Genomic DNA, 123,594 nt, shown 5'->3' with positions numbered 1-123,594 from the left:
AACAGTGCCATTAAGAGTTGGAGTATACTTACTTACTCCAACTTCAGCAAAGCAGAGGATAGCTGCAAATTTCCCTGTTTCTGCCTGCCACACTGATACACAATTTCCCTGATCAAGCAGTCTGACATTCAGGAAGAGACTAGAGTACACATTTGCTAATTTAACATTTTTAAATAGTAATTTCATAAGCAAATCTAACTTTGTCTTAAAATGAAGAGATACCCAGCAAAATTTTATTACAGCTGCCTTTAAGATTACTTTGCTTGATAGCGGTCAGCTGTTGAAATATGAAACATGAATAAATGAATTGATTTAACAAGAGATGTTGTTGATATTGTGAGGGTTTTAGATTCTTTACCACAATGATGGAAAATATTTATATTTCTGTAAAAAGGTATTCAATACTTTAAAAATGCAAAATCTTAATCTAAACAGATCCCCTCCAACCCAAATTTATTGCTTAGTAGCATTGCTATAATGGTAAAATGTTGTCAGAAGGGAAATCTGGGATTTATGTGCCATTACTATGACCAGTATAAAAAGGAAAGAAATCCTGCAAATCTAAGCAATCTATTGCCACATTTCATCAAGCATGTTATATATGTATGAACTTTTATGCATGGTATTGTTTGCTTTTGTATACTTTTGCCATCTTTAAGTCAAGCTACTTTTCCTGGAATTGGGTTTTGATTGAAAACTTCATTTTTATAATTCAGCAGCTTCTGTTCTGTAATACTTCACAACACCCAGTATCCAGTGCATACACACATGGATTCTGTAGCCTACTTTACCCTCTAGTTCCTTGAAAATGCCATCAATAAGAGAAGATAGAATTGGTGCCTGTGGGAATTCTGCTAAAGGGGTTAGTGAGTTGGCTGTTCCTGTTACATTTAGTATGGCTTAGGGAAGTAGCCTATCATTGTTCCCTCATAAATTACACCACACTAATGAGGACAGAAACACATGCATGAAATCCTTGTTCTAAAATTTTAATTAGGGAAGACTTTTTCTGAAGTTTTAATAGGAAGGAAAGCTCAATTAATTGACTCCAGGGATTTTCTCTCAACACACTGTAAGACCTAGTTCAGATGCTGGCCTGTCATAAGAATTAACTTTCACATAATTGCTATAAATTGCTTTTCAAATGACTAATAATCACTTTCATATTTTTTAAAATAAAGCAAATTGTAGGATCATTGCGGATTATGATTCAAAATCAAAAACGGTGCTTTTTAAAATAAATGATGGGTACGGTTTTAAAGTTGAAGTCCATTCCCTTTGTCTTTGAATGCAAAATTAGTTAAGGAATTAGGTGCTGTAAAATTGAATGATCTTTGTAAATTCCATCATCTAGATAGCTGAAATGAAAAATGAATCTTGTGCCAGATGTATGCAACTTTCAGTACCTGCCAAATGTGCCTTTTAAAAAGTTTTTTTCTTTCTAAAGTAGATTCTCTCATTGGACAGGATCTTATGTTTCAGGTTAAATTTTTAATTTGGCCAGTTCTTGTTCCCTATGTACAGGTTTGTTTTTGATTAATTCTGATAACTTAATATATTTGAAAATGTATTGCCTTTTTTAAATGCTGTGGATGCATTGCTAAATTGTTAAAAGACAATGGCAGTCCAATTCAGCTCTGTAAGGTTGAAATGGTAATAGCTAAACTGGTAAATTTTATGAGTCTGTGTGTACCTTTTCATGTCTATAGGTGTTTTGTATGCTATGTCTGCAATGGTATTCAGATTGCATTTAAACTAAAAATTAATAATGGCTGTTATTTTTTGGCACTCAAGAGATCTGCTCTTAAATAAAAAGGCCTTACATATTCCATAAGTGCTATATTTCTCTATATATGATAATTTGGATTTGTCGAGCTACCATACAGGTGGTCCTCGACTTATGACAATTGAGCCCAAGATTTCTGTTGCTAAGTGAGACATTTGTTAAGTGAATTTTGCTCCATTTTATGACCTTTCTTGCCACAGTGTTAAGTGAATTACTGCAGTTGTAAAGTTAGTAACACAGTTGTTAAATGAATTTGACTTTCCCATTGACTTGTCAGGAAGTCGCAAAAGGTGATCACATGACCCTGGAACACTGCAACCGGTGTAAATATGTGTCAATTGCCAAACATCTGAATTTTGATCACATGACCCCAGGAATGCTGCAAAGGTCACGTGAAAAATGGTCATAAGTCACTTATTTCAATGGCGTTATAACTTTGAATGGTCACTAAATGAACTGTTGTGAATCAAGGACTACCTGTATTTTTTTTATTCAACTTATAGTGTTGTTTAATAAAGAGTATAATATTAGAATGGGTATAGAATGTTACAACTTATTAGTACATTCGCACATCACAATTGGCTAAGCCAAAAGCAAATAATCACTGTGTTTTAGCATCATGTGAGAATGCATACGTTATATAGGTGAACTAAATCAGGGGTCCCCAGGCCACAGCCCAATGGGATGAGCAGCAAATTACCTCTTCCTGATTAAATGTTTCTGGTGAATATATTATTGGTTATTAGCTCCAAAAAGATATTGAACTGTTTTTTCCATATTTCCCACTTTTTTAAACAACTCCAGCTTTCACTATCCATTGTATAAGTATTCAATCATGATTAGGTGGTTTGATTTTTGTCTCATTATTAGTCTTTAAGTTATAAAAGACTAATAATGAGACAATCACACAAACATTACTCAGTTGAATTTGCTGACCAAATGAGCCATGTATTTTAGGGCCAATTTCATTTGAAGCAAAAGGCAAGCAATAATCACCTAAAACATACTTTGAAGTAAAATGTAATCTATACCAATTTAAAATGTATATATAAGTCTAGCACCATTTTCCTGTTTAGGGGAAAAAAACCTAATTATTTGGTTTAGAATCTTGTGATCTAGATACTTTTTATTTCTAGATCACTTAAATAAATTATAAACATTCCTATTATAGATATTCTGGGTAAAATGGTTAAATGTTATCTTAAGCTACTCTTTAAGAGGCGAACTGCTCTTTTAGAGATAAATCAATCAAAAATTATGCTACGCTTTTCCACACTATTAAAAATGGATACTGGAAGGAGATGTCCATTGATGAGCTGATGAATATTTGGAGACATGGAAAGTTTCCTATGGAACCAGTTCATATAGGAGCACTGAATAACCATCTTGAATGCTTGATTTAAAGATAATATAGAACCAAATCTGTAAAACATGCACTTTTACACACTGTAGCTCTTGTATAGCATGCAAGGTAAATCCTGCCTGAAGTTTAGTTGCCAAAAGTTGTGACAGCCCACAATTCTCTTAAGGTTTTGCATTTAACAATTCAGAACCAATAAACTAGCATGAATGTTAATGCAATGCTAGGTAGCCCTTCAGCATAACAGGAGTAAATAAATGTTGATAAATATATTTTTCTTTGAATAACTCATTTCTTTTTGAAAAAATTGCGAAAGGAACTGCGAAAGCCTCTCTTTTGTTCTTGCCGTGGTGGATGACTGCTGAAAGATGTTTGTTCATTGTCATCTCTGCAAGAGAATCGGATATCCTCTAAATGCATATCCTAAAAAAGGGAAAAAATATTCTCATTCAGTAGAACAAAAGCAGTTGAGAAAATAAACCTCTGTAGAAACCTTTAATGTTTGTTTTGAAGCTTATGAAGTAATAGTAGGAAACCTTTTACTCTATAAATGCTGGCAAATCACAGTTCCCAGGAGCCCACTTGGCACAATGAAGACTGCTACACATCACAAGAAACCAATATTTGAGGATTTGGATAAGATGGGCTGAAAAACAGTCTGACACTAGTGTGTCAATGTTCCTAAAAGAGGTCATAGGAACCAAATCCAGGTTAAAGACTAGGAATTGTTTCTCAAAAGTCTGTTTCATCAAGAGCAGCAAAGTTTATCCTCTCTCTACAAGACTGCTTCCTGCATTTCTAGCAGGAAAACAGGCAGGAATCAGGTGTATCTGTCTGCACACATATTCTCCTAAAGCCTGCACAACCTTGGAGTTATTATTAATAATAGTTCCATGATAGTTAATAATAGTTACTACTGTTAACTATTTGTCTTTATAATCTAATCATCTGGTTTAGAAAGGCTCACCTCAATGTCACAGTAAACATCTGGCTCAGTAGCAAGGAGCATCTAAGTCAGAGGTCTTCAACCCTGGCAGCTTTAAGACTTGCAGGCCAGAGAATTCTGGGAATTGAGAACTCTGGGAGTTGAAGTCTACAAGTCTTAAAGCTGCCAAAGTTGAAGACCTGATCTAAGCTAAGGCAAATGATTTTGTCAAGACATGGCTGACGTTTGTAACAGACTAAGGTCAATCTTAAAGCAGTGAATCCTTAAAAGAGCCTACGTAAAATAGAACAGTACAACTAATTTGCAGCTTTCTCAATTCTTATTAATGCTAATTCTGGGTTGTCATGGTGTCCTAGTCTGTATTCAAGACACACAGATAGAAATTAGCCAATCATATTTTCTCATCTTGTACTATATGCATTCAATCGTGGTTAACTTTGTCATGAAGATGCAAACTATTAGATTAAATCACTAAACCACAGTTTACCATGTATAAGGGTGTTGTGTGAAGTACTCCCGCCATTACTGTCTATAAACCACAGTTTACCATGTATAAGGGTGTTGTGTGAAGTACTCCCTCCATTACTGTCTACTCTAGACCATTCAAGGAATTAGAAACATTCTTTAATTTGGCATCATTTCGAAATAAACTGGAGCATAATCATCCAGAAAATGGGTGTCCAACCTTAAGATATGTGGACTTCAATTCCTAGAATTCCCCAACCAGCATGGGGAAGACGTGTTGTTCTGGGGGTTGAAGTCCTTAAGTTGTTATGGTTGGATGCTTCTGATCTAGACAGAGGCAGGAAGATACTCTGGAGAGTGCTTTCAACTAGTACTCCATACACAGGGTTCATGCAACTACTAGCCAAAAGGCACAAACCGAATGATATCTCTGTGGGACACAGCCCTGACCCCTCCCGTCTTTGCCTTTGAGTCAGTAGCCCGCTTACGTGTTTCTCAGACCCTGGTGGGAAGTGGGTTTGCCCTGGCCTTTTGCTCTCCTTACTTCTACAAAGCTTTGCTTTTCACCCACTCCTCGCTGTGGAGGAAAGTAGTTCCAATGGGAGCTCCTGGAGGTGGCAGAGGCCTCATGGGGCTGGAAGCCTCTCTCCTGCAAGTTGGACAGCCGACTCCCACTGCTGCTCCTTGTACTATATAGCCTTGTGCTGATGCCTTCAGACCCACTCCGGGGAAACTCCTTCAAGGACTGACTCAGTTGTTTGCCCTTGCTCCGAAAAGCCTCACGCTTGGAGGTGCTGCTACCCATGTGCTCTAGATCACTGCTCTTGGGAAGCGGTTGTAAAGTGCGTTGTGCCTTCTCTGGTTCCTTTGTGAAGTTCACAGGTCGCAAGAAGCAGATGTCAATGCTCGATTCAGAAGAGGCTGGTGAGCAAGTCTGTAGGATAGCCAGAGGTTCTTTCTCATAGAGCCCAGGGATGGAATATGTATTCCCTTGGTATTCAAAATCTTCAAAATCAGGAGTAAAGCTTCGGCTGTCTTGCAGAAGCTCCACAGTAGCTTTGTGAGACTTCTCTGGGTTTTCTTTCATATCCGATGAAGCAGCATTGAACTCTGTATCGGGAACAGGCTGCAGAGAAGCCGCCAGAGCCTTCAAGTCCTCCTCATTGAACTGAGATGGAATTAAAGCACTCTCTGGTCTGCCATGCTTTCTTCCATCAACTTCCCACTCACATGGTTTCCCTGGGATGTTTGCCATTTCTTGTTGACCTTTTTTTATGTGTGACATCAAATGCCTTAAAAGAGAGGCAAGAGAATACAGGTAACAAGATTAAGCAAACACAGCCTTTCCCCTTTCCCCTTTTATTTTTTATTTATTTTATTTTTTATTTTATTTATTTATTTATTTATTTATTTATTTTTGACACAACAATATACACAAGCATCACACAACAGAGATGAAAGCTCCACTTTGGATGATTGGGTTACCAATTTTGTGGGAGCCCCTTGCCATTCGAGTAAATTAAGTGCTTCCCCCCCCCCAAGCAACTTGCTAATATTTATTTTCTAATACAAATAATTCACAAGTATTTGGAGAATAATGTACCTTTCTTTTTACTATCTTAGATTGCATTAACTATGTGAACAAAATCTGAAAGATTTGTAAAATATATTGCACCAAAAAGTTTGCAAAACATAATAGACAAGAAAAAGAATAAAGAAGCTAAAGATTATGCTATAATGTGTATTCCTGAATTAGTATCTTCTGATGCTACCTTTGTACTCACATAGCAGTTGTTCCAGAAACGGAGGTTGATGGGAATAGATGGACTGTCTCTTCAGAATGGATTCCACTATTGTGAAAGGAAGTTGCACTTGGTGTTGGAGATGCTGCTTGTCCGCTGCTGGGACACTGAGTGGCTAGACCTTTATATAACTTTATGAAGGAAGATCTAATAAAACAGAAATGTAATAGTACTGTGAGTTCAACGTGAATGCAACCGCACCAGCTTTTCTAGTTAGCAGGGAACTAGCCTTGCATTGATTTCAGCAACAGATAATTTCATATCTATAGTGCTTGAATACCATTAACACTGATCTAAAGTCCCATGTAAGGATTAGAAGTATGATAAATATCTAGATCACAAGCAATTGTTGAGAACTTCCACTTTTATTAACAGAAATAAGTTTTTAGCCCTTAGGCCAAACAATTAAGGAAAATATACTGCATATATCATAGAGAAGAAACAGGCTTATAGGAGTGATATTTGGTACTAGAATATCAAGTTTCACCATCCAGAGCCTGGTGCAAAAGAAACACAAAGAATTAAAGAATTATGAATGTATTTAGAACTTCCTTCTCTGATCTACTGCAAATTACCATATTCTTCTAAGAAATCTACAACCTACTTTATATTCCTAAGTCCCATATCAATCTCCCACTAAAATACTTCATGTTCATTAACAAAATTATGTAAATACCAGTAGTACCTATATTATAACAGCAAAACAAACAGAAATGAAAGTCGGTCTGATATCTAACCAGCTCTTTTGGAAGTTCAAGAACTGATGCTGCTTTTTCAAGAAATGCCATTAAAGGAGCTTCCGGTGCAAGCATTTTATAAAAGTAAATTTCAAATATTAGGACAAGATATAATAATGATGAAGGAAATTCCTCCTAAAATGTTAAGAAAGAGAAAAGAATTTGCCTTTTTAGTGGATGAGCTTAAGAAACATCAGATATATTTTAGATGGGAGGTTCCAGCTGGTTTAACTGAATTATAAAGGAAGAAAGTATTTTCTCAATACAGTTTGTAAAGCACGAGATTTCTACACTAATGTATTAAAGATTGGGAATTCTTTATTAATAGATGTTAAGTTGAATGGTGAATAGATGGTGGAAAATGTGTAAGACAGAAGAAAGGGAGGGAGAATGTTTAATTCTATTATATATGATTATGGTTAATTTTTGTAAATGATTTATTTTGGATATAAATGTGTAATTTTAGGGGTACTATTTGATATATTTCAGGTATAAAGGAATAGGAAGATGGAATATTGTTTAATTTTGGAGGATAGATAGTAAAATTTAGGAATTTGGATTAAATATTATATTTAAGAGATGGATGTAATGTTGTTATATGGCTAATTAGAATTTAATTGTTATAATAGATATATTTTGGATAAGTTATAGGTGTAATTTTAATAATGTTATTTGATATAAGCAAGGTAAAATGAAGATTTTAATTATTACAATTGATATATTGGATATTTGTAATATTATTCAATGTATATAAATGTCAAAGATGTGAAAAGATGGACTATTGTTTACCCTTGAAGGTTGGACAGAAAAATTTAAGAAATTAAGTTGGAAATATGAACTATTCTTGAGAGACTGCTTAAGGAAGAAAGACATTTTAGAAGAACCCTTGGTGAATATTGGAAGATGGAACGTTGTTTTGATATTGATTGATGAAGGTTGGATATTAAAAACTATGTACTTTATTCAAGAACAAACACTAACTTAATCGGAAATTTCTGAGAACTCTAGGAGTGGAATGGTCTGATATATAATGGATTGGAAGAAATGTATTTTCTTTGTTTCTGGAAGGGGAGTTGAGGTTGTAAGGTGTGACTATGGATTATGATCTGTGTTATATTTTAATTTTTGTTGTTAGTTTTATACCCTGTATTCGGTTCTGGGAAGTCCCGGGGGGTGGGGGGAGGAAGGGGAAGGGAGGGGGAGGGGGGATGAAGGTAGAAAATGGATTGATAGTTAATGTACAAAGATGATTGATGTATAATTAATGTAAGATCGGAGCTGCCTGGCTACCACTTCAGAATGATGGGAAAGAAGGAAATAGAAGAGAGAAGGAGGTAGGAAAGAGAAGAGGAGGAAGAGGAAAGGAAGGAAGAGGGATAGAAGAGGGAGAAGAAAGGAGTAGGGAGGAAGGAGGAGAGGATGTAGATAAGAGAGGGGGAGGATGGTTGTGGAAAGTAGAAGAAGGTAGAGAAGGGAAGAGAGTTAAAGGAAGGGGGTGGTGACCGGGCAGGTCCGATTAATTGTATAAGACATTAAATATGTTATTGGATATGAATGTTAAAATAAAACTTTTTTATTTAAAAAAAAAAGAAATGCCATTAAAGTATAACTGAAACAATATGATGAATCTCTCAAGTTGAATTTAATAAACAAGAATTCAGTTCTTATAAAGTAGTGAGCAGATCCACCTGATTTTTCATTTATGTTTTTTAACAATTTTGGCTGCAGAAATAATCCCAGAAGGAGGGAATAGTAGTGGCACTTTTTAATTTTTAATTTTCATTATCCATGCAAAACATGCACCAGGCTTTTCTTAGAATAGAATAATATCAAATTTCTATTATTCCTTCATATATTTCTGTACATTTTATAAATAATTCCAAATAATTTACAATATTATTCTTTTTAGCAAAGATTCCAAACGAATAAAACAATTAAAAGGAAAAAAATAATGGCTGTGGAAAGAAACTTAAGATGGTTTCTTAAGTGGAAAGAGAGATCTTTCTTAAGTGATCTGTGGAAAGATCACAATGGCATTGAAGAAGAAGTAATTCCACAAGTCAGGTGCCATCATGGAGAAATAGCAATTAAATATTACTTCACAGTCCTTTATAGCACTCTAAATGGTTTACAAATGTCAGTATATTGCCCCCAACAATCTGGATCCTCATTTTATCGACTTCAGAAGGATGAAAGGCTAAGTCAACCTTGAGTTGGCTCAAACACCACTCTGTGACCAGAGTTAACATGCGATATAGCATTCTAACCACTGTGCCACCATGGCTCCTAAAAGATCCACTCTGTCACCAGGATGCATAAGCTGACCTTGAAAAGCAGACTGCCCCGTCCCAAAGACTGTGGATGCCTGAGACTGTAGGATGATAGAACTGAAAACACTGTTTAAGGGTTAGAGTTAAAAGGACCCAATCCACACCACACTGCATGTAACTCCAACTCAACAGTTCATGGTAGTGCTCCATTCTTAAGTAGGACAATGTTCAAAGCAGGAGCAGAAAGAAACAAGAAGAAATCCACCATGGAAAGGCACTGCCAGCCAGCACAACCTCACATAACTCATTTGGAGCTAACATCATCTCTGAGGTAAGTCTGGGAAAAGATGACTTACTATATTTGAGGAGCCTCTACCAGTTCCCTCCAGACAGGCAAATGAAGGTAGCAGCAGCAGGCACAGCAATGATGCTGAAAGTGAAACTGCTCCATATCTCTGATACTACAGAAGAGCTGTGTCTTCATTAGTCCCATTATCCTGGGCCTCCACTTCTTATGTACTGGGAGCAAGAGCATCGGGAAGGATTGAGAATAACAAAGACAGCAATAGCCAAGCTATTCACATGTCTTTACATAGTCAGGTTATGAAATATGTTTATGCCTTTTTAAAGGGAACTCTGATTACCCACAGCAGTGCTAATGCTTTCCCCAGTACTTTATCTACTCTATTGGGCACAGCCAACAAGGCAAGTACTGCTACTCTCAGATTCTGTAGCAATCAACTAGGAGCCGGGAAGATCAAGTTAAAATTCACTCTGTAAGTCTCAGGATGATCCTGGTCCAGTCATTCAGTCAACCTCTCTCTCAGATTACTAGAGAAGCTCAAAGGAGAAGAGAGCTGTTATATAAACATCTTTTGCTCTTGGAAAGAAAGCTTCATAAACATTGCAAAAAGGCTACACTTTGGCATCAAACTCACTTTCTCAGTTTCTTTCGTTTCTGTATTAGTAAATCTTCATTGCACTGGAAAAGAAGACTGTAATGAGAAATGAATACTCGCAGGCGCTGAACACAGACAAGAAGAAGATAATAATCTGGGTGCTCTTGCTCAGTATACTTCAGGATGTTCTAGTACAAAAGGAGGAAATCAGAATTAAATTTCAACATCTTCTCAGTCATTTGAGATAAATCATTGCATTCACCTTACATCAATTACCAGTTTAAAGTCCCCTTTTTCCCACTGAGTTTAGATTGTAATGCACCGATAAAGCACTTGCTTTGAACGAAAAGGTTTTCAATTTTGAGCTCTTATAGGGTCTCTTCATAACCTGGCAAAATATCTTGAATGAAACCTGGGGCATGTAATGGCAGTTGCTAAACTGTACATCAGAGCTGGCTGGAAGTCACAATTACCATTCTTTCAAGGTCTGGAAGTTATAGGAGAAATGGACACTGCTTGTCCAGTGATACTGTTTTGCACATGGTATGATTGAGGGAGCAAAATATATACAATTTGCTGTTTTGTTTTTACAAAAAGCCCACAAGAACTTTATTATCAAAAAGCAGCAATTTTGCTACTGAAGTTTGGTGCTATAATCTGAAGCCTTGTGATTCTAGGAATAACAAGAATGGGGTTGGGTGGCAGCCTTCAAACAGTCCCAAGCTAGATGAATCCATGTTCTGACTCTATATAAGGCAGCATTCTACAGTCTTCTGAAAGGGCCAAAGCTGTATAGAGAGCTGTATGGAAAGAGACCCTCTTCCTGTAGCAAGACAACACAACATACTGTAGCTTCCTGTATTCCTAAAACCCACATTATCTATGAAGAATTGAGATATTTCCTAATGTATAACCATTAACAAGGGATGAGGAACTTGTGATTCTCCAAATGATGGGACAACTACTCTCCCATTATTTCTAGCTACTGACCATGATAGGATCTATAATACAATTTCATCTGGAAGGACTAAAGCTTTCTCACATTTTAATTAAAGAAAGATCAAAGGAAGTTATTAGAACTTACTTGCAAATGAAGAAGATATTCTGGAATGCGTTGGACAATATGGAAGAAAAATAGGTAAAGATCAGACTTGGTTTCTTCCTCAATCTGTTGATGAGGGAAAATAAAACAAATTTAAATCATTTATAAATTAGAGATGAGTTCTGTTAATTGCAGAAATAGATGCATATTTTCTCTAAACAGCAGTTATTAAATTAATGCATGAAAACGCGGATTTAGTATCTGTAACAATTAGCAAATCAATCACTGTTTACTTATTTCTAAATCTCTATGCTTAAAAGAACTGTTCAAGCTGGAAGTAGGAATACCACATTGTACTCCTACATGGATCGTTCTTCAAAGACAGTTAGTAAACTGTAAATTAATCAAAAATGAAATGGTAAGGATTTTATTAGAGATTGGACATTACATATGTGATTCTGTATTTTCATTCAGATAAGGCTGACTGTTCTGAATATCTGTGAATCTGTAATCTGTAACTGTGAATGTGGAAATAGAAAAACAAAAAATACATGAATATTGTATTTTAGAACCAAACAAAAACAATGTAAAGGTTATAACCTTTGTGAAGCGATGATAGAGATCCATCCACAGCCCACTTTCTTAAGATCGCCATAGGAATGAGATTATTAACAAATTTAAACTATTTTTTCCAAACCAGCAAAACGCTGATGGACATATGTTGCTCATCTTCTTGATGGGATCTTTTTCAAAGGCAGAAACATGCTCTTTCTCTCCAATTCATGCAAAATTTCCACATTCAGGCAGAAAGGGGTCTGGATCAGAAACAATTGCAGTGTTTTCTCTTCAAATGATAGAATTGCAGGAAACAAATTATTTAACAAACCAAAACTCACCTTTTTCAAAATCACCACATGGATCAAAGAGATATATTCTGGCAAGTCCCTCAAGTAAGCAATATAATAATCCAAAAAACTGTTCTGAGAAGAGAGATTAAAAAGGTTCATCAGAATTCTTAAGCATGTGCCTGATACCAATTTCCTTATTATCCTTAAATCTACAAATATAGGTCAATGGTAGGATTCTGTTTCTTTGGATTTTAGGTACAGGAAGCAATGCCACATATGATATCCTACCACACATCAAGGTAATTAGTATTCAAAACCAGCCAAATGGGGCATCCTTGGGTGAGGTACTTTGGCAACAAAGCCAGATAATGACACATAATATATTTCAGGGGTGAAATGCTCCCGCTTCGGACCAGATCACCTGATCTGGTAGCAATGATGGCAGGTGGTTCGGAGAACCGGTAGCAAAAATCCCTGACCCCCTCCCGCCCCCCCGCAAGGCCAGCTGAGCCGCATGATCATCAGAGGTTGTTTTTTTTTTTTACTTTTAAAAACATTTTTTCTTAGGCCAAAAAAATGCTTTTAAAAGTAAAAAAAAGCCTCTGATGATTGCACGGCGAAGCTGAGATTGTCAGAACTCTTTAAAAGCATTTTTTCTACAACCTCTTCGGCTGAAGAGGCTGTTAAAAAATGCTTTTAAAAGGTTCTGGTGATCAGGCAACTCAGCTGGGATCATCAGAACCCTTTAAAAGCATTTTTTACGACCTCTTTAGGTGAAGAGGTTATAGAAAAAATGCTTTTAAAAGTAAAAGAAAAAGTTGGCCACGCCCACCCAGTCACATTACACCCCCCTCCAAGCCACACCCACAGAACCAGTAGTAACAAATTTTACATTTCACCCTTGGTATATTTCTCTCTTCCTGAAGAAAAATATATATAACAGGAATATATTAAGTGAGAGTCAACTTGGTGCTGTGGTTAAGTCATTAAGCTAAAACTGGGACACCAGGAGTTCTAGTCCTACCCTAGATACAATGCCAGCTGGGTGACCTTGGGCCAGTCATTTTCTCTTTATTTTATTTTATTTATTTATTTATTTATTTATAATTTAATTTCTATACCGCCCTTCTCCCGGAGGACTCAGGGTGGTTTACAGCCATATTAAAAAACCAACACAAAGTACAAACAACAAATTTAAAAGCAAAATTAAAAACCAAATATTTACAATAGGCCGAATCAAATGGTCATAGATCGACATAAAACCCCTTAAAATTTACATTTAAAATTTCGCTTAGGCCAGTCCCGCACAGTGAAATAATAAGGTCTTAAGTTCGCGTTTGAAGGTCCGGAGGTCGGGGAGTTGGCACAACCCCGGAGGCAGCTCATTCCAAAGGGCCGGTGCTGCCACAGAGAAGGATCTCCCCCTGGGGGCCGCCAACCAGCATTGTTTGGTCGACGGCACCCTGAGAAGCCCACTCTGTGGGAGCACACAGGTCGATGGGAAGCTATCAGTGGCAGCAGGCGGTCTCGTAAATAGCCCGGTCCTAAGCCATGGAGCGCTTTAAAGGTGATAACCAGCACCTTGAATTGCACCCGGAAAGTTACCGGCAGCCAGTGTAGGCCGCGCAGGATAGGTGTTATATGGGAGCAACGTGGTGCTCCCTCTATCACCCGCGCAGCCACATTCTGGACTAGCTGGAGCCTCCTGGTGCTCTTCAAGGGGAGCCCCATGTAGAGAGCATTGCAATAGTCCAGGCGGGAAGTGACGAGGGCGTGAGTGACCGTGCATAAGGAGTCCCGGTCTAGGAAGGGACGCAACTGGCAAATCAGGCGAACCTGATAAAATGCTCCCCTGGCCGTCAGATGTTCCTCTAAGGACAGCCGGTCATCCAGGAGAACGCCCAAGTTGCGCACCCTCCCCCTGGGGGCCAATAATTCACCCCCAACAGTTAGCGATGGCGTAAGCTGACTGTGCCGGGATGCTGGCATCCACAGCCATCTGTCTTGGAGGGGTTGAGCTGGAGCCTGTTCTTCCCCATCCAGACCCGCACGGCTTCAAGACACCGGGACATCACCTCGACGGCTTCGTTGGGGTGGCTCGGGGTGGAGATGTACACCTGAGTATCATCAGCGTACAGATGGCACTCCACCCCGAAACCACAGATAACCTCACCCAACGGCTTCATATAGATGTTGAACAGGAGAGGTGAGAGAACCGACCCCTATGGCACCCCACACATGAGGCGCCTCGAGGTCGATCTCTGCCCCCCTGCCAACACCGTCTGTGAACGGTCAGAGAGATAGGAGGAGAACCACCGAAAAAAGTTGCCCCCCACCCCCAATCTCTCTATCCGTCGCAGCAGGATACCATGGTCGATGGTATCAAAAGCCGCTGAGAGATCTAAAAGGACCAGGACAGAGGAACACCCCCTGTCCCGAGCCCTCCAGAGATCATCCACCAACGCGACCAAAGTTGTCTCCGTACTGTATCCAGGTCTGAAGCCGGACTGGAACGGGTCTAGATAGACAGTTTCCTCCAGGTATTGGGGAAGCTGATATGCCACTACACTCTCAACAACCTTCGCCAGAAAGCGAAGGTTGGAGACTGGATGATAGTTTGCCAATACAGCTGGGTCCAGGGAAGGCTTCTTGAGGAGGGGCCTTACCACCACCTCTTTTAAGGCAGTGGGGAAAATGCCCCCCAACAAAGAAGCGTTGATAACTCCCAGGAGCCAGCCTCACGTAACCTCCCATGTGGCCAGTACCACCCAGAAGGGACACGGGTCCAATAAACATGTGGTGGGATTCAGCCTACCCAACAACCTGTCCATGTCCTCGAGAGTGTCAGGATCGAACTCAGCCCAGATAGTATCCACAAGACCCATCCCCATCATCCCGCCTGAATCTATCCAATCAGCGTCCAGTCGGTCCCAGATCCGAGCGATTTTATCGGACAGATACTGTACAAAATCCTCAGCACGACCCTGCAAGGGGTCCTCCCGAGCCCCCTGCATGAGAAGGGAGCGGGTCACCCTAAACAGGGTGGCTGGGCGATTATCTGCCAATTCAATAAGAGCGGAAAAATAATTATGTTTTGCCATTCTTATCGCCACTAGATAGGTCTGAATATAAGACCTTACTAGTGTTCGGTCGGATTCGGAGCAGCTGGACCTCCAAACACTTTCTAGGCGTCTTTTCCGGCGCTTCATCTCTCTCAGCTCCTCGTTATACCAAGGAGCTGGTCGAGCTCGGCGCCGAGTCAGAGGCCGCAAAGGCACGACGCGGTCCAAAGCCCCCTTGGCTTTAGGAAGAAAAACCTTACCAAGAAAATTGCAGGAACTAGTCAAGGCAGTTGCCAAAAGACAACATTTTATTCAAAATCTCTCTCTCTCTCTCTCTCTCTGTCTGCCTGCCTCTGTCTCTGTCTGTCTCTGTCTCTCTGTCTCTCTGTCTCTGTCTCTGTCTCTCATTCTCTCTCATACACACACACACAGTCAGAGTGCTTGGGAGTTATGACACTCCAAATCAGCTGCCTGTGATGGTTGTCTCACTCTAATGGTAAATTGGCCCAAGGATGAGCTCTCTCAGACTAAAAGTTAATCAGAGAAAGTAGGGGGAACAAGTGGCATGATGTGCACATTCAAAAGATTCATATGACACTGTTCGATTATCTAAATATAGAAAACTGCAAAAGTGATTTTTCTCAAAAGCAGTTAGATAAAAAAATCTGCATTCATCTGGATTAAAAGTATCTATTTTTTAAAACGAATCTAAAAAGGATTACAGCTTGTATTTGACTTGACTTACAACCGCAGTTGGGTCCCAAATTTCCATTGCTAAGCAAGATGTGAGTTTTGCCCGATTTTTACCACCTTTCTTGCCATGGTTGTTAAATGAATCACTACAGTTGTTAAATTAATCTAGCTTCCCCATTGACTTGGCTTATAAGAAGGATATTGCAAACATGATTAATACATGCCAGTTGCCAAGCATCCAACTTTTGATCACGTGACTGTAGGGATGCTGCAACAGTTGTAAGTGAAAAATGGTCATGTCACTTTTTTCAGTGTTGTTGTAACTTCAGTCAGTAAACAAATGGTTGTAAATTAAGGACTACCTGTGTGCTTTTCTGCTACAAATAGGAACTGTATCTGCACTATAACATTATACAAGCAAGTTTCATAAAGCAAATTAAAAACCTCTTAGGAAATATAAAATATATCTCAGAGTTGGAGAAAAAGAGGTTTCAAAAAGGTATCTATACACCATTCATAGTACAATAATTCCTTGAACAGGTATTATTTATTTTCCTTCAAAAATACCTCATCATTGGTCAATCTGAGAAATATGTCTCCTAGGATTCCTTGTTGAGGCCAGCTCAATACTCTTTCCTGCAAGGCATGAAGTAACTCTACATGTTGCTGGACCAAGTATCGCAAAGAATTGGGGAAGAAACTGCAACCAGAAAACAGGAACAAGAGGTTTATTTTCACAGATATAATAGCAAAAATACAGAATAACATAGCTAAAATAATATCCAATATGAAAACTGCAAGGGGTATATGAACTGAGGCAGTACAGATAGTCTTCAACTTACAACAGTTCATTTGGTGACTGTTCAAAGCTACAACGGCTCTGAAAAAAGTGACTTAAAACCCTTTTTCACACATACAACCATTGAGCATCCCCATGGTCATGTGACCAAAATTCAGATACTTGGCAATTGACTCATATTTATGATGGTTGCAGTGTCCCGGGGTCATGTGATTGCCTTTTGCAACCTTTTGACAAGCAAAGTCAATGGGGAAGCCAGATTAATTTAACTGCAGTGATTCGTTTAACAATCTGTGGAAAGAAAGGTCATAAAATGGAGCAAAATTAATTTCACAAATGTCTAGCAATAGACATCAGCTCAATTTTGGTCGTAAGTCGAGAACTACCTGTACAAAATATTCCAGGAACAATTTGCAATTCAGATTTTAACTCCAGGATGAAACAGGCCTGACCCTGAAATTCCATGGAAATTTTTGGCTGATTTTGTTTTAATGTAAAGCAGTTGAAGGAATATTTAACCCGAGGCAATCACACAAAGTGAACATGTTTATTATTTATTTATTTTTTAATTTATATGCTGCCCTTCTTGTGGTTTGAGGCGACTCTAGGAGTCTTACAATGTAACAAACCATATATAAAAAGTATAAATATAAAAGATTAAAATGGCAAATATTAAGAACAAACTAATCTGTTTTTAATCTTTTTCCCCATTCCAAAAATCACTTTTTTTTATCTAAGGCTATTTCCTCAGTGGTGATTTACTATACAGCATTTTATATCATCAGCCAATCATAACTGCATGGATACTCTCATCTTTGTTTCCTGTTATTCTCCACCTTCTTCGAACATGTGTTTGGTACTCTTCATAGCTGATAACCATGCTCCTTTTGAGGTAATAGCTGGCCAATGACAGAAATCTCCATGCCATTTCACAGTGCATTTTTCCCACCTCTGGTCAGGTCCTTTGAAACACAGATGTAGTACTATTTTGAAAGCATTTCTCAATCCCAACTACCATCAACATCCTCAGTCAGTTGCTATTTAGGCTGATCACTGTCTCAAAGCCCAGTAAGTATATCAGCTCAGAGATTTAGTAGATATAGGAGCATAACCTGGTTTGAAGGAGCAGGTTATGCTCAGGTTCTCCAAAACAGACTAGTCCTAGAACAGTGGTCCCCAACCTGTACTACCATGGCCCGCGTTTACGCCAAATACCTGACCTTCGGACTTTCCGCCGCGAACTGAAGACACATCTTTTCATTCGCGCGGGGCTGGCTTAAATTTTATTGATTTTAAATTATCTATTATTAATTTTAATGGGGTTTTAGTTTTAAAGTTTTTTAGGCCAATTATAAAATAAGTTTTTTAATTTGTATTTTAAATTGTATATTGTATTGTTTGTTTTTATTTTTGGCTGTACACCGCCCTGAGTCCTTCGGGAGAAGGGCGGTATAAAAATCAAATAAATAAATAAATAAATAAATAAATAAATAAATAAATAAATAAAATACTGGACTGTGGCTTATTTGCAACCACGCCATGTGAGTGGTGAGCCAGTGCGCATGCACCGTCCCACTAGCGCAAGCAGCAGGCACTGGCGTTGGCAGCACCACTTGTGTGAGCAGCGAATGCTGGTGCTGGCAGCCCCACTCGTGCAAACCTACCCCTCACACAAAATCTTTCCCTCTCCCCCCCCCGGGCCTGGCTAACCCAGAAATGTTGGGGAACGCTGCCCTAGTAGGTAGAGTCTAGATTAGAAGATAGAGAAACTGGAGCTCTAGTAGGTAGAGAAACTAGAGAAGGAAGACTAATGGCCACTTTAGTCTAGAATGATCAATAGGCTATACCCTCAGGGTACCATGTGGTTTGATCCTTTAGGTGTCATCTGACTGTATTACAGTTGGAATATTTTGATGAAGTGCATCAGATTGCATTTTTGGCAAGACTATATCAGGATAAGAAGAGACAACATTCATTTCATAGTGGTACAACTAAAAATTCTATACAGCAGTGGCAGGTATGTGGTAGGATCCAGATCCCAAAAGTGTTCTGAGTTTTCATTAAAGCGGTGAAAAAGCAGCATTACATCCAGCCATGGGGTTACAGCTCTTCTTCATGGCATTTCTTTTTAAATTTAAATTTTTAAATTGTGGTATTGCTGTTGCCACGAAGGGGAATTCTGTCCACAAGAAACTGTTGGTAATTTATCCTTTCTGTGAAGAAATACTGAGAAATCATCCACCCAATTCTGCTGTTCATAAATGTAGTGTAGAACTCTGAAAAGCCATTTGGACTCAACTCTATTAGCAATTAGCAATAAGATGAGTCCCAATAGGCAGGTGATAGATGGCCAATGAAGGGAAGTCTAGAGAGAATTAAATATTATATTTGAAAAGAAAATGTGATTTAGGTACCCTAAGAAAATCATAGTATATAAGAAAGTACAAGGAATACTTTACCTTTCCTTTATATTTCTTTTCACTTCTGTTCCTTGCAATGTGGATTTAACTTTCAGAATAAGAGACAGGCTGACAACATACTTTCTTTCAGATTCTAATAAATCCAAAGCAATATTTTGCCTTTTAGCTATGACAAAACAAAGATAATTTTAGTTTGCTGGATTAAGACACATTATCATGCCACTTGTTTTTAAACAAACTCTCAATATAAGAGAATATTAGCAAACAGGAAAATCAAAGACTTAACCAGTTACCATTGCAACTTCTTTCAGGATACTGAGATCTGCATTAGAGGTTGTCCTCACAGTTCATTTAGTGACCACTCAAAGTTACATACAACGGCACTGAAAAAAGTGATTGATGACCATTTTTCACGCTTACTACACTGCAGCATCCCCATGGTCATATGATCAAAATTCGGATGCTTGGCAACTGGCATGAGTTTATGATAGTTGCAGTATCTCAGTGTCATTTGAATCACCTTTTGTGACCTTCTGACAAGAAAGGCAATGGGGAAGTCAGATTCCAACAATCTAAATAACAGTTACTAACTTAACAATTACAGTGCTTCACTTAACAACTGTGGTAAGAAAGGTCATAAAATAGGGCAGAACTCACTTCACAAATGTCTCACTTAGCAACACAAATATCAGGCTCAATTGTGGTGATGTTGAGGAATACCTGTAGTTTTAATAAGGAGGGAAGAAACTACTGCCTACACACACCTGCAATTCAAATAAATAAAATAAATAAAAAGTACATACCATGTTTCCCCGAAAATAAGACCGGGTCTTATATTAATTTTTGTTCCAAAAGACCCATTAGGGCTTATTTTCTGGTTAGGTCTTATTTTGGAGGAAAATACGGTACTAAATGCACCCATCTGGCAGACAATCTTAACTGGAGCTTATTTTAGGGATAGGACTTATATTATGAGCCTCCTGAAAAATCATGCTAGGACTTATTTTCCGGTTGGAATTTTCAGGGAAAGAGGGTATTTGTTTGCTTCTTGCTTCTATCTATTATATACTACAATCGTCTGCATGGACTTCCAGTTATTTAAACAATAAAGCCAACACATTAAAACCAAAACAAGGATATAATAATATAGTCATGCAATGGCATACATTCATCTTCCCCCAGATTCTCAGCTGTATGAGTTTCCATTAGGGTGAGTGCTGATCTTATCTAAAGGAGATTATTCCATGATGTAGGGGCTATAACAGAAGCAAAAATGTTCTGAAAGCCCTTTGCCCTCTATAACTTCTTGGCAGTGGCAATGGGGAATCCCTCATTGATTTGGTTAGCAGGAACGTGCCAAATGAGTCAATTCCATACAGAGAAGTATGCACCAGGGGTGGGTTCTAATTTTTTTTACTACCGGTTCTCTGGGCGTGGCTTATTTTGTGGGCGTGGCTTGATGGTCATGTGATGGTGGGTGTGGCTTGATGGTCATGTGACTGGGTAGGCGTGGCCAACTCAATGTCTCTCATGTCAAGGGGTACCTCGCCTGGCTCCTCCCCTCCCAGCCATTCCTTGTCACACCCAGCCTCAACGTATCTATAGTTCTGCAAAAATGTTGTTCACCTTTTTTCAACTTTATCATCTACATACTATAGATCAGGGGTCTCCAAACTTGGCCACTTTAAGACTTATGGACTTCAACTCCCAGAATTCCTTAGCCAGCTTTGCTGTCTTAAGTCTTAAAGTGGCTAAGGTTAGAGACCTCTGCTATAGATGCACTTTCATGGACCACTGAAAGGAGGAAATGGCTCACATGCTTTGCGCAAGAGTGTGATAGGCAACAGTCTTTTAAGGGGCTGCTAAAAAGAAGTGGGGGGGGGAGTATTTTCCAAAGCACCAGAAGGCAAAACAAGAAGCAATGGATGGAAACTCAACAAAGAGAGAAGCAACCTAAAACTAAGGACAAACTTCCTGACAGTGTGAACCTATATAGGTTTCAGTCATAATTTCACATATAAAATAGCCATTCATGTAATACAACCTGCATATTGTTCAAAACAATCATTAGTATTATGGCTGATGTTTGACAGCAAGCCTAAAATCCCCATTCCCTCCCCACTCCAGGGGAAGGTTACTTCAAAATCCCCATTTCCTCCCCACCCCACTAATCTGTTCTGGGAAGGAATCAAACTCCCCCCTCTTCATTTCCCAAATAAAATATCCCAGATAATTAAGGAATAATCAAGCTGCTAGCAAGGAACCTGCCTGGAATTCCACATTCCTGCCAGCTGCATAAAGGAAACTTTGTAAGCAGAAAACAGCTACCGGTGCTTACAGATAATATAAAGTGGAAGCCGGAAGTTCGGCTCCATTTACAAGCAGGCAGAAAACTCATTCAAGACAGGATACTTCACAATGGAAATCACCCAAACCTTTTTAGAAACACAAAGCCCATGTTGCACAAACCCCAAAACTTCAAAAACATTGAACCATATAAGAATTCCTCCTCTTATCCAATTTGTTGTTCAGCTGACCCAGAAAGGAGCTTCTAGCCGCTCTATCAATTTAAAACGACAGCGTTTCCCCCCCCCACTTCTTCTTTGCCAAGTGATCTCCTGGCTGAGAAGCGAGACGATCAGTTGGGAGGCTTCTTGGCTTCTCAATTTAAAGGGACGGTGTCTTGTTGTTGTTTTTTCTCTTCTTCGACAAGTGAGTCTTGATTTTTTCCTTCTAGCCGATCAGCTGGGAGTCGGGAGGCAGCAAGAGATTGGGGGCGGGGCCAGGCAGAATTTTTACTACCGGTTCTCCAAACTACTCAAAATGTTTACTACCGGTTCTTGCAAACTTGGGAAAACCAGTAGCAACCTACTACTGATATGCACCTTTGAATCTGGAACTGAAACTGAACTGTAAATCATACACACAATTGACACCAGACAAAATTCTTCGGTCTCCTGGCCATTTCTATTTTTCTCACCTGCAACAGAAGAGTCCCACATCAAATTCTCTACTGAGCTATATCTACTTGGAGCCACATCCCTCTGCCGATCACTGAGGTTCTTTGAAATATATTCATCATTTCTATCTTTACTGTCTTTGGCCTGTTTCCATATTGTTGACGATGCCTGGCCCTTTGATGGAGCATCACCTGAAGAGGAAACTGTGAAGTTCTCTTCTCTGTCCAGATTTGTACTGGTTACACCTAAAATTAGAACATGGTGTTAGTGGGAATAGTTTTAGTGGTCATTTGGCCTGTTAAACTAGTCTACAAACTATTGTGCAAACCCTTGAAGCCATGTCAACCTTTGGGATGCAAGAACTTTAAATAATTACCTATTTCACATCTCTCAATCTATCTAAATTTCTCCAGGAAAAGAGACAGTTGAACAGGTCTTTTATTATGACATTTGGAAGGTCCTGTGAAAGTTGTGCCATTTTCATACTATATCTTGTTTTTTGCAAAAGTTCTCAAAGGAGTTTCTGTAGAACGATTGTAACTTACAATCAAGCTTCAGTTTATGATTTCCACACATTCTTATTTTATCTTTAAACAACTCCTGTACTTTATCAGGATTATTTCAATGCTAGTATCTATATAAAAAGCTACATCTGCATGCAGATTAAAAGAAACCTGAATTTAGAGAAGCACAAATGCACTACAACAACCCAGAACACCAGAAAAAGGAAACAGACTGTTTATACAATATTATCTAAAAAATGGATAGCCCCACAACTTTATCAAAAAGTGCCTGACTACTCAACCCAGTACAGCACAACCAATACAAGCTATGGAAAGGATAACACTACCATACATCAAAATATTTCAGAAACAACCAACAGACTATTACAACCAGAAGGCATCACCATAGCACATAAAGCCCTCCAAAACATCTTTAGTAAACCAAAAGACCCAGTAGCCCAAGAAGAGGAAAAAAGAGTCAATGACAAAATACAATGTAAAGACTGTAATAGCCACTATGTAAGACTGACAGGAGACTAGCAAAGTACGTTCGATGAACACTAACTAGCAGTCAGAAGATACAATGAAAACTCCCTAATTTCACAACACATGGACAGACTCAACCATAGTTTCAAATTCTTTCCCATACATTTGCCCAATTCTCTTTTATAAATATCTACACCAGGGGCCATCACCATATCTGAAGGCAATTATTTCCAAATTTAACTATGTGATGTTTAAGGAAATACCATAATATACCTCCCTTAGTCCTGAATATTTCTGCATTAAATTAAATGAATGATCCCAAGTTTTAGACCATGAGATGGGAGAAAAACATATTACTGTAGATATATTTTATATACTTTTATCTTGTCTTTTCTTCACTCTAAACTGCAAAATTTCAACAATTGTAATTTTTCCTTATAAGGAAATATTCGAGGAAAGTAGGTAGATGACAGATCTGGCAGCAGAATCCATCATAAGTCCCTTGAACCCAAATGACTGAAACTCAAAGTTGGAGAATCAGCAATAGTCTAAGAAACTTTCTAAAGAAAAATAATTTCATAAGCACTGAGAAATATCTACTACCGTAATAATTAACAAGCCAAAGTACATCATAGACTGGTTGGGCTTACCTAGATTATGGTCTTTGGAAATAGTACTACAGAGGCTAAGAAAAATTGCCTCTCTACCTCAGCAGGAAAACTTCTAAACCCCAATTCCTGGGCCTGCATCTTATGACGTTCACTGCCTTTGTTTAATAGGCAGAACAAACAGAATTATACAACACTATTCATCAACATGAATTGCCAACATGATCGCCAATGTCCGATGATAGATATAGCACAACAACAAGAAGGAAATTCATCAGCAGTGTCGGTGTTTTACAGGTTTCTTGAAAATACTTATCAGAGAACATTATCTATTAAAAAATGCATATCCACTCACCTCTCATATTGCTTTCTCCTAGTGTTCTAGGCATGCAATCAGAGACTAAGCAAAAACAGGAGATTAGGTTACATGCAAGGAAAGATCAATAAAACAAACTTTTTACAAAGACTTAGATTTAAACTGAGAAAAATATTTCCAAAATTTTGGTTTCTAGAATTTGTTTCTGTAAATTTCAGTGTCGACACTTATCATTACTGATTGCTTGTGTGGAAAGACCTATTTGAAAATAATGTGGCAGATTAAGAATTAATTAATTAATTAATACTTATATGTATCTAGTAAGGTGTTTCTCAACTTCAGTGCTGACTGGGGAATTTTCACAGTTGAAGTCTACACATTGTAAGGTTGCTAAGGTTGAGAAACTCTGAATTAATGGAAAATTCTACTTCCTAGAATGGCCCCACCTTCATAAAAAGACTTGTATGGCATACAGTTGTATCCAAGCTGCTATTGATACCCTTAAACTCACTGATATGGTCCTTCATTTCAAGGAATGATACATAACTGCATTACTGTCACCCTTTTTGCTGGGCAATTCAGATATTGTCTAATAAAAAGATTAATATTGTATACATCTGCTTAGGAAGATAATTAGAAAGTTAATTAATAAAGAAAAAAGGGACAAGGTCATAACTGTCCTGTTATCCAATAATACAGGACTTTTTCAAAGCATCAATAACAAAACAACTTCTGTTCTGGGAATAGTAACACTATTATACATAGATGGTAACTAATATTCTGGCAATGTTGAGTGATTTCCTGCAAGAGAACCTTAAACTGTACTTAAATTTCTCCATTTTTACTAAAAAGGAATAAGCTTGGTTATTCCTTTTTAGTAAAAAGACTCATGGTGGCACAGTGGTTAAAATGCAGCATTGCAGGCAAATTTGCTGACTGCTGATTCTCACTGGGTCAAGGTTGACTCAGCCTTTCGTCCTCCCAGGTCGGTAAAATGAGGACCCAGATGGTTGGGGGCAATTACTGACTCTGTAAACTGCTTATAGAGAGGTGTTGGAGCCAGCTGGAGCCGGATGACTCGGAGAGTGAGGAGGAGGAGCTGGCAAGGTCTCCTTCCCTCCCTGGATCTTCCTCCTCCCTGGCACCGTCTCAGATTCCAGCTGCAGGCCAGGAGGAGGAGGAGGAGTTGACAAGGCCTCTTTCCCCCGACCCCTCCTCCTCCCTGGCAACGCCCCAAGAACCAGCTGCTGAGGATCAATGTTGGCTAGATGCGAAACAGCGACGCCGAGAGAAGCGTGCGCAGCAGAGGAAGGGGTGGGGCAGGCCCAGGGAGTGCTGAGTCATGGAGCCACACCCCACAGGGGATAAAAGCAGGGCGAGTGCTCCATAGGCCCTTGTGTCAGACAAAGTTACGGACTACTGGCTCTTGGACTGCTTTGGACTGAAGGCTGGGATTACTTGTGAGAACTTTAGATCATCCTGCAGACTCCTGGTTGCCCTGGCAACGATCTGTCCACGCTGCTAAGTGATAAGGACTTGGCTGGCACGTGAAGGAATGTTGCCAGAACTTTTGTTGCCAGAAGGAACCCAGCCAAGTGTAAATAAATTGCTGGCAGACCGCCTCAGCTGGTGTATTGTTTTGGGAAGGAAGGGAGGGGACAGAACAAGAGGGCTGAAAAGCACTATGAAGCAGTATATAAGTCTAAGTGCTATCGCTAGGAACTATTGCTATTTTCTTTTTTTAATATTTTGGCACATTTGGAAATTACCTTTTAACAGCACTACCCCCTTTTATGAATCTTGGTTCGTCACAGGTATTCACCAACATAGAACTAGAAACTACATTCTTCTTCTTTTGAGGAGTCCTTTGTTAATTTTGCTCTCTTTATTTTTGTTTCCTATCAGCTTTCCTTTATTGTTATAATTCCTCTTCCATATCCACTCTCCAAAGCCAAAGCAATAATTTCTCAGTTGTACATGTCTTAGTATTCATTCTTCCCTCCTCCCTCGGTAGTCTAACTATCTAGCCTTTTGCTTTTGTTATATTTACCCAGCAAAAAGTCTCTGTCTCTGTGGCAGCTGTATCAGTTTGACAACAGCCTGTTCTCCAGAAAATATTAGCCCAAATTACTAGGGAAAAGAGTTCCCAAAGAGAAGCAAATGTGGCTGAAAAGAATTGTACACCATGAACAAAGTCATTTGCAGATGAATATAGAAACATGCATCCTAAGCAAACATTGCAATCCTGACCTACAAATATTCTCCTTTATTGCAACATGCCATACTTCATACTATACACTGCTCATATATGGAAGAGAAGAGACAGATAGGCATCTTTTTGAAGCAGTGGGGATATAGCATATTTTCTTTATTACACAGAGCAAAGCATTAAAATGGCCCTTCGTTTTCCCAGAGGTTAAGCTCCAATAATAAACAAAAATACTGGGCAATTTGCTGTCTCAAGATTACCATGCCCAGTGTACAGTTCCTCCAGATAAGCAAAGGCTCAGGAAGAGGAAAATAGAAATAAGGGAGGAAGGCCCTTTTATACATTGTAAGTCACTCTCTGGTACACATAATAGAACAGGATATACTGTATAAGCCAATAAAACCAGTACCTTTCTCATATGTTGCATTGTGCAGAAGTTTGACAAAATCTTCATTAATTAAAACTGGCTCTGGAAGTTTCAGGGCTCGAAAGGGGCTTCCTTGCAGAGGAGTAGGCACAGTCTGGGAACCATGCTCCTCTTTTTGAATCCTTCTGAGGAAAAAAATATTAAAAAGCAAGACAGCCGAGAGATCTCTCTGGGAAGATAGAATGGTTGCTTTGGGGCTCACATCAATGGCACTGTAGTACCCTAAATGTTGCAGCAATATCAATAAACCTCTTTTGGCTCCTTGTATTCTACAGTGTATTAATAGTAATGCTCCACATGACATCAGCAAATTAAATCCCTTGATTATGGCTAATTTGGTATTGCACTACTTTCTTCATGTCAGCACAGTATCTAATAGGGGACCAGGAGCCACAATGGTCCTAACCCTAACTCTCAGCAACTCTCTTGAACATGCTGCCAGCCCTCTCACCCATAGCTGAATAAATGTGCTAAATTAAAAATATAACTTCACCAATATGGTACCCATCCTATTAAACTATACCCCTTGTTTTCAGCCAGCTAAATGGATCCTCCCTTCTTTTCTCTTATATAATATATTGGAATCAGACTTTTTAGGAGCTGGGGTTCAGTGGAATAAAAACAAGTAAATATTACATTAAATACTTACTTTTTCTTATATTCCACCCCTTCATGGAATATACACGATTCTAATACAAAAGAAGAGCTGTAAACTCAAAGCTGTTCTGAAATTATAAAGGGCTTTGAAAAATATTGGCCACTTACTTCACTTTGAGCTTGCGAGATTCCTTCCGTTTCTCTTGTTGCAGCTGCTCAATTTTTTGCTGCATCTCTTCTTGTTTAGCACTAATTTCCTCAATCATAGATTTGGCATCATTAAGCTCCTCCTATTTAAAAAATGGTAACTTTTGACGGGTGACATGAAAAAGTTTGCAGTTTTGCATTTAAACTCTTTCTTACAGGAAAAACAACCCAGATTTGTAATTATTTACACCAAGTCAGAAAGAAGTATTTATAAATGTACATCATTTCAGTAGTAGATCTATTTACTACAATAGAAACACCTATACAACTCAGTTCCCATTTTGGAATTGTGCTGAAAAGCTGTACTATTGATTTTTAATAACGGTCTGGGTTGCACAGTCCGTCTACTTGTGGTATAAATAATAACGTCCTCTATCCCAGCATATTCTAATAAGATTTTAAAAATAGGGATATCCCCAATATTTAGTTCGCTTTGCATTTGTCCCATTTGTGAAAAGAAGGCAAAGTCAGCGTTGAGATAGAAGACGGCAGAATTTCAAATGAAAACTGAAGGGTTGGCAGGGCAGAGACTACTTTCTTTTCTCTGTGACTAGTGGGTCAATTTCCTTTCCTTCTTTCACTTTTGTGCATGTTATATTATAGAAGAAAATAAAATACAGTACCACAGGAAAAATTTAGTTTCTCTCATCATCAGCAGGTATTATGCAATCTTTGGAAACTTGAATTGCCCAAATATTATTAAGTTGTATATTGAAACATTTTCCTAGTTGCAACTAATTGAGATGATAAACTCTTTTAAAAAACACAAAAACAAAGGAAGAGACTGCGTGAGTCAAGTATAACTAAGAAAACTCAGAACTGTGCATCGTAGGAGAAAGAAAGAGAAGGAAAACACAGCCCACTTTGCAATAAATCTGTTCACCCCTTTTACAAATGGCTCGTGTTATGTGCCAAATTGAAGAAGGCTGAGAGAGGCTAATTTACCTAGGGATAGCATAGAATACTACTATAATTAAACACAAAGGTAAGTTAGACTATTGTTTGCTACACTAATTAATAACCCTGTGAAAAAGAATGAGTCTGTTCAACACACACCAGGCCATCTCTTGTAAGTAAATACTGGTAGTCCTTTTGTACTTTAGCTTTTCAACTTTTGCCATGCTGTAACATGTAAGCAAGCCAACTGTTTTTTTCCTTCCAAAACTAGTGCCCCAGAATACTTGCATGCCTACCTTGAAATCATTTAGAGAATTTTTCATCTCGGCCACTTTTTCCTCCATTGCACACCGGCAGCTTTGAACTTTCTCCTCAAGAGCATACTCTCCATGTTGAATTCTTGAAAGTTCCTGCATTGCTTCAGTGAAGCTACTTTTAAGTTCAGAAGCCAGAGCCTGCAACTGATGAGTCAAAACCCACATCAATTCTCAGTTTTCTCTTGGAAAACAAGATGGATTCTATAATTTAACCCATACTGTCTTCTCTTAATTATGGTATTTCCTCCCTAATGTGCGACTAATTACTAGGGGCTTGATATAATAGGAGTGGGTGAAGGCTACCATAAAAAAAGCATTAAGGTGGCATGGCTTTTATTTTGTTCTTCTTTTAAAAATATTATCTTAAACTTATTTTGGGTCTTCCATTAGGATTATTGTTTCCTACCTCAAAATAACATTTAATGCTCAGTTTAATTAATAACAGGAGTAGCTTTGGGGGTTATAGAAATGTGGGTAGAGAGCTATCATCCAGGAGTTGCTGACTGATACCCTTGATCAAGTCTGTAATTATTTCCACCATTCTTCTTCCACAAGTATTGGCTTACAATTTCATTAACTCCAGCAAGCACACTAGCAGGCCACTTGTGGTTTATGGATGTTGCAACCAAAACAAATTTTCTGGCAGAGAGGAAAAGGCTGTTCTGTGATTTTCCAGAATCTCTATAGAGAAAGATCTTATCCATTATCTGCTATTCATCCTTTCTATTTGACATATCAGGAAGTGTATGCAATATCTACAACATGTCCTTTCCCACAGATTTAGACATTTCTTACAGATGATATTAATCTTACTGAAGTCCAAGTAATCTCTATATTTAATATCATACCTGTTTTTCTAGTCAATTACCTGCTAAGACATCTTGGCTTTTCCTTTCCTGCTGTTGGGGTAGGGGATCCTCCCTAGCCAATCTTGTCTCTATAATCCCTCCAGCAGAATGTGTTTCAGTGTTTAACTTTGGTACAATGACCAGTCATTTAAGTATATTAGAAATAGTTTTCACTCTGGAGAGGGAGGTTTGCAAAGTCCAATCAAAATGGAGAAATTTCCAGATCTGCCTCTAAACACTCTCCTTGCACTCTCGTTGCCACCACCTGCAATTCAATCATGGTGCCTCAGTTGTAACTAAAAAAGTTAAGCTCCTAGCATATCACAGGAAAAAGGTATCTTCCCATAGCCATGCTTCTACCTCAGGAAAAATGCATATATATGCCTTCCACTCTTTGTTCTCCAGATGGAAAAGATAATTTTTCACCTTGTCTCAAAAATTTCCAACCCACAAATTACAAACTGTACCAAATGTGGCAGGACTACTAGATTCAGTAACAGCTTTGTTCCTTATGCCATCCGTCTTATAAATTCTCAGGATCGTGGTTTTTTTCACCATGTATATGTATACATTCAAACTAGACTGTGATGTTTCTCAGTGTCATATATGTGTGTGCGTGTGGGTATATGCATAACGGTTATCTTTTGAGAGCTAAATGCAATGAAATTTCATTTTAATTCATGCTGATTAGTGTACATTTAAAGTGAATAACATTTTATTCTATTCTACTCTATTCCAAATGAAAGCAATGTGGAAGAAAAGAGTCATCTTATAGGGGAGATAGATGGCATAACAATTTGATAAATAGTAATAAATAATAATACAAGAGGCTGGATTTATTGCCCTCTAGGATTGCTTGTAAACACACTAGGATGTAGTATGCACAGTCACCATCTTTCAAACTATAAAGTATTCCACAGCTTTTAGGAAGCAGAAGTACTATGAACAGATGTAGGAAGCAGAATGCTGTGCAAGATAATCTGTTTGCCTGATCAGTATCTATAGTCTTCAGGTGTTTCCAGTAAAAAAACATCTTAGAGTGATCCTTGAAAAATCATCTTGTGTTTTTATATATTAATACATATATATCCCATTTTTTTCTTCATAGCTATAAGAACTAGAAAATATCCTGAAAAAACATTTCTTCTTTTAAATCTGATATTATTTTAAATCTTATTTGTTAAATTTCTATTCCATTTTTCCTTCAGGAACTTAAGGCAATATACATAGCAATCCTTCTTCCAATATTTTCCCCATAGCAACCCTGCAAAGTAGGTTAAGCTAAAAGTGCATGACTGGTAAAAAGCCATCAAGTGAACTTCTGTGGCCAAGAGCAGACTTGAACTGGGATCTTCCTATTGCTAGTCCAACATCTTAACTACTACACTACACTGGTCCGTTTCATACCAAACCAGGCAGCATAGCAGCTCATCAGCCAAGCATAGTGGATTGCTAATCATGTGACAAAAATGGTGTGAAAGCCTAAGCAGGTAGTAGATTATCATGTCCCTTTTTTATCTTTCATTCAATTATGCCCAATCCTTGGAGACTACCTGAACACTGCAGTACTCTTGGCAGGTTTTTCGCCATTGCCTCCTTCCTAGGGCTGAGAAAAAGTAACTGGCTCAAAGTCACCCAGCTGGTTTCATGCCCAAGGGAACTAGAATTTATGGTCTCCCAGTTTCTAGCCTGATGCTTTAACTACCACGCCAAACTGGCTTTCATAATTTCCTTGGGGAGTTAAAACTTGTTCAGCTGTGTTCAATTTACAGGCAATAAACTATACAGGCCAGGTCTATACTTTGTAACAAGTAATGCATAGTTCAAGCTGGTAGATTCAAAACAAGGTGATGGTCTTGAATTACAGACAAGATGACAACTATCTATTACAATATAACCTTTATTCACAGTTTTTATTAGCCTACTGGTGACTATACTGAATAGGCAACATTTGTGAATTTTCATAAGAGCCACCTGATGCTTTCCTTCTACCTGAGTGAAATGTGCACATATCTGACAGATAGACATACACATATAGAATTATATGTTCTAATATATCAAAACATAGATTAGCAGTTAGATTTTGAGAAACTAAGAATTAGTATGGCTACAATCAATGCAAAAATTGATTTTACATATTTGATTATCAATTTGTCAGATTTATACCACAAAGATTCTTCCTTATAAAATTTATTAGACTATAAACACAGTGAAATAAATTAAAAGGATGAGACATGAAAAGCTGGGATATCTACAAAAGGGTGAAAAAAATCAATGTGGCTGTTGCAATCACAAGAACTCTTTCTAGGTGTGTTGCATGCCACACATATACATACACACACAAACATAAATTAAAAAGTGGTGGACTCTTTTAACCGCGCCACAATGCTCTTAAATGGAAGGGTTAACATCAGTTTTACCTATTCAGTTAAAATTCATACTAGAGACTGCTTCTATTCTAGAAGCAGCAGCCTTTCTTGGGATTGCATTGAAGTGGTGCATTCTCTCTAAAATATTATTGTTTTTCTACTAGTTATTGCCATCTCAGCATCACATGGATTTGATGACTCCAAGTTCTAGCAAAGTTCCTCACCTTAAATAAATCACTCTTCAGAAATTAGTAAACATCCATCCTATAGTACAATCCTCTCTCTAGAATCCAGAACTCTCTGTGTTAATGTAGAAAATAATGTGTGTAAACTGGCACACACCCCAGGTGTCTTCAGTCATCCAATCAGGAAGCTAAAAGAATTGACCAAGCATGAGCAGAATGAAACAATTGAAATCTACTGTGCCCCTGTATCAAAAAGCAATCCTTCTAGTCTACCTCATACACTGAAGCTTGCCATTCATCACAAGTAACTAATACTTCACTACTACTGCATTACAGTTACCAGGTTTCCCTCATCCCCTTCTTTTGGGAGGAAAGTTGATTTGATTTTAAAGTGGTTCGACTTTGGCCCTTAGATAGCAGCTTAAAAGACAAGTAGGTGAATAAGCGAAAGGTGGTTATTGTTGGTTTTACTGTATTTTTTTGAAAAAAATTGAAAACCAGAAATTTTGAAAAAAATGACAATTTTAACTATTTCTTATTTAAAATCAATTGCTTTTTCTGCAATGTGATTCCAAATCCTCAAAAATACCCCACCCTTTTCTCTGCTACATAAACTCAGCTAAAAACACACCTTCCTAAAGAGAAATTCTCCCTTATTTCTTACTACTTTCTTGAAAAACATTTGGAACCATTCCTAGTGCAAGGAATAATCAACATATACTGTACTTCACTAATTTTTGATGAATTCCCTTCAGGACCGCATAGTTAATAGGGAAGTCCAATAATAAGTACAGGTACATGGGTATTACATGTCATCCATCATTTTCCCAGACCAAGCCTACTGTGATTTACCCCAAAAACGAGAATTACAATAAATACTCTCTCCTTGTGCATTCAGCTTGTTTATTCATCCATCCCACTGTTTCTTTTTAATTAAAAGGTAAAGGTAAAGGTTCCCCTCGCACATACGTGCTAGTTGTTGCCAACTCTAGGGGGCGGTGCTCATCTCCGTTTCAAAGCTGAAGAGCCAGCGCTGTCTGAAGACGTCTCCGTGGTCATGTGGCCGGCATGACTCAACGCCAAAGGCGCACGGAACGCTGTTACCTTGCCACCAAAGGTGGTCCCTATTTTTTCTACTTGCATTTTTACGTGCTTTCGAAACTGCTAGGTTGGCAGAAGCTGGGACAAGTAATGGGAGCTCACCCCGTTACACGGTAGCACTAGGGATTTGAACCGCCAAGCTGCCGACCTTTCGATCGACAAGCTCAATGTCCTAGCCCCTGAGCTACCGCGTCCCTTTTTCCTTTTAATTACAAGCCCCTGAAAAATGTGCCAGAGAAACCTAGTATCTTAAATCACCCTGCATAAACTACTGCAACAACAAACTTGTAATGTGAAGCTTGGCACCCAAAATTATTTTGAGGCCATATGCATTATGACCATCATATAGGTATTGGGTTCTATTTGTCAAATGTATTCAAGAAGAGAGTGGAATGACATTCTCTACAGAATGCTGTAGCTTGTGTATCTTCACAAGCATTTAGACACTCCTGATTCTACTATTTCCTTTTACTGCCTCCACTTCAGAAATCTCGTCATGTGAATAGCCTTAAATCCAATTGAAAATAGTGGATTTTAAACATTAATCTTTCTTGAAATTTCTGTACTTTGTGGACTGTCTTGGTCTGGTAGATATCCAATGGGGTAGCTTTCCGTATGTGCATCAGAATCCCTTCCTACTTCAGGGTATTATAGGAAAAGGGCAGGGAAATATATAATCTATACATGCCCTAAAAAGTTGTTATAGTCTAGGTAAGCTTCATAATTGAATTGAATTGAATTGAATTGAATTGAATTGAATCAAATTGAATTTTATTGGCCAAGTGTGATTGGACACACAAGGAATTTGTCTTGGTGCATATGCTCTCAGTGTACATAAAAGAAAAGATACGTTCATCAAGGTACAACATTTACAACACAATTGATGATCAATATATCAATATAAATCATAAGGATTGCCAGCAACAAGTTATAGTCATACAGTCATAAGTGGAAAGAGATTGGTGATGGGAACTATGAAACGATTAATAGTAGTGCAGATTCAGTAAATAGTCTGACAGTGTTGAGGGAATTATTTGTTTAGCAGAGTGATGGCCTTCGGGAAAAAACTGTTCTTGTGTCTAGTTGTTCTAGTTGTTCTAGTTGTTGTAAAACAGAATGAGAAAGAATGATGTTTTAAATATAAAAATTATTTCTTATTAGTATAATTAACATATCAAATAATTATGATTAGTTTGTTTTGTATTGATTTTTTAAAATTGAAGTTTGAATTACACTTTGAGATTTCAAAAGCCTCGCTAATTCTTTATATATCTGGGATTCTTTAAAGCATTTTGCTCATATTTTTTTTTACCTGGGCAATCTGTGTTGCAGGGTTAATCACTGGCATACATTCAGTTTCTCCTGTGGGAATAAAGAACTTCAGTCAATTAACCCGACTTATTAGACTTACTATATATATATATATCCTACGAAAACATATATATATATATACTGTATATATATATATATATATATATATATATAAATGGGAGCAGAGTGATTTGCAATTTGTTCAAGATGCGAAGTTCACCCTTTTGTAAAATACACAGTCTACAGAGGTTTTGTGAACCTCTGATACCTTTCTGTACAATCTACACAATTAAGGATTGTTCTGCAATAATATGTCTGTGTGTACAATATACATATATAGATGCTATGGCATCCACAAAGGAGGCTGAAAAAGAAACAAGATGGCAACCACATAATCAAGACCCTACACCTTTTCGATGGTGTGTTGCAGCAAAAAAGCAGCAGGGTTTCAATTGTGAGCACACCCCCTCCATTTTGACCTTTTTAATCACCTTGTGGATATCCCTGCAGCTGTGTAGAAGTAGCCAGTACTGTGATGGAAGTCTTATGCTGTGAACATGCAATGGAATACATAATTGATTCCAGTGCTCATTTACTCCAGTTAATTTTTTTGTAAATACATGGAAAAAGAATGGCAGTAGAGGTGCAAGACCGGCCCGTCCTCATGTTAAACCCAATTGTTTTTTTAAAGTTCCACAAAATAATTTGTGGGACTCCAGTTTTCCCCCCTCATTTATTCCAATTTACTTTTCTTATCTCAGTTATATTGTAGGGTTAGCATCAAGTAGTGCCTCTGTGGCAAAAAAAACAACTCCATGTTTTTGCTACCAAAGGTTAGATATTCAATTAATGAATCCAGTTTTCTGCAGATATCTATAAGTAATGATATAAATATGTCCAACTAACCAGAAAAAAGACAGTTTAAAAAGTTTAACAGGAACATCTGGAGGCAGATCAGGGTAGGACAGGATAGGATAGGAAAGGAAAGCCATGACCACCATGGCAGCCAATTTATTAATGTGCCAATCTCCCAATTTAGTCATTTTTCACAAAATGCCCAATATGGTTACATACATGGTTACAACATCCTAAATATGTACACCATCCCATCCCTGACTTCAAAAAAAAATCAAGATATACAGAGATACAAGATATACAAAAAACCCATCAAGATATACAGAGATGGTTATCACTTTAATCTAAATCCTGTGTCTTACTTCCCACAGGGACCTCAGTTAATTGAAAACATCCTAAAATTAATTTCCACTTCAGCCACTACTCGCAAATGAGATTTGCGGGCACAGTTTTTATATAATATCCACTCACCCACTAATGTAAAATATCTTCCAAAATATCCTAATTAAAATAACACAGAAAAGCTAAAACATGTATCGGTACAATATAAAGCATAGCCCTAGGACTAAAATAAAAACCTGGCAACCATTAATTTCCAAATTACAGGAAAAAGATGCTCACAACATTTCCATCTTCAAAGCCTGTAGAAAAGGCCAGGTTTTTATGGCATCTTTGAAATCAAGGACTCCGGCCAAATTAATAAATACAAGGCACTTAATCTGCTTCAGCTCTTCTGATTGTTTGGGAAGTTACCACAATGATCAGAAGCTACCTGGAGAAAGAGTTGTTTAAGTATGAACTGTGACAGCTTTCTCTCACTTAAAATGAAGACTATAAGCAGATTCAAAATTACTTGGGATAGGTTAGCAGTAAAAATATGTAATACATACTACCCTTTTTCACAGATATCACACTTTAGTCTTATTCATCATGAAATGTTTGCTTTAATTCTGAATGTTACATTTGTGGAATGACATAATTGCTTATCTTTGATTCTATCTTTGATTCTATATCTACCATGCCCTCCAACATTCATGCCTTTATCTTTTTGTATGTTTCTTTACCATAACAGCCCATAGTTATTACTATTTTGTATGTTTTTTGTTGACCCTTTTAAAGGTACTCTTTGCAACAGTTTGGTTGTTTTCTGATGTGCCATTGAAGATGTTAACATTTTATATACCAATCAATATTTTTTTAATTTTTGGGGTGAAGGATGTTCTTTTCAATTATAACATGCATAATCTTCAAAAATCAATGGCTTGTTTTTGTAATCATTTTCAGTAGACAAAGAAGTTTGGTGCTGGTGCAAATGAAGTATTAAAACATATAAAACATGAATCCTACCTGCAAAACTGGGTTCTTTCTCTTCCAAGGATCAGTGCTTCTGATTATTGTGATGATTTGTTTCTCCTGTTAATTAACTCCCTTGTCCCATTCCTACTAAAGGGGACAGGGGAACAGGAGAAAAAGCCTGTCCAATAAGGATACACAAAAGTCCTATCTCTAGAAGTACAGGTCCTCGTTTAACTCTTAGAACTGCAACAGAAATTGGATCACCAATGCATGGTTCATTGTTATTTGTCTATTCAATCTCCCAAGGTTTGGACGACAGATACAGCAATATAAATTTCTATCACTATCTTCAACTATAATTTGCAATTTAGGCTTATTGTTTCTCCTCTTAATAACAAGGGCTACAACATAGCTCTAATAATATTTATCTCAAATTGGAGTTGGCCAGAATTTATGGAATTCATGTTAGCAACCTCTTCAAGTGAATTTTTGCTCAGGAATCAATTGGCTTCTACATGCACAGCATTTTGTTTCCATATGCCAAAGCCATGATTTTTTTCTAGTATTTTCCATCACAGATTCCTTAAGCATCATTGTTTTTAACCTCTATGTCTTATATTTTGAATGTTTTTCTAAAATTTGCTAAATATAGTATTATGTAAGAATAAAGAAGAATTTAAACAGTTTAAATATATTAGTTACCTTCTCTTCTATTTGAATCCATGCTTCTTAAATATGTTGGATATTGCTTCAAGTTCAGTCAATATATTTCCCACTTGGAAATTTTACTGAGGGGAAAAATCCATCCCATTGTTTTAAAGAACTTTTACATATATATTAGATGAAAGAGTTCCTAATTTTAGCAGAAGAAAAAATATAATGAGGTTATTGATTACCAGTGGAGTATATGGTATTTGGCTCGTCTCTAAAACAAGTTTCTATGAAAACTTTTACTGAGAAGAGAAAGCCAAGACACTTTTGGTCTCAATGAAGCTCTTCAAACCAAGAACCAACCTGCTTCCATTCTTAAATCCTCATTGTTTTTAGTTATAGCTCAACAAGACTCTGTACTGGCCATAGTATAATGTTTGTGCTAACCTGTTTGATTTGATTATTTATGTACATGACTTCTATGGATACTCATCTCACAAGAGTAACCGGGTGGCATACAAAATTAAAACAACATTTTACCATTCTACCTGACACCCAAAATTAAAACAATAGACCCAAATCATAAAAGTGGCATTACCAGCAGAGGTTGCTTAGCCTCCTAGCCCAAATACCTGGAAGAATGTCTGATCTTCAGAGCCTTATGAAAGGCTAATGGGGCTGAGGCCACCTAGATGCCTGGAAGGACATGGTTTCCTGGGTCTGTTTATCTTTATATTCTTTACTGTACAACCTAAATTCTCTAGATGCAAGTGCAAGGATAAGAATCCTATGACCATTACATTACTTCAGTGGTGGGATTCAAGTAATTTAACAACTGGTTCTCTGCCCTAATGATTTCTTCCAACAACCAGTTTGCAAAACTGCTCAGAAAATTAACAACCGGTTCTTCCGAAGTGGTGCAAACTGGCTGAATCCCACCACTACATTACTTCCAAAATATCTCAGAAATGGTCCATGCTATGGAGGAAATAGGTACATATCAGTAGGTAGGTAGACATGAATATTTTGATCTGATGAATGAAGGCAATATATTGATCTGAGCCTGGAAGCAATTAAGAGCCAAGGAAGGTGATATCTGTATAATACATGCATAGTACAAAACCCCAGTTTAAATTCTTGTTTTTGTATTCAAACATCCAGATTCTAATAGCAGCTCTACATGTAACACATTGCATAAATCCAAATGGAAGGGTATCATTAGGATTGGAACTTCAATCCACATTCAGAGCAAGCATAGCTAGGATACTTTGCCATAGAACGATATTAGATCTTTAGTTATATCAATGCTAAAAGAAAGGAGATACTATTTTTTTCATGTTTTATTATTTGCCCATTTTCGTTCTCAACAGCATTTTTAGGAGACCAGAGGAGAAGCATCAGTTGGCAGGTTAACAGTACTGTAGTTCCAGGTTTCAAGTGCCTATGATTACTAGTTTCCAGCCCCTTTCCATACATTAAGAAAGATAAATGAATAAAGCTCAACAATGATCTGTTAATTGACCATAGAATTATTTCCATCAATGAAATATATACAGAATTTCAGCTTTAAAACTATGCTGAACATTTACCTAATATATCAGAGCATATCTCTTACAATCTCTTGCTATTTGTGTGTGTCACATAAGGAACAGTTTGATTTCCAATTAATATTACAACATTTAATTATTAATTATTTAAAAGTGGAAATACAATCAATTTCAAACTTACCCTTGGCTGTGCTCTTTCTCTCTCTCACGGTATCAGGTTCTTTATGACTTTGAAACAATGACTGTCTCAAATGAAGGGGAAAAGGTAGCTATAGAAGCTGATGATTTCTGAAGTAGGTCTATTACACAGTAATTATTCATTTAAAATCCAGGCATGGCTAATCTAAACTTTCTAATTATGCTATCCTCAAGTCACATTCTCCCTGCTGGTTAAAACAGCAGCTACATTTCTTAAACCAGCGTTTTCACTATTTAACCCTAGAGGAACTTTGAAATTATGTATGGGTCTCAAGGAATCTCTATAAAAATTGCAAAAAAAAAAAAGGCAAAATCTTTATAAAACAATTCACCTTTAACCAGCTTTAAATATTAGCACTGTGCAATGTGAAAATTAAGAAATGAAGTTTAATATTTTTCAGTCACAATCTCTTGTGGAAACTCCTAGCAATTTCTCATGGAACTTTAAGGTAGTGCAGAATCCCAGTTCAGAAAAGCTAGCTGAATCATAAATTCTACTTGATTTTTTTCTTTTTAGTAGCAACAAAAATGTATGCATTAATTGTACTTCAAAGCAATGCTGCTGCTGTTTCATAAATAGGAAAGTAAAGGATCTAGCTAGAAGGAAACAGAATGTGCACTTCTCCAGTATTTTCTATACAGCAAATATGACCATAAATCAGTTCAATTTACTAATCTTCTCCCATCTGGTTGGGCTCTATTTCATGGACTATATCATGTGTCCATACGGAGGAGTGATGCAGTGGCCTAGAGGTGGTGCTCTCACCTCACAATCAGGAGGCTGTGAGTTCAATCCTAGGCAGAGGCAGATATTTCTCTCTCTGGGCACACTGAGAATATATCTGCTGAACAAAACTCTGCATTGGTGATAGGAAGGGCATCCAGCAATTAAAACACTCTGCTAGCTCCATTCAGTTGCCCAGACTCCACCCCATAAGGGATCATGGTTCCGTTAAAAAAAGATGATGATTATCACCTGTCCACGTTGATGTGACATAATGAAAGCTTTCCTGTAATGTAGCCAGAAAATACTATTTTGGAAAGTCTGTATGGCTAGGCAAACATGGTAAGGCTAGGAAACATTGGACCATCAGATACATCAGATATATGATGTATGAAAGGGGCCACTTAATTTTGTTTATTTTTATTGAGTGATCCAGTAATATTAAAATAGACTTCCACTAAAAATGGCATTTATACAGTACATTTAATTTCTAAATGGAAATTACTTTGTAGAAGTTTCAGTCTTTCATAGTTCTTTTTACAACAGTGCACTGTTGATCAAGTACAAACAATGAAGTGTTGAGATCCAGCATTATATCGCAGCAAGCGTGCATCCAGCCTGGAATTTACTTGTTCATCCTGGCCGATAATTATCTATTGTTTAAGGATATTTAAAGAATAAAACTGCAATATGAATTGTAAATCTGTTCATGTCAGTGGTGACACAATTATTTTTTCCATCATTGTCATTGAAATTATTTTAGGCTGCTGGAAAGTTAAACTCATTGCATTCAGAAATTCTGTTGCTAAAATATTGGATTATTTTAACAAACTTATTTGTTAGAGATATTTGTTAATTCTATTTTCATTTATTTATTTATTTATTTTGTCACAACATCATATAAAAAAGATTATATAGTATATAAACATATATATGAGTAAATATTAGGAGGTATAAGCATCAATATATATATAGGAAGAAGAAAAGAAAAACAATAGGACAGGAACGGTAGGCACGTTTGTGCGCTTATGCACGCCCCTTATGGTCCTCTTAGGAATGGGGTGAGGTCAATAGTAGAGAGTTTTTGGTTAAAGCTTTTAGGATTATGGGAAGAGACCACAGAGTCAGGTAAAGTATTCCAAGCACTGATGATTCTGTTACAGAAGTCATATTTTCTGCAATCTAGATTAAAGCGGTTAACATTAAGTTTAAATCTGTTGGTTGCTCTTGTATTATTGCAATTAAAGCTGAAGTAGTCTTTAACAGGAAGGACATTACAATAGATGATTCTATGAGTTAAACTTAGGTCTTGTCGAAGACCTAATATACAATTTATTCTGAATATTTAATATATTTAATTAATTAAATTAATTTATTTAATTAATTTATTTAATTTAATTAATTAAATTTAATTAATTTAATTAATTGTATATTTAATATACAATTTGTTCTGAAACAAATTGTATATTAACAAACTTCCAATGTAAATCCAGTATCTCAGTGAAGGTCTGGGTTATACTTTACATCAGATTTATGCAAAATTGAAGATAAGTAATCCACTAGAAGCATTGGTGTAAATTCATGTTTAATGTATTAATTAAAAACATACTGATAAAAATGGCAGACTATAAACTACTTAGTTATATACATGTACTATATTGATTCAGTTAAATTTTACCTTGTTTTGCATACTTTCTATTCTTCCCAAATATCTCAACTGCTATATTGAACTATTAATATCTTTATAATTATTAGAAAACATTTTTAAACATTAGCATGTTATATATACTATTATATATGTACAATATGTACAATTAAATAAAGATAAAAAGATGAAGATGTTCTGAAAGCTAAAGAAATGAATAGACCTTTATTTTACTGTTTAAACTTTAAAAAAAACAACCCACAGTAATTTGTCTCCATTAAACTATATATAAAACTATTTGCTTTAAAACTCTATAACAGAGATTTGATTTCATGCTATCAATCCAAACCATTCTACATTTCTAACTTTAGCTTCAGCCCTGGTGCTGCTGTATAGTGAAAGGTGCCATCCCATTCCAGCCCTTGGGTGTCTGTAAATTCTCCTTTTCCTTCCAGCCTGAGATAAAGACAAAAATAGTAGGTTAAACAAAAGCAATAAACTATCCATAATCATCTACTACCTAGAGGTATTTTGAGACACAATTTGCTAAAACAGTAATATTGACTTATTTTAATTAGTTTCTTTTATACTGTCTTTCTGTATACAGCAGTAAGATGAAGTGCCACAAATTAAGATAGATAACACCACCACTACAATAAAATTATCCAAACAATGATAGATGAAATATAGAAATAAAACATTGAAAGGAGTTTCAACAGCAAAATTAAATTCTTGAATTTTTTTCAGATTATATGGTAATATTCCTATCCTGTCATATATTGACCCCAAGTCTTCTCTACAGTTCTTAAAAAGTAAAGAAATTCATCTTCCTGAGCTCTAAAATGAACCAAAATGGTGACTGCAGCCCGGAGAACATCAGGCATGTAGCACTTGGAAGAATTGCAATGTCTTGCATGAATAACATCTGGAAGAGTAAAGACATCAGCTTCAGAACCAAATGCAGATTAATTAACACAATAATTTTTCCAATTGCTTGGTATGCCTGTGAAACTTGGATTCCGAAAAAGGCAGGTAGGACAAGGGTGAACACCTTTGAACTGTGGTGTTGGAGGTGACTACTATGCATCCCATGGACTGCAAAAATAACAAACAAAGAAGTCCTAGTCAGAATCCCACCAAAAATATCACTTGAAGCCAAGATTGCCCAACAGAAGCTATCTTATGTTGGTCTTGCCATAAGAGCTGACTCACTTGAAAAAAACAATCATGCTGGGAGTGATCAGTGGAAAAAGGAGAAGGGGTCTGTTGGCTGGACACTAGAAAAGATTATATTGGGATGACCATGGCATGGATTTGAAGGAGGCAGCATGAAACAGATGGGCATGGAGAGTGCTGATCCATAGAGTGGCCAAGGGTCAGACATGACTAAATGGCTGATGATGCCGACAGTTCTTAAGCCCCAAATGGGTTAATCATTAGACAGTTGTTTAGACCACGGGTTTTCAAATTTCTTCAGGCATAGATAGATAGATAGATAGATAGATAGATAGATAGATAGATAGATAGATAGATAGATAGATAGATACTGTATTTATGATATTTCTAGGACCACATAACTGTCAAACAGATCAAGGCAGCACACAAAATAAAGTTTAAGATCAGAGTAGAAGAGTGACACTGATATTCTTGCTTATATAATGGAACTTTGAGTGAAGTGTGCAGTCCTGGTTAATTGCTGCATCACTTGCCTTCAGACTACAGTTGGCAGGTCTGAAGGCCTAGTGAAAAAGATGACAAAAGTCTTGAGACCAATATTCAATACTCTGAAGCCAATATTAGAAATTACCTGATAACTAGTTAACATATAATTTAGTTTACAGATATTTGGTCCAATCATCTTCAAAACCAGCATGTTGCAAATATGACTCTAGAAATATTAACTGAAGAGATCATACTCACCTACAAAGATAGGTTAACATAGAATGCTAGGCTATGGCCTGTAACTTAAGCCAGACTTTTTGAGGTTGACACAACACAGTAAGCCAGAAACAAATTAACTATATTTTGGATTACATATTTAAACCAAGTTACAGAAACCAAGACTAAATTTCTAATACAAACTAGGCATATTACTGTAGTAGATACTAAGATAATTTTGGCAGTAATTTTTTCAACTTACTTGTTTTCATTGAATTGTCCAGTATACTTGGATCCATTAGGAAATACATAAGTTCCTGTTCCATGTAACATGTTGTTCTTGAATTCACCTTCATAAACTGCTCCTGAAGGATGTTCTAGCCTTCCTAAACCATTCATCTAATTTAACAAAAAGTGATATTAGCAGATGTATTAATAAAATTACTCCAAATATTATTTTCCTAACTTTTGTACATTTAAAAGGTCCATCCTATGCATAATTAACTCAGGACAAGTTCAGCTGAATAAAGTTCAATTTATAGCTTACTTCAAGACAATTTGAGCTGGAAAATTAAACAACCCTATATTGTACCAACTTCATTTAAGCACATTAAGAAGGACGGATTCAGAATCAAGCTAAACATGTTTTAGACAGATGATAAACAATTAAATGTTTGTTGTCTTCTACAATTTAAAAACATTGTGGCAGTGCTTTAGAAAGAATAAAAACTTTCTTCCTTATGATCTATTCTAAAGTTTGTGAAGCCTAATATTATGTAGATGCAAAATGAAATGGAATTTATCCCTGTTTATTACAGTCATGTCCCTCAAGTCCATGTGGACTCTTAGTGACCATATGGATAGATTTTCTCTAGGATGATCTGTCCTCAAACTGGTCTTTCAGATTTTGTTGTACTGTATCTACACTCTTTTATAGATGTCTCAGAGCAAGAAAACTAACACATCAGATAACTAAACTACTTCTTGCCTTACTTTGCTGTTTTAGCGCTGGGAGGAGAAGAACAATTAGGAAAATTGTGATGCATCATGAACTCTCACCCCTCATTCTGCTTAAGACAGAAAAGTCAACTAAAATGTTCTAACAATATATTTGCTCTGCTTATACTAAAACAAGACAACGGCTAAGATACTATTAAGTTTATACAGGATATATAGCAAGGGTATATTTGTGTATATATACATTTTCATAAATGTAGATGTCTATTTTTCACAAATTCTCCATTCCTAACCTACCTAATTCCCCATACGAAATGGCTATGAAAGGCTAAGAGGAAATCAGTGAGATCAAATAACAGGAGGGTTCCAAGGTGTTCAAATGGAGGTACTTTTCAGTAAAATGAAGCTATAATTGGCTGTAGTCCAGTGGTGAAATTCAATTTTTTTTTACTACTGATTCTGTGGGCATGGCTTGGTGGGTGTGCTGTGGCTTGGTGGGCGTGGCAGGGGAAGGATACTGCAAAATCTCCATCTCTACCCCACTCCAGGGGAAGGATACTGCAAAATCTCCATTCCCATCCCACTCCAGGGGAAGAATACTGCAAAATCCCCATTCCCTCCCCATTCCTAGGGGAAGGATATTGCAAAATCTCCATTCCCATCCCACTCTGGGACTAGCCAGAGGTGATATTTGCCGGTTCTCAGAACTACTCAAAATTTCCGCTACTGGTTCTCCAGAGCCTGTCAGAACCTGCTGGATTTCAACCCTGCTGTAGTTCAAGTTTTATTTATTCACTGAGGTTTAAGTCAATTATTTGCCATCAACTCCAAATTCTGGTCACTCAACGTTCTCTATATTTTTCTTCAGTACCACAGCACATCCAGGGAATCCCATTGATATTTCTGATCTTTTCCTTCCACTTCCTTCAACCTTGATATTCACAATCATTTCCCCCTAATTTGCTATTTATTTGTGTCACACACCAAAGTATGTGACTTTCTGCTCACTAATTAGGGCTTCATTGGTACAGTCAGTTTTTATTTTTTTCTCAGAACTGACTTAATATTACTGTAGAATAGAATAGAATAGAATTTTTTTATTGGCCAAGTGTGATTGGACACACAAGGAATTTGTCTTGGTGCATATGCTCTCAGATCTTTTAGATCTCTCAGATCTAATAGATCTTTAATTATTTGCATGTTTTTAGATATTTTTAAAAACAAACATACCTTATCATTCTTCCATGTTCCACGATAAATAATTCCACCTGCAGTTGTATGAACTCCATATCCATTTCTCTCAAGAATTCCATCTGGTGTTCTTGTACAGTCACCATCTAATGAATCAAAAGACAATGCAGCAGGGAAAACCCCAGTAAAAAGTGACTCAATAGTATTAGTGGTGTGTTTTTACTATGCTATAAAAAAATTATCTGGCCACATACCAGTAGTATCATGCATCTTCAGAGTCTTGAGCTAAATTAGAACTGACAACCTAAAGAAGGCATGCTGAGCTAAGTCTCTGGGAAGTTCTACTGAGGTCTTGACAGAAAGTTTTAGTTTGATTGCCCTCTCCATAATTCCTCCACTATAGAAGGAGAGCCATAGCATGGAATCAGAACAATGGTCATTGAATCCTTTGGGAACTCATTGATTATAGATAGTCATCCTTGGTTATAGTATCAGAAAGTTACCCAGATGGATCAGGTAGCTCAGACTATGAACCAATTAGTCCAGCAGATGGGACAAACTTAATTTTTAGGGAATCCTTGACAAGATTTTACCGTTGAACCTGACACCAAAGCATTATGATTAATGCTGAGCTAAACTCAGCACATAGACATGGCTCATGATAATGCTATATTTTATTTTCAGTACTGCTTTCAATAACTGTAGTATTCACAGTGCAACATGATTTGATAGTATCATTCAAGAAATGTCATACTTTAGGGTATACAATTAAATGCAGCTAAATGTTCACTAGCTGGAAATTTCTTCAAAGCCACTTTCCTTTCTTTCCCAAACAGAATGACATTATAATTTAGAGAAAACTGAGATAATCCAAATCTACAACATTCCTGATATTCAAAAACAAACTCATCTCAGCTTATCCTACTAGTACAGGCATGCATAATAGATTATATTCTAAAATAATTCATTTGCATTGTAATGCTCAGGCTATTGTCTCATTTACAGCATAATCCTTTAAAAAAAACCTGTTGAATTGATGTTATTGCGAGTAAGTGCAATACTGAATTGGAAATAATTTATATACATTTTAATAATCTTTCACCAACACATTATAATATAGTATCTGTAAATATTTACCATACTTATCTTGATTTGGAAATATAAATGATATTTTATAAACTTCAGAACCTGTTGAGAAATAATATACTTTTAGTGATCTTTAAAAGTATCCTTCAGCCTAAATATAAAATATAAATGGAGAGAGCGAGTTTGATGTAGCAGTTAAAGTACTGGCATAGATATGAGGAAATTCTTGAGTTCTAGGCCTTCTTCCTTAAGCAAGAAAACGGGCTAGAGGACTTTGGGTTTTGTTGCTTTCATTCTTAGTTGCTTCTCATCAGTCCAGCCCACCTCACAGGGTTGTTGTTACACACACATATATAATTGTAAAATATATAACATATATATTGTAAGGGGTGTACATAAGCGCAACAACGTGCCTACCGTCCCTGTCCTACCGTCCCCATTTATTTGTATCTATCTCATGTATTCATAATCATGTTTATACTTGTATCTGTTATCTTATACATGCTTGACAAATAAATAAAAAAAACATATACACGCACATACTGAGAGAAAGAGAGAGAAAGAATTATCATCATCTGCTCAAGTGTAGTTCATTCTTCCATCTGTCACCCATAAAGTATTCTACACTTAACAGATCTTTTGAGTGCAAAACCATCTATACATTATAACAGACACATCAACATTTAGAATAGAATAGAATACAATAGAATTTTCTATTGGCCAAGTGTGATTGGACACACAAGGAATTTGTCTTGGTGCAACTGCTCTCAGCGTACATAAAAGAAAAGATACCTTCATCAAGGTACAACACTTACAACACTTAATGATAGTCATAGGCTACAAATAACCAATCAGGTTATCAATCAATATCAATATAACTCGTAAGGATACAAGCAACAAAGTTACAGTCATACAATCATAAGTAGAAGGAGATGGGTGATCGGAACGAAGAGAAGTTTAATAGTACTGCAGATTTAGTAAATTTCACTGGAAATCCTTCCTGTACTGAAACGTGACACAACTTTTTTGACTTCGATCAAAAACACCTTCCTTTTTTGTGTGGTTTTGTTTTTAAATAATCATTCCATCGGAATCGCTACTTACCGGACATACCTCGGAAAGTGCAGCGGCGGTTGCTATGGCGACAAGATTTACAGGAAGCGAAAGCTTTTTACTTCCAGGTCGAGTATTGGCTTTGGCTGAGATTCCGGGCGGGAGCCGGCGTTTCTGCTAAGGAGAATTAGCAGGAGAGGCAGAGGTTTGTCATTATGGGGAGGGAGGGGTAATATTAACAGTCCCTTTCGGGCGATATTTTCTGAGGCGGTAATCTTCCGTTGGCTTATTAGTCCTTTAACAAAGAGGGTAAATGTACGGAGAGTTTAGAGGGGTGGGGAGCCTCCGGATTGAGGAGGGTATTTTATAATAAATAAATAAAAAATAAAATAAAACAATAGGTATGCAGGGAGGGTGTGAGTTTTCCGAAAATGTCTTTTGAAACGCTGAACATGAGATGCCTGCAAGTATTGGGGGAGACGAGGAATTTATTTATTTATCACTATTATTTATTATAATTTATTATAATAATTTATTATTATTCGACAAGACCTAAGTTTAACTCACAGAATCATCTATTGTAATGTCCTTCCTGTCAAAGACTACTTCAGCTTTAATTGCAATAATACAAGGGCAACCAATAGATTTAAACTTAATGTTAACCACTTTAATCTAGATTGCAGAAAATATGACTTCTGCAACAGAATCATCAGTGCTTGGAATACTTTACCGGACTCTGTGGTCTCTTCCCATAATCCTAAAAGCTTTAACCAAAAACTTTCAACTATGGACCTCACCCCATTCCTAAGAGGACCATAAGGGGCGTGCATAAGCGCACAAACGTGCCTACCGTTCCTGTCCTATTGTTTTTCTTTTCTTCTTCCTATATATATATATATGCTTATACCTCCTAACATTTACTCATATATATGTTTATATACTATATAATCTTTATGTATGATGTTGTGACAAAATAAATAAATAAAATAAAATAAATAAATAAATATTTGTATACCGCCCTTCTCCTGAAGGACTCAGGGCGGTTCACAGCCAATAAAAACAAAATAGTTTTCAATCCAGCATATCGTGTTTAAGTGATGCAATATGGCTTTTTACAATAATTGTAGTGGAGTGTTCTTTGCAGAAGGATATCTCAGGCTTGGCCCCTTAAATTAGTGACACTGAGGAGTAGATCTGACTTAAATTCACAAGTTTATGCTACATTAGTTGAATAGACTGTGTGCTGGTCACCAATTACAATTCTCTATATGGTTTTTCCTATTTTCACTGTGAATACTGAGGTTCTCTCTCTTGCCCCCACCCCCATAGTGAGTATGAATATGTTTAGGTAGGACAGGGGTGTCAAATTCATTTCATTGAAGGCTGCATCTGGGTTGTGTTTGACCTTGAAGAGGTCTTTTCTAATTATCCTCTGAAGTCTGTGTCTTTCTTGTTGGGTTGCAGAACCAAACCAGACAGTTATAGAGGTGCAGATGACAGACTCAATAATTCCTCGGTAGAACTGGATCAGTAGCTCCTTGGGCAGTTTGAGCTTCCTGAGCTGGCACAAAAAGAACATTGTTTGTTGTCCTTTTTTGATGATCTTTTTGATGTTGGGTGTCCATTTTAGGTCGTGAGATATGGTAGAACCTAGAAATTTGAAGGTCCCTACTGTTGATACTATATTGTCTAGTATTGTGAGAGGTGGAAGTATGGAAGGGTTTCTCCTAAAGTCCACCACCATGGAAGGGTTTCTCCTAAAGTCCACCACCATTTCTACAGTTTTGAATGCCCCAGTTCCAGATTGTTCTGGTCGCACCACGAGGCTAGTTGTTCAACCTTCCATCTGTATCATTGTCATCTTCATCATTGTCTCGAATGAGACCGATCACTTTTGTGTCATCTACAAACTTCAGTAGTTTAACAGATGGATCGTTTGAGATGCAGTCATTGGTATACAGAGAGAAGAGAAATGGAGAGAGCACACAGCCTTGTGGGGGCCCTGTGCTAATTGTACAAGTATCAGATGTGATTCTGCTTAGCTTCACCTGCTGCTTCCTGTCTGTTAGGAAACTTATGATCCATTTACAAGTGTGTTCGGGTTCCGCTAGCTGGTTTAGCTTAGTTAGAAGAATGTCTGGAATGATGGTGTTGAATGCTGAACTAAAGTCTACAAAGACGACCCTTACGTAGGTCTTTGGAGATTCAAGATGCTGTAGGATGTAGTGCAGAGCCATATTAACAACATCATCTGTTGATTTATTTGCTTGGTATGCAAATTGCAGGGGGTCTAAGAGCGGATCCATGATGGTTTTCAAGTGGGACAGCACTAGCCTTTAAAAGGTTTTCATGACTACAGATGTTAGTACATGATAATACAACATCTAACAGTAGAGGTAAATTTCCAGGATAGTAAATAGAAATGGCTGTCAATTATAGATTGTTGATTGTAGATTAAATAGACGTAAAGTATGTAAAATCTGGCATTAAACTGTAGTATTAACATAGGATGTTGCTTGTTTTCTATCCAGATCAGGCACTTACTTGAGGCCACATAATTGTAATCCAGTCCAATCTAGTCTTCCTGCAACACTCTGCTGGCCAAAAATGGGTTGTGTGGAGGCCGCTGCGTGGCTCATTTTCAGCCTCCCTGGACCCCAACAGCACTCTGCCAACCATTCCTTTGATATTTCCAGGCCGGCCCCGCAAGCCAGCAAGCCTTCAGTTTGACACCCCTGAGATAGGGAATACATAATTGATAGTGATTTATTATATCTTATACTATGGTGATGTATTTAATGTAGTATATAATTTATATACTACTATAATTATACAAGTTATAATACACTTGTACAAAATGTATGATTTTTTAAAATCTTTTTTACCTGGCTTTTCATCCTGCCAATCCTAGAGTTCCTTGCAATGTGAATAAGAAAATAACCTTATTTGCAATCCAAGAGGCCTTCCATAACAGGAAAGGAGATAGAAAAGGAGAAATAGACAGATATAAAAGCAGCAGTCTGGAAGAACTGCTGCTGCACTTATGGTGACTTTGTTGGTTGTAATTGGAGAATAATTAAGGCATTACTGAATGTAATTCATAGCATGCAATGCAATTATACTGTATATATACCTCTACAGATATAATTTAATTAATTTTATTGATTTAAATTTGATCCAATGGAGTATGATATACTATTGTCCATGTCACAAGTGGATCCTTTTTGATAAGTATACTGTTATATAATAACATAAAAATACTATGACCAAAGCAAATTTACTAGGAAATAAATCCCACAGTGTTTGTTATGGGTTGTGGAAGAGAGCTGATCAATTAATGATGTCAACTGATACCTTTACTGTGTGTTTACATAGTAAACCTAGTGCTATACTTCACTCTTGAGCATTTTGTTTCATGTTTTTTTTTCCTTTAGCTAAACAATGAGTTCAGCAAAGAGAAGAGGGAAACCCAAAAGTAGAGGAGGAAAAGGAGGAGGTAGTGGCAGCAAACATCAAGGCAGTGGCAGCAAACATCAAGGCAGTGGCAGCAAACATCAAGGCAGTGGCAGCAAAAAAGGATTGGACGAAATGTGGGATGATGATTTCTGTGTTTTTGGTGAAACAAAAGATGCACGCAGGTTAGCAAAATGAATTATTCTTTAGAATATGAACTGAATGTATTATCATAGAGTTAGCAATGTATATTTACCTGGAGGGCAGAGTAATTAAGGAGATCCGAACTTCATTTTGGGTTTATGAAATAATGGGATCTAAACTTTATTTCTCGGGTTCAGCACATAAATTTCTCTCTGTGCATGGGGAAGAGGTGCTTTCCTTTTTCAACAGGCAGCTCTTTTGCTCTGTCTGCTTAATGACCAACACAGTCTCTTGGGGACCGTACCTGGGAGGGTGGGGATAAAGGTGTTGAGCTAGGTTATTATATGTGGACACCTTGCTTAAGCTCAACAATTTATAACCAAAAATTGGGACCTTGTAAATCAAGGACTACTTGTATTTCTTTTTCCTCTTCATTGCTTTGGCGAGAGATCTTTGCAATCTTCCTTACATTCTCCACCCTTTCTGAGCATTTGCTAACAGCAAAAGATGGAACTGATCCCGTACAATTGTCATTTTAATCATAATTTTAATGAATTTTATGTATTTTGATATGCGTTTTACACTACTTGACTGTATTTGTAAATAATATACTTCTTCTTTTTGTACATCAAATTCTGTTAATAGAGGAAATGGACAGGCCAAGCATGCATCCAAGAGCAAAACACCTCTGCAGACTCTTCATATGACTTCAGAAAATCAGAAAAGAGTAAAAGAACTTCTTTGTGAGCTCCAGGAGCAGGAACTGGCTTCTGGTTCAAAGTGAGTTATTTAAAAACACAGCGTACTTATTCTTTAAATATGACATGCCACCAAATTTTATATGAACCCCTTTTATTTTTGTAACTGAATAGGCCTTTCACAGTACATAATTATAGTATAAAATTTAGCATATCTAGACTGTTGTTTGTTTTAGCAAACAAGATTTTGTACCCGTTCTAGAAGGGGAAGCAATGTGTTTGTTTAACTCAAAGTGGCTATATGTTTTACATAACAAATACAGTTAAATTCTACCTTTGAACAATTAAATAAAATCACTTTCGGATTGAGAGAGATGAATATAAAATCACTTTGTATAATCCTAATCCTCCAAATTAATTTATTGGTTGTAGTCCTAGAAATATCTTATGCTTTCAGGACAGTAATGTCAGACCTAGATGATTCCAGTGAGTCAGATGATGGGCAGTCCTGGTCAGATGACGATGCATTCTCTAAAATCGATTCAAGAGCTGTTTCTCAAGCAACAGTGAACCATGTGCTAGAGACGGAAGTATCATCTTTTGCTGTGCAGAAGCTTTCCAGGTAATTATTTTTGCATCTACATCAAAGCCACGGTATCATTTAGGAATTGTGACTGGAGTAGTTAATTGCAGTTACTTGAAGGAATAAAACACCGACTTCAGAATCTAGCATACTTACCTGGCAGGGGAGAATACCTTGATCATGAACTCAATAGTAAGACAATTTTGGATTTGATTTAAAAAAAACACATTTCAGGCTGTTATAATTATCAAATTATTGTCAATGGGATGCTTTTTTCTAGAAATTCCAATTCTTTGTGTTATTATTGGTGGGGGGCAAGGGGGAAAGAAACGTTCTTCATTCAAATCAATTTCCTACCAACCCAAATACTGCTAATCCCTTCCTGGCTCTTTTATCCTGCCCCAGGAGATTTTTAGGAATTCAACTCTGCTTCATCAATCATTCAAGCCATCAGTGTATCTTCATAGAATGCAGAATTTCATATTCTAAAAACAACCGCAGACTTGTATAACAAAGTATATTCTAGTTGCAGAATCAAAGTGTATTATGCAATCCAGACTAGCTTCTTCTCATAGGATAAAATAGGCCAAAAGTATTCATTTTTAGAAGTAGTAAAACTACTTGCTCTTGCCCAAATTGCATTTGTATCCACTGTTTTCTTCCTCCTAGGTATGGCTTTGATTCTGAGCAATGCCGAGCAGTACTGAACTCTTACAATGGTAATATTGGAGCATCTTTGGAACATTTACTTTTGCAGTGCTTCACAGAAAAGTTTGGAAAGAGAATGCAGCTCACAGAAGCTTCTGTTCAAGCAAATATTAAAGATTGTTTTGAACAAAGGCAAGAAGAAGCTTTAGCTCTCCGTTCAATCTGTGGAGACAAATTTGTTGAACGAATTCAAAATCGAGTTTGGATTGTTACATTAGAGTTGGCATATCTAACAAATATTCTCAGCAAGACAAAACAAGGAGATAGCATCACCAGTAACTTAGTTAATACAAATTCCCAGGGTATCTGTAAATATTACCTCCAAGGAGATTGCAAATTTGGATCAAGATGCAAATTCAAGCATGAAACAAGCATGAAACTTCAGCCAATGAGAAATCGCTTCCCCCAATTCGAGAGGATGCTCATTAAACTTAGTGCTCCTGTGTACGAACTTGAAGTAAGATTTCCAGAAGATAATAAATATCCATATCAACCACCTCTTGTGGCCTTCTATTCTACTCATGAGAACCTACCTTTATCTTGTCGATTGCACTTAGCAGAATTCCTTTATGAAAAGGCCTTAATTTCATCTGAGTCTAATAAACCTGTAGTATATGATTTGATAACATGCTTAAGAGATGAAGCTCAAGTCCTGAAATTGCTTAATAAGACATCCCACAAATACAGTGTTCCTCCACTGCCTCCAAAACAAAAATTTACAAGTAGCTCTAATAATCCATATCAAATTTCTGAAGGTATGTTCATTTTCATAACTCTTTATTGGGAACTTGAAAATCAATGTTGAATGCCTCCATTTTGCTTCCAATTGATATGACAACATTATTTAGGTATTCCTACTCTGATGGGCTTGAACAATCTTGTATTATGAATAAGTTTCGAGAAGAAACTTTGTAACTGATTGGATCTTTTTTTGTTTTTTTAGTAATTTGCTAACATGGATAGACCTAGGCAATTTTCAGTTAGAGAGAATTGTGCTTCAAGGAATGAATTGTGTGTAAGTACAGAAATCTCAGAGTTTGTACTTCAACAAATAAAATAACACCAAATGACAAAAAGATATAACTATTTTTAAAGTCATATTATATCACCCAGAGTCTTTCTAATGTATTGAGTTCCCAGTTTGGAAACTATAGAATTGAAAGAGACGAATCCAAGAGGGCAGATTTTCCCATTAAAACTTGCATTGGAGAATGAACCTTTAATATAATCCTTCATTGATCATTTTATTTGGATTAGCACTTTAGCCTTTGTTGTTCATTAATCCAAACTCATTTAAGTATTTATGGAAAGTGTTTTAATTTATGCCTTAAAGTACCCTACAACAGTGGTCCTCAATCTTTCCGGCTCTGAGGACTGGTGGCGGTGGTGCTGGGAGAAGGGATGGTTTCATGCATGTGTGTGCACCGTTTGCACAAATTCAGCTTTTTGTGCTTGCACACTTGCCGCTTGTGCGTGACGGGTCCAAACAGGTTGAACTGGGGGTTGGGACCTCTACCCTACAACATGTATCTTGAACAAAACATAAGAAAATTGTATCTAATAAAATCACCATTATAAACCTGAAAAGGCATCAATTTAAGAAAATTGATTTTTAAAAAAACTTGTTTTCATCAAGAAGTGAGCATTGGGATACAATGGATGCGAGAATGATAATATCTACTTAAGAACAATAACTTTTGCCTGACTTTAAGAAAAGCATGATACATCTAATTTCAGTAATAAATACAGTGTGATATTCTCCTAAAGAATAGAACTTCAAGTTCCATCATCATTAGTCAGCACCTGACAGGAAAATCCATATTAGAGTATTGTTGTTTTAATCTGTATAAGCCTCTTTTGAGAGAGAAATCAATACTAGGATGATTGAAATGCTAAAATGGGTGAACGTAATTCTGATCATGAGGAAACTGAAAGGTATTTGGTAGAGAAAGTCTTCTAAAACGCAAGATAGAATCCATATTGATTATACAAGTTCCTATGTTCATTTCCTAGCATCACTAGGCAGAACTAGGAAAAATGCTGTTTAAGGTCTAGAGAAGCAATGGCAGTTTTCAATCAATAATAAGCTTGATGAAACAGCCTGATTATCTTTTAACTTCAGTCAGGTCTAATACTTGCTTCTAGAGCGCCCAATTCATGGCTATATAATTTAATGGAACTCGTGATCTGAATTTATTCAGTGTATGATACATTTTCCCCATCTGTATCAAGGATGACCATCAGTGGAAGCCTGAATTCAAGGTATGGGGGACAGGATTCCTGAGCAGAAATCTGTCAAATAAATAAACTAACCACTGGTGTACTGATCCCTGTGTCAACAATATTCATACCTTCCCCCTCCACCCCAAGTTAAACCAGTATTGTAGAAGGCACCTGCTAATTGTTAAGATTTTTTTTAAAGCATCAACAGCAGAGGTGGAAGCTGAGGAGGATGAGAATGACCAAGGGGGCCTACAAACAGTTCATATAGAGAAAGAGAGTTACGTGAATCTCAAAAAGAACCTTTTATTGAAAAGCAGCACTCCATCAGAGTCCATTACCAAAGAAAATCTTAAAATTTGCAAACAATTCAGCATAAAAAAGGTATAGTTAGCTTTTAAATTGTTTTAACTATGAATATATGTGGGAAGGTAGTTTAGTATATTTTAACTTTCTTTTTTAAAAAAATATCAGGCACATTTATACTCATGTAATGACCCTTGTTTGTCATTTTAAAAATCCGCTATTGGCTAAAATTACTTTAATAACTGATTAAAAGTTGCAGCCCAAACTTGTGGTAATTAACAGTTGGATCCTAATTAGAATTTGTTCTACATTCTTGGGTTCCTTAAAAAGCATGATTTTGTATATAAAATGCTTCACATATTTTTATTTATGTTGATTACCTGCTTTAGTGAACAATAAATATATTGTTACTTGCATATTGGAGGCTAATCATGGTTGCTGGTAACTGTGTGCATGTCTCTGTCAGTCTTCTAGGCGTTACCAGACCATGTTACAAGAACGACAAAAACTTCCAGCGTGGGAAAAGAAAAAAGAAATTCTTAGCTTGCTGAGCAAATATCAGGTCCTAGTTGTAAGTGGTATGACTGGGTAAGTGTATAATCTATGCCCAAACTTGAATAGAGGCTACATTCTACATCATGTCTGATGTCTCAATAGGCCAGTATTCCTTTTTCATAATTCATTATAAACAAGAGGGAGAGAAGCCCAAAATCATATTCACAAGAAAGGAGGGATACTTTATTTATTTATTTATTTTATTTTATTTATTTGTCGAGTACGTATTAGATAATATATATAAGTATAGCATGAATTGAATACATAAAATGAATACAATTAAAGGGAACATTAGGACAGGGACAATAGGCACGCTGGTGCTCTTATGCACGTCCCCTTACAGACCTCTTAGGAATGGTGTGAGGTCAACAGTAGCCAGTCTAAGGTTAAAATTTTAGGGGTTTGGGGATGAAACCAGAGTCAGGTAGTGCATTCCAGGCATTGACCACTCTTGCTGAAGTCATATTTTCTGCAATTGAGTTTGGTGCGGATACTTTTACTATTGTTGTTTTTTAGATAAAGATTCTCCCTTAGACTGATCAGTTCTCCAACTCTCCCCAGTTTAGCTTAGTTGAAAAATAAATGTGAAGAAAGAAAAAAGCCAGACCAGTGTCTCTTTCTCTGTGTTTATGAGTTACCATTTCTGGTTAAGACTAGATAGACGAACAGATCAAGCTAAAAAATAAAAAGAAGAAAATGAGATCTATCTAGTTCTTAGGTTGTAAACTGCCAGCAATGAAACTATTGTAGAATTAAATGAAAGAGTAATCATACAATCTCTACATATTTCTGCTAATAATTCAAATTATAATATAACTTAATTACAGTTTAAAACTTCAGTTACAAATACAATTAAATATAAAATTCTAACATTTTTTTAGAACATCCTAACATTAAAAAGTCTGATTCAATGTTCTGTAGCCTCTGTCGGAATTGTGTGAAGCAGAGTTCCTCAACCTTTCCACCTTTGCGGACTGGGGGGCGTTGCGTGCAAGCAGATGGCAAGCATGCATGTGCAGCTCCATTTTGCGTGAGCAGCAGGCATGCACCCCCACTGCTGCTCGTGCAAGTGGGGATGTATGCATGCTCGGCTGCCACTTCTGTGGCCAGGTTCTGAACAACTAACGGGTCAGTAGTGGGCTGCAGTCCACTAGGTTGGGGACCCCTGGTGTAAGGAACCTCATACTTTTCCAATAGGAAGCCGCTTGTTTGTTTGTCTCTTTTGTAGAAGCATGGCAAAATGTGATCCTCAAAAAGAAAGTTCCGTTTTGGCAATGCAAGAAATTTCTGCATATATTTTTTGGCTTCAAATTGTAGAATTTGTAATAGTCCCATCTGTTTTGTACAGTTTAAGTTGCAGTCCTCACAGAAAATCTTTCATAAATCTTGAATTTAGTCTTTTTAAAAATTTCTGAATCAGTATTAGCAAATAGGAAAGATTACATTATTATTATTTCAATGAGCATGTATAACTATAAAAGAAATATTTGAGGCTAAAAAACTATTTATTTTAGCTTAGATTTTTATACTTTTATATTTCATTGATTTGTGCTCAGTCTTGAGAAGTAGACAATTCTTTAAAAGATATTATCCATAAAGTGTAGCTTAGGACACAATTATTTGTTATGTGCTGTTTGAGGGATGAGTGATTTGCCCACACACATTTTTTCCCTTGCAGATGTGGAAAAACCACTCAGGTACCTCAGTTTATCTTGGATTCCTCCCTTGAAGGCCCTTCTAATAAAGTAGCCAACATCATTTGCACCCAACCTCGTAGGATTGCGGCAATTTCTGTTGCTGAACGTGTAGCCAAGGAACGAACAGAAAGAGTTGGAATTACTGTTGGATACCAAATCCGGCTAGAAAGTGTCATGGTTTGTTTTTTTCATTTTACATTTCTTGAAATGGTAATTCTGGTAATGTGTTTTAATATAAATCTTACTAAATCTTTTTAGTAAGTGAGAGAAAATATACACTAGTTTACTATTTTAGTTTTCCCTATGTATTCCTTACTAGATCTAAGGATGACATTTTGGCCATATGCTATAATATATTTTGTTGTGCAACTCCCAGAATTATAGGCAACTATATAAATTAAATTAAGTTAAATTATTAAATTAAACTCCACTGCCCTTTTCCTATGTATGGACATTCTTTTTTCTTTGTTTAAGTAAGGAAGTGCTTCTGAAACAATACCTAACAGGTCCCAGGTTGCTTAGTTATAATTATATTAGACTTTTGCATTCACTACTCTTTACCAGCCAGAGTCCAATTTACAATACTGAAAGATTTTTTGCTTCATTAGTCATGAACAAACTTTGTAGTTTGTTGAAATAAATAGGATAGAATTTAATAGGGTGAAGTATAAAATTCTACATCTGAGTAGAAAAAAATGTAAAACACAAGTATAGCGTAGGGAAACCTTTTATAGTAGAAAAGAACTATAAGATAAACATGAGCCAGCATTGTGATATCGCTGCTGAAAAGGTAAATGCTATATTAGGGTGTATTATGAGCCCAAATCATGGGAAGTATATGTTCTACTCAGCTGTGTTTTGGCCCATCATTTGGTTTATAGGTATCACAGTTCAAAAAGGGCATGACAAAATTGAGCAAATTCATGTAGAGCTACAAAGATGGTGAAGGGTCTGGAAACCAAGCTTTATGAGTTAGCTTCTATAAAAGACAACTGGGGAGGAGATATGATAGCAGTTATTAAATATTTGAAGGGATTTATGACAGAAGAAAGATAAACTAACTCTCGGTCGGCCCAGGGAGCAGAGTCAGAGCCTTTGGGTTAAACAGGAAGGAAGGAGAACCTTCCTGATTGTCCAAGATGTCAGCCACAGGACATGCTGCCACACAAAGTGGTGAGTTCTCCTTTGCTAGAGGTCATCAAACAGAACCGATAATCAGATGTGTTCTGGTGGTTCTTGAATTGAGCAGGGGATTGGACTAGATGATCTCCAAGATATATGCCAGCTATATAATTATAAACAGACTGCCATTTTATGATCCATGGAAAACAAAATAATCTGACAGAACAATGATTTTCTTGGCCATTTTAATATTTTATCTTTTTTATGCAAGTCTTCATCTACCCGGCTATTGTACTGTACTACTGGAGTGCTTCTAAGAAGACTAGAAGGGGATAAAAATTTACAAGGAATAACTCACATTATTATTGATGAAATACATGAGAGAACAGAAGAAAGGTAATCAAACCTTTAAAAGTAGGCAATTTTTCATTATTGTATTTTATAACCTTTCTCTAAATTTATTCTATTTATATGCAAATACCTCTGTTGAATTACCATTCCATTTTTTATTTTAATATGCCATTTTTGCTCTGCTAATCTGGCCAATCCAGAGGTGAACCAGCATTTTTCTTCAAACTGGAAGCAACTGAATTCCTCTAACAATAGATTTTGGGGTTTGGGGAATTGATCCATTCACCAGTTCCGTTTTTGCTGTGGTTGTCAGCTCTGTTAAAAGTGAAGTCATCTTCAGTCCCAGAAGTCCAAAGATTGTAAATTTGTACGTTTCCTTTTCCCCTGTCTTTGTGGTATGCAGAAGGAAGAATTTATTTATTAGATTTGTTTGCCGCCCATTTCATTTCAACAACAGAAATGCACATTCTGTTTTAAACTGCACTGTTGACCAAGTCATCAAAACAATCTAAGGATTATTCTTAGCTTCTTTAACAATTAATCAGGGTTCAAATCAGGTTCATTTATATAATCATATGCTAGGCACTGGAGAAAATGAATAAAATAAACTACTATTCAGTCTTCCAGCTGCATAGAAAACTGAGAAAGGTGAATGTATGGCAAAAGTAGCATTTAAATTTTGGTTTTGTGCCATGATCTTTTAGCTTTGAGATCACACGAGCTCACTCTTACAGTACATACTAATAGTGTATTACTTATGAATCCTGGATAACTACATTATGCTAATCAACCTCTAGATTGGAATTACTAACATTCGGTTCAAAGATGTGAGGATATTCTGTGAAAAAAATCCTGGCCTACTGTCTTTCTCCTATGCTCTTAATTGACTACTCTATAAGAAGTTACTTTCCAAAAATCAGAGCAAGTAGAAAAACAAAAATAGACATAGTAACTGCATCGTATTTGGATGCTTTACATAAACAGCATTTTTTGCAGACTTCATTCCTGAAAGTTTTACTTGTTTGGTAACTGTGACTTCTTTTTTAAAATGTGGTTTTGGGTTGTTGGTGTTTTTTTTTTTGTTTGGTTTTTTTTTTTTTGCTTTTCTTTTTTCATGCACTTAAAATTTGCTTTTCATTGATGAGGACAAATTATTATCTTCCCCCTCCAGAATAACAGAAGAGGTATATTGTTCATTTTTTCAGTTTCTGCCATAATATGTAATATATTTACAGCTTTGGACCCAGAACATTAAGAACTAAATAGGGAGTGGACACCCAAGAATCACTTCTAATATTGAAAGCGGATGCAAAAACATGCAAATGTTGGAAGAATTTTAATTTTTCCTTGTTTTTTCCCCAGTGACTTCTTGTTATTGATTATGAAGGGCTTATTGTTACAAAGACCAGAGCTGCGTGTTGTACTAATGAGTGCTACTCTGAATACAGACATCTTTTCTCAGTATTTTAATTCCTGCCCTATTGTGAATATACCAGGTGAAAACAGCTTCTTTTACTATTAATTCCTGCACTGTTTTACCTTCTGCTGATTTTACAGCAAATGTCTCTATTATAAGTTTCTATATATTTGCATCATATTGTATTGATAATAAAATATTTGAGCCAAGGAAAACTATAGAATTTGAAAGTAACCATAGTAAAAAGCAATTTTAATATTTATCAATAATTTGATGTAATTGCTTTTCAAGTACAAAAAAAGCAATCTAGAACTTAATATTTGTTTTACCAATTTCTTCCATTTATTTTTCTGTTTTTTAAAATACAAAACAATGTGCATTTATTTTAAATAATGATAATGATGACGTCAATGTAAATATTAATGTTAAGGGTTCTGTGGTGTTTTTAAATTATTTTAAAAGATGTCTAGTTCATTATATTTCATAATATTCAATGTAATAATTATATGAAATATGACAATTGTAGATTCTCTATTTACTGATATTTTATTTTCCAACCATGTCCTTTTTCATTTTTTTTCTTTTTTCATTTATGTAGTAGTTTGTTTCTTAAATGGATTAAAATAATACTTTATTAAAAAAGATTTTTGTTTGATGCCCATTTTGCAGTAAAATTCAGCCTATAACTGGACATCAGTGCTCCAAATTGGTTGGAATAAAGCTTCCAATTCTTTTCTCTGTTTTGCATATATTTTGGGTCTATTTCACTAAAACTATTTTTCTATCTATTTATCATTGTTTACATCTCTAGGAAGCACATTCCCTGTAGAACAGTTTTTTCTAGAAGATGCAATCGCAATGACTGGGTAAGAAGTCTCCAAAACAAGTCTAGCACCAGCAATCCTTTTACGTCATATAAGTTTCTTTTCAGACTGAAAATTCAGGCTGTTGTTGGATCCTTCTTGCAGAATAACACAGTTAAACGTAAAGCTAATGTGGACAACACTACTGCACTGTATCAAATAGTATTTTAAATTAGACTTGGAAGAGAAAAAATGCCAAGTATTACTAAAATTTTAGTATATTTCAAGAATCTAGTCACTCATATACTTTATATCATTAAGAATGTAAAGACTACGGAAAAACATGGTACAGTATGTTTATGTTGAGGTACTTTCATTTGTTTCGTAATGTGAGTTTTAATATTTATTAGATGAGCATTAATGTGCGTAAGAGCAAGACGTTTAAGAGAAAATTAGGAAGTGTGAAATGGAGTGCAATCTCAGATTAATCACTGGATTTAAAAGGGCTGTAACTTTCTGCCAACCAGATAGCAAGTCTACAGGTAATCCTCAATTTACAACCATTCATTTAATGAGCGTTCAAAGTTACAACAGCACTGAAAAAAGTGACATGACCAGTTTTCACCTTTACAAGCACTGCAATATCTCCATGGTCACATGATCAAAATTCAGGCACTTGGTAACTGTATTTATGTATTTGTGACAGTTGCACTGTCCTGGGTCATGAGGTCACCATTTGTAACCTTCCCAGGGACTTCCGACAAGCAGAGTCAAACTTGTTTAACAACCACATGATGCACTTAACAATTTTAGTGATTTGCCTAAACTATGGCAAAAAAAGTCATAAAATGGGGCAAAACTCACTTAACAACTGCATTACTTAGCAATGGAAATCTTGGGCTCATTTGTGGTCATAAACTAAAGACTACCTATATTTATCTAGTCCATTTTCCCAGAATCCAATAAAAAAGAACAAGTATCTAGTCATTGCAAAATTGAAATATATGATAAAATGTACAGGCATAATCCTGTGTAATTTTGGGGTGGGGGAAACGTGTCTCTTCCTTTCAGTATTTTATAAGTATTTCTCAAGTTGCAACCATGATCATAACTATTTTACAACCTGTTTTGTGGCTGCTGTTAAGTGAATGCCATGATTGTTAAGTGAAACTATGGCTTGCTATCAACTGGTTTTGTCAAAAACTGGAAGTAAAACTCGATCATGTGATTAGGGGGCAATCCTCAAAACTTCAGGTCATAAGGACCCCCAAGTAGGGATTCTGGAACTTGAACATTTTTAAGTCAAGCACTACTTGCATTGCTGATATGAAAGACGGGGTTAAGCACTGAGTGATCCTTCATCCATTACAACCTAATTTTTGACATACTTTAATGGAGGAATTACTATTTTCTAAATTAGATATTCAGACTGTTAGTAACAGGTAGCAATAATGACAGAAATTCATGTTTCTTTCTAGCCTGATGCTTACAAATATCTCTTAATTTTTTTCTTGCCAACTCCATCCAAAATAAAATGAAGACTGGTTTATATCAGTGTAGATCAGTGATTGTTATTGCTGATGAGCAGATTAAAAGAGCAAGCTTTAAGTTATAGCTGTATTGATTCTCCAAGTAAATCCTACTGAGTAAAATAGTACTCTTTTTAAAAACAGGTATGTGTTGGATTGTACTATGAGGCTGTAATTCATAGAGAGAACTGCACTTAGTGATATTTAACTCAACAGAACAACTGTTCTGAGTGAAAATTAGATAAAAGCTAGATGGCATTTGTGTCTTTATGTTTTATGTGGAGGTTGACATGAGCATTGTTACTGTTGTGATTTGAATTGGTTTTAATCTAACAATGGATATCCTAATCCTTATTTATTTATACTATAAGATACCAAAGGTTGTTTTCATTGTAGTGGCGGGGGGGAGAAGTGTGTGTGTGTATACAGAAAGAGAAAAGTCGGGCATATAAATTGAGCACATGAAAGAGAAGGCCTTTTAAAAATGTTGATATTTTTAACTGAAGTTATATAAATTGGTGTCAGTTTTCTGAATTAATTTTATTCCTGGATCTGTGTAATGTAAATAAACATGTGAAATGTGTTAGTTTCTCTACGAAATTTCCCCATCATCATAACATCTCCAGATCTTTTACATTTTTGATTGTCCACCAACGAATCACTTTGAATTCTATATTTGAGAGATGATAAAGGCCTGGCATACTCTGTTAGACACACTGCCCAGCCTGGTCTTGAGCTATGCTCAGAGAGATACTATGGGCAACCAACAATTACCCACATGCTTTCTTTATAGATATTAAAATTTAGTTTATAAAAAGCCAGTTCTTAAGATACAGTGCTCTTTATCAAATTCCAAATGTTGATATTTGTGCAATAGCATTTCAAAATATAGATATAGCCTTACCCAAAAATGTTTTCTGGCCAGTAGTCTAGTTCAGGGGTGTCAAACTGGATCTGGCCTATGGGGTGCTTAGATCTGGCCAGTGGGGCCAGCCTGGAAACAGCAAAGGACTGGCCTGCGGTGCCTCTGCTAGTGAAAACAGAGCTCAGGGGGAGGCTGCGGACGGCCCCCGGTACCATGTTTTCCACCATGATGGCTTCCTGCAGCCCCCCTGGGCTCTGTTTTCTCTGGCAGAGGGCTGCAGCAGGCCGTCTAGGCCGAAAATTGCATGGGCTCTGTTTTCGCTGGCAAAGAGCTATCAAAACAAACTAAAAACAAAACAAAAGGAGCAATGTTTCCCTTTTGCATTTGAGCATGCAAAAAAGGACAGGAAAGGAGAATGGGAAAGAAGAAAGATAAAAAAAGAAGGAAAGATAGGAAGAGAGCAAGGAAGGAAAAATAAGGAAAAAAGGGAAGAAGAAAGAATGAAGAGGGAAGTAAAAAAAAGAAGAAAAGGAAGGAAGGAAGGAAGATTATAATGAGAGTGAGGGAGGGTCTCAGGGAAGTCCTGCCTTAGCACTTGGCCACCACAGGTGCCCCCCCCCCGACACCAGTTGCATGTCATGCCCACTATGGCCACAGCCACCCCACCTCCAGCCCCTCCACACCCACCCTCCGGGGTCAAACACAACCCTGATGTGGCCCTCAATGAAATCGAGTTTGACATCCCTGTTCTAGTTTATCTTAATTACACAGCACCATTCATAAAGTATAAACTTCTTGAAAAACTGTTAACTAGTTGAAAAGCAAGGATAACTGCTTGCTTTTTTTCCCGTGATCTCTCTTGCCATGCATTTAGGTATGTTTTGGAGCATGGCAGTCCATATATGCGCAGAGTAAAACCAACTGCGAACAAGACAGGAAGGCACGCACGGACTGCTGCAGAAGAAGTGGAAGAGACTCTAAAGTACACTGGTTCAGTGAAAATTACAGTCCAGGATTCAGTCCCAGATCAAACACTGACTTTCCAACAATTGCTGATACGTTACAAAGGTATCCCTCTGATGAACATGGTATACCATTGGTTTCTAGGCATTCTTTGTATATGAAAAATATTTGGTTTATTACCTGAAAGTTGTATTCGAAAATCGTAAGATTAAAGCCTCTTGCATATCTATCTGTACTAGATCTTATTGGTGCCAAATTTTTCAGTTCTTTTTGGAATTTTCAACAGAGAGATTCCAAATCCTGGCCATTATCTTTCATAAAATAAGAATTGACATGTGAGTTTCAGCTATGCAAGTAGGAATACTGAATAATAGTTAAAATGATTTCCCTTGGAATATGATGGTGAACAGCTGGGAAATGTGTCCATCTTAATTTATTTTTCAATACTTTCTGGGCAGGAAGCAAAATCCAAACTTTTAAATTCAATAAATTTGTGCTTGCACCATAGATAGAGAGGACATGGTACCGAATGAAATGTATACTAGGGATAAATAGGTAAGTGAACAAGCAGTCTGCTATAAGGGATAATAGAACTCTGTATATGTAGCTCAACAGAGTGATTCAGGTTGACTATTAGTAATAAAGCTATTGTATGTCCAAGCGGAAATTCAGGATTTTATTTATTTTAATAAATAATCTAATGCCCTAATTGAAATGTCTGTTGTGTGAGATTTTAGGACAATGCAAAATGTCTGTTGTGTGAGATTTCAGGACAATGCAAAGGGTCTGTGAAGAACAAAAATTTATTTTTGAAAGATTGAAAATGTACGTAACACTTTAGAGAAAGTTTTGCTACATAGGAAACATACAGCTATTTCTCTTGTCAATTTTGGTGATTTGCATTTTTACTAACTAACTTTATTACATTTTACTGCTGGGATTATTTCTTTCTCTACTTATGCTTATTTCTTTCTTTTTTTTGTAGGTGTTAGCAGATCAGTATTAAAAGCCATGGCAAACATGGATTTAAACAAAATAAATCTTGAATTAATTGAAGCTTTATTGGAATGGATTGTCAGTGGCAAACATTTATATCCACCAGGTAACTTAAAACAGTTTAAAACTGTGATCTGTTTTACAAATTGATTAAACTGAATAGTTCCAACATGTACAATTTCATAGAAATAGGACATTCTTACTATTGTGATGAGGAATTACATTTTTAAAGAGACATTGCATTCAGACAACAATTTAAAGACACAAGACTATTTTTACTTGTTCCTTCCTCTTTCTCTTCTTTTTCATATATAACTCAATTATTTTTATGTTTCTGAGGTTTCTTCTTCAAAAGGGCTAATAAGATTTTTAAATAATTGTGATTTGTTTTAAATGAATTATTAAAGGTTGTACACAAGAAAATAAGGGAGTGAAAGAGAGTACTTGTAAAAGCACCATATATTTCAGATAAACTAAAACATTAGCTGGAGGGTTGTCTGGATTTAAATACATGAACAAAATCATGTGATTTAAGTCACATGAACAAAATTCAGACACTTGGCAAAAAGTATACCTTTATAACAGTTGCAGTATCCTGGGGTCATGTGATCAGCATTGTGACCTTCCCCAGGGGCTATCAACAAGCAAAGTCAGTGAGGGAAGCTGACCATATGGTTTACTTAACCACTTAACATCCACTTAACAACTGTGGCAAAAAAAAGGTTGTAAAATTGGGTACAACTCACTTAACACTTACTTTATGAAAGAAGTTCTGGTCCCAATTGCAGTCATAAATCAGGGACTACTTTTATAGGATGACTTGAGCACTAAGTGAGGAGGGGCACTTATTAGAGTAGCTTGGAGATCATGACAGTGCAATACACGAATAACTGTAGCATCATCCAAGCATGAAAATAAAAGCTCTGAAAAAGGAATATTAGTGTGTACCTTCCCTCTAAGATACTAGACCATAAATCTTTAAACTTTATTTAAAGTTAAAAACTCTTATGTAAATAACACAAAGAATACAAAAGAGGTGTTTAGGTGTAAAGACCCAATGGAACTGGCCTCCGTTATAATAGATTGAAGGCTTAAATGTTCTCTTCAGATCCAAATCAAGGACTTCTTGACCATGCTAACTGCTTTTTCAGAGTCAACCTTGCATGTTTAGTTATTTATTTATCGCCAACTACAAATGGTTTTTAATATATATATATATATATAAATAATATAATAGGATGTCCCTGGTATAATGAATAAAAATGATAATACAAATAACACTTTAAAACACCTATATAAACTACAACACAGAAAAAACAAAATGAAGCTAAGTAGCCAGGACTTAATGCATAAACAAGTAAAGAGCTCATACTATAGATTGCAGTATTCTCTCCAGAAAAATAAATCCTTTAAGTAGACATTTTAAACATTATTTTCAATCATTTTAAAAAGATTCAGAGACAACATTTCATATAGGAAAACAGCATTTATGGGTAGGTAGTCATTGATGTGCATGAAGCAACATACATTATGAACATCTGTAGAGACAGTAAATGACACACATTCAAAAAGTGCAGAACTTCGATCATCCCAACATCCCTCCATTTTGACACTGTCTACCTCGCCTGTTACCCTCAATAATATAAAAGGCATTTGTTATCATTGTGTTTTCCAAATGGAAGTACTTTTTGCATTGAAAATGTAAAATATGAAGCAACAGAGAAGGACTGAGAAAAACAAAAATAAATATGGCAGTGAAGGAAACACAATAGCTTCTACTCATTTTATTATTTTAATTCATGTTTAGGTGCAGTACTGATATTTTTGCCAGGCTTAGCAGAAATCCAAGCATTATATAATCGGTTGCAGTCTAACCCCATGTTCAACAACCGGCACAGCAAACGGTATTGTCTTTTTAATCTACTTTTAAAAGGAAAAAAAAATAGAAACAGATATTTTAATCTCAACAATGAATTTAGGCATTTTATTTAAAAGTTATATAACATTTCTTCCTTGGACCACATGACTTTTCTGCACAGGAATATAGCTACAGTGAATGCTTGTTTACTAATATTCTATACTTCTCAGTCAAACTTTTGAAGTATTGGAACTTCCAAGCTATTATAATCTGTTTATTGAACCAATAACTTGATAAATGTATATTAGCTAATCTTTTAGTACGACAACCATGTTAAAATCATACCTGGGCAGTGTTGCAACTGAGAAGGCAGATCTCCTGGATCCCAATGAGTAACATTGCTTAAAGGAGGGACCTGGAACAAGCCCACCCCATCAATTCTGGTGGGATGAGCAAAAACAGTTGAAAACAGGTATCTCACAAATAACCTGCCCCTGCGCAATGTAGAACTTTATAGGTGACAGTCAGAATTATTCAGAAAACAGCTTTAGGAGCCAGTGCAGCTCATGGAACAAAACTGTTACTTGGGTGAAGAGTCCAAAACATCTGCAATTGTATGTTGCGTGCATTACAATGATCCAAACAGCACATAACAAAGGCATGACTGACTGTGAGTAGAGCCTCCTGATGCAGGAGTGTGCACGGTGGATACACAAGATGGATTTGTGCAAAGGTCATATGAATGCAAGAGTACCCCCAATTCTGATCCAGGCAGAGATGTACAACTAAGTATAACTACCATACTTACTAGTAATACAAAAGTATTTTCCTTTGTTATTGGTTGATTTTGGCCAGCAGTTTCTTGTAGAATTTGAAAAGGAGTGAGGAGAGAATAGAGCCCTGCAGTACCCTGCAAAGCAGGGGCAAAGACTAGAGCTCTCCCTCCATCAACTATCCACTATACCTTAGCATAAACTGGAACTGAACATAAACCTTAAAAGAAAGAAGGCAATCACAAAAAGTGGCCTCTCGCCGAACAGAACCATAATTTTTATTAGTGATAATCCCTTTGAGGCGGTTAATTGAGATGGAGATTAAAAGATGATAGTTGTTCTCTGATCTAGACTTCAGTTTTTATCTGTCCCAGTCTTCATAATCGGTGACCAGGGTGGATGCTACTTAGCTGAAAATAACAGGAGGGCAACAAACTGAAACATTTTGTGTATATACAGTGCTGCCTTCCATGTTTCTTTGACTAAATCTAATGGGTTCAATCTCTCTATTCATGTACTTATATAACATTACTTTGTTGTACACTGCCCAGTCCCTTCACATTTTCCAGAAATTAGATAGATAGATAGATAGATAGATAGATAGATAGATAGATAGATAGATAGATAGATAGATAGAAAATGAATGAGTGAATGAATGAATGAATGAATGAATGAATGAATGAATGAATGAATGAATGTTTCTCCATTTTATTTCTGAAGGAGAACATTGAACTTTCCCCAAGCCTGCATATTATTGCTGGAAGTGCGATTTCCAAAATACTGTATTTTTGATTATAGTATACACTACATATATAATAAGGGCATCTTACCAGTATATGGGCAATTGTACTGATGTGGCTTATTTAGCATAAAAAAAAATCAGACATATACTCCAAAGAAGAATTGAAATTCCTCAATTCTGATTATATGAAAAAAGTAATATGGAGATGGAACAAATGCTCACAAAAAAAATCTTTCAAACCTTTTCTCTAATCTTTTAGCTGTGTTGTGTATCCTCTCCATTCAACTCTTTCCAGTGAAGATCAGCAGTTTGTATTCTTCCAGCCTCCACTTGGCACCACCAAGATCATCATATCTACAAACATCGCAGAAACTTCCATAACCATCAATGATGTGGTCTATGTGATTGATTCAGGAAAAATGAAAGAAAAAAGGTATTTTAAAAACCTGGGGGAAGTAATGGCTAAGAACTCAGAACAATAAACCATGTAGAAATGACCTGTTTGTAGTCCTCATTGTAGTCCTTTTCCCAAATCATTTTTATTACTAATTATTCATGCAAAGGATAAAAGTCAATGCAGACTACAAAAGGGGGGGATGAAAAGAAAAAGAAAGAAAAAAGGAAAGATAAAGAAAAAAGAAGTAACTTCCCCTTTCATCAGTTTTTACTTCAACAAGTAAAAACAATTTTAATAATTTATCACTATCTCTAAATAAAACAATCTCTCTTCGCCCCATAGCTCATCTCTTAAGCAAGTATTTTCTTCTCTTCACCTTGACCAAACAAGCCAATTTTATAAATCTTCTCTGATTTTTGAAAAAGTTATTATTTGACCTCTTCAAAAAAAAAGTCCCAATGGTAATTTGCTGGTCAACTTTATTTCAAATGAAAATCCTTTAGAACTTTTAACAGATTTCTTTTAGATTCATAAGTAAAATTTAAGCTGGGTAGGATGTATGCAAATTGTAATCAACTGATTGCGGGATGCTGTGATAGTTATAAATTTGAGGAGTGGTTGCAAAACCTTTTTTACATTGTAACTTCAAGCAAACACTAAATAGGGCAGTTGGCAAGCAAGGACTGCCTGTATCCACATTCTGGTTTTGAGAAACAGGATTTTGATTCAAGGTAATTCTGTGATGTCCGTTACATTCTGTATCAAGTAAAGGAGACAGGAAGCACACAACCTTGAGTACCACAAGGAGAGATTGTAGAGCTGCATAATGTCCACAACAGGTCTGTAGTTTGCTCCACAGTTTTGACCTATGTGCAGAAGTTACTATTATGGTTTAGTTGCTTACATATATTTATGTGAGCCATGGTGGCGCAGTGGTTAGAATGCAGCACTGCAGGTTAATTCTGCTGACCACTGGCTGCCTGCAGCTCAGCAGTTTAAATCTCACTAGGCTCAAGGTTGACTCAGCCTTCCATTCTTCCAGGGTCAGTAAAATGAGGATCCAGATTGTTGGGGGCAATATGCTGACTCTAAACTGCTTAGACGGAGCTATAAAGCACTGTGAAATGGTATAAGTGCTAATGCTATTGCTATCAATGGATCTATCAAATTCAATCAGGCTTTGTTTTCTTGCTTTCCTATTTCTCTCCTTTTTTGTTTGTTTACTCTTTAACCATATTTTTAATGTCCTATTCCTATTTAAGTAAGATTTAATATTTTTACTTGATTTTCTCTCTTTGGCATAGATTTTTCCTGTTTTTCTTTCGCACATTTTAAAAGAGAAACTGATAACATGTGAATTGATTGCCTACCATGTTTTATAAGGATGGTGTTTTTGTAGCATTGATCAACTTTAGACTGTATATCTTCAAGCTGTAATTTAAAAAATATTTGGGAATAAGGATAAAGACTGTAAACCGGTGGCCATATTTCACAATGTGCTATCATGTAATTTAATTTTGGCTGATTGTGTTATGGTGAACTTTTATTTCATAAACTAAAACCATAGTTTAGCAGAAGTTTTAAACAGTTACCTAGAAGCATCATACTTTCTCAATGTTATATTTCCTAGTTCATGACCTATCATGTATTTTAATACTGCAAACACAGTTCTGTATTTTCCCTCTGGTAGGTATGATCCAAGCAAGGGCATGGAAAGCCTGGAGGATTCATATGTCTCCAAAGCCAATGCCTTGCAAAGAAAAGGACGAGCAGGTCGTGTAGCTTCTGGGGTTTGCTTTCATCTTTTCAGTAGCCATCATTATAATCATCATCTTTTAAAGCACCACTTGCCTGAGATACAACGAGTGCCTTTGGAACAGCTTTGCCTCAGGTAAACGATCCTTTTGCAAATATTGCATGTTTTCCAACTGAACTTCAATACATTATGTAGTTCATCTTGTAAATACAAATCTTCTGTTCTCACTTTCTTTCCTCCTATTTTCTTTCCCTTAATGGCTTACTTCTTGGCAAATGTGTAAACTAATTGCCTGATTTTTCCTGATTAGCTTACTGTAAGTAGCAATATCAAAACATTTCTAACTCTAAGCTGGCAGAAGCATCTCCTCTTTAGGTAGCACTTGTTTGTATGCAAGTGCACAAGTTCAGTGCCTGGGATTTCCAATTAAATGGATTGAGTAGTAAGCAGCCTCTATCTAGAGACGGGCAATGTTTAGATCCAAAGCAGGCAAATATGCTTCACAACTAGGAAGGGTCCTCCCAGTGTACTCAGCAGAAATCCCTTAAAGGAGCAATAAAGTACTTTTTCTGAGCTCTCATAATACTTGTACATTAGAAATTAGTCTCCCGCAGTCCCTAATTTTGTTGGGATGTTATTACCATAGGTCATTAAATAGGTTTATTCATCCCCGTGTCCCAAATGATATCATAATTAATAACCAATCAATAATAAGATAAATTTTATAAGAGCAATCAGATAAGCAATTGACAATTTGTGGCAATATAGCACAATGAGTTATTTGAAGCTAGCAGACAAAGCAAATAAAAGCAGTAATTTATGACAATTTAGCTCATTGCACTGCTCAGCTCATTGCAAGAAAGTCAAGGGGTTCAGAATAGCATGTTCCATTTAATGAGAAAAAGATGAAGCTGATGTTGAGAAAGTGGTAGAAAAAGGGGAAGGTTTCAAGAATCTATCCACTTTACCCAGTGTTCAGTACAGGTAGTCCTTGCTTAGTAACCATTCAAAGTTACGACAGATCCCACCCCCCAAAGCTAAAACCTATTTACAACACGGTTCTGCAGTTCCAACAGCTCCACACAATCCTGGGATCACATGGCTGCATTTCAGGCCCTTGGTAACCAGCTCACCCTAACCTTGTTCACCTGTTTCTGGAAAAAATCGTTTGGAAAGGGCAATTGCTGTATAGAAGGGGTATTCAAGGCAACCCTCTTCTCCCCCCACCCAGCTAAAGTCTTTTCCCCAAATACTGTAGCTATGTCTGCCAGATACCTTTAGTGCTTTAACTGCATCAATTTTACCTGAAAAGGGAACTGTTCCTGGAAATCACTATTTTGGGGGGGGGGGAGGGGGGGGTTGGCTAAAATTAGGTTTGCAGAAACCTGGAGCTAAATTGAGGGTACAGCTTGGAGGGCAGGAGCAAATTATGAAGTAAGTAACTTAAAGAGATAGTAAAAGCACCTCCACCCATCTCCTGCAGTGGCCAGGATCTTGTTATCTGTGAAAGCAACATTTCAACACATAACCATAGATAATAAAATCACAGGTAATAGGATTTTTAACCTATGGAAGTAGGTTTAGATTCTGGAACATTGGAAAATGGAAAAAATATCTCAAATACAAGAAGCACTCAGAAATAAGTATTGTGTATTGTATATTGTACCTTTTGAACAACATAAGTACATTGAAAATCATTGGAGAAATTGTATGCTGGATTCTTGTCAGCCTCATTAGGTAGACCAGACTAAAAAATCTACTCCACAGGAAAGCTAAAACTATTTTTATTCGGATTAACTATAATAACAACAGAAGTTTGCAAGTCTGATTGTGCCATACCTTCTCTCCTTCTTATAGTTCAGTGAGTTAAGAAGGTGTCTGAGCCACTTTCAAACATTTCCTGTCTCATATGGATATAAAAGATGTTTCACAAGAACTTGTGTATGGATCTTGTATATCTGCATCAGGGCCATTTTTGTACTCTCCACAATGCTGTACTTCTTTGCATGCACCATATAGCAGAGATTGGTAATTTTCTTTGGCTGAACAATATTTTTTTTCCAGAATAAAGATTTTGGAAATGTTTTCCACACGTAAACTTCATTCAGTGTTATCACAATTTATTGAGCCACCAACAGCTGAATCTATAAATGCATCAAAGAAGCGGTTGCAGGATATAGGAGCCTTAACATCAGAGGAAGAGCTTACTCCCTTGGGGCATCATTTGGCCTCCTTGCCTGTGGATGTGAGAATTGGGAAATTAATGCTTCTTGGCACCATCTTTCGCTGTCTGGATCCTGCACTAACAATAGCAGCAAGCAGAGCTCACAAATCACCTTTTGTAAGTATTATTATCATAATCTAGGATTCCCAGACTATGGGTTGTTACAGTTTCAAGAGATGACAATTCTTGCTTCCCTTTACCTGGACATCGGCAGCTGTCACTGAGGCACTGACTGGTACTGGAAGTAGGTGTTGGTATTGTCCTTCAACAGTCTTTGCACTTACAGCAGCAGTTCCAGACTCAACATGCTCCCAAGCACAAACTCAGCTAAGATTAAGGTGTTTGTGCCTAGTTTTTCTATCTCCGTCTTTCAAGGGTGGATTTTTCTGCTTTTATTCCTGGGAGGCATCACACTAGGTCCTGGCACTGAGCCTGTGTACCTGTGGACAGTTCATGCTTGCCTTTTGTCATGATGGATTGTGTTTTCTTACAAGAAATAGAAGAAGTGCTGTGCTTGGGTTGCCTATTTATTTGGAAAGCCCTGGCAAAATGCAGCCTGGCAATAACAACAAATCTTTATTACCTCATTTAGAATGGAACACACTTGTACATAGATATATAGTATATACAACTAAATTGATTGATAAGACTAAAAAGTTAGTATAAAATATTAAAATTACCCTAACAATGAAATGAATATAACAATAATACAAATATCAGTGATGATCACCAGTATTAACACTAAGCTTTAGTCATAGGTGGGATAAATTTAGCAAATAAAGGTCCATAAAAGGGCAACCTAAAAGGATATATGAAAGTCCTGGTCAAATTAAAAAAATTGAGAGATTAGTATGGTTCTCTCTGCTAGTATAGTTCTTTCAAATTTCGTCTTTAATATACTGTAGGTTCTTTTTGCTTAACAGCAGTGATTGGGACCAGAATTTCTGTTGCTAGATGAAACAATGTGACATGATCAATGTGATGTTGTGATATCACGTGGTCATGGGATATTCCAACCTGTATGAGCCACCTGATCGTGATCTCATGAACACGGGTTGGTGTGATAGCTGGAACTTTGAGTATTGGTTATAGGTATCACTCATTCAGCAGTGTTGCAACTTTGAAAAATAGCTGAACAAATGGTCATTCAGTGAGGATTACTTGTAGATGAACATCTTCTGAGAGTCCCTGTATAGAGACCAACTCCACAGAACCATCCCCACATGGATCTGTAGGCTGCTGAAGAGAGGTTTTAGGACTGTGCTATTTGATCTTTGGCTGAGATCAAGTATAGCCTGACAGTTTTATTAATAAGGGAGGCAGTCAGTTAACCTATTTTACAGGGTTATAACACCACCAATTTTGAGAAGTTCTGTAATTTATTGCTACGTATACATTGAATTTAGATAAATTCTATACAGCTGAGATTGAATTTTAACTTTAAATATATTAGCTATGTAATGGAACATTTTTATTAATTATAAAGATTTCTCCATGGGACAAAAGAGAGGAGGCATTCAAGAAAAAACTTGAGTTTTCTATAGGAAACAGTGATTATCTGGCTCTCATCCAAGCATATAAGGTAAGAGTTAAAAAGTTCACTTTGAAGATCATGTTAAAGATCATTTCAAACTTTGGGGATTAAATAGTAAGGTGATATTTTAAATTTCCATTCTTTAGAGATGGCGCCAGTCTTCAAAAGTGAGCTTTCAAGCAAGTTCCACATTTTGCAGACAAAACTTTTTATCAGAAAATGTTCTTCAGGTAACATAGTATTTTTATTTTGTATCTTTATCTTTAAAAGTGTTTTGCTGACCTTGTAAAATAATTTATTCCAGTACCTACTTCTTCTGCCGTATGTATATACGTATGCCTTATATATAACCTGAATATATACGTATGCCTTATATATAACCTGAACAATTTTAGATCAGGTTTGTTTATGCTATTATTCTATTTCATTTCATTCTGCCTCTGCTCTGGATGGTGGACCTCATGGTTCCAGGAAAAAAAAAGGTAGATAATTTGCATTTATGTAGAAATCATATTGAATTCATATGGCTGATCATCCTCCTCCTTTGTACCACATTGTTGCCCCATTTGAGACTACATTCTCAAAAAGCACCCAATGTGGTGCATGTTGTAAAGGAAGGTGCTGGAAAGAGGCAAGATGAAATACAGGTAGTTCTTGACTTATAGCTGTCAATGAGCCAGTCCATCATGGTTGTAATTTGTGATAACAAGGATCAGTCATGTGACTGAGCTGATTTTACGACCTTTTTTGCAAAGGTTATTAAGCAAATCACCAGACAAGTTAAGCAAATCCACGGTCATTTAGCAAATTCCATAGTCATTTAGTGAACCACTGGTTTCACTATGTTGGAGGTTTTGAAACCAGAAGTAGGTGCCAGTTTTTGGCAAAACTGTCCTAAAATGCAATCATGTTACACAGAACACTGCAAATAGTCATGAATGCAGCTGTGTTGCCAGGTGCCTGAAGTTCAGTCACATGACCACATGTAAGGGGGAGCTGACCAGCAAACTTCAAGTCCAGATCTTAAGTAACCTCAAGGTAGGTCTGTCATAATTTCAAATGGTCGCTAAGCAATCAGTGATAAGTTAAGGACTACCTGTAATACAAGTAATATATTTTGGTTGCTGTTATTGATTTTCGCATTGAGAAACTTTTAGAAAACTGTTGAAGAACATTAAGATACATACTAATTATTTTATTAGAAATAATTCAGAAATCAAATAATTTAGTCACATATGGTTGTAGTTGGGAATTATCATACTGAGAACCCAATAACTATCTATATATTTTCACTATATATTTATGTATTTTTATACCAAATAGTTATATTTCCCCCCTATCTTCCAACCACGATATTCTCTTTCTATATCAGCTTTAATATGGTCAGAGAGAGCAAAATGAAGCCATGCATAGGCCAGACATATTCTGACAGTCTTTTGGGCCTGATCTACTGCTATACAGCACCAATTCATACATTGGTATATGCCAAATGGGAATTAAAGAATAACATTAACTACCAGTTGCTCTTTAGAATGCTATTTTAAAATCCTATTCATTATTCAAAGAAGTTTTTCCCCATTTTTTTTAGGAAATGGCACGTTTAAAAAGGCAATTTACTGAACTATTGTCTGATATTGGATTTGTGAAAGAGGGACTTAGAGCCAGAGACATAGAAGAGAGATTTTCCCAAAGAGGGGATGGTGTTCTTGAAGCTACAGGAGAAGAGGTAACTCGAGGGGAAGTTTTTTAATCTGTTAACTTTTTTACCCACTTTTCCATGTTTCCATTCATCCTCAGCCATGTTCTTAAGTAAAGATGGTTATATTTTATCAAATTCCCATATAACTATGATTATTATTTCTGGTATACTTGTTTTCTTGTCAAAGTCTAGTAGATCAAAGATGCTTTTCAAGTTGTTTTAAGTGTGATGAAAAGTCCTTTTTTACTTTCTTACATACTGGAAAATTCTCTCAGTCAGGTGTGAACTTTGTCTGTTTAGTCCAGCTAGTGGGTTGATGAAGCAGAGTATTTAAAGACAAAACCTATGGTTTATATATATCATTTAGTTAAACATTAGTGATATATTAATATAAATATTTTCATTGTAATTCTAACTTTATTAGTTACTTTAAAAGTGGATGCTGATGTATTATGGACAGCAACAGAAAATTCAAAAACAAAAATTACAGTATTAGAATTCATTTGTAGATAACTCATCCCGAGATGTATCTAGTAGGAAAACAGCTCATGTCTCTATGAAAATCTATTGATTTATTTCAAGGGAGTAGAGATAAATATTCTGATCCTTCCACTTGGATTTTTTTTAAATTAGATTTTAAATTTAAAATTAGAAATTTTAATTATTTCTTTGTGGTTTTTGGTTATGTGTGTTTTAAAAGCTCTAAAATGGAAATAGCATTTATAATATCTGATTTCTAGGGAAGGTGTATAGAGTATAAGCAACAGCAGATTGCACCTGGGACTGTGTGTTCAGAAAGTCACAATTGCAATAGAGAACCTTTAAAAACCTACTGCAGGTCACAAAAGATTTCATTGGCTTGTGGTATGATTCAGCATAAGGCTGCCACATACCTTGAATAGGACCCTGTCTTATATTTTTTTGAACCCTGAAATAAGCGGTTGGCCTTATTTTCAGGGAGGTCTTATTATTTTGGGGTGCATGGAGCAAGATGGGGCTCCTCTTGCCGTCTTACCTGATTTCCAGCTCTGCGTTTAAATATTTTTTGGGAGGGCTTATTTTCAGGGGGAGGCTTATTTTAGCGCAAGCTCTCAAAAGCCCGATTGGGCTTATTATCAGGGGGTGTCTTATTTTCAGGGAAACAGGGTATATTTAAGGCGGGATCAGAAGATAGAGGCCCAAATTATTTTCCCTTCATCCTAAAACTTCTGATGATATGCATTACCTTATTTTCAAATTTATTTCTCGAACATAAGATTGAGACATCTCTTTTAAAAGAAACCTGACAACAGAAATATTCAGGATTTCTTGCCAGTTGCTGCATGCTACATAGCTCTTTGCCAATGCCTGCTTTTAACTTGTCATCTATATCACAGGCAAATGCAAATGCAGAGAATGTCAAGTTGATATCAGCCATATTATGTGCCGCTATGTACCCAAATGTGGTTCAGGTAAGCATATAAAAGTAATCATCATTTGCTTGTATTAATATCTATTTCCCTGACTCTGGTCTGTGAAATAGAATTGATTGCAATACCATGGTATTTTAAGGGGGAATTTGTACAAGAACTTTCTTAAGCATTAAAACCATTTTGATCTCTTAGCTTTCGGGATAATTCATTATTTTATTTTATATATATCTTCTATTTGTGTTTATATATATTGTCAGTAAAGAAAACAAAAGCTGAATGCCAATTGGCTTCTAACTCTGCAGTGTATGTAGCTTCTTCTTTACTTGGCAACTCATTCTTTTCAGACATTTTCATGATTCCTTTCTGCCTGAAACCTAGTGATTCAATCCTCCACTATAGGCATAGTCTTACTGATCTCTTAACTATGCTTTTAATACTCAGCAGCACTCTTTTTCTCCACCACCACCCCCAAAGTCCAAAACTAGGACTTAAAACATAGCTGCAGAAACTAGAATTGCAATGTTTCCTGGTGTTTTATTGCATTGGCTTGAGATGGGGACATTATTTGGTTGGTGAATGATACTGTTTTGCAAGACTAGTCTGTGTTTATAGCTGCTTGGTTCTAGGCAAGTTTGGGTTTAGAAGGCTTGGCTGAGGATCAGAGAAAAGAACAGTACTGTAGCAACAACAGAAGTGGTTACTGACACCATAAGGATTCCTTGGGGAAAAGCAAAAAATGGTAACTCCTGGAAGTACATGTTAGAAATGTAAGCTGGTGCTTAAAACAATGTGCTTTCCAAACACCAGCTAGTGACTTCAGGGTTGGGTTGGATTTGCACCGATTTTACATACACTGATCATGCTCACAACCATGACATTCCAGTTATCTTGTCAAACAAAAGCATCCAGGCTATGGCTTTGAAATCCATGCTTTATAATATGTTCTACTGCTAAGTTTGGAATAGATTTGAGGAATGAGGTAGTCCCTCCATGTTTTTTTTCCCTTTCTTTTCTTTTAAATTCCACAATATCACCATGTTGATTTTTTAGAGGAAAGCAGTTTAGTAGAAATACCTCTTTCTATAAACCACTCTTGAAATAAATGGGGATTGTTTGTGAATAGTCAGTTCACAATTTTTATTTACCATTTTAGATAAAAGTACCAGAAAAGAAGTATCAGATTATTAAAGGAGCTGCTAAAAATAATCCAAAACCTGAAACACTGATGTTTGCTACAAAAAACCAAGGCTATGTTCACATTCATCCATCCTCTGTAAATTATCAGGTAATTTCTAACCTCCAGGCAGTAAAGTATTCTACTCAAACTTATGCTAGTTATATAGACTTCGTTGTGGAAGGAATAGCATGCACAACATTAAGCAATAGTTGCCTGTTTATATGCTATAAGCCTTGTTGAAAATTATTGAATATTTCTATAGACACCAATACAAGGATATGTCTTTCTCTCCTTTCTCCTCCAGCTTATTACATTCATATGAAGCCTGCCTAGAGATTTAAATATCATCTCCATGTCCTCTTCAGGTCTGGCCACTTTATGCTGGCACAGAACAAATTTTTGTTAGCAAAATCTAAGTGGCAGTTAAATAGTATGATACAGGTGATATTTATAGAATCAGAGTTGTTCCTGTTTTAAATATCCCATAAGTATTCTTTGGAATTCTGTATTTCAGACAAAGCAGTTCGATAGCCCCTACTTGGTATACCATGAAATGGTAAAAACCAGCCGGGTTTTTATTCGAGAGTGCAGCATGGTGTCAGTATATCCACTGATCTTGTTCGGGGGAGGCCGTGTGAACATGCAGCTCCAGAATGGGGCATATGTTTTTTCCTTGGATGATGGGTGGATTAACTTTGTTGCAGCCTCACGTCAGGTAAAGAATTAAGCAACTCAGCAGATCCATTATATTTCTTCAAGCTTCAAATCTGTGAGTCCATGACTCACAATCACAATTGACCCCCAAAATTTCCATTGATAAGCAAGAGAGTTGTTAAGTGAGTTTTGCCCCATTTTACAACCTTTTTGCCACAATTGCTAAACAAATCATTGCAGTTGTTAAGTGAATCATGCAGTCATTAAGCGAATCTGGCTTCTCCTATTGACTTTGCTTGTTGGGGGCTGGCTGGGAAGGTTACAGATGGTAGTCACATTACCCCAGGACAGTGCAACTGTGAGAAATACATGCCAGTTGCCAAACATCTGAATTTTGATAATGTGACCATGGGGAGGATGTATCGCTAATAAATATGAGAACTGCTCGTGTCTTTTTTTTTTCAGCTCTATTGTAACTTCGAACATTCACTAAATGTATGGTTGTAAGTCAAGGACTACATGTACTTTCATTTGCAGTACTGGATGATAGTGCCTTGTACAACTGCCTGTATCATGTACAATGTACAATGCCTGTATCAATATAGGGAACAGGTTCTGTTCCTTAAGAAAAACCACCTTCTAGACTATTTGGTCCCTGAGGCTGAGACAATCCCTACTCTTCCCTCCAGCCTACTGCACCTGGCCTTTCTACCTGTGTCAACAGCAGCAGCAGCTACTGCTGCTGTAGATGGCCAGCATGGCTGCCTCCTTCAGCCATGTTGCTATTATTGTTTCACACATTCCAGATATTTCCGCATAGGCATAGATGATCTTCAGTGCGGGGCCAGAAGATGGCAGGTAGAATCTCTTTCCACATTTTTTGCCCCCCACTCCCAGAACTGCTGTTCTTTATCTCGTACAAGGGTAACAGCTTTGCTGACTCATTTCTGAGGTGTGGCAAAAAGAACTGTAGGGTCAGCCATTTCCCAAGTGACATACTTTCTTCCCATTTAAAGAGAGAAGGAAAGCATGTTGAAGATTTGAGAAACAGCCTTTCATCTTCTTGAAAATGAACACATTTCTTGTGATCTTAAACATTTTGATTGTATGATGCAATCAACTTGTGCAGGTGGATAAATTAACCCTGTAAACAACATGAAGAAAAATACTCGAGACTACTTAGTGTGTTTATTTCATTTCTATGCACAGCATAAAAATTCCAAGTTAATATATAGAAAACTTAAGCACTGTGAGCTTGATATACATAACCTTCCATGTCTGTGTTTTGTATTTCATTCTCTTTATATCCTAAATTGGAACATTGGGATACATGTAAGGACAATGTATATATCTTAGTTTCAAGCAATACTCTACTCAGTGGGACTTGTACGAAGATACACAGTTACAAGCATACTAAGAATCAAATAAGGTATCTTTCTTGAACCACTATCCTGCTGTCACATAAGAAATTTGGATAAGGAGGTATTCAATATTTGCTGATGCAATGTATGGTATAGCTATTTAGAAAGAGAAAATAGTGAATAGAGCTTCCAGAGTCAGAGGCAGCAAAGAAATGGCTATGACCTTCATACTGTGCTTAGGAAGTGTTTTAAGTGGCTGCTATTAGAAACCTCATCCAGAAGAACTTTAAGTGCATATTTGTGATTTCAGGTAGCAGAACTAGTGAAAGAACTTCGCAATGAACTTGACCAGTTACTCCAGGAAAAAATTAAAAACCCCAGCATGGATCTGTGTACTTGCCCTCGAGGATCTCGGATTATCAGCTTGATTGTAAAACTCGTGACCACACAATAGCATTAGCTATTGAAGATTGCTTTTTTCAAATGTTAATGACAGAATAATGAAATGTAGCACTGGCTCCTGTATAGCTATTTGGAAGCCTAAATATCCAATTTAAAAGCCTGTTTTTTAAAGCAGCTCAAAAATAAACAATGTTATAATCATGATAGAAACTTACACAAGTTTACATAAGTTTTATTTAAAATAAAACTTAATTTTTTTTCCTTTTGCAAAGCAAGGAATAAGAGGTAAGCATTCAGAAAATCATTCATGAACAGATCATACATACATTTAATGTTTAATGATTCACCACTTCTTTTTTGTGTCCAATAAAGGATTAACTCTATGGTAATCTGGCAGGATATTAATTTATCCCCTTCACAAAAAGGCAGTATATGAAACATATAGTCATGGTTTCTACATGGTTGCTCTGCGTCCAGAAATGAATCCTGTCCAGTAAATTTACATCTGTTTTCATTTTGTCAGATAATCAGTGTTGGCTGCTAGAATTCAAACATGACAATACAAATTATGGAATTATTGTAGCATAAAATTATTATGAGAGCCCAAGTTCTCATTACTTATTCTCAAATAATACTGTATTAGAGCCTGATGATATAGGCTATACGTTTTATAAATATTGTAATAAATAAAGGAATTCTCAAAACAAATAGATGTCATTCTTTCTTTTTAGAAAAACTATATTCTGTTTGAAACTGCTAAAAGCGTTGTGGTTTGATTTGTTGATATAATGAGAGGGAGGGAAGTTTTGCAAAAACGATTTTTTACACCTCTATTGGAAAAAATCGACCTCCTGAATTTTTGAGCATGATTGTGTCCACAAGAGAAAAGTGACTGAGAAATTTAAGTATAACAAAACTTATTTTATGATTAACTGATTGACTTACGGATTTCATCTGGGACCTCATTATTAACAAAGCCCAAAGTTTTTGCAAACTTCTATATGGAAAATCTTATGAATTTCAGTCAAACATCATTTTGGAAATATGTCAATAAATGAATTTCTTAAGAGTTTAAAAATAGATTAATATTTAGCACACCTATTAATATTGAATTTATATTTTTATAAAGTGTTTCACCTCAACTACTTATTCCTTGAAAACATAGCGACCAATAAGTTTCATGAATACTGAAGTGAATGATCAAGGACTTTGTAGTGAGCATTGGGTCTTCAGGTACACTATCATTCCCAAATGCCACATTTGGAAAGATAATTGTCTACTCAGCCTTTTTCAACAAGATGCCCTGCAGCTATGTTGAACTATAAATCCCAACAGATGTGACCAAGGCACATTTTCATTTTCTATCAATGGTCTGGCCATTCAAAGGAACATATATGTACACATAAATAGCTTTGTGGTAGTAGATAATACTAAAGTCAAGGAAACTATTGCCATATTGCAACTGAAAAAGTCATATATAGAAAAATGCCCATTTTCAATATCTTAAAAATGACTTGGTACAGTCCTTTTGTATGTGCAGTCCTGTGTGTGCAGAAAATTATCAGCAACTTTTAGAATTTATTATACAGTACTTTCAATTGTGAAATCGGCTACATATTCATAGGAAGAAAAACTGTCCAAAATATTTTATTGCTTATACTACTGCCCCATGTTCCTCAAAAAGGTTAATACTTTGGTTTCAAATTAAGAGACTGGAGAGAATAAGAATGAGACTTATTTTTAACTTTATTTTATATAAACAAATCAACTTTGCAGGAACTTGGTAGGGAAAAAAGTCAGAAGATTTTTATGTAAAAATATAACTAGCACAACTGCTACAACTGCTATTTATATACGAAACAAAATTTGGAAACAATGGCTGATCATCAACCATTAAGCATTCCTACTTTTTATTAAACTGCTAAGTGTTTTAAGTGTAATGAAATCTATATGCTTCACTGCTGAAGTGCAAGATAGCTTTGAATCAATCCTTGAACTCTACACAAAATTATTTCATTAGAGCTATTACAATCTTCAGGTCCATATGGTGGGTCAATGGTTAATACACCTGCCACACACAGCATTGGTTGTGACTCTCCTTGTTCTTTTACAGGGATGTGGTTTTTCTCCAACCAGTTCTTCAAGGAGTTTTTCTTTCTGTCCAGCTCTTCTTGATTATAAGTTTGACTTTTTCCTGCCATGAAGAGATGTGCAAGTTTTTCTTTGATTTCGTCATCTCTTTCAGACACTATTTCAATATCCTGCACAGCATGTCCTAAAACAACTAAAACAGACACTTTTCCATTCTCAAGGGGATTTGCCAGAAGAATACTGTCAAGAATAAAAGATTCATATGAGGGTATGTTAAGTGATCACATTGCTAGTTCTTTTTCATGCATACTGGGCTTTTCTATCAGTCTTTTGATACTGATGTATCAAAAAAGCTTAAATCAGAATGAAACAGCTGTTTTCTTAATGAAAAAAACTGAAATTGCTATGGCATTACAAACTGTCCCACAAGTTACCCAATAAACCTGGGGCTTGAGTTGCATTAGCAATCCTTGAAGTTTGTAATAACTAGATCAAAATCAAAAGCCAGAATACGTGAACGCTCTCCAGTCAAGATTCATAAAATATTTCGAACACATCATATACATAATGTATGTTGCATGTTTGGTAAAATGATTTTTCATCAGATTTACATTTTCAATTGACATCATGCTAAGATGTAAGGTCAATTACCATCCATTTTACATATACTTTAAATATTATTATACCAAATGCTAATATTGTGCAAATCATTTGATGAAGCATTTTGGTCATGAGCAAAGTATCCCCCAGCTTCATCCAAAGAATTCACTGATACGTACTTGGCGGAAACTGGATCAACTGTTAAAACCCATCCTGTGTATTGGTGTTTCTCGGCAGCTAGTACTTTGACTTCTTTATCCACAAAGGCCAGCCATTCCAAAGGAGTTTTCTTCTGCCATTCAGTCATATTTCCTTTTTACTGAACCTAATGAGAAAAGAAAACATCATTGCCAGCAATATCCTCTGGCTCTGTATTAGGAAATTTTGCCTGTTTCCATGATTAAGAATAAAATGGCCCTGTTGGATCAAGTCAAAGTCCATATTAGTCCAGGATTGTTTATCAGAGTGGCTAATAGCTGCCTATGAAATTCTCACAAGCAGTTATATCCCTCCCTGGCTATTGTTCCCCTGACATTGATAGTTGGAATGCACACTACCTGAAGTCCAGTTGTAACACTGAATCTCAAGATTTAATAGCTCTTGATAGAGCAGCACTTCAAAAACTTACCCAGTCCTTTCTTAAACACAAATCACTGGTATGTCTTATAAGTCTACAGATTTATTGTCAAAGACTTTTTGAAAATTCAAGTGTGCAATGTTACAAAGTTCTATCTGCCTGTGCGCTTCCAAAAAAATTAAGATGGTGAAGCAGGATTTATTTTTGTAGAATCCATGCTCACTTTTCTTTAAAAAGGCTTATGTCCTCCTGGATGAACGGCTGTCTTTTGAAGATCACTTGACAGCCGTCTCCAGGAGAGCTTCCCACCAGGTTTGCCTGGTGCGCCAGTTGCGCCCCTTTCTAGACCGGGATGCCCTATGCACGGTCACTCACGCCCTCGTGACGTCTCGCCTGGATTACTGCAATGCTCTCTACATGGGGCTCCCCTTGAAGGGCATCTGGAGGCTGCAGTTGGTTCAGAATGCGGCTGCGCGGGTTATAGAGGGAGCCCCTCGTGGCTCCCGTATGACACCAATCCTGCGCAGACTGCACTGGCTACCTGTGGCCTTCCGGATGCGCTTCAAGGTTTTGGTAACCACCTTCAAAGCGCTCCATGGCATAGGGCCGGGTTATCTTCGGGACCGCCTGCTGCTACCGAATACCTCTCACCGACCCGCGTGCTCTCACAGAGAGGGACTCCTCAGGGTGCCGTCAGCTAGGCAGTGTCGTCTGGCGACGCCCAGGAGAAGGGCCTTCTCTGTGGGGGTTCCCACCCTCTGGAACGAACTCCCCCCAGGACTCCGTGAACTTCTGGACCTCCGAACCTTCCGTCGCGAGCTCAAGACACATTTATTCATCTGTGCAGGACTGGCCTAGATTTTAAATTTATAGGGGTTTTAAATTGGTTTTAATATTTATATTTTAAAATTTGGCATTAGAATAAGTTTTTTAATGGTCATCTTAATTTGTATATAGATGTTTTATTTGCCTGTGAACCGCCCTGAGTCCTTTGGGAGATAGGGCGGTATACAAATATGAATAATAAATAAATAAATAAATAAATAAATACTGCTTAGTTATTTTTCCTTTGATTACTCTTTCCACTAATTTATCTTTACCAGCCTATTATTTCCAGGATCACCTGGAGCCCTTTTTAAAAATTACTGTCAAACTGCCTACCTTCCAGCAGGGGACTGCTGCTATTATAATCACAATTTTGGGGGAATGTCTGCTCGGTTGATTTCTTACTGTACAATCTTTCCAAATGTCTTAGAATGCTGTACCTTTGTTTAGTAGGTTACTTTGCTTTAGCAACTCCAGTTCCCTGAGAAAATCAATATAGGTTCAGATATTTGTCCTACATCTTCTATAGTTAAGCCAGATGCAAAGAATAATTCAATTTCTCTATGCGAATTCCTTCCATTCCTTTTTTTGTTTAGAAGTCCAATCACTTTCCTTGCTGGTTTTTTTTTTCTCCTTTCGTTTCAAATATGTTTAAGTTATAAGCCCCACACTCCCACCCCGGCGACAACACACATTCATACCTAATAAAGTCATAACAATAATTATGATTTTAGCAATCCGTATCATCCAAACCTTTTTGCTAATAGCTCTTCCGTAATGAAGATGAGGTTGCAATAGCATCCCCAAGAATAATCTTTCCACAAGACTACTGTTCGTTAGTACTGAACTCAGCAATGTTCCTAAAAGTATGAACCCCAATACATACGTTAATTTCAGGTCCTGGAAAAACCTGCACTTTACGAAAGACCCGTTTAATCCCTCGAGGTTCTTACTGCATAGTCAAATAATCCATAAAAATACAGGGCGTTAAATAAAAAAAAAAGCTGGACCGCAAGATTACAGCTATTCTTGTCATTTAAGTAGAGGTAGCACTCGTAGGCATCCTTGAAAATAAATTACAATCCGAATGTCCCGTTTCAGCAGCCACCACTGAATCAGAAAAGCCTTTAAAGATAGCGCAAAGCCGCCTCGCTCCAGCCCGGCCGTCCTTCCTGGGACCCAGAAGGCACTGCGTTCAGGGGCCTCTTTATTCCCCTTCCGCAGCCGGATCTTTCCGAGGAGTCTTTCAAAAAGGACGGAACTGAATGGAACAGGGGTCTCCTCCAACCTTGGCAACTTTAACCCTGGAGGACTTCAACTCCCAGAATTCCCCAGGCAGCAAAGCACAAAACCGTGCAAAACTGGCTGGGGAATTCTGGGAGTTGAAGTCCTCCAGGCTTAATGTTGCCAAGGTTGGAGGAGAGACCCCTGGAATGGGAAAAGTCCTTCAACATGTTAGACTCGTAGAATCGCTACGATTAAAAAAAAAAAAGTTTTGAAAAACTGGTTCACGGCGGACTTCACGTTTCTTTGGTCATCTGTTTCAGAGCACTTAGGAATTTAAGCAAGAGGCGATTCCGTTTCTAATGATTACTTTCTAGTTCCTCTCTTTCTGCTCCAGATTTTTAGGATTTAGCTTTTAAAAGATTTATCTTCTGGGCCTCGTTATATATTGGCTATCTCTTTTTTTGGAGGGGGGAATGAATGTGAAGGCTTTGTTAGTTGTTTTAAGCTGCTTCGAAAAGACAATTACTTTTAAAGGTAGAAGTGACCTGGATTTTGGCGGCTTCATGGATATTGTTATGACAAAAGCAGGAAGTAGTTTTGATTGGCTTTCTTCTGCAACTCTTCCGGGTTTAGCCCACGGTTTTAGGAGTTTTTAGTGATCGCCCATCCAGGTCCCAGCTATGTCCGGCGTTGTGTTGTTTGTGAGATCAAGTAAGATGGCACTGATAACAAATAATTAAATATAGGCAAGGGCTCTGATAAATATTAGACAAAAGTAAAAGAATTTGAAAAAGAAATCAGTGTTTGCTTTCCCTAGCGCTCTTCAGTCTGCTAAAATCTCGAATGATCCTCAAACGATTTTTAAAATATATATTAACTACTGACAAATATAAAGCAGCCGTACGTCTCAAACGCTGTAAACTTTAAAACAGGCGATATTTTAAACACGCCTCTGTGCGGGGTCCTAACGTAGTTCAAAATGGCGTCACGTCCTATTTCGCATCTTCTGCTCCTCCCCTTTTTCAGCCTAACGTTACTATGGAAACAAAAACTCACTTTCCCGCCTCGCCAGTCCGCGACGGGCTTACAATTATAGTGCGCGTGCGCAATAACGGCGCACTCTATATAAGGACTGCAGCCCGCATGCGCTCAGCGACAGTTTTTTTTTTTCGTTCGTGAAAGGATGTCGCGTTACAGCCGTTATGCCGGAGGTAAGTGATGCGAGTTCAGGCGCGGGGCGAGGAAGGTGTCGTCTGCATCGATTCTCCGTATCACGCGGTGTAGTTCCACTTTTTTAACGACACCAAGTTATATCGATAATAATGTTAAGGCCCGTTAGGAAATGACCCGGCGCCATTTTGCACATGTTATAGTCGCTGGATGTACCAAGGCGAACTTCCTTCGAGTTGGAATTGCTAAGCTTAAATGCGCGAATACGCTGCAGGTTTGCTTGAATATTTTAGTGGACGCGGGCAGGCACTTGATGATTTCATTGATTTTTTTTTCTCCCTTTTTTTTTTTGTTACTGCTACTACCGGTGTACGGGTAAAATGGAGGCGGTGCTAAAGATGGCGGCGCCCGTGATCGGCGGGGCAGGAAGACGGTGGGGGAAACGGCGGCATCGGGCGAGCTTGCAACGGAGTAGCCGCGTGTGTGTCCGCCGCCAGGAAGCGGCGGTGGCCTAATGCGCAGGCGCGCGATGGAGCATGAGTGCCGCTATCCCTGCTTGGCCTTGTGATTCAGCGGCCTCCCGGGCCCGAGTGGGTGGAGTAGTTGGCTGGAGCGCCGTGTGTGAGCGGAGGACAGCTACTTCTGCTTTTTTATGGAAACAAAGCCAATGCACAGCGAATAAACTGCTGTAAAATAGCAGCGTTGATAGCACGGAGGTGATCACAAAAGCTAAAAAATAAAACTCCACTCTACTATGTCCAATGTGCTAAGAAACACTTTTTAGAGGAAGTAGATAACTTGGTTATCATCTGGAAGACTTCTTGTAAAAAAAAAGGGGTCCTCGACTATAGTGGAACTTATGCTCCATTAAGCATGTTTTTTCTACTTGAACTGATCTTAAGACGACTTAAAAGGTTTGGCAATTACTGTTTTCTATTTTTGCAGAAACAAAAGTGTACGTTGGCAACTTAGGAACAGGTGCTGGTAAAGGAGAGCTTGAAAGGGCTTTTAGCTACTATGGACCTTTACGTACAGTGTGGATTGCACGAAACCCTCCCGGATTTGCATTTGTTGAATTTGAAGACCCAAGGGATGCTGAAGATGCTGTTCGTGGTCTAGATGGAAAGTAAGTAGGAATACAGATTATTTTGTTTGTGAAATAACTTCCATTTTTGTAGTGGGATTAGTATGTTGACTGAAATGTTTTGCTGTTGTTAGGGTGATTTGTGGTTCCAGGGTTAGAGTGGAGTTATCAACTGGTATGCCTCGTAGGTCTCGCTATGATAGACCTCCAGCACGACGACCATTTGATCCTAATGATAGATGTTATGAATGTGGTGAAAAAGGTCATTATGCTTATGATTGTCATCGTTATAGTCGTCGGAGAAGAAGTAGGTATGTATAGATACGACTAATTTCGTTTTTAAGTTGTATGTAGTTTTGGTTAATAAAATAAAATAAAGCACAATTTTTTAAAAAGTTTTTAATTATATGGGTATGTTACATTTGTTTATATTCTGTGTTAAAATGTTAATATGTTAATAATCAACCTGGTCAAAACCTTTCAGGTTTCTTCGTTTGAGTCAGTCGCCTTGATTCAGAATGTCACGAGCCTTAAGATTTCATGCTGAGGCGCCTTGCAAATCCGACAATTAAGATCCTCCTAGACCTTGAGGTGATCAGCATAAGAGGCCAGATCCCCTCGAGTCATCTACACCTAGCTTCACCTTATTCTTTAAAGGGCAGAAAAATTGAGACGGTCATCGCCGTAACAGTAAATTTGGCTTTCAATTGGGCCCCCCTCCGGTTTAAAAAGAGGAACACCAGATTGACCACATTCCCACCTAGAAAAATCTTCTTGCGTCAATCAAGCCTCACCTGGCTCATTTGGCTGTCAGTTTGATCGTCGTTAGATTGAAGAGAACACCTAGATGCAGCGATCGGCTATAGATACTTCTAGATCGTCTAGATCTGCTAGACCTTGGGCCAAAGAGGGTCGACCTGCAAACTTGCAAGGTTTATTTTAAATACACATTACAGTGTTTTATATTATTATGTAATTCTAAATGTTATACCTTTTAACATCTTTATTAGGTAGTAAAAATACTCAAGAGAAATAGGCCCTGAATTTTTCAACTGCCGGACACTTAATTTTTAGATAGCTGATGTTTTGGCTTCAGCGAGGGCTCACATGCTAATTGTTGAATATGTAATCTAATTTTTTCCTCTAACTGTGGAACTAGGTCAAGGTCAAGGTCTCATTCAAGGTCCAGAGGAAGAAGGTATTCTCGCTCACGCAGCCGAAGTCGTGGCAGGAGGTAAGCATTTACATATGTGGAACATTCTAGGTTTAGTAGGCAAAGAAATAGTATAACTGTAAGTCTATTTCCATTTAGATCCAGATCTATCTCAGCTCGCAGATCTAGATCTCTGTCTCCTCGTAGATCCAGATCTATATCGCCACGTAGATCCCGTTCAGGTTCTTTAAAGAGATCAAGGTAATTTGGCTAATATTTATAATGATTGTAAAATAGGCAGTTCTTAGTTTTTGAATGCTTTGTGTGCAAATCAGGTTAACAGCTGTCAATATTGTGCATTATATGTGTATAGTACATGGAGTCCTCAACTTACAACCATTCATTTAGTGACTGAAGTTACAATAGCACAGAAAAAGGAATTATGACCCTTTTTCACACTTAATGACCATTGTAGCACTCCCATGCTCACATGATCAAAATTTGGATTCTTGGTAACTGACTCATAATGCAGTGTCCTGGGGTCAGAACATTTGGGCTCAATTGTGGTCATAGGTTGAGAATTACCTGTAGTAGATGATCTTTTTGCATCTTGTGCAAAATGCATTTGTTAAGGATTAAGTTGTGCAGTGTTATGATGAAGCTCTGCCTCAGCCAAGTGATGGCTGGCTTTTGAAGTAGTTTGGCTGGTGATTAAGAATATTCACTTTATGTAACTCATGTTGGCTTTCCTGCTTTGAGTGCTCTTAGTTTACTGAACTATACTATATTCTTCAGATTGCTTATTATGAGAGTGAGTTGCCAGGTACTCTGGAGATCAGTAGGCGCAGGCAGCATTAGCATCCAGTGTTGTGAGTGAGAAGCCTCTCCACTGATACAGTGAAACATAATGGAGCATAAAAATGAGCATTAGTGGAAAAATTCCATCACCAGTTGAACCTGTCACTTTCAAGAAAACAAGCCACATGAAGCCTTGCAACTAGACTCAGCCAGTGAGATCTATTGTGACAGAGTGAGGAGAATAATTTTTTTTTTTTGCCAAGTTACTGACTCGGGGGGGAAAAAACATCATATACAGAGTTCTATAGATTTGGAGTCTTAAAATTTGCAGTTTTCTGCTTTTTTAAACTAAAAGGAACCCCTAGAATATGGTTCCCTGCATATTATAGCTACCTCTCTAGAATCTTACTTTAATGGCATATTTCTATTTACCCAACTAGTAACCTGGAATAATCACATTTTTGACATATGTAAATATTCAAGAACTGGAACACTGTCGTATTGAATTCCTTTTTTAAAAAAATCCAGGTCTCGATCAAGATCCAGATCGAGGTCAAGGTCCATTTCACGGCCCAGAAGCAGGTAAACTTCCATTTGTGGACATTCAAAGCAACAATTAAAAGTGGAATTTGCTCTGGGTAGCTAATCCTAAACCACTGCTAGAAAGTTTAGCTCGGGTCTGCAATCTTAAACACTCAAAAAGCCATTTGGACCTGTTTCCCACAGAGAAGAAAACACCGGGAGCCACAAAACCTGGGTGAGCATGGCCAACCTAACATCACACCCACCCATATGACTGCCTCAGTCACGTCTACCCTGGTTTTGTGGCTCCCAGTGTTTTCTGTGGGAAATGTCTGTCTCTCTCTCTCTCTCTCTCCCTCTCCCTCTCTCTCATATCTCTCTCTGTGTATGTGTGTTCCCTCTTGAACCATTTTCAAAAACAGGCAAGGGTTGTGTGGTGGTTTTGTTTTTTGGGGGCTGATGATCTTTCTTCTTTGGTTGGTTTTTACCATATTTAAATCAAGGGTCATTTCAGGTTCCCAGATAAATGAAGCTCCTTCGTCCCCCTCCTGTGGCTTCCTGCCAGCTGAACCCACCACTGGCTTGTCCCGCCCCTTACCCTCCCCTCCCAGTCACTTCTTGCCTCAGAAGGTAAGGGCAATGGTGACAGATGGAGACTCATTCCATATTCCAGAGCAGGAGCGAAGCCCTGTATTTGCCTCTTCTTCCGGCCCTTGTTGGTGCTGCTGTTGCTCAGAGAGACACGCAACTTTCCGCCTGCAGCCGACGCCGGTGCTCTCGCCACCTCCATGACCTATTCGCTGCTCTTGCAATGCCTTGCGCAGCACACTTGCATTTAGTGCACTTTACAATGAGGGAGATGGTGTCCCCTGCTCCTCCTGAAGCCCATTACAACGTGGAGCACTGGCTGCAGCCAAGCCGGGCCAGTGTTTCGAGGCAGAGAGAAAGTCATGTGTCTTCCCAAGTGACCAAGGTGCATGCAGCACCAACAAGGACCAGAAGAAGAGGCAAGTACAGGGTTGCTTCACTCCCGCTCTGGTATATGGAGCGAGTCTCCATCCTCTGCCGTTGCCCTTATTTTCTCAGGCAAGAAGTGACTGGGAGAGGAGGGCGAGGGGTGGGGCCAGCCAGGGGTGGGACGCAGTTTGGCAGGGAGCCACAGCAAGGGGCCCAAAGAGCCGCATGTGGCTCCAGAGCTACGGGTTGCTGACACCCAGTTTAGATCAATTGGAAATAACAGTTTATTTTGCCATATATGGGGGCGGGGAATGGCGCTTTTTGTATATGCACATGCACACAATTTATAGAATGAAAACAGTATTACGAACTTTGTATTTGTGGAGTTCCAAATATTTTGGTTCCAAATATTTGATACAGAAACTGTTGCAAAATATTTACCATCAGATCAAACCTGCATTTTGTAAAATAGGACTCATGACTATAAAGTATGTTAAATGTTAATCAAGATTAATTGATATTTCAACAGCCGCTCTAAATCACGATCACCATCTTTAAAGAGAAGGTAAGTTGAGTCTATAGGTTGAATTATTTATATTGTTACATTTAACCTAAGAAAAAGTAATTTATAGTAATGTTCTCTGCATAGATCTGTGGAGAATACAGAATATTGTATTGTGAGGTTCTTCATCTAACACGGGGGTGTTAAACCTAATTGCATCACATGATGTATCAGGTTTGTTTTTGCCCTTGTGGGGCCGGGTTGGGCATGGCCTGTGTGAGCTGTACCTGGGCCGTGTGTTTGACACCCCGATCTAAAAAAAAAATTGTTATAGATACATAACAGTAAAATTTTTGCAAGTTTTACTAGTGAATTAATAATCAGAGCCTCACTCCAAAATAGGAAGTTCTTGCATAATGTTAAATCATTGAGCAAATCTTGATTGTTTTAATGGACAATAAACTTAAATGGCTCATAGTCAGACTGAGAAGGTACAGAGTTATAACTGGCCCTGAATAAACTTTGTGGGTAAGTCTGCTGTAGTGCAGAATAATCAAATCTATGTTTTGAATGAGTTACTTATCCAAGCAAAATAAATTTAGATGTTTAAGCCAAATTAGAAATGTATTTAAGAGCATTTTACTTGATTTAATCTTCAGTCTTGCTTTTTCAGTTTTGATATGAGCCATTTATATCCATTCTCCATTAATTCACGGTAAGTATGCTGCTTCTTGAATGCTTTGAAAGCTTGGCAATACTTTCTTGTGGGAAAGGGGGTGCATGAAATGTGGAAAATTTGCTTTGTTATTTCACATTAAAAATTTACATGGTTTCCACTTGATTTCTAACATGTTCTTTCACAAGAATAACCCAAATAATTTAAGCATTAGGATTTTAATTTATTATTGCCCTAGATGTAGTAATGGGCCTGATTATAATACTAATCCATTAATCTAGTCAAATTTTATTAAATTAACTTCTTGTGACTTGGTTTCTCCTTGCCCCCCACCCTTTTTGTTTTTGTTTTTTTACTTCCAGTCGTTCACCATCAGGAAGCCCTCGAAGAAGTATCAGTCCTGAAAGAATGGATTAGAATGGCAAAGAACGTGTTAGGAAAAGTATTGTTTATGTAACGTTAAGGGATTTCTTTATTGAGAAATATAAGGATTTAGTTCGCTGAAGAAAATCTTTTCTAGGGTTAATGCAGCAAGGATCTGGATCTTTTAGTAAAATCTGTAAAAGCTGCTACAGTAGACTATAGTGCACAATTTCTTGTATGTAACAACATCTTATGATTTCAAACAGTGTCTTTTTATGGGCACATGAAATAAAATGTGTTTCTAACTTTGCTATAATGTTATTTGCTTCTGTTAATATTTCAAGTGCATGTTGAAAGCAAACTCCAAACAGATATCTTAGTATTGTATCCAAATGCTGTGCAAGGATATATTAACTTGTTACTAAGCTGCCTGCAGTAGATTTATGTGATTTAGGCACAATCCTAATGACTTGAAATGGTGTAGCAAGGAAGCTGCTTGTCTGATTTTATAATATAGATTGATTTGATCTGTTAATTCATACTGCAGGATACTATTGTGTCTTATTCCAGGCAGAGTTAAGTATTTAAAGACAAGCCCAAGATAAATTTAGATGGCAACTTGGCTCCAATTTGGAATTATTTAACAAAGTGATTAGGTACTTGTCCTCTGTCAGATAAGGTATCTTGAGATTAGGACAAGAGCAGTATTATTGTTCTCCAAAATTTTAAGATAGTTGTATTAGATCTAGTCCCTTATACAGAATTCACTGAGAATTTTTGCTGCTGTCAAAATTGCAAGGAATTTGCCTCTCATCCATAGATTAACCTTGTAAAATAAATGGAATAAGATCCAAAATCCCTCAGTGAGATTCTATGGCTAAGCAAAAACTTAAATTTGGGTCTGATCCTAGTCTGGCACATACTGTACCACACACTTAAGCCTCTTATATGAAGAATAAAACCAGACTACTAAAAATCATTTTCCATTACTTGGTGGACAAAATTTAAAAACAATTCAAGTAACACTATGTAATATCTTAGTACTGCTATACTGTTTTCCCAGATTGCTTGTATCTGCTTTAAAGAGCAACATATCTCAAAGCATCTTTTGGACTTCAAAAGCAAAATGCTGTATGCCCCCAGTGTCAACACTTTGATTCAAGTATTTCTACAGAGACACATAGCTTCAGTTATACTTCATACATTTTTAGGATTGCAGGGATTCTGCAGTAAAAGGCAGGAATTTGCAAGGGCATTAAATAAGTTGCAGTGCTTTTTAAGGGATGCTGTATAGTTTAATGCTGCAGTATCTCCCCAGTTGTCTGATTGCATTTCCAATCAGTTGTCTGATTGACACTTTTTATAGTCCGTCCTACTGGCCACTGTATTCCTCCTATAAGCTGAATAAATTATAAAAGGTGAAGTACCCTTCTATGTTGAGAACAAACTTTTATTGAAATAAAGCTTCAATAGCTACTTTGACACAAATTCCTTTCTTTGGTTAATTGCATAGACTATTTTAGCTTCGTTTCTAAAAACTGCCATTAACTGCAGACTTAATCTAGCATCTCATATCACGTTCATACAGTGATAGAATATATATTGCTGTATTTATCAAGCTATTTTTTAAAATGTGAAATGGTTCTGCAAACTTCAAGCTTGAAAAACGAGTTGATTCATAAATCACTTGAAATGGGAGAGGTCTGGCTCACCCTTTCTGATACAAAATCCATGGGGGTCTCACTGTTGATAAATCTGGACCTCAGTATTGTATGCCAAAATGAACACATTCAGTTTAAAGTGCCAATTTACTATCTTTGGGAAAGGTGGGATTGGCTTCAGTCAATTTTAAGATTAGCATTGAGACTGCAGGCCATTAATGTTTTTAAGTAGTAGATCCTCTCTTCTCAGCCTTTATACTGAACCCTTATTTTTGAGGTTATGCCATCTATGAAATACCACCTAAAAGATTAGAGATTACTGTGGAAGTGGTCTGGCCTAATAAATTGATGGCTGGAATTTGATGTGCTTTATTTTATAATAGATTCATTGCAAATCTGGTTCTAATGAGAAATCAGTCGCAAGTCCCTTTAAGCATGTTGCAGCATATCTATTCACCATATGAATTTTATTCTGTTTACAAGTAGAAAATTAAGCTACATTCTGAGAATTATTTAACTAAAGAAAAAACAAATTGGTGAGAGAGATATGATGCCGTTACAGTATCACTGTTCCTAATTACCCGAGGGTAGATTGTGTGGAAAACAGTTCTAAGCTGTTAAATGGCAAGCAAAACTTTAGCATGAATTATAGCCTTACAATGTCTTCCCATGAACCAAGACTTTCACTTCTGCAACTGTTATGTGAAACCAAGATTGAATGATTGCTTCTGTTAACTGGGTTTTATTGCTGTGCTGGGTTGCTCCTGACTAACAAGTTTTTTTAGTCGGCTCCATAGATTTTCAATTGGGTTAAGGTTTGGGCTATTCCCACGCCATTCTAGCAGTGGAATATGATTATCTTGAAATGCCAAAAAAAAAAGCGTTATTAACTATCAAACTTCAAAAATACAACTTTTCCCAAAAGGTTTCCACAATTTTGGCTACAAAAGGTGGTAAACTGCAGATAGAGATAATAGCATTCAATTTGTTGAGTGAACTTAAATTTTGTTACTTTTCTACTATGAAGAGGGGACTTATCCATATACTACTTTTTAATGACTTGGATGAAATTTGTGCTATAATCAGGATATTCAGAATCTGCTTGAATCATTTAAAATATTTTTGCAAAATTAGCTTGTAGCAAGATTTCATTTAAGATACAGAGAACTTGAAACATGTTTTGGTATTGTATTCATCTCCTGGGTACAGCAGGACATCTGGAAAATTAGGCTATAAAGGAAAAAGAATACTTTAGGGAGAAGAACCATACTTGTACTCAATTGTCTGTATTTAAAAACAGCTTCAGAATACTTTGATCAGAGTTCAGAAGTTTTTCCAATCTTTATATTCTTGACTGGGCCGGGATAGCTCAGGCAATAGAGAAGCCTGTTATTAGAACACAGAGCCTGCAATTACTGCAGGTTCAAGCCCGGCCCAAGGTTGACTCAGCCTTCCACCCTTTATAAGGTAGGTAAAATGAGGACCCAGATTGTTGGGGGGGCAATAAGTTGACTTTGTAAAAAATATATACAAATAGAATGAGACTATTGCCTTATACATTGTAAGCCGCCCTGAGTCTTCGGAGAAGGGCGGGGTATAAATGTAAACAAAAAAAAAAAACATTTCCCAAATGATTGGAGTATTTGTGATCTTTTTCAAAACCTGATTTTTTACATTTTATATAACATGAATAGTATGGAAAGATTGGCTTAAATAGATAAATTTAATAGATAAGTGCTTGATAGCTATCTAGTTTACTATCTGGTAGTCGAATTTGTTGGCATTAAGAGCTAGTCAAGATATAGAGAAATCACATGATTCTCCTTTGAAGATTGTATCAGATTTCAACTGCAGGGATCACTTTTTGAATGAAATTTAAAATTGGGAGGAGCAGCATATAAAGATAATTCTATTGTATGACAATGTAAGATTTCTCTTCAATTCCAAACGGAATACTTCATTTAATCTATAGCTCAACCCATTATACCCCAATGGCAAAGGCCTCAATGTATTGGGGGTCCAAGCCTATTATGTAGTGTCTTCTAACATCTAAGAAAATGTACCTGATTCATGGCATTTGGCCAGTTTTGTGTTTCAAGGCAGAAACCAGAATGCTTGAAGTACACATGGCCCTCTTTACCCTTTAGAGTCCCCTCCAGGAAATTTCCTGTATAAAATTGAACACCAGGTTGAGTTGTATAAACTTCTATCATTCGGCCACTAGGAGGATGATAAACTCTGAAAAAAGACAGTAGATGGTTACTAAATGATCTTAACTGCCTTAATCTAATTTACGTCACAGGGATTTTGGGATAAAATGAGGTCACTCACCCACACATACCATTTGAGCTTTAGAGAAAGATGTGCTAATTTAAATAAAAGAAGTCATCGTTTAAAATATAATCTATGAACCTTATTTTCAGGTAAGTGGATATAAGATTGCAATCTTAGATGTCTTCCCACAAACATTACTATTTTACATAATTTTAAGAGATAAAGTATTTTAAGAATTACATTAATTTCTTGAAAAATACAGCTGTAATTATTCATTTTACATAAATGATTTGATGGTACCGCATTATACTGCACTGGTGATACCACAATTGGAATACTTTGTCAAGTTTTGGTCGCCATAATACAAAAAAGGTGCAGGGAAGAGCAACAAATACAATAAAGAGCCTTGAGGCTAAATACAATGAATGGTTGAGGGAGCTAGGTATGTCTAGTCTATCAAAGAGAAGGTTTAGCAGGGACATAAGTACCAGTACTTCAAAAGCTGTCACAGAGAAAAGGGGATTGACTTACTCTCCAAAACACCAGAGGGCAGACAACAAGCAATGAGTGGAAGCTTGTTAAAGAGATATTAGAAGTAAGAAATTTTCTGACAGTCCAAACAAATAATCAGTGGAATACCTTGCCTCTTGGAGTTTATGGGTGCTCCAACTCTGGAGGTTTTCAAAAACAGACTGAACAAACATTTGACCGATGAAAAAAGGCTCCTCCCTTCAGCAGGGAGTTGGACTAGAAGACCTCTGAAGACCCTTCCAGCCTATGATTTTTATGTTCTATTTAAATAATATAGACAGGCCAAAGTTGCCATTATAAAGTAGATACAGAATCTAATGAGTGCTAATCTCCCAAAATCAGTTGACAGCCTTATTTACATAATCCTTACAGTTTTATTGTGAAAATATGAGCCAAATCCTGAATCACTTTAAAAGTGCTTTAACACATTCCAAATCACTGGGATCAAAAGAACAGAAATAAGAATAAACACAATACCTGTTTCCCACCTTCCAATAAAAAATCCACATTCTAAAGGAAAATGAAGCAGATTCCTCAGTAGAACTGTGCTGTGTTTTGTATGTAAAGGGAGTGGGGGGAAGTGCCTCAAAGTATAAAAGCCTTGAATAGCACTTCTTGGCACTCTCCTTAGAACAGTGGCATCTTTTCCTGAGGTTCATGTGGTGGCTGCTGTTCAATAGCAGGAAAAGTTAATTTGGTTTAAGGAATTCAGGCTAGAGCCACATGCAACCTCCAAGGCAGCGGTCACCAAGTGGTCTGAGAAAATTTTGGTGGTCCCCAGAAAAATTATTTGCATCTTTTATATTGCACTAAATACTATTTATCTTTTTAAAAAATTCATATTAGTTGTCCGCGGGATTTAAAATTATGAATTTAGTGGTCCCTGAGGTCCAAAAGGTTGGTGACCCCTGCTCCAAGGTACCTTTCCCCCCTTAAAATAAGCAGCGCAGCTTTCTATTGCTTAGCTATGTTACAGTACATTTACAGCATTCTCTGTCCAATCAACAAGCAAATTATGTTGTAATATGACAGAGCTATCGCTGTGATGATAATTTCAGTGTGGACCAGAATAATGTCAGACTCAGCTCTTGATAAATTTAACATAAAGTCATGGTGGTGGTGATAGCAAATATAGGATTTATGATTTTGCTCAGCTGAACTTTTTGATGTTGCTTGTTAGCTATTATTTTCTGTGCTGCTATATTCTTATGAAGGATAAATGGCAGATAATAATAACAACAGAGTTGGAAGGGACCTTGGAGGCCTTCTAGTCCAACCCCCTGCCCAGGCAGGAAACCCTACACCATCTCAGACAGATGGTTATCCAACGTTTTCTTAAAAATTTCCAGTGTTGGAGCATTCACAACTTCTGCAGGCAAGTCGTTCCACTTATTAATTGTTCTAACTGTCAGGAAATTTCTCCTTAGTTCTAAGTTGCTTCTTTCCTTGATCAGTTTCCACCCATTGCTTCTTGTTTTACCCTCAGGTGCTTTGGAGAACAGCCCGACTCCCTCTTCTTTGTGGCAACCCCTGAGATATTAGAATACTGCTATCATATCTCCCTAAGTCCTTCTTTTTATTAAACTAGACATACCCAGTTCCTGCAACTGTTCTTCATATGTTCTAGCCTCCAGTCCCCTAATCATCTTTGTTGCTCTTCTCTGCACTCTTTCTAGAGTCTCAGCATCTTTTTTACATCGCGGCGATCAAAACTGAATGCAGTATTCCAAGTGTGGCCTTACCAAGGCATTATAAAGTGGCACTAACACTTCACCTGATAAAAAGTAAAATAAGTATAAAAATGTGGGAAAGAAAACTTATGATTTCCATTGGTAGTTTTAAGTATCCCTCTCATTACACTGGCCTTAACAATTAATTCTAACGAAAGGTGTAGATCTCAATGAAGCTCAAAGAACATCTTTGATGAACCTCCATGACATTTAAAATATGAAAATATCTTTTATTACAGATTATATTCCAAAATTGACTTCTATCAGATTAAAAAAATTCTTCTAACCTCTGATAACCAATCTCCTTGTTGGCTTTCTTACAGTAAAATTAATCGTCTTGACTATTTTGCTGTATTTTCCTTTTTTTCCTTTGGAGGTAGGGACTCTAATTTTAATGAATTTAAGTTGGCATTTAATGGTATATATTTTTTATGAAAAACAGTATATTGATAATTGGAATCCAAAAAGAAAAGCATAAAGCAAAGTCAGAGTGACATTTTCACAACTATCACACGCAGAGAATAAATGAATTAAACCAAATGTTTACCTGGCACAGAAATGTGGTTCTTTTCTCTGGACCAAGCAAAAGTTGTGATCAAATCCATTCAGCTGAAACTTCTGCAAATGTCTCCCAAGTTCTTTAGGCTTCCGCAGGTCAAATGGAGTATCCTGCACTGGCGTGATCTTTCCTGATTGGCGAGAGGAGAACAAATCAAAAGAGGAGTGAGGATATGAAGGAACTGATGTAGCCTGAAATATTCAGGTGTATAATTATAATTATAAAAACATGAAAGGACCTGAAACATAAAAATCCAGTGACTCTTGGCTTTTCACAGTTGCTATTGTTAAGACAATAATCCCTGCACTAAATACACTAATATGCACTGTGATTTTAAAAAACATTATTCTATTCTGCCTTAGACATGAAAGTCAGTTGGGGTGACTAGGCCAGTCACTTTTTCTCAGCCCAATCTACCTCACAGGGTTGTTGTGGAGAAAATAGGTTAAGAGACTAGTATTATGTATATTGAGTTATTTATAAAAGTAATAAAGGCAGCATATAAATAAATATCTCTGAGAACAGGCAGGAGTTACCTTGAGCCAATTAGTTCTTCTAGCTGACTTACATAGTTTTAAAAAAGCTTGGTGCAAAGTGTCCTACCCTCTTGATCCATCACAATTCTTAAAATAATAGCCAATCATCCCTAGACATAGAAAAAAACTAAGAATTTGCTGGCAGACAGAACTTTCTACATTATCAGGACCTGTGTGCATTTGTCATGTTAGTTATGAGAGAAGGCAACCATTCCTTCTGTTTCTCTATCTCAAAAAACTCCACTGCTAGATGTGCTGCTGGAAAATTAGCATGCTATGGCTACTAGAAGCTTTGCGCAGTAGTTCTCACCAAGTTTAGGTTACTGTGGGTGAGAGGAGGAAAAAGAGAAAATTTACCTGCTTAAATCCAGAGACTAGACAGTTCAGCGAGGCAAAAATGTACTACACAGTTCTTACAAAAGCAGTAAAAATCAAGAACGGCCGATTGTTTTAAAACATGTTGATGAAGATTCTCAGCCATTCAGGTAGAATTGTCTGGAAGCTGAATCATGGCAACTGGATTTATTTTCTTGTTAGTTTGAAATGCTTCACTGATGCTTCACTGCTTATCCGAGTAGTTTCTTCAGTTTGAGCAAGTTGGTTAGTTGGAACAAACCTACCGGTATATGAGCTTATTCCCCCTAAACAAATTCCTCAGACTGAAGAAGATACTTAGATAAGCAGCAAAACTTTAAAAAAATAATAATAAGTCTAGTCATCATAATTCAATTTCCAGACATGTATTTGGAAACTAACCAGAATCTGAGTGAGAAGGATTAAGTTGCCAATAAAATTGCCTGCTTTCCTTAAACATACTTCAGGTGGAACAGATGTTGAGTTAGGGCTTGCTTCACTTAAGAGATGGGAAGCAAGATAAAGCAAGAGCAAAGCCCATGTGGAAATAAACTATACATAAACGTCCACATTGTAAAAAAGAGCTTTGTTTATTTTACAAAAATCTTGGTTCAACCCTTAAAACAAGATTCTGTCAGAGGAATGGGAAGTCCTGATCCAACAGCACAGCTACCTCTTTTGAAAACTGAAAAGAGTAGATACTGCAAATGGACCTAAATCTCGGTCCTTAGAACAATATATTCCAAAGTATGAATGGTGGACAAATAAAAAATCAGTAATGCCAATGTTTCCAATTAAAAATTTTTTAAATAGGTCTGAGATCCCAGAGACCCATTGCAAATCATGTTCACTGGCATAAATGTACCATAATCTGTACTGGCATAAAACAAGTTTCTATGTTCAGTATGATTCTAAGAGCAATTGTCAACTACTGTATATTGTACATTGTGGCCTTCTTTCAAAATACCATTGCACCTGTTGTCAGGTTTACTTTTATAATGAACTGAACTACTAGCATCATGTCCAACCTGATACCCCTATGTTAGATTATCCTCCCCATTGGGCTTCAAAGGAGTTAGTTTCCCTAATGTACACTATGTGGGGAAACAGAGACAACCAGCATAGTCATTCTGAGTATTAAGATATAGAAATGGCAAGCTGAGAATCTGTAAGAGGTGTGTAAACAAACAAACCTCACATCTGGATGTAAATTACAAAGCATGGGCTCAGGCTATGTGTTCTAATTTCTGCAATGTTGCAATAAATTTGATAGTCATTACCTCAACAATTTCCCTATAATTCCAGTTTGGTGTAATATATAACCTGTTAAATGGTAATTTGGAAACAGGATTTTAAATTTATAACAAGCCCAATATTTTTCTCCCTAGAATACAGCTTCACCTTCAAAGACACCCAGATTAACCAACCTGTTGGAATCAAAGTTTCGTCCAGTGGCAAGTAACAATCTGCCTCTATGGTAAATTCATGGTCATAGATATTAGATGAGCCCTGAGTTAGGAAAAAAAAATACTATAATACTAGATACAGAAAGATAATATATTGGTTTTGTTCTGACACGGATCTCATTTTTTAATATATTTTTTATTATGAAGTTTGTTACAATGGTAAAATCTAATACAATCTAAACTTAAAAAAGGGGAAAAAAGAATAAAATAAAGAAAAATAAATATGTTACTTCCAACCTTCATCACAGAAGTACAGGTAGATTTAGTAACTCTTCATCCCCTATAATAGTGTTTCCCAAGCTTTTTCTTTCATTACCCAAAACCACTTATAAGAAAGTGTTATCAAACTTGGAGGACCAGTCACAAGTCCCTTTCTTCAGCACCAGAATAACTTCAAATGGTTGCTGAATGGCCACAGTTGGGGACTATTTGTATTATAAAAAGAATATAATTGATATTTATGTCATTACAACAAATTACCATTGTAATTTCATCTTTTTCATTTGAATAGGAATTTGTCGGGAGAGTTTTGAATATATTTTTGTACACATTTCAAACCTTAACACAATTTACATATATAGTTTTCAAATTTGCTTCACAGCCAAATTCAAAATGTTCCAAAACGTAAAATTGAAAAGTTGGATTTTGTCCAATTTGGGATGTTTTTCTCCCCAAAACTAGGATTCCCCAAAGGATCTATTCTCATGCTTTAAGATCAATAGATGCTACAACCCCCTTGGTTACTGTAGTACAGGGGTGTCAAACACAGGGCCTGCAGGCCAGATACAGCCTGCGCAGGCCACGCCAACCCTGACTCTGCAAGGGCAAAAACAATTCCGATATGTCACAATACAGCCCACAATGCAATCAGGTTTGGCTGACACCCCTGCTGTAGTATATTTCAGCAGAGACATGAAAAATAACTCTATATAGACAAGGGCTTCATCAGTTAAAAGAAATGTAGGATCTGTCTCTTTTGTTATGAAACTCACTTACCTGACTTCCAAGATTGAAGTAAGTGTGGTTTGTTAGATTGACTGGTGTAGTCTTACTAGTTTGAGCTCTGTAATTAATTGTTAACTCCCCATCTTTGAGTGTATATGATATCCACACTTTCAGCTCACCAGGATATCCTTCTTCACCATCTGGACTTATTCTGAAAAAGCAGACACCATCTGGCAGGATTTCAGGCAACCAGATAGCCTAAAATACAATTTGATGAGCTTAAAGAATAAATAAATCTACTTTGACTGGACTAGTTTTCAAATACTGCCCAAATGTGTTCAGACTTCTAGAATTTCCAATCAGCAAGAAATTATAGTTGTAACATAACTGAAGGCATCATACTGGGAAAAGCTGTGGTATCTGTACAGACACCTGTGTGAAGATTACTTATTCTAAATATACCGTATATACTCGAGTATAAGCCGACCCGAATATAAGCCGAGGTACCTAATTTTACCACAAAAACTGGGAAAAACTATTGACTCGAGTATAAGCCGAGGGTGGGAAATGAGGCAGCTACTGGTCAATGTAAAAAATAAAGATAGAGCCAAGTAAAATAACATGAATATTTATTTGAACGAAAAACAATAAAAGTGCAAAAGGGGGTCCCCAAAAAGAATATGGTATCAAAAATACAGTATCTTTAAAAGTAACAGCAACCAAGCTAACGAGAGCTAAAATCCCTCAAAACTCTCCTCCTCATCATCTGTTTGTCCAAACAGAGCTTCAGCTACTTCAGCGTCTGTGATGTTATCCGCATATACGTTGTCATCATCACTGAGTTCACAGTCGTCATCATCACTGCTGTCACCCTCATACAATGCGCTGTCTTCACTGCCATCCATAGCATTACTAATGCCACATTTCTTGAAGGCACGTTGCACCATGTCCTCTGGAATATCTTCCCATGCATCACGAACCCACTGTGCTATTAGTTGTATGTCTGGCTTTCTCAGATTTCCAACTTTTGTCAGTTGAGCTTGACCAGATGTCATCCATTCATGCCACATCCTTCGCACACGGTCCTTGAAAGGTTTATTTAAACTGACATCTAGGGGCTGCAATACAGATGTAAGCCCACCTGGAATAACGGCCAAAGTGACTTGAGATGACTTTGCCAATTTTTTTATGTCATCAGATATGTGGGCTCTGAACATATCCCAAACTAACAGTGATGGTTTTTTCTTTAAGGCTGCTCCTGGTCGTCCGTTCCAAATTTCTTCCAGCCATTTTTTTGTTCCATCTTCATCCATCCAGCCTTTAACATGTGCACGCACTGTAATTGTGGCGGAATTTTACCTTTTAGGCAAGGTCTTTCTTTTAAAAATAATAACAGGCCTCAGCTTGGTTCCATTAGCCAAACATGACAGAACGACTGTGAAATGGTTTTTCATTTCCTGTGGTTCTTAGTAAAATTGTTTTGTCTCCCAAACTTGCCACAGTTCTGTTGCTTGGAAGATCAAAGGTCATAGGCGTTTCATCCATATTTCCAATATCTTGAAGGTCATAGTTATGGATCCTTCTTTGTTTTATGATGAATGAATGGAATGACATCACTTTTTCATCAAGGTCTTTTGGCAGCTTCTGTGCAATCTTTGTTCTTTGCAAACATAGGCCAAACCTATTCATGAAGCGGGTACACCATCCTGCTGATGCAACAAATTTTTCAGTGCCTGGTACTTTAAATTTTTCTTCTTTAGCCATTTGAAGGCACGTGGCGAATTCCCATACGTGTTACACAGTAACCATTTTGACGACACTCCATAACCCATTCATGCAATTCAGTCTCTAGAGCCCCAAATGGACTCGTTAAACCACGTCGAGCTTTTTTTGCCTTTGGAAGCTTTTCCAAGTCAGCTTTCATTTTCCGCCACTCCTTACTTGTTTTCATCAACACAAAATTCCCTACTTGCAATACTGTTATTGCTTTCTTCTGCTCTTGACACAACCTTAAGTTTGAAAGCAGCTTCAGATGACTCATGCTTTTGTTTTGATGGTCCAGGATTAGAAGTACTGGGATCCATTCCTAACAGGAAAAAAAATTATTACGACGTCAACTGCCATCAGGAAACCATCACCCCAGAAAGCTGTCCAAAGAGACCCATGGACGGCAAGCTATCTTTTCCAAAGGCGAAAAGAGGCGAGTGAGAGGAGGCGAGTGTGTCAAACGCCAAGAGGCGAGAGGAGGCGAGAGTGACAAATGCCCCTTTTAATAAGGGAGACGATCAAGAAAAGGTCTTATTTTAAAAGTTGCTTCCCAATACACTTCACAAAGGTTGATGATATGGATGACACAGTCATCCATTTTCATTCCTACCGTTCCTTTTCTTTTCTTTTCCAGTCTGTGTTTTCTGGAAATGCTGTAACTATCACACAGCAATTTAAGGCAACCCTGCAACACATCATCACAAGAGACAAATACCGTACATTTGTTTCTATACAAACACGTTTCCAGGTCTCTTTATATAAATGTGTTTTCGGCTTAGAACGGGTTGTATTGATTTTCCTTGCTGTAACCCTTCCTGCTAATATTACAAATATATGGGAGAAGGGCGGTATACAATTATTATTATTATTATTATTATTATTATTATTATTATTATTATTATTATTATTATTATTATATGATGATGATGATTTTTTTGCATTGGACAGAGCGAGCTTCAGTTTACCAAACTTTGTATCTTTTAATGAAACGTGTTAGTCTGGAAGGGACTGTTTGAACTCACAAAACACTTGCAACTTTTAGTTCCGTGCTGAGGATTTTTGGAAAGCAGCCCAGCAATATTTATTTATTGCTCGGACTGCTCTTATTTTCACTCCCCTTTTCTTTTCTTTTCCTTCCTCCTCCTCCTTCTCTGCCTCTCTTTCGTCCCCCACCTCCCGGGATCCTTGCGGGTCGAAGGTTCTGCCCTGCCTTACACCAGCCGCCCACCTATGCCAAGGTCTCCCTGGCTCTTTCGCTCTCTGTAAGCAGCGGCTTCTCGGCAGCGTCGCCCCCCTCCCCTCCATGGATCGGCTCCTTCCCCAGCACTGAAGGCATCCTTAGGAATACACCTCCACCTCCCGGGAAATAAAAAAGGCAGAGAAGGTAAATCGCCCGCCCCGTTCGGAAAGGAAGGGGAGAGGACTCCAATGGAAGAAGGGAGAGGAGAATTACCAATAACAAACACAAAGCGCTGGGTTAGAGGTGCCTTGTCATGTACAAGGAGATCAGAGAGGGCAACCACCGTGAAACAATAATCAGACTCAAAACGGGCTGCTTATTTGCCATTTGCTCTGGGTAGAACGGGTTTTTTTTTTAAAAAAAAATTGGTTTGGAGAAGGAAAGCTAATTTGCTGATCTGCGCGAGGGTCGGTTTCTTTTGCCTCCCTTCTTCTTCCTCCTCCTTCTTCCCACCCTAGCTTGCAATGCCCCCATCTCTCCTCCTCCTCCTCCTCCTCCTGCCCCCCTCTCGGATTCGGCGTTCATTTCTTGCCTTTGTGGGCGGAGGTGTTGGGGGAGGTTTGGGAATAGATTTGGCAGAGGAGATTACCGTAATTTTGCTCACTGTTGCTCACTGTTTACTTTACAATGTTCACTCGGGGAAGTGAAACGCAAAGTATAGTTAGCCTGGAAAAAAACTGAACCATGTGACTGGCGGGAGAGAAGGACGGCGCCGGAGGGGCGGGGAGAAATTGTTTGTTCTTGCCGTATTTCTCCGCTTTCCAAGAGGCTTTTCTTTTCACCTCTTTCTCCCCACCTCCCCAATTTCCATAGGGAAAAAAACCCTGGGGAAAACTTGGCAAAAATAAAATAAAATAAAAAGTACTGAGTGCAAATGTTTTTTTTATACTGTAGTTGGAGTTTTCCACGTTTCTTTTCACATTCAAGGCAGCATTCTCCCCATCCTCGCTGCTTTTCCAAAACATGCTTTGAAACCTTTGCATTTTATTGGGATGTATTCGTGACAACGCCCCTCCGCCCCTCCGAGGCGAGAGGAGGACGAGTAAGAGGAGGCGAGTGACAAGCAAATAAAGAGAGTTCTTCTCGCCCTTGGCGTTTGACACACTCGCCGTCCTCTCCAGCCGAAATTGAGTGCGGCGGCAGTGGGGGTGGGTGGGTGGGTGGGGAGGCCGCCGTGAAGTGCCGGCTGGGGAGCCGGGATTGAAGTGCCGGCAGGGCGAGCCCAAATGCTGCCGGCATGCTTTGCCAGCTCGGCCGGCTCGTTTTGGGCGGCGGCTGGCCTCGGCGTTTCTTCCGCCGCTTTTGATGGCGGCGGCGGCGGTGGTCGGCGGAGGGGCGGAGGGGCGTTCGACATTTTCGCCTCTCACTCGTCCTCCTCTTGCCAGCGGTGGGGGCGGAGGCGTTGTCACCTCGCCTCCTCTCCAGCGAAATTGAGTGCGGCGGCGGCGGAGGCCGCCGTGAAGTGCGGCTGGGGGTCAGGGCCAATCCCGGGCTCCCCAGCCGGCACTCACGGCGGCCTCACCCCACTGCCGCCGCACTCAATTTCGCTTTCGAGAGGAGGCGAGTGACAAACGCCAAGGCGAGAAGAACTCTATTTGTTTGTCACTCTCGCCCTTGGCGTTGTCACTCGCCTCCTCTCCGAAAGCTGAAATTGAGTGCGGCGGCAGAGGCCGCCGTGAAGTGCCGGCTGGGGAGTCCAGGAGCCAATCCCGGCTCCCCAGCCGGCACTTCACGGCGCCTCCCCACCCCACTGCCGCCGCACTCAATTTCGCTTTCGAGAGGAGGGCGAGTGACAAACGCCAAGGCGAGAAGAACTCTATTTGTTTGTCACTCTCGCCCAGCGAAGGCGTTGTCACCGCCTCCTCTCGAAAGCCGAAATTGAGTGCGGCGGCAGTGGGGGTGGGTGGGTGGGTGGGGGGAGGCCGCCGTGAAGTGCCGGCTGGGGGAGCCCGGGATTGAAGTGCCGGCAGGACGAGCCCAAATGCTGCCGGCATGCTTTGCCAGCTCGGCCGGCTCGTTTTGGGGCGGCGGGTGGGCTCCGGCGCTTCGCCGCTTTTGATGGCGGCGGCGGCGGTGGTCGGCGGAGGCGGAGGGGCGTTCGACATTTTCGCCTCTCACTCGTCCTCCTCTTGCCCGCGGTGGGGGCGGAGGCGTTGTCACCGCCTCCTCTCCGAAAGCCGAAATTGAGTGCGGCGGCAGGAGGCCGCCGTGAAGTGCCGGCTGGGGGCCAGGAGCCAATCCCGGCCCCCAGCCGGCACTTCACGGCGGCCTCCCCACCCCACTGCCGCTCGCACTCAATTTCGCCGAGAGGAGGGCGAGGTGACAAACGCCAAGCGAAGAACTCTATTTGTTTGTCACTCTCGCCATGAAGGCGTTGTCACCTCGCCTCCTCTCGAAAGCCGAAATTGAGTGCGGGCGACAGGGGAGGCCGCCGTGAAGTGCCGGCTGGGGGTCAGGAGCCAATCCCGGCTCCCCAGCCGGCACTTCACGGCGGCCTCCCCACCCCACTGCCGCTCGCACTCAATTTCGCCGAGAGGAGGCGAGTGACAAACGCCAAGGCGAGAAGAACTCTATTTGTTTGTCACTCTCGCCATGAAGGCGTTTGTCTCGCCTCCTCTCGAAAGCCGAAATTGAGTGCGGCGGCAGGGGAGGCCGCCGTGAAGTGCCGGCTGGGGGCCAGGAGCCAATCCCGGGCTCCCCAGCCGGCACTTCACGCGGCCTCCCCACCCCACTGCCGCTCGCACTCAATTTCGCTTTCGAGAGGAGGCGAGGTGACAAACGCCAAGGCGAGAAGAACTCTATTTGTTTGTCACTCTCGCCCAGCGAAGGCGTTTGTCTCGCCTCCTCTCCGAAAGCTGAAATTGAGTGCGGGCGACAGGGGAGGCCGCCGTGAAGTGCCGGCTGGGGAGTCAGGAGCCAATCCCGGGCTCCCCAGCCGGCACTTCACGCGGCCTCCCCACCCCACTGCCGCCGCACTCAATTTCGGCTTTCGAGAGGAGGGCGAGTGACAAACGCCAAGCGAGAAGAACTCTATTTGTTTGTCACTCTCGCCCAGCGAAGGCGTTGTCACTCGCCTCCTCTCGAAAGCCGAAATTGAGTGCGGCGGCAGAGGCCGCGTGAAGTGCCGGCTGGGGAGTCCAGGAGCCAATCCCGGGCTCCCCAGCCGGCACTCACGGCGGCCTCCCCACCCCACTGCCGCTCGCACTCAATTTCGCCGAGAGGAGGGCGAGGTGACAAACGCCAAGCGAAGAACTCTATTTGTTTGTCACTCTCGCCTTGGCGTTGTCACCTCGCCTCCTCTCCGGCGAAATTGAGTGCGGCGGCAGGGGAGGCCGCCGTGAAGTGCCGGCTGGGGAGTCCAGGAGCCAATCCGGGCTCCCCAGCCGGCACTTCACGGCGCCTCCCCACCCCACTGCCGCTCGCACTCAATTTCGGCTGGAGAGGAGGGCGAGTGACAAACGCCAAGCGAGAAGAACTCTATTTGTTTGTCACTCTCGCCAGCGAAGGCGTTGTCACTCGCCTCCTCTCGAAAGCCGAAATTGAGTGCGGCGGCGGAGGCCGCCGTGAGTGCCGGCTGGGGGTCAGGAGCCAATCCCGGCCCCCAGCCGGCACTTCACGGCGGCCTCACCCCACTGCCGCTCGCACTCAATTTCGGCCGGAGAGGAGGGCGAGTGACAACGCCTCCGCCTCCGAGGGCGAGAGGAGGGCGAGAGGAGGACGAGTAAGAGGAGGCGAGTGACAAGCAAATAAAGAGAGTTCTTCTCGCCTTGGCGTTGACACACTCGCCGTCCTCTCCGAAAGCCGAAATTGAGTGCGGCGGCAGTGGGGGTGGGTGGGTGGGTGGGGAGGCCGCCGTGAAGTGCCGGCTGGGGAGCCGGGATTGAAGTGCCGGCAGGGCGAGCCCAAATGCTGCCGGCATGCTTTGCCAGCTCGGCCGGCTCGTTTTGGGCGGCGGCTGGCCTCGGCGTTTCTTCCGCCGCTTTTGATGGCGGCGGCGGCGGTGGTCGGCGGAGGCGGAGGGGCGTTCGACATTTTCGCCTCTCACTCGTCCTCCTCTGCCCGCGGTGGGGGCGGAGGCGTTGTCACCGCCTCCTCTCGAAAGCCGAAATTGAGTGCGGCGGCAGGGGAGGCCGCCGTGAAGTGCCGGCTGGGGGCCAGGAGCCAATCCCGGGCTCCCCAGCCGGCACTCACGGCGGCCTCCCCACCCCACTGCCGCTCGCACTCAATTTCGCCGAGAGGAGGCGAGGTGACAAACGCCAAGGCGAGAAGAACTCTATTTGTTTGTCACTCTCGCCCGCGAAGGGGGCGTTTGTCACCCTCGCCCTCCTCTCCGAAAAGCCGAAATTGAGTGCGGGCGACAGGGGAGGCCGCCGTGAAGTGCCGGCTGGGGAGTCAGGAGCCAATCCCGGGCTCCCCAGCCGGCACTTCACGCGGCCTCCCCACCCCACTGCCGCCGCACTCAATTTCGGCTTTCGAGAGGAGGGCGAGTGACAAACGCCAAGCGAGAAGAACTCTATTTGTTTGTCACTCTCGCCCAGCGAAGGCGTTGTCACTCGCCTCCTCTCGAAATTGAGTGCGGCGGCAGAGGCCGCGGTGAAGTGCCGGCTGGGGGAGTCCAGGAGCCAATCCCGGGCTCCCCCAGCCGGCACTCACGGCGGCCTCACCCCACTGCCGCTCGCACTCAATTTCGGCTTTCGAGAGGAGGGCGAGTGACAAACGCCAAGCGAGAAGAACTCTGTTGTTTGTCACTCTCGCCAGCGAAGGCGTTTGTCTCTCGCCTCCTCTCCGGCCGAAATTGAGTGCGGCGGCGGAGGCCGCCGTGAAGTGCCGGCTGGGGGAGTCCAGGAGCCAATCCCGGGCTCCCCCAGCCGGCACTTTACGGCGGCCTCCCCCCCCCCCTGCCGCTTCGCACTCAATTTCGGCTTTCGGAGAGGAGGCGAGTGACAACGCCAAGGCGAGAAGAACTCTGTTGTTTGTCACTCTCGCCAGCGAAGGCGTTGTCACCTCGCCCTCCTCTCCGAGCTGAAATTGAGTGCGAGCGGCGGGGGAGGCCGCCGTGAAGTGCGGCTGGGGGCCCAGGAGCCAATCCCGGGCTCCCCAGCCGGCACTCACGGCGGCCTCCACCCCACTGCCGCCGCACTCAATTTCGCCGAGAGGAGGGCGAGTGACAACGCCCCTCCGCCCCTCCGAGGCGAGAGTGACAAACAAAATAAAGAGAGTTCTTCTCGCCTTGGCGTTGACACACTCGCCCTCCTCTCCGAAAAGCCGAAATTGAGTGCGAAGCGGCAGGGGGGGGAGGCCGCCGTGAAGTGCCGGCTGGGGGCCGGGATTGGCTCCTGGGCTCCCCAGCCGGCACTTCACGGCGCCTCCCCACCCACCCACCCCACTGCCGCCGCACTCAATTTCGAGAGGAGGCGAGGTGACAACGCCTCCGCCCACCGCGGGCAAGAGGAGGACGAGTGAGAGGGGGGCGAAAATGTCGAACGCCCCCTCCGCCCCCCGCCCCCTCCGCCGACCACCGCCGCCGCCATCAAAAAGCGGCGGAAGAAAACGCCGGAGGCCAGCCGCCGCCCCAAAACGAGCCGGCCGAGCTGGCAAAGCATGCCGGCAGCATTTGGGCTCGTCCTGCCGGCCCAGCTGTTCCCGAGGGCAAAAAACCCTCTCCCTGGGTCGGCTCTGCAAGGGTAGACTCGAGTATAAGCCGAGGGGGCGTTTTTCAGCACAAAAAACGTGCCGAAAAACTCGGCTTATACTCGAGTATATACGGTAGGTCCTGAGATTGTTACTCATTTGTTTTCTACTCTCAGACAATGAAATAGTATCTAAAAGATGAAGTCTTGCCCCATCAGAGGGAAGATTCTGAGCCAATGGACAAATCCAGTTGGTGAAGAAGGCAATTTTCTAAACATAAAGGTAGAACATAAAGACATCTACACACATATTGAGAAATGCATATCCTTTAAATTTACTAAATTATAAAAGATAAAGATAATTTAATGTATTTTAATTAATATGTATTTTAATATAATACAATAGTGGCCTCAAATTTTTAAATATTACAAACATTTGATTCAACTAGGAATTAACAGGAGAACTAAAGGTAAATGATTTTCAAAATGTTAGCAATGTTTATAAGAAACAAAATAAAACAGTATCAGTTATTTTACTAGATATAAAGCATACTGTGATTAGAATCTATAGAAAAAATGCATGAGCTAGAGCAGTTGGTCATACAACTAATGAGAGAGGGGGGCAATAACAGACCTACCCTTAAGTAGTGCTCAAGAACTTGCTCCCTTGCTATTCAAATATAAAGGGAGAGAAGTTGCTTTCTCTTAGATCTTTAATCCACTGGCCGTCATAGACATCCTTACTAGACATGGAAGGGGTTTAGACTACATGACAATTTTGTGTGTATTTTGATTGAAAAGTTTTGTAGGAACTTGCATTGCTAGAGTTGCCTGTATATACTGGTATCTGGCACCATTACCTAACAAAGTAAAATCCAGCTTGATTATTCCACACAATGAAGAGAAAAAAACCAGAATAATACCATCTGTCTAATTTATCATTAACTGTTCACTAGCAGATCTACCTTGTCAAACCCTTTGATTCCTCCATGCAAACTGTTGGGGCCGTCATTGATGGCCAGCTGATATTCATGACCTTCCACTGTAAATTTCCCTTTGGCAATTCTGTTAGCAACCCGTCCAATGGTAGCTCCAAAATAAGGGTGCTTGCTGAGGTAGCCTAAGAAAGAGAATAAAAGTCAGCAACAGGATAATATACATTTTAGAATTTAGTGTAAACGTCCTGCTGAGAGCATTCTTTCTATTGTGTGTGACTGAATAAATCCTAATTGAGCAATATCTTATGAAAGAAGGGACTCATTTATTAAGATTTCTCTGTTTATTTCAATGGAGGTGCCAATAACATGTCTGCAGAGAGCTCTGTGCACAGAACTGCTACACTGAAGTTAATATCTGTTGGATTGTATACCGGCAGTGTTTGTCAACCTTGGCAGTTTTAAGCCATGTGGACTTCAACTCCCAGAATTCTTTAAACAGTATTCTGTCTAGGGAATTCTGGGAGTTGAACTCAATACAGCTTAAGGCTGTCAAGATTGAGATACCTGCTGTCTGGTAATGTAGTGTACTGTAGTGTTGAGCTCAGATCCACATACTTGGGCCAGTCACTCTTTTCCAGCTTAATTTAGCACCCCTCTGTAAAAAAAAAGGCGGGGGGAAGTAAACATAGAAGTGTGTGTTTTTGACAAATGGCATTCCTATACTGTATATGAACCTACGAAATGACAAAAAAAATAATTCTTCAAAAAGCATATTTTCATTTACACAAGTTTGCTTTGAAGGTTTTTTTTTACTTGATTCTCTTCCTTTCTCCAAGACTGATTCCAGTGGTGTTCAGGGAAGAGGAGAAATCGCTCCATAGGCCCATTCTTTATGGGATACTACAGGGTTGTATTCTGCCTCCTCACCTTTTCAACAGATACCTGAAACTGCTAGATGAGGACATTTGCTGGTTTGGGGTTTGTTATCAACTGTCTGTTGATGATGCCTAATTATATATTACAACCCCAGATGGCCAAGTAAACTCTTCAGGTTTTGTCCTAATGCTGGGGACTGTGTGTATTTGGAATGTAGCAGTGTGGGTGTGAAGGGCATGCCTTGGTATGCCCATGTATCATGAGATGCTTTATGAACTGCACTGTTTGCCAGTTTTCTTCCAGGTATGATGCAAGGTGATAGCATGACGCCTGGTTACTTGAGGGACTGCCCCATCTCCCATAATGCCTGCACAGCCATTTTACTCTAGCAGGTTGGCACACTCTGGATTCTATTGATTAAAAAATTCCATTTATCATCTTCTCTGTAATATTGTTGCCTGGCCTCAACCCAAAATTGTTAAGAGTCAGGGGAGATGATGATGATGATAACAACTTTTTACCAGTCCCAGACTGTGAATCAAATTGGAGATTAACAACCATAATGCCATCTTTTTGTGATAAGCTGTTTTGTGAAACCATATCAAAACAGAACTAAAAATAATAAAAATAAATGCTCTCTACAAGGTTAACATTATCTTTAAGCATTTGAAATCTCCTCTTCGAAAATGTCCTTTTATCTATTAATTATAAATAATGCTAGGATAATTTTAAGAACAGTAATGAGCACTTTTTCTACTTTAAACACTTCAGAGTGTAATAAACAGTGGAATTTCTTTTTTTTACATGATAGGGAACAAAATATATTTGTTAAGCATTGTGAAAGAATGAAACTGTCTCTCTTACAGTGGAAAACCACAGTTGCTACCAGTCATTGCAGAAGAAATATTATCAAAATATAATTCTGTTTCTAGTAGTGTAGTTATGTTAATCGGGTTCAAGAAAAACAATCTCACTTTTAAAGCATGTTAGAGGCTAACTACATAATTCTGGGATATGCTTTTATGGACTACTTCCATCAGATATGATTAATGAAGCTTATTATCATAAATGCTTCATTCCTTATGGTCCACAAAAATATTTACCTTGGTATTTAACTTCTTATGGACTTAGTCACTAAAGCCCCCAACAGCACTTAGCTAATATATGTTTCAGCCTTTATTAGGCTCTGAAATATTCCCATCTCCAACACGCAACATGGGAGCTGCTGATTGATAACCATATACATCCAGGCTGGGCAGAATTACCACAGCTGTCCAAGTGTATTGTGCTATCATTTCCATGATACCCAAACAGCATGAATGCAATTGACTGGGGTGGATGGGATCAATGGGGGTTGTAGTCAATATAAATAATTGGTTTGGACATGACTGTCGTATTTCTGCAGCCTTTGAATTGATTTCCTTCTCTAATTTTCAAGCTTAGAAGGATAGTTAGAATGCAAAGGAAAACAGCATTCTATCTGCTAAAGATATCAGCCTTTTTACCCTCCTGTGAAAAGGAAACACTCTTGTAAAAATTACTATAGTTTAGTTAATTAGAAGAGCTGGAATATACCAATTTGTGAACTGAACTCATCCATAGGGAAGTTGTTGACTCAGAAAAACTCAGCTCTTATGCAGATTGTTCTCCCCATATATTTAAGTCTTTGTAGTAAATAAAGTGATAATATATGTTGCAGTTTTACTACCTGTTGTAGATGGGACTTCAACCAAACTTCAAGGTTTACCTGTCACAACTATCTGAAATTGGGGCAGTTGCCACCGTAAGCTTGCAGGAACCAAAATGTAAAACTAGTAGCTGGTTTTGATTTCACATATCAATTTCCTCAAACCACATATTGAATTGAATACTTTTATTTGGCCAAATGTGATTAGATACACTAGGAATTTGTCTCAGGTGCAGAAGCTCTCAGTGTACATCCAAAGCAATAGAATAATGATCATCATAATCATAATCATAATACCAATAAGAGGGAGGAATAAGAAGGATAATAAAATGGATAAATAATAATGCTACAGCCATACTACTTGGGTAAATACACACAGACATAAGACACCACTGTGAGAATTAGGTATTCAGCAGAAAGACAGTTTGAGGGAAAAATCTGTCCCTATGTCTAAATGTCTATGGAGATTCTCAATCGTCCAGGTCATGGTGGTCCCAAAGATGTTTTTTCAAAAGGAACTGAAGAAGCTTCTTGGATGAGAAGGAATGTCTTCAAGTAAAAGCAAAGAAAGTTCCGTTCTCTTTTGAAAAAGCACCTTGAGACATCACTGTGTCTACTTGTTTTGCCCTGTAGCACTATCCCAAGAGAAGGAGTTGAATCAGTTTATGTCCAAGATATGAGGAGTCTGGAGGTATTTTCTCAGCCCTCCTTCTGACCTGTGCAATATACAGGTGTTCTATGGTTGGAATTATTTTTCCTGCAGTCTTAATTATCTGTTGGAGATAGATATGGCATATGGCAACTACTCTGAAGCCTACAAAAATTGTTAGAGTGACGCATATCAGAGAAACAACCAGCTGTGGCGCACTTCTACTATTCTTAATCTACAATTAATACTTAGCTGGTTGTCTGAATTTGGCTTAATAGAGAAGCAATAGAAAAGAGAGAGCTGTGTAAGGGGAAGCATTCTATTTCTCAATTATGTTACTACATGCTTATGAAACTAAGCACAAAGAAACCACAGCAATATGTTCCTTAAGTTTGTGAAGTCAAATATTTCAAAACAAGAACTTTAGTGCTTGAATTACTCATCTGTGAGATAAAAACAGTTTGGGGGCTGGGTTCCTTCCATAAATGAAAACAAACTCAATTAGGCAGCTACTTGTGAAAAATCTTCCATGATTTAAATGCAATGGGAATGAAATATAGCTGAAATGTACCTGAAAAGACCAGAATTCCCTGTCTTGTTTCATTCCTCTTTCAACTTTGACTCATACCTAGTATTCAGGCACACTTTACTCCATTTTATGAATTCCCTTCCCAGGCATAAAAATATCTTTGATCACATCTACGGCAATATGTATCTAGTAACCTAAGGCTGCAAATTCTACCTATGCCTCTACAGATAGATGGGACTTTCTCTTGGAGATCAGGTGTCAGGTCACTGGTTCTACAGAAACTACTAAAATTTGTGTACTAGGCTTCCTCTTGGTTTAGGGAGAACCTCAAAAAAGCACATTAACGATGTAGCTGAAAGCGGATTAGAATTCCCCTTTGTAATAACCTTACAAACCCACCTTCCAAATGATCAAAGCCTAGAACAATGTCTGAAAACTTTCCGTCTCTGTCTTTAGTCTTCAAGGAGGTGATTATGCAGCCTAAGGATATGATTTCCACTTTGACTGTGTCGGATGAGAGCAGGAATTTTTCCACGGTTCCTCCGTCAAGAGGCAATTTACCAAAGGCTTCTTTCTTCACCTCAAGCATCGTTTCTTCCTCTTTGAGCTAGACGTCAGTCAGCAGCCAATACCAGGAAGGGGAAATGAGACGGACGTGGGCAAACGGATTCCGTCCGCAATCAAGTGTCCAAAAGCTGATGTGGAGAGGCAAGAAAACTCGCTTTGTTAGACTTGCAGCCGACTGTGATGCATGCAAAAGAAGTTTTCTGAAGGCTGCGAACCTATGTTCCAAGGACGTTTCTACAGAATTCCACAACCTAAGCGCGGTTATTTAGCGCAACTTCACTTAATTCCCCGAGACTTCCTCCGGAGTAAGCAGGAAGAGAACAATCCGAACACCACGTTTCCTCGGTCCCTTTGTTTCCAGCAAACCGTTCACCCCACACACACACCCGCTCCTACACGCCTACGATGCCAAACACAGAATTCGAAAACTACTATGTACGCATTCGCAGAGGTGAGAATTCAACTACAAGGTGGAGAGCGGAAAAACCGAGAGAATGTCGCGATAAAAACTGAAGCATTGCAAGATGGAACTCGTAGTTCCTTCGGATTGCTAGATGAAAAAAGCGGTGTTTTGAAAGTAGAATAAAATAGTTATGCGCGTTTAGAACGAGAAAGAAGGCTATCGATCATGTAGCACAGTTATCGAATGCGAAATTAAACATTTTTAAATATTTTATTATAGGGACTTTATGTTTGGGACTGCATTTATCGGGAGTAAAAGGGCTATTTTAATTTTTTGAATTACAAAAAATTAAAACAGCTCTTCTGTCTAGTGTTCGGACATCCGGATCTTCAGCCAGTGTTTGCACTCATTCAGTCATATGATCAAGGAGGAGAAAACTAAGAACAAAAAAGCGTGATGATGAAGAGGATGTTATTAAGTTTATCAATTCTTAGCTATATACAGTAAGTGAATTTTCTGAATCTTTAAAATGAATATACTTTGTGATAAAATGACCCTCTGGTGCAAACAGTAGTCAGAGTCTAGATCACAACAGTCTATTTTAAATACAGTATATAGAAATTAGGATTTAACTCACTAAATTGACATGTCATTTTTGTTTTATTGCTTTTCTAGATGATTGCATGTCTAGCTGTATGAGCAAAGTACAAATCCATTAAAAATATAAAACAATCAAGCAAAACTAAAACAGCAAAAACAAAATATAGATAACAATTACTACTTTTTAGTCTCTTATGCTTCAGAAATGAAAAGATTAAATTCACAGTCACAACATAGCATTGCCAGAGCTGCCAAGCCAAGCTGCAGTTCAGGGTGGAAACGGGTTTTCTAGAATGCTTCAGGGCAGTGGTGAAATCTGAATCGGTTTACTACCAGTTTGCTGGCTGTGCATGCACTCTGCGTGCCAAATGCGTGCTGTGCACGCGCACATGCCTAGTGCACACCATGAACCAAATGCGAGGTGTGCATGTGCGTACACACAATGCATGCCAAAAGGAGGCATGGGAAGGAAAGTAAGTAGAACAGCACGTGGGGGGGGCGGTGATCAGCTGTAGCGCGCAATCATCAGAGCCTTCTTTAAAACTTTTTTTAAAGCATTTTTTTACTACCTATTCGAGCGAATAGGTAGTAAAAAATGCTTTAAAAAAGTAAAAAAAAGGTTCTGAAGATCCCGCGCCACAGCTGTGATCGTCAGAGCCTTTTGTTTACTTTTTAAAATGCATTTTTACAACCTATTCCTACCATTCGGGCGGGAAAAGCAAGTGAGCCGGAAAGAAGCGGTAAACGGGCGACCGGGCGATTAGGTGGGCATGGGCGGGGGGCGCAGGGATTTTTGCTACCGGTTCTCCGAACCACCCACCATCACCGCTACCGGATCAGTCGATCCAGTTCGAACCAGGAACATTTCACCTCTGCTTCAGGGACAGATTAAAACAATTCTCTCTAAAATATTTAGTTAGCAACTATTTTAAAATACTGTAGCAAGTGACAATGTATGTTGTTTTTCTGCCGAATTCTTTAAGAAATATATTGAATTGAAAAATAAAGTTGATGTACTCTTTTGGCTGAACCTAACTGAAATCTTACTTGTGGACTACAATACTGGGTGGACCCATTTATCTGGTTTTTTAATATTATTTTTCTTTTCTTTTTTCTTTTGGTGCATTTGAATCAGTGTTGACTCCTGATAATTGCTTGGACAAGTCCTACAGTTTTCTTGGCAACATTTTTGGAAGTAATTTGCCATTGTTCCTTCCTAGGGCTGAGAGATCGTGATTGGCCCAAGATCACCCAGCTGGCTTGATGCCTAAACTAGAACTCACATTCTCCTAGTTTCTAGCCTTATACCATACCAGGTCTCCTACCTGCTTATTACAGAAAGGAAAGTTCTGGGAATAAGTCAGGCTTTCTATGGAGATGCAACTGTAGGAAGTTAGCACCCACTCCTCTCCTAGGAAAATGAAATATTCTAGGAAATATTAAAAAGGCAAAATATTATATTTTCCCTAAAGGAGAAACATGTTTCTAAAGACAAACTCAGAGCCTCAGCTCTCTGCTCCCCACCAGATATTTTGGTGCCAACCTATCTACAAAACAAAGGCTGGGTCAGCAAGGGGTCGTATCATTCTTTGGGAGCACGTGCTCGATGTTTTAAAGCGATCACGTGCTCCGGCCCCTCAGTCCTTACTCGTTCCCCGGATGGTCAGGATCCTCAGAGCTTGGGTCTTAGGCTGATGCTGTGCAATGCCTGCTCCGTGGTTAATAAGGCTCCCTTGATTCATGATCTTATTCAGAGGGAGTCCACGGACTTTACGGGCATTACGGAGACCTGGTTGGGCACAGAGGGGGGTGTTCCCCTGGTTGAGTTGTGCCCACCAGGTTTCCGTGCATTTCATCAGCCGAGGGCCCAAGGTAGGGGTGGGGGGGTGGCGGTTGTGATTAAGGAAAGCCTAGAGCCGAGGGAGTCCACTGTGTCTCAGATAGCTGGTTGTGAATCCCTCCTTGTGAAGTGGGGCCATAGGAATCAGATGGGTCTGTTGATCACGTACCTGGCTCCTTGCTGCGTGACTACAGCCCTACCTGAGCTGCTGGAGATGCTTGCCGAGGTGGCAGTTGAGATTCCCAGACTCTTGGTCATGGGAGATTTCAACTTGCCATCGGCCGGCTTGTCGTCGACGGCAGTGCAGGAGTTCCTGGCTTCCATGACGGCCATGGACCTGATTCAAGTAACTGATGGCCCTACACACACGGGGGGAGGCACACTAGACTTGATTTTTATCTCTGGACAGTGGATTAATGATCTGGAATTAGGAGATTTAGTGACGGAACCGGTGTCATGGTCAGATCATTTTCTCCTTCGCCTAGACTTTCGGACCGCCGCTCACCACCGCAGGGAGACGGAGCCAATGCGTTGGTTCCGTCCCAGGCGCCTGATGGACCCGGAGAGGTTCCAGACGGAGCTTGGGCCGTTTCCTGAGGATCTTGCCCACGGCACGACTGAAGAACTAGTTGCGGCCTGGGAACGGGCCGCGGCTGGGGCTTTGGACCGTGTCGTGCCTTTGCGGCCTCTGACCCGGCGTAGATCTCACTTGGCTCCTTGGTTCTCTGAGGAGCTGAGGGAGATGAAACGCCGGAGAAGACGCCTAGAGAGCACCTGGAGGTCTAGCCGTTCCGAGGCTGATCGGACACTAGTGAGGTCTTTTACTAAGACCTATCTAGTGGCAATGAGGGAGACGAAACGTTCCTACGTTTCCTCCCTCATTGCATCGGCAGATAACCGCCCAGCCGCCCTGTTCCGGGTGACCCGCTCCCTCCTTCGTCAAGAGGGGCGGGATGATCCCCTACAGGGATGGGCTGAGGAGTTTAACGGTTATCTATATGATAAAATCGTTCAGCTTCGGGATAGTTTAGACCAAAATTGCGATGATCCAGATGGGATGGAGGAGGCACGTCTTGTTGAGGTAGTTTGGGATGAGTTTGAGTCTGTGGCTCTCGAGGACGTGGACAGGTTGCTGGGAAGGTTACATGCAACCACATGTTTACTGGACCCGTGTCCTTCCTGGCTGGTGCTGGCTACTCAGGAAGTGACACGAGGCTGGCTCCAGGGAATTATAAATGCTTCATTGTTGGAAGGGGTTTTCCCCGCCGCCTTGAAAGAGGCGGTGGTGAGACCCCTCCTCAAGAAGCCTTCCCTGGACCCAGCTATTTTGGGTAACTATCGTCCAGTCTCCAACCTTCGCTTTGTGGCGAAGGTTGTAGAGAGTGTGGTTGCATGGCAGCTTCCCCAGTACCTGGATGAAGCCGTCTATCTAGACCCGTTCCAGTCCGGCTTCCGGTCCGGTCACAGCACGGAGACAGCTTTGGTCGCGTTGGTGGATGACCTCTGGAGGGCCAGGGACAGGGGGTGTTCCTCTGCCCTGGTCCTATTAGATCTCTCAGCGGCTTTCGATACCATCGATCATGGTATCCTGCTGCACCGGTTGGAGGGATTGGGAGTGGGAGGCACCGTTTATCGGTGGTTCTCCTCCTATCTCTCCGACCGGTCGCAGACGGTGTTGACAGGGGGGCAGAGGTCGACCGCGAGGCGCCTCACTTGTGGGGTGCCTCAGGGGTCGATTCTATCGCCCCTCCTGTTCAACATCTACATGAAGCCGCTGGGCGAGGTCATCAGTGGTTTTGGGGTGAGTTATCATCTGTACGCTGATGATACGCAGCTGTACTTTTCCACCCCGGACCACCCCAACGAAGCTGTCGAAGTGCTGTCCCGGTGTCTGGAAGCCGTACGGGTCTGGATGGGGAGAAACAGACTCAAGCTCAATCCCTCCAAGACGGAGTGGCTGTGGATGCCGGCACCCCGGTTCAGCCAGCTGCAGCCGCAGCTGGCTGTGGGGGGCGAGTTATTGGCCCCAACGGAGAGGGTGCGCAACTTGGGTGTCCTCTTGGATGGGCGGCTGTCATTTGACGATCATTTGGCGGCCGTCTCCAAGAGGGCCTTCCACCAAGTACGCTTGGTGCGCCAGTTGCGCCCCTTCCTTGACCGGGATGCCTTATGCACGGTCACTCATGCCCTCGTAACTTCCCGCCTGGATTATTGCAATGCTCTCTACATGGGGCTGCCCTTGAAGTGCACCCGGAGGCTGCAGTTAGTCCAGAATGCAGCTGCGCGGGTAATAGTGGGAGCAACTCGTTGCTCCCAT

General features: G+C 38.7%; 6 protein-coding genes and 1 long non-coding RNA gene across 10 annotated transcripts; 3 read left to right on the top strand and 4 right to left on the bottom strand.

The window, feature by feature from the left end:
• Window positions 1–2,043: 2,043 nt before the first annotated feature.
• Window positions 2,044–37,432, bottom strand: ARHGEF33 (Rho guanine nucleotide exchange factor 33). Its single transcript, XM_058165052.1, has 15 exons — window positions 37,324–37,432; window positions 34,472–34,521; window positions 28,636–28,800; window positions 27,404–27,525; window positions 26,621–26,763; window positions 24,042–24,086; window positions 22,110–22,334; window positions 19,169–19,295; window positions 16,478–16,610; window positions 12,204–12,287; window positions 11,350–11,433; window positions 10,305–10,453; window positions 6,342–6,506; window positions 5,102–5,849; window positions 2,044–3,569 (listed from the first exon to the last, which is right to left on the bottom strand). Exons 1-15 carry the CDS (start codon window positions 37,343–37,345, stop codon window positions 3,435–3,437), a joined length of 2,397 nt encoding a protein of 798 aa, XP_058021035.1. The 5' UTR covers window positions 37,346–37,432; the 3' UTR covers window positions 2,044–3,434.
• A 4,271-nt stretch (window positions 37,433–41,703) lies between these two features.
• Window positions 41,704–47,647, bottom strand: MORN2 (MORN repeat containing 2). The gene is made up of 5 exons (XM_058165055.1): window positions 47,603–47,647; window positions 46,550–46,600; window positions 45,452–45,558; window positions 43,527–43,663; window positions 41,704–41,842 (listed from the first exon to the last, which is right to left on the bottom strand). The coding sequence occupies exons 1-5, from the start codon at window positions 47,607–47,609 to the stop codon at window positions 41,740–41,742; spliced, it is 405 nt and encodes a 134-aa protein (XP_058021038.1). The 5' UTR covers window positions 47,610–47,647; the 3' UTR covers window positions 41,704–41,739.
• Window positions 47,648–47,686: 39 nt separating this feature from the next.
• On the top strand, window positions 47,687–83,552 carry DHX57 (DExH-box helicase 57). Its single transcript, XM_058165048.1, has 24 exons — window positions 47,687–47,756; window positions 50,986–51,189; window positions 51,794–51,928; window positions 52,304–52,468; window positions 53,099–53,892; window positions 55,560–55,741; window positions 56,130–56,251; window positions 57,897–58,092; window positions 59,309–59,433; window positions 60,751–60,884; window positions 61,617–61,671; window positions 64,877–65,070; window positions 65,951–66,067; window positions 67,769–67,865; window positions 69,594–69,767; window positions 71,422–71,622; window positions 73,552–73,828; window positions 75,198–75,293; window positions 75,392–75,475; window positions 76,834–76,971; window positions 78,321–78,395; window positions 79,510–79,641; window positions 80,048–80,248; window positions 81,859–83,552. The coding sequence occupies exons 2-24, from the start codon at window positions 50,993–50,995 to the stop codon at window positions 82,000–82,002; spliced, it is 4,035 nt and encodes a 1,344-aa protein (XP_058021031.1). The 5' UTR covers window positions 47,687–47,756; window positions 50,986–50,992; the 3' UTR covers window positions 82,003–83,552.
• A 126-nt stretch (window positions 83,553–83,678) lies between these two features.
• GEMIN6 (gem nuclear organelle associated protein 6) lies at window positions 83,679–87,242 on the bottom strand. Its single transcript, XM_058165054.1, has 3 exons — window positions 86,930–87,242; window positions 84,821–84,966; window positions 83,679–84,281 (listed from the first exon to the last, which is right to left on the bottom strand). The coding sequence occupies exons 2-3, from the start codon at window positions 84,946–84,948 to the stop codon at window positions 83,906–83,908; spliced, it is 504 nt and encodes a 167-aa protein (XP_058021037.1). The 5' UTR covers window positions 84,949–84,966; window positions 86,930–87,242; the 3' UTR covers window positions 83,679–83,905.
• Window positions 87,243–88,326: 1,084 nt separating this feature from the next.
• Window positions 88,327–94,805, top strand: SRSF7 (serine and arginine rich splicing factor 7). 2 transcript variants are annotated; one of them, XM_058165046.1, is made up of 9 exons: window positions 88,327–88,481; window positions 89,386–89,566; window positions 89,659–89,835; window positions 90,684–90,758; window positions 90,837–90,938; window positions 92,004–92,057; window positions 93,484–93,519; window positions 94,130–94,171; window positions 94,495–94,805. In XM_058165046.1, the coding sequence occupies exons 1-9, from the start codon at window positions 88,454–88,456 to the stop codon at window positions 94,547–94,549; spliced, it is 750 nt and encodes a 249-aa protein (XP_058021029.1). In that variant the 5' UTR covers window positions 88,327–88,453; the 3' UTR covers window positions 94,550–94,805. The 2 variants fall into 2 exon arrangements, with proteins under 2 accessions (XP_058021029.1, XP_058021030.1); XM_058165047.1 differs by lacking the exon at window positions 94,130–94,171.
• Window positions 94,806–94,950: 145 nt separating this feature from the next.
• GALM (galactose mutarotase) lies at window positions 94,951–118,718 on the bottom strand. Of its 2 annotated transcripts, XM_058165044.1 has the most exons (7): window positions 118,267–118,718; window positions 114,154–114,308; window positions 104,603–104,809; window positions 103,568–103,649; window positions 101,239–101,380; window positions 98,220–98,394; window positions 94,951–97,386 (listed from the first exon to the last, which is right to left on the bottom strand). In XM_058165044.1, the coding sequence occupies exons 1-7, from the start codon at window positions 118,454–118,456 to the stop codon at window positions 97,309–97,311; spliced, it is 1,029 nt and encodes a 342-aa protein (XP_058021027.1). In that variant the 5' UTR covers window positions 118,457–118,718; the 3' UTR covers window positions 94,951–97,308. The 2 variants fall into 2 exon arrangements, with proteins under 2 accessions (XP_058021027.1, XP_058021028.1); XM_058165045.1 differs by lacking the exon at window positions 98,220–98,394.
• Window positions 101,245–118,454, top strand: LOC131189151 (uncharacterized). Of its 2 annotated transcripts, XR_009152931.1 has the most exons (5): window positions 101,245–101,454; window positions 103,529–103,617; window positions 113,366–113,471; window positions 114,963–115,104; window positions 118,324–118,454. It is a non-coding gene; the product is annotated as an uncharacterized LOC131189151 (long non-coding RNA). The 2 variants fall into 2 exon arrangements; XR_009152930.1 differs by having other exon boundaries at window positions 101,245–103,617.
• Window positions 118,719–123,594: the final 4,876 nt, after the last annotated feature.

Source organism: Ahaetulla prasina, chromosome 1 (genome assembly GCF_028640845.1).
Source record: "Ahaetulla prasina isolate Xishuangbanna chromosome 1, ASM2864084v1, whole genome shotgun sequence".
NCBI lineage: Eukaryota > Metazoa > Chordata > Lepidosauria > Squamata > Colubridae > Ahaetulla > Ahaetulla prasina.
Note: the sequence above shows the minus strand (reverse complement) of the source record. Positions and strands in the feature narration are given on the sequence as shown.

What these genes read in the sequence shown, in the direction of transcription:
- GEMIN6 (XM_058165054.1), bottom strand. Translation starts at nt 84,948, where the DNA reads ATGACTGAATGGCAGAAGAAAACTCCTTTGGAATGGCTGGCCTTTGTG. An exon ending in GTTGATCCAGTTTCCGCCAA is followed by an intron (nt 84,282 to 84,820) that starts GTACGTATCAGT and finishes TATTCTTGACAG; the next exon opens with TATTCTTCTGGCAAATCCCC.
- ARHGEF33 (XM_058165052.1), bottom strand. Translation starts at nt 37,345, where the DNA reads ATGGATTCAAATAGAAGAGAAG. An exon ending in CTGCAACACAGATTGCCCAG is followed by an intron (nt 28,801 to 34,471) that starts GTAAAAAAAAAT and finishes TTGACTCATCAG; the next exon opens with TTGCAGGCTCTGGCTTCTGA. An exon ending in AAAAGCAAAGCTTTGTAGAA is followed by an intron (nt 3,570 to 5,101) that starts GTAAGGAGAGCA and finishes TCCCTTTTTTAG; the next exon opens with GATATGCATTTAGAGGATAT.
- SRSF7 (XM_058165046.1), top strand. Translation starts at nt 88,454, where the DNA reads ATGTCGCGTTACAGCCGTTATGCCGGAG. An exon ending in GTTCGTGGTCTAGATGGAAA is followed by an intron (nt 89,567 to 89,658) that starts GTAAGTAGGAAT and finishes TGCTGTTGTTAG; the next exon opens with GGTGATTTGTGGTTCCAGGG. An exon ending in ATTTCACGGCCCAGAAGCAG is followed by an intron (nt 92,058 to 93,483) that starts GTAAACTTCCAT and finishes ATATTTCAACAG; the next exon opens with CCGCTCTAAATCACGATCAC.
- MORN2 (XM_058165055.1), bottom strand. An exon ending in GAACATGGAAGAATGATAAG is followed by an intron (nt 43,664 to 45,451) that starts GTATGTTTGTTT and finishes TTGTTAAATTAG; the next exon opens with ATGAATGGTTTAGGAAGGCT. An exon ending in GGACAATTCAATGAAAACAA is followed by an intron (nt 41,843 to 43,526) that starts GTAAGTTGAAAA and finishes TCTTTATCTCAG; the next exon opens with GCTGGAAGGAAAAGGAGAAT.
- DHX57 (XM_058165048.1), top strand. Translation starts at nt 50,993, where the DNA reads ATGAGTTCAGCAAAGAGAAGAGGGAAACCCAAAAGTAGAGGAGGAAAA. An exon ending in CATGAGAGAACAGAAGAAAG is followed by an intron (nt 59,434 to 60,750) that starts GTAATCAAACCT and finishes TTTTTTCCCCAG; the next exon opens with TGACTTCTTGTTATTGATTA. An exon ending in TATCAGAAAATGTTCTTCAG is followed by an intron (nt 75,476 to 76,833) that starts GTAACATAGTAT and finishes CATTTTTTTTAG; the next exon opens with GAAATGGCACGTTTAAAAAG.
- GALM (XM_058165044.1), bottom strand. Translation starts at nt 118,456, where the DNA reads ATGCTTGAGGTGAAGAAAGAAGCCTTTGGTAAATTGCCTCTTGACGGA. An exon ending in AGGCTTTGATCATTTGGAAG is followed by an intron (nt 114,309 to 118,266) that starts GTGGGTTTGTAA and finishes TCTCTTTCTTAG; the next exon opens with GCTACCTCAGCAAGCACCCT. An exon ending in ACTTCAATCTTGGAAGTCAG is followed by an intron (nt 103,650 to 104,602) that starts GTAAGTGAGTTT and finishes TTCCTAACTCAG; the next exon opens with GGCTCATCTAATATCTATGA.